The sequence below is a fragment of the Toxotes jaculatrix genome, chromosome 14 (assembly GCF_017976425.1).
Source record: "Toxotes jaculatrix isolate fToxJac2 chromosome 14, fToxJac2.pri, whole genome shotgun sequence".
Classification (NCBI taxonomy): domain Eukaryota; kingdom Metazoa; phylum Chordata; class Actinopteri; family Toxotidae; genus Toxotes; species Toxotes jaculatrix.
Window position 1 is genome coordinate 23,248,998 of NC_054407.1, and position 121,896 is coordinate 23,370,893.

The following is a 121,896-nucleotide window of genomic DNA, read 5'->3' on the forward strand; positions in this document are numbered from 1 at the left end:
GACAAAGCTCCTCATACAGGCACAGTTTTATGACTGCAATTCATGTTAACACCGTCGAAAGGCAACAGGACAATGACTCCTGTAAAGAAAGCTGTGTGTGTGTGTGTGTGTGTGTGTGTGTGTGTGTGTGTGTGTGTGTGTGTGTGTGAGAGACAGGGGTGGGTGGTTGGGTAATGGAGACAGAACCGAGATTGTTTTATTCACTTGTGTGCATGATTAATTAACATCATGATTAATTAACATCATTGCAGCATTTAGATTGAGCTTGAAAATATTGATTTTAACAGATTTGATAACACCCGTTCTGGTGGAACAGAAAATGGGGAACCTGGATTTTTGAGAACCTGAACTGATCTAAGTCCTTAACTCATGTTACTTAAACTGTGCAGCTGATTGGAAGCTGACTGAAATCAGTGAAGAGCAGCTCAGTGTTCAACATGTCGGTAGTGATTCAGGTATTCAGGTTCTGTGGCTGGGTGACAGCGCTGCTGGCTAACAGGTTTTTATCTATACGTACTGACTGGCCACATCAAAGTATAGTCCAGGAGTTATTCGACTAGCTAGCTGCTAATACTCAGTAATTCCCAGTTGGCCAGTCGTGTCAGGCTAGATGCAGCTAACTGACGGCACACCACTGAAAATCAGATGTGATCCAGATCTGGCCCACATTTGGTGAGCATGCCATATTTAGGCCACTTTTCCGGCCAAGCCACTCTGATTGCCCAGTTTAGTGTTTAGAGATAAATTCATGACATGGATCATGGAGTTAGTGTTTTTTGTTTTGTTTTCTAAATGTAATTTTGAGAGTTTTTACACAAACGCACCACAGTTCAAACCACGGGTGGAACATTTTCTGGGATTATCACAGACTTAATCAGAAATTAGGCAGTGCTGGTGAAAACTGATGCAGTCTGCTGAATGTGTTGCTTTTAGCTCATTCATCTACACAGTGTAGACACATGGTGGTTTTTAGCTAAACATGCTGGGATCAACCACTCGAATTACAATCAAGAGTGAATATAACTCTTCAAATCAGTGGTTCTTTCACATAATCCATCCCTGAACATGATGCCACTAAATTCAGCTTCATCTGACAACTTGAATTGGGTAAGCCACTGTGTGATCATGCTGCAAATCTGACAGAAATCACGCCAAAACAAAGGACGACAAGGTGACAAAATCAGCTGAGGTTCTGCCGAAGTTGCCACAGAGCTCCGATAAAAATAGGATCAGGCTGATCGCAACACAACACGTCTTCAGCACCCAGAGCCTCCGCATGCAAACAAAGCTTCAAACATGCCTGTAAATTAACCCTGGCATTTCAATGTGACCTGAAAATAAATACGTTTCTTTTTTTTTTTTTTTTTTGCTGCACTTTTTTCTACTTCTCCCGTTTTTGAGTGTGGAGTAGAGGAATGAGGAGGAGGAATGAAGGTTCTCTTGTCCCACTGATGCCAATAAAAACCAAATAAATGTATTCTTTCATCAAAGCAATATGTAAATGACAGCACTCTCAGGATGGGGTTCCTTGAGGACTTTCTACAGTAGCACAGCTGAGTCGCTGAGGGTATGCTGTTTATTTATTTCTTTTTTTTTCATCACTGTTGTCTTCATAGAGGCTCAGCTGAGGCAAACTAACGCCCTGTAGTTCTGGCGTGGCAAAAAGCGAGAGTAGAAATTTATGCCTTTAATTAAGAAAGTCGTGCGGCCTTGGAGGGATGTTACTCTGTTCAAGTCACCGCGGGAGCTGGAAAGTCGCGCTGTGTGTGTGTGTGTGTGTGTGTGTGTGTGCTGATGTGTGTTGGTGGAGTCGAGTGTAGCCTATTCATTGTGGTCTTGGGTGTTTTTCTAGGAAGAATGAAATGGCAGATAGAAAACGAAAAATGTAAACTGCCTTGGAAATGCTGTTCCTAATGAGCAGTGATGCCAATACAGTAAAATAAAGTGAGAGCAAGACCAACAGAAGAAGGTGGAGAAAGATGAGTGAGAAAGAAAAAAAAAAAAAAAGCCAGAGTGAGAAAGACAACTTAAAAAGAGAGAAACACTAATAACATACAAAGATGAGGAAAGAGGTGAGAGAAAGTCAGGAATCCGAGTCAGAGAGAAACAGATTGAGGTGAAGTAAATAAAAGATAGATGGGCACAATAATAAGAGAAACTCAAAATGAGAAAAATAAATTGAGATATTTCCAGATTTGCTTTAATCCGCAAGAGCAGAGTGAAAACTCGATATTAAAGCAATAATCTACAATATTAACTCATAAATATTTGCTAGAGTCTCAGTATAACAGTGATTCAGCCTTATCACCGGAACATTTCTATCTGCTTCTCTAAACAGTTTTTCATTTCTAACAAACAGTAAAATAAAATCCTCTGCCAAAAAGGAACTGGTTGAATATCCACATTTTATTTATTTATTTTTTGGCTCCTTATGAGCAGAACAACATGGAAAAACACACAACGCTGACACACTGTGTGTTATAACTGTGTGTGTCTGATAACTGTGAGTTATATGTTTGTTCTCCTTTTTGCTTCGGTTTGGTCTCAACCAACACCTGAGGAAAACATCAGGTGCTTTCACGTTGGGCTGCTCTTTTTTTCCTTCTCTGGGTTAACGACTATGTTTTTAGCTTTTGTCTGAATAATCAACCTGCAAACACAAAACTTCAAATCAAATAAGAACTGAAAAAAAATCATGCTTTGCCTTTTATCACTGACTTAGTGTCATGTTGGGTTTGTGTGTCTGTTTGTTCCATTTGTTTGTGATGCTCATGTATTCCACATCAGTGTACAGCACAACTGTTTTGGTAAAGTAAGAAAAAAAAAGTCTTTTAATGTCAAAAGAGCTGTTTGAACTAAAGCGACATAAAGAGACAGTGATGATTTGTACAGTAGATGAAAATGCTGCTCTATCTTTTATGTATGTGTTCTTTAGTTATTTAATCCTGTCTGTAATTCCTTTTGTTTTAAATGCTCTAAATTTTGTTGTATCCAAAATTCAATTCAAAATAGAGAGAGAGAGAAAAAAAACATGGTGAGAACGTGAAAATAAAAAATGCAGTTTTAAAAACCTATTAGTTAAATTTATTTATTTATTTTTTGTTAATATTATATACTGTATGCTTTACCAAAGAATCAGGGCGAGAGAAATAAGGAGAGACATGAGAGAGTGAGATACAAAGCGAGAGACATGATGATCTCATCAGGAATGATCTCATTGGTGTGTATCCGTAGAGACATTGTGTGTGAGTGTGTGTGTGTGTGTGTGTGTGTGTGTGTGTGTGTGTGTGTGTGTCAGACTGACTGGGTGACTCCTGGTGGGGGCGGGTTTGCCCTCTCTCTTGTCTCTCCCTCTGCAGCTCTGCCCCCCCACACTGAGCTTTTGTGTTTGACTTTGATCCGGCACTGTTGCCAACATCAAAAAGTCCCCTGTCACTGGGAGCAACGCGGCACACAGTCAAAGAAAAGGTGTGTGTGTGTTTATATTATAGAGCAGCACTGATGTTCACAGCAGGAGGGAGGGGGGGGGGGGGGCGGTAGTATGGTTATTTCAAGTTGTTCTAATTGTTCTAATTTGATCTTTGTGCAAGTAAATGAGTCATTATTTAAAAAATAAATAAATAGAAAATAGAAAAATCAGAAGCCGTTCCCATTATTTTGTCCACTCCCTGTTGCTCTCTCCTCGGTGCAATGACGGCACAGGTCTCAGCAAATCAGTTGACTGCTTCAAGGATTTTATACAATGCAGTGATGAAACATACAAAGGAGAGACGGCAAATTTGGTTCGAGAGCAAATCATTTGAACATTTTCTTATGGTGCAGTTTAATTATGGAAACACACAAACATGAAAGGGAAAGGTGTGTGTTATGGGACTGCTGGTGGAGAGAAGGAGGGCAAACTTCCCACACAAAAGGCCTCAATCAAGGGAACCGATAGTTGCATGACTTTATTGATTCTGCACAACATAATGAGCTGTGACGAAACTAAGACTTAACACCATGATATTTCTGTAGATACAGCGGCCAAGAAGTCCTGCTTCACAGAGATCGCTTTGCTGTTTCAGGCCACGAAACAATTAGGATTTTATTGCTCTTACAGGACGTAATGAGACTAAGAATCTTCACACATTTGCCCTTGTGACGACAGCGAGGCTCAGAAATACCCTGTCTGTTCCGAGCAGTGGGGTTTAGACAACACTGGCTGCAACTAAATAGCAGCCTTTGTTTGCGAGCTCATTTCGTCGCGGCTCGAGAGATTTGTTTCTTGTTCCCCGCATCAGAACAGAGGGGTGTAAAGAGAAAATCAAGGACGGTTCTCAGAACCCTTCTTCTGTCATTTGTGTGAACAGTTAAAGCTGACACACATCAATACAGAGAGATAAGACTCTTCAAACATTCGGTCCTGAAGAAGAAAACGCCAGTGAAACACAGAGAAAATGAGACTTACCACCAACATTTTCATTATCATGGAATTAGAGGTACTGAAATACGTGTGGGAAGATGATCAGCAGACATGATTAGAAGCGTGATTATCGTTTGTACTGTGGACCAAGGCATCTAGCTCCACCCTGGAGTGGTTTAGTGGTTTTTGTTTTTTGTTTTTTTTTGAAGATGATCTATTGAGTATTAAGCTTGGAACAGATGTCAAGATTTTTAAAGCCTACAAAGCCCTGATAGCAAACGTCAGCCCTGCATTCAAGCAGTTACGTTTCTATACAGCTAACACGATGACGTTTCTGCACTGACTGACTGGAACTGAGTCAAAAAGTTAATCCGTCCCACGTCCCACATTCCCCACTTTTCTTACACATTTCATGTATTTCTTTAGACCAGGCTACTCCAGTTCAAAGCATATTATGAAATACAGACTATAAATTTACTGTACAGTAGGGTCCAAAATTACCTTGAAAGTAATTGACATCTCATGAAATAAGCTGGGGGGGTAAAACTGACAACTAAGTATATCAACATGTTCACTTCTTGTCATTGACTTATGGTAAATATTTGATTCTTTGATTCCTTGCACTGCACTCTAGGTGAGAAAACTAGTCCAGGAAAAAAGTATGGAGTCCAAAGAAGAAGGAAAACAGCCAGTAGGCAAGTGCAAAGCAGGACAAGTTTGTTTGTACAGCACCTTTCAGCAACAAGACAAATTCAAGTCCTTCACATAAGAAATTAAAGGAACTAAGATGAGATGTAAAAGAAAAGTGGGACAATATGAAAAGACACCATCTTAAAATGGTATTTATGTATGTATATTTCATGTGTGTGTGTGTGTTTGTGTGTGTATGAGTATTCACGTGCAAGGAGCGGTGCACAAGGTGTTGTCAGATGTATAAGACAAAAGAGGGTCAGTGAGGGTCTAGCCAAGCATAGCAGCAGTGCATCATGGGATATGTGCACAGATCCAGCATTATTAATTTGTAACTACAGACCCTCAGAGACAGACAGAGGACTGTTCCTTACTGTGTGCAACTTCATGTCACTTCACATCCTAACACTTGTCTGTTTACACTCTCATGGCCTGAGGCTGTGTGTGTGTGTGTGTGTCTGTGTGTTAGAATAGTGAATGAGGTCAATAGCAGTGCACACCTGACCTCCCTACAGCTGAGCCTTGTACAATATCATGGTGCTCTGTGCTGTTATATAATGCAAAATGACTGACTGCAGTTATTACACCAGTCCATCAGGGAGTGCAGGCCCAGTGCTTATCTTTCTCCATGATGTACGTTCCTGCTGTGGCCAAGCACTCACCACAAACAAGGTAATGTTGTGGACGACTAAAAGTTAAAGAATATAAGAATAGAAAAACATCTACGAACGAGCACCAACCCAGCTCAGAATGTATCTGCTGTAAATTCCGACCTGCGCAGTCTCTTCAGACTGTGCCACATCTCGCCGCTCCTGCTTGGGTTCGTGCTTTCTGTAAGTTATCGTCTCAGCACCAGTGACACCAAAACACATTTGTTTGCATTTGTTGTAGCCGCTGACTGAAGTGAATTTAAATCTGACACAAGATCAGATCACAGGAGATATCACATCCCTTTCATCTTAAGCTCAGTGAAAAGGCGATTCCACCCTGCTTTCACCAGCCCAAAGCCAAATACATGTTGGGCTTAAAACTCCATTAAAAAAAAAAAGTGTAAAGAAAGCCCAATTTGAAGTGAAAAAAGTGGGGGAGGGTGGATGGACTTCAAGGCTACGCTTATCCATTCACTCCCGTTGGCAGCTAACAGGCCGGAGTAATTGGGATGTAGATAAGACAGTGATCAAACGAAACCCTCACACCTCCATCACACTTAATGAAAGCTCAGCAAGCAACTACAGAACTGCCAGGCGCTTTGTAGTCCCTCGCCTGCAAAAGTATGTGTTTGAATGTGTCTGCGTGGCTGTATGTTATGTGTTTGCATGTGTAGCTCCGAGTGTGTGATTGTGTGGCTGTGCTGTGATTGCTTGTGTTATTTTTAAGGCAATTATTTTGGTTTTTGGCAGTGTCAGTCAATCCAGTATTATCCAGGCTGACATGGAGCACATTCAGATAAGTCGTCTAATGGCAGAGATATAATAAGTCGACACTGAGACAAATTTTTAGATTTCTCCCTTCTTGTGTTTGCCCTTTTTTTGTGGTACTATAACACCTCTGGGGTATTTAATTCAATTATCTACACAATTATAGAGGAAAACAAAATTCACATTGTGTGGATTTCATGGAAAAGTAATTATTTTTGTCTCTGGGGAATTTAGACAAAGAACAGATTCCTCAGTATTGTTCTAACGCTGTTAGTGCTGCTGTGTTTCGCCTGTGTGTTGGTCTGCAGAGATTGGAAGTACGTGTAAAGAATGGGGTTGAAAACATTGTTGACAGTGGATGATGCCATCGCTTGTCTGTGCCCGTCATGTCATTTTTCTGTTTTTACAGTTGAGACATTTGAGTTACATGCGAGTTGCCTGCAACTCCCTCAGTTATACTGTAAGTGTAAGTTACAATCTGTAAACTCTGACAGTCGGTGGAGAACAAACCAGAGTAAAAAAAAAAAAAAGAGTGAATATAAGATTTACATCCATGAGACAGATGAAAATCTTATATTCACTCCAAATGAATGTTAATGTTGTCACCGGTGGATTTTTGGATAAACTAACATTTTTGCTAAAATATTGGCCACTTTAAAAGGTAATAATATGTCAGAGGCTGGTTTTTCAGGTTGTTGTAGAGTTCCTCTGCCCCCTACTGTTCAAAAACCCAACTAATGCAGCTTTACAGACTGCAAAATATTCTTTCCAGTGAACAAGATATTAGTTTAGTTTGACATAGCTTGGTGCAGAAGGAAAGAAGCTTCACAACAGCGTTATGTGTTGTCAGACAATCTGATGGGTTTCTTAAAGTTTCCTAACAACACAGCTCCATCAGCGCTGCTCCAGAGGGACCAAAGACGGTAATAACCAGTGTGATGCCGCAGCTGTCACACTGCATCTATGTGTGTCTGTATTAGTGCGTACTTGCTTGTTTGTGTGTTTTGTACGTGTTAATTTGTATGTTTGTCTCTACATGCCAGATCCCATACTTTGGCGACACGGAGAAACGCTTCTGTCACACACAGTTCGAGCATTAACTCTTTCCTGCTGCGCTGCACAGCCATCTGTTTCCCAACTCGCTCCCAGTGTCGACATGTGTTCAAGTGTCACATACTGTCGCTCCTGCAGTCACAATGTCTCCCAACTCCCCAGTCTGCGGAAGAAGCCGTGTGGAAGACATGACAATAAGGATATGAGCTGGGTGAGTTGCTCTGAGACATTTGTGAATGCGTGAAACCTGTACAAATGATTGGTGGCACAGAGTTTTAGTTCATTTTGTTTTTGGGTAAGAAGTATCCTGTAATTATACCAAACAAAAGGTGCATGTACTGTACGTTGTTGTAGAAGGATGAGCACACAGTGAAGATTCCCCTTTAAAATATTGGTATCAGGTTCTAATGAGGGATTTATACTTATCAAGAAGTTAATACCTGAAACCTGGGTTTAATCCTGCAGCGCTTTTCCAGATAGTGTCTGGTCCAACTGTCCACTGGAGGAGTTTTCCTCCAGGCAACCCAAAAGTTGTCCCTAGTAACAGCTTATAACCGATGTGTAAAGTTATAAGACATTATTAAATGAAACATTATTAAATAAGAAATGATTTATTCACCAATAATAAATATATGTGTAACCACCATTAAACCATTCATGAAGGGTTCCTTATTAATCATAAAGTGGTACCAGAATATCAAATATCCTCTGTTGTGTGATGTCGAAGAAAGGAGGACTCATACAGGAGTGAAACCAAAGTGTGGCAGGCAGGACTGTCTGCAGTGTGTGTGTGTGCGTGTGTGTGTGTGTGTGTGTGTGTGTGCCGCCTCCTGGGAGTTTCCCTCCCCACTCAGCAGTAATGAACTGTGCAGGCAACATCTTGCTTATAGGCCCATAAACAACGCACTTATTAAGATGGAAGTCGCCGCGGGCAACTAAGGCTAATTCGGATACATATGCGTGGAGTGAGTGCTTTCGAAGGAGCCGTGTGTGCGTGCGTGTGTGTGTGTGTGTGTGTGTGTGTGTGTGTGGAGGCGGGGGACGGGGTCTGAGTCAATCAGGTTGTACACAGAGAGAGATGGATGATAGACAGAAACGGCTGGGGAGAATTTGCCCCCATATTTGGTGTGACTACAGAATACAGAGAGAGAGGAAGAGAAGCATATACTGAAATGTTTAGAAAGGAAAAAGGCCAAAATAAAGTGAGATGCACAGAATGAAGAAGATTAAGAAAGAGAGAGACACAGAAGGAAAGCACCAAAAGAAGAGCAGAGTTAGGCAGACAGGAAGAGAGAGAGAGAGAGAGAGAGAGAGAGAGAGAGAGAGAGAGAAAGGTAAAACAGGGAATGACGAACTCAGACAAACAAAGATCTGGACACTGAGACAGAAAAAGAAAGAGTGGGAAAGTAGACACAGACAGAGATTAAAATAGAGAGCGAGTGAGTCAGAAATGGAAAGAGAGGCAGAAGGAAAGACTGAGTCACAAAGATAAAGCGAGGGAGACGGAGAGAAAAAGTGAAGCATACAGAGACGGAGTCAAACAGACACAGAGTGTGAGACAGAGGGAAAGTGACACAGGGACAGTGAAAGAGCAGATGAGAGGGAGAGACATGGAGTCAGATGAATAGTAAGACACCAGAATATTAAAAGAGAAAGAAAAAGTGAGAGGATAGATAAAGGGGAGGAAAGAATGGAAATGACCGTATCCTGGGACAAATATGAGAGCGTGAGAGTGAGCGTCAGAGTTTTCTTTTAGTTGTATCCTCAACAATCAATCGTTTCAACAAGCAAGTAATCTTTATTCATGCAGCACTTTTAAAATAGAAGTTAGAAAGCGTTTTACAGGAGAAAGAAAAACGGGAAACGAATAGACGCATCCAAACAAGCAGAATTATATGAAAACCCCACACAATGAAATGTAAAAAGAATAATTTGGTCTCTCTGAGACGTTCAAGTTTCACAACTCCATTTGCTCCGTCAGTTTGTGATGGCAGGTAGCTCCACTACACACTGCAACACTCAAAAGCCTCTGCTGACCTGTCTCGGGAGAAGAAGCTAATCAGATTCATGAATGAGAGTGGCTGCCAATTCAAAATGCTTCGCTGCTGTAGTTGGAAACAAAACACAGCAGTGTGGCTGCTGAATTCACCCAAATCATCCCAGAATCAGAAAGTGAAGTGTTTTATACAACTGAATTTATTTTTAGGTCTCAGCAAGTTCTAATCTTAAACCTCAGCTCATGTGGCGTGGAGCATTCAGCATAAATTAAGCTCCTCGTGAGTCGCAGATTACTTCTCTCTGTACGTTTTTGTGTGGACACGTTTGTAACTTTGAGTTTTTCCTCACAGCATTTGTAATGCAGATGCTCTTATTCCGTACTGATGATTTAATTGGGAGAGTGTCGCATCCATCCAAACACTGGAAGTGGGCTGACCGTCTGTCATTGAACATTGTCTGTGCACAGAATGAACAAAGAAGAAAAGAACAGTTTAAAAAAGAAAGATGAAGAGAGATAGAAGAGAAAAAAGACTGAGAAAGTGAGCGAGTGTGAAGGAAAGAAAGAAGGAAAAACAACAAGAGGACAAATGAATAGAGAAAGAAGAACAACAGAGAAAGAAGAAAATAAGAGAGAGGGGTTTTTCAGAACAAAAGACACTAAGGAAGACAGAATGAATGAATCAGCATACACACAAGTGTCAGTCAGTTATTTGTGTGTATTAACACTGGATCCTGCTTTCACACAAAATCAGATGAAGCCCTTATCCTGGCTTTGCAAAATCTGAGTATGCAGCTGTAGCTGAAGTAATCCAATAGACACCATGATGCTGTGACATGTAAACAGCTCATTCAGGTCTCTGATCGCTGTCTGCCATGTGTGCAGGTGTGTCTTGATGTTTTGCTGTTTTGATGCAATGCTGATCCGTGTGATGTAATGAAAGCGAAAGTCTGACATAAGTTCAGGAAAGTGAAAGTTCAATCGAAATAGAAATATCTGAACCTAATGTCAGTGAGAGTGGGAAAATCCAGAGACCAAAACGAAAGAAAGAACCTGAGACAGAAAAACAGACTGATAAATAACACTACTGAGGATCAAAGCTGGCACGAATGGACGTGTATGTAAAAGACCTTCGGTTCCCCTCAGGTCCCCACGAGCCTCTGTTTTCTGTTTTTTGTTTTTTTCTTTCCCCCAGGGCAGGTCTCTGGTGGAGTTCGTTAGTGAGCGAGTGTGTGTTTGCAGGTGTGTACGTGTCAGTGGAGTGTTCGAACGGCCGTCCGGCACAGTCAGATTGGTCGGATGAAATTTCTCTTTTTACACACTGAAATGTCACAGGAGAGTAATTTGCATCTGCTGGGTGGCAAAGTACAAGATGTCCCTTCCAGCTGCTGAGTAGTGACAACTCAACCAATGAAAAGGACAGAAATGTGTGTGTGTGTGCGTGTGTGTGTGTAGGTCTGTGTGTAAGGAGGAAGATGATCAGCAGCTTTTCAGGAGTGGATCGAGTATTGTTCATCTTCACACTGGTCGTTTACTTCTCTTCTTGGTATATTTACTCATCACACTGATTCTACATACACTTTACACATGCATTAACCCACTAAAGCACACATGCGTGCATAGATACAAGAACGCACAAGCTTGCAAAGCTCCGTACTTGCGCTAAATATGAACACACATTCACTCAGTCATAGAAACACATACAAACACATACACAAGAACAAAGACACACATTCTGTCATGAACCCAAAGACTCAAAAACATGAAACTCCATACTGACGCTCACAAAATACCAATTCAAACTACACACACATTAACATGTCAGCAAACAGCCACATGTATGCACACTTACACAAGCAACTGTGGACAAATGCAGGAGGAGGAAGGATAAACACAAACACACTCCTGACATTCGCGTACTTGCATAAACATAATTTAATACACAAATGCACATATACATGCAAATGTGCAAGCAGCCACACAAACAAACAAACACGCACATGCATATAAAATGAGCACATGCTCATGTGCAGCACACGCATGCATGACTGCCTCACTGAAAATGCTAATGCAGTCATATGCAGAAAGTAGATGCACACACTCACACACACACAGATATATTTAGTCAGTGACACACTCCTGCACATGCTGCTGCTGCCATATGCTATCTTTCTCTCTCTCTCTCTCTCACACACACACACTCACACTCACTGAGCGAGAAGACAGACCTTCCTCTCTCCAACACATTTCACATGTGTGCGGTTGCCAAGCTTGTTTCCATGGAAACCTGAGGGGCAAGGTGTTAATGAAAGACTTTGTGATTGTGTAACCATCACAAAATGTTCACCATTACCTGCGTCCACTGCAGCTTGATGAAAGTGATTTTTTTATTTTTTATTTTTTTTTTACTCCACAGTTACTGTAATGAGGCGCATCAGTACCAGCAGATTCCATACTTATCTCTGTAGAACCATCAAGACATCAGCACCGTACAGGATAAGTTGTTCTTAAACAGTCAACGTGCAGTTCACCATTAAACCACCTCTGAGCCGATAGGCAGCGGGTAAACAGATGAAGAAGCACTCACGCCCATTAGGCTGCTTTTCACATGTTCACCCACGGGGAAATAAAAGTGTAAGAAAGAAAGAACAGCAATGCACACAGTGTCAGGGCAGTGCCTTTTAACACACAACATTCCTTCATTTACTTTTGCTGATGTTGTCCCACTGTCAGCCACTCTGTGGTTTCCTACAGTGATACAAAGTGGGCCATTTTGCACCACTTTGTGAAGCAGCCATTTGGCGTAACTGGGTCTAGGGTATGCTGTTGTAAAGTGAGTAGTACGACACAACACACCCTGTCCGATGGCAGCAGGACATTTGAAAAATATACGTCTTTTTGATAAAAGGTAAGGACACAGGTAGACGTTGTGGAGTGATCAGTCAAATGACAGAAATCCCAGTCAATCTATAATTGTGGTGAGTGAACAAGAGTGGCCATACTGGGTTTTTTTTTTTTTTTTTTTTTTTTTTTTTTAAGGGTTAAACAACTAAAACAAGACTGTGGCTAAGATTAATAAAAAGACAAGTGTGAATAAATGGTGTGGAACGTGTGACGTGTTACGTGTCCATCCATCACTCCTTCCACACCTTCATATCCTTACTTTTCACCTCGTGACATACAGGCAGATTCACCCTGTATGTAAGGATTTCATTGGGATACTGGGCTGGTGTATTTAAGGAAAAAAATAAAGATAAAGTCAACTGATGTGTTTTAAAATTAAACGTTATGTCTCAGCTGCCAAATCGTCTCTGTATCTTTAATATGAGGCACGTTATCTACATTTCAGGGTTGTGGAATTGTCAAAACCAATTAGATATTTGTAATAGCTATATCCCTCTTCAGTATATCTCTAGTGTTCCTCTTCTCACCCCAACACCTCTTAGCATAGACTTAAATCCCAATGAAATAAATTCTTGAAATGGAAATTTTCCAGGGTGGGTTTCAGCTCTGGAGGAAGGTGCTTGGTGAAGCTTCAACCCCCTTCAGCCTCTTCTTCTTTTTTTTCTTCTTCTTTTCCAGGTGAGTGAGCGTCGGGGGAGATAAGCCTGTCACAGTTTCCCTCTAGACAGAAGCACAGGGAGCACATCTCAAACAGCGGGACGACTGGCCAACAGCGATAGCCGGCCAACATCTCCATGAGACGGGTGAGATGTGGCGGGGGGTGTGTGTGTGGGGGGGGGGGGGGGGGGGGGGGGGGGGGGGGAGAGAGACGCATCAAAAACCTGGCATACTTTCACAGGAACTGAGGCACTCGGCAGACCTATCTGTGACAGAGCCGGAGTAATTGTTTTGCTTCCAAACGAGATTCACTTTGTTGTCAGTGCATAGGAAAAAAAAAAAAAACAGATGATTGATGGAACTAAGTAGTGAGTGAATTTGAATGAGAGGTTTCAGCACAGACTGGAGGTTGAATCCCTGCGTAAGAGCTTGTTGAGAAAATACGCACAGCTCATACATATGAGTGCACACGGGCTGTATGTGTCCTATATCTGTTCACCAGGCACAAACACTGTCTTCATACTATTACATGCTACAAAAAAAAAGACAAGATAGCGAGTGCTGTTTCATCTATTATCCTAAAGACCTTCAATTTTTTTTTATATTCAAGCTTGTTTTAAGAGTGTTGTTTCTACATGGAATGCCTATTAGTTTATGAGTCTATTAGTTTAAGTGAAAACAATACCTGTAATCAACAGATCAATATTTCACCAGTTTTTAAGCACAGTATGTGCTGGTAGGTGTGGTTTCAAACCAGTCACTGGTGACTGAGGGTATAATTGGTATGTGGAGAGTTTATGGAAGAAGAGTTTCTGGTGGAGTTTTTTTTCCCCCTTTCCCGTGTGTCTTCTGCCTTCCCTCGTCTGTCTGTGCGTGGGCGTGTACGTGTGCGTGGGCGTGGCGTAGCTGCCTGATTGCCAATCTGTCTACACACCTGCCATTCGTCAACTCATCAGCCCTGCAATTCTTCACCCAGTCTTCGCTAGACTGTTGCTTCAGCCATTTTGGTATCACATTCTCCCCGCTGCTTAGCCGACCATAACCCTCATTTTCCCATTCCTCCTCTTCTGCTGAAACAAACTGTAAGTTTGATCGCCAGTGATTTGAGACCATCTTTTGCACGAAGGTTCACCTGTTAAACACAACACGTTTAATCTCAAACAGCCCTCTGAAGTGAGGACAAGCAAATGTTCTGACTTTCCACAAATGTCCTCATTTTACAACAAAATGTCTTCACTTTTCAAAATGGCTGTCAGTGTCCATAACATCCTGACTTTCTAATAATGTTTTCACTTCTCAAAAATATACTTATTATCTGTACTTTCCAAAAATGTCCTTAGTCTGCCCCCACATCCAAAAATGTCCTTACTTTCCTGTCTCTACTTGGTCCTCAATTAAATAACTGTACAACACATCAGAGCGCACACACACCTCTCGCTGTTAAACACACACACGAACACACACAGTTTCCTCACACCCCCTCACACCATGTGAACAGTGCCGCTGGGGCTAATAAACGTTCTCTGGGTTAATTATGCGTGCTGCCCATTACATGGCCATCCAGGTCAGACCTGACATCTGTAATTTCCCAAACGTTTATGAATGGAGGCCAACAGCCCACCAGAGGCTCATGGGAAGCAGGTGGCTGCTGGACACCGCTCCTCCAACGGGTAACAGGGGCCTTGTTCAGGCTTTTGAAATGGTCAGGTAACCGCAACTAGGAGTTTCATCTCCACATGACACATCTGAACTCTGAAGGAGAAGGACACTTTCTCGAACGTCACTTTTTGGAGGACAAAAAAAAAAAAAGTAAACGCTGTTCCTGATTTTTCTAAATGTCTTTGTAAGGGATGAATTTGCAGTTTTCTCATATTACAGCTACAGTTGGCAGAGTCTATCCTCTGAGTGGACCACTTTGGCTGGTAACCACTTGTCATTTCACCATTACTCTGTTCAGCAGAGTATGAAAAGGGTAATTTCCTGCCTTGTTATTCAAAAAGTAGTGCGTGATCTGCTCTTAGCTTACCCTGACCCACAGAATCTATGAGGAAGAAAAGTCAGAGCTTTATATGTGGATGTTAATTGGAGATGTACTGTAAAGCCTGCAGGCCTATTTTTATTGCAGCAAATGGAAAGTCTGTGCTGCATCCTGCTGCCCAGGCCTGATATATATTTCTTAGCAGTGATGTGGTGATGCAACACAGTTTTGTGTTTGCAACTCCGTGCAAATCCATTGTGCTTTGCACTGTACAACACGGAGCCAAGCCATTATTTTCCCTTTAATTTCAAATGACATGCTGTCTGTACTTCTTTTTTTCTTGATTTGTTTTCAGCTATTTCTTCTCATGCACACGCAGATTCCTGCGTACATGTCAGTGGCCAGCAGCTGTTCACTGTAGTATATTTAAAGCTGTTCTCATCAATATTTTTACACTGACAGTGAATCAAATGTCTGCGTGTATGTGTGTGAGTCGCTCATAGTCACAAACTCACAGAGAAATATCACATATCACAACATAAAATGTTAGTATTAAATCAACCAACGAAGAACTTCAGAATAAATTCTTCTTTCCGTTGTTTTTTTAAATATTATTTTAATGTGTATTATTTATACATGTGAGCTATAAATCTCTGTAGACTGAGTAACCTGTGTGTTACCTGTTGACTGAACCAGGCTAATGAATGATCTATGAACTAAGCAGCAATGAGACCATCAGCACAATGATCTGGTATCACACGAATGTGCTCACACACCTGGGGACACCAGAGAGCGTGCATTTGAAATTTTTCACAAGGGAAAGAGACAAAAAAGAGAGTGAGGAAATGTTAACGCATTTGCAATCGCGCCATTTGATGAATATTTCTCTTCTGAGATAAAGTCTCAAGAGTTAAGAAAAAGTAGAGAGTGAAACCTCGTTTGTGCTTTGTTACCTCTCTCCAAAGTGCTGGGGTTGTGAAGAGGTTGGAGGGAGGGGTAAAAACACACTGAAGTGTATTTAGAGATGCTACCAGATGGGAGGCCTCACCCACGCATCACCCATTTACACCCATCAGAAAGCAGAGATGGCAGCAGAGGGGACAGGAGTGCTGTCGAGTACAAAGTGAGGCAGTGAAGGAATCCAAAAAAAAAATCTGAGAGGAGAGGTGTGTGTTTGTGTGTGTGTGTGTGTGTGTGTGTGTATGTGGTTGCGGGAAGTAGTGGGTTTTGACTTTGGAAGCCGTTTTTTTTTTTTTTTTTTGGTTGTTGAACACCAGCGCCACACTGTTTGGTCTTCGGAAAGGGGTGCACTGTGGCAGAATTATTGCATATTGCCTATGACAGCGATAACGACTTGCCGCATATTGGGATTATACTGCTGTGTGAAGTCTTGGCACCCAGCCTATTAAATATGCATGAATGTTTGAAATGAATTTTGGAGGATTTTTTTCCCCCCCTTTCCTGCCCCCTCCTCTTCATTGTCAAACTATATAATCATATTCCTGTCTATTAAAATTCGGATGAATAATTTAAACGTATGACAACAGCCAGGCTCTGAAAGAGAAGGTTTCTGTTCAGCAGCTGGCAGACAAGGTTGCTTTTGATGAGCGACGCATGCTAAATTGACATTGTTGTGGTGGAAAAAAGACGAAGGAAAACAATAAAAGAAAAAACAATCCGCCAAAAATTTCACCCCTGTGAAATTCGACGCTGCGACTTCAAAAGTGTGACACAGAAATATATTGGCAGATATGAAATATTCAGCAAGGTTACAGCGAGGCTGCAGCAGGTGGAAACACCGTTGTGTTGGCAAACACCTGTCAATCTGTGGTTGTTTCATGCAGTTTAATTTCAGTCATTGACTTTATCTGCATGACAGTTGTTCAGAAGCAGTTCTGCCAAAGTGCAAAATGTAGGCTACATTTCAACAAACAGAAAAAACAATTCACAGGTTCAAACCAAACATTCATACTCAGTGTTGTGTACATGTGGAGTCTGACAGTGACGACAGATGAACCTTGGATGAAATAATCAAACTTGAGTTTAAAGTGTCCTCGCTGCTCACGCTGTCTGAAATGCTGCACTGGGAAAAAAAAGAGAAAAAGATTAAGAATAATGAAATAAAGACATATATGTAAAGATAGAAAGAATTTAACATACAATACACATATTGTACATACTTAAAATGTAGGAAAACCCTGACAGTTGTTTAAATTTTGCTGAGTTTAATGAATGTATTGCTTCCGTCCAAAATAACAACCCCAGTGTTTGTACCTAACACATTTTGGAAGAAGCATAATTGCTGCGTAGATTATGTTCACTGTCCACAAAGTGCTACGAGGGGTGATTAATAAGTTCGTGGCCTCAGGTAGAAGGAATCAACTTTAGAAAACCTTACACATTTATTTTTCAACATAGTCTCCTGCTACATTTACAGTATATATTTTATATACACTCCATCCAGTGGTCAAGAAGCACACAGATCCCTTCTTTGTACAAGTCTGCGTCTCGATCCACAGCAGCGATGGCGTCATCATCGCGGTCAAAGAGGAAGTAGCCTGAGGGGCCAAATCAGGTCATATGAGGCCAAAGACCTCCTTGGGCAATAAGCCTCTGAGGTAGCAGATGTTTGAAGGAAGGCCAGTGTCGTCCATTTTCTCAGACTTAGAATTTTCAATTACCCAAGACAGAAATACCACAGAAGTTATTAACTTCAAACCTCCTGAACAATCACTCAGAGAGTAGAACTGTGCGTGCAGGTAACGAGAGCTGTGTAACTCATCTCTGTGTAAATCACCCCTCATATCTTATTATACCACACATGTAAGTTAGGAAGTTTACAGGGTTGGGTTGTGTCCACACAGAGTGATGGACTTTGACACCAGAGACAGGGGAATGTGTCCTGTGTTTCATGTGCAGTTATGTTTAGGCAAGAAAATCTTAATTCTAATTCTTCTTCTCATATTGACAAATATGGGCTTGAATTTCCAAGATAAGATGACACAGAGCAGCTAGAAATAAAGAGAAATACATGAGATAAATTACTTTCCAAGATTTTTTGTTTGTTTTGAAGAAGCAGAAGAAGGATATACAAGCTCCTGCACTGTAACAGACTGAATCATATACTGAGAACGAGACAGATTGAATGTGAATGTGCACACACACACACACAGATGTAGAGATAGACTGTGCATGTATGAGAGACACAGTCTGAGGGACTAGGAGAGTGCAAGCATGAAAGCGAATGCAGAAATTGAAGATATAGCTGTGGGTGGAGGGCAAACTAACTTTGAACATTCATTGCAGGGAAGTTATTATCCGTCCTCTCTAGAGGTCACAGCCAAGGCTGCTGGGAATGCTCCTCAAACAGGATAAAACTCCCACATACTGAACTCATAGAGCATGATATCAGCCTTCACTTATCCCCCAGACCTTAAAGAAAATGTCATGTTCATAGATAGATGGATGGATGGATGGATGGATGGATGGATGGATTTATGGCTAGATAGCTGTGGGTTCTATCAGTGCAACGGGGCAATAAACACCAATGACAGTTTGTAAACAGGTCAACAGATTTGCCAGATTAACCTATCACTTCATGTGGAGGTGGAACCAAAAGTTGAAACATGCATTAGATTAGTTTATAATCTAGTTAGTAGTAACTCAGCACCTTACGAGGTAAGCTGATGTCAGGCTTTTTGGCTTTTGCTGGTAGAAAAAAATTCTAAAACTTCTGGTGAAAACTGTTGTTTATTTTACGGACTTCATTCCGTCTGCCACTCTCTCGCTGACATTCTTAATTTGACCAGCAGAGGGTGGCTAAGTACGAAATTTCAAATCCAACACATGGTGGCTTTAAGGAAATACATTACATTTGATTACCGCTTTGAGAAACTGCATACAAAGAATGCATAATAAGATAGTAGATATATTTACCTTCCAGTCTCTCTCAGGTTTTAATTTAGCTCTCCACAAACAGCACAGACTTCACAGTATCCAGTATACGACATATGAAATGCTGTATAGACTCATAACTGATGTAGTCTTTGGTACATCACATCCAGAGTTTAGCTAATGTGTATTAACTGTGATCATAAACAAGACAAGTTGTGATCCTTTACCACTGCTTCAAGCGTTGTTTGTGTTATTTTGCAGATATGCGAGCATGAGGATGGGAATCAATCCCATTCAAAACCAGCGCGTTGGCAGCACACACACCCACTGAGGGGCTATTAGCAGCCAGCAAGCAGCTCAATATACTGAACCCACAACACCTGAACAAGAGAATTCACAGCCAATAATGTTTTGAACCCAGTGGCCTCACGTGTTATTGATTTCCCTTTCCGTGTAGACACGGTGCGTGATTCACCACTGCTCAGATGGCTACATTATATGCGTGTGTGATAATTTACTTTTTAAAATTTTACCACAGTCCAAATAAAAGCAGCAGGGCCTCAGGCTGTGTGTCAGGAGAGCCATCTGAGTCTGAGGTACGAGGGGCGAGTGTCTGTCCAGATGATCCGTCTAGACAATCCGTCCAGATTAGTGTCAAACACTCGATCGACGCTCCGGATTTCCCTGAGAGCTAGTAAGTGAACCCTGAGTTCTGATTTGTTTGTCAAACGACTGTTTCCAAGGTCATGAATGAACTTTAATGCTCAACTTTGATATAAGAATTTGCAAATGGTAATGCTAATGGAGGTTTGTGAACATTTGAGTAAGTGATTCTAAGCTGCTGTACCTTCTTAATGAGGGTCTTCACATGTATAAAAGTGCAGATATGCTCTGTATGTGTGATTGTCCATTGTCTTTTTAGCTGCATTTTGTGTGCTGAAGTGAAGGGAGTGCAGAAGATAGCACTTTATGTGTTAGACTGTCTGCCCTTTGTGTGTTTGTAGGTGTGTGTGCGTGAGTGTGCATCCAGCATATGCACACACACACACACACACACACACACACACACACACACACACACACACACACACACACAGTGCTCAGTGTTCCTCTGGAGTCTCCACTCAATATGTTGCCAACAAATGCAAAACCTGTGTGATCAAAGGGAATATCACCCCGCTAATACAACTTCAGATCAGAGAGAGATCTTCAAATTAAGCTTGAGGTTTTGAAGTAAACGCTGTTTTGCCACCACGTTTCATTTATTTTCAGCTCTAGCGCCCTAATTGGCCCCAGAGGTGAGGAGGAAAGTGGATGGGATGGGAGTGCAGACCGGGGGCCAACTATCCATCTGAAATGTGCACTAATGAAAAGGTCTGGAAAGAAATTGACATTTCGGTGCAAAAAAGAGCAAAGCCGTGTCAGATTGGCTAGTGGCCAAGAAAAGTGCCTGCTGGGACATGTACTCTGAAAGCAACTCAGTATTTCATATGATATAGGTATTAATTAGACTCTGCACAACAGATTTACACAGCTTTTATCACAAAATATGTCCAGAGACAGACTTTGACCTCTTTTGCACATGCATAATGTTGGTAAAACCGTCTAAACACCTTCATGAGCAACTCTGTTGAGGACACATGTCCCGAGAGGGAACAGGCATCAGGCTGAACATTTAAATTCCCTGTTATTGTTTCCTGCCTAAATGTTTTTTTGCACTGATGGCTGCCATCAGATAACCTCATTCTTTAATGCATGTTGTTGTTGTACAGTCTGGAACAGATTCATTCCAAAACACATTTCCCAAATCAATCCAATTTCAGGGAGACAGAAACGTTGCTGGATATTGTTCAATATCTCAAAATTACAGCTCATCACATTTAGTAAAATAGAAGATTTCATACACAAACATCTCCACTGGCTCACTTCTATTACCTGGTGCAATAGAGAGCTTGGTGTTTATGCGACTGAACTGAGGGAGAAAGCACGGCTCTGCCTTCCAGAGACAGACCAGGCTTGTTTGCCCTTTGTGAGGCGAGTGATAAAGCCACGGTGAGGGCGTTATGTGATAAACCTTAGTGCTGTTACAGCAGGCGGCAGACCGGTGCGAGCCAAAATGCCACCACGCATAAATGTGGGTGCACCATGTGCTCTGAAGGTGGTTACTGCAGAGCTCATACTGCCAAACAGAGATAGAGATGTAATGACAATTGAATTATTTCAATTATAAAGCACTGGGATTTTCTATCAGCAGTCTTTGGTGCCACCACCATGAGGTCATATTTTTTTATAGTGGTTTGTAACTAAATCCCTGCAAAGTGACGCTGTGTTCTGTTCTAATTAGCAAACATTGGCGAGCATCTGAAAAGCAGTGGTGGAGGAAGTAATGAAGCTTAGTACTTAAGTAAAAGTACAAATATCCGGCAAAACATTTACTCAAGTGAAAGTGGAAGTACCACATCAAGAATCTTACTTAAGTAAAAGTACTAAGTACTTACTTTTAAATTTACTTTGAAGTATTTTTTAAGTAAAAGTACTCACGCAATGGGTTGTCTCAGTGTCGGGGCTGTGCCACTTTTTTTTTTATATTTGTACTTTTACTTAAGTACTAAGCTTCAGTACTTCCTCCACCACGGCCTGACAATAAACTGACCTGTCGGTAAACTGACCCATCAGGTGTTCAGTTCACCTGATGCTCCAGCAGAGGGCGCTCCTGAGGGAAATACTTAAGTACGGTAACGAAGTACAAATACTTTATTACATTCCACCACTGCTTAAAGGTGTTGGATGTGGTTGAGGTCAGGGCTCTGTGCAGGCCAGTAAAGTTCTCTCACAACATACTGGGGGAAAAAAGCCATGTTTTTATGGACCTGGCTTTGTGTGCAGGGGTATTGTAATGTTGCCTTCCTCAAACAGCTCCCACAAAAATTTCCCTTCCTTGGAAGTAAGAAAAAACAGCACCTGACCATTGTGGACTGGATTTTTTTTTTTTTTTTTTTTTGGCTATATATTGTATAGGAATATGGAGCAGGTTGTTGAAGAAACATTTGTGCTGAGCAAAACGTCACTGGATAACAAAGCTGAAAAGACCAAAGTAAGAAAGCGTGAGAAGGCAGGCTTTTGTTTTCCATCTGACACTGATGGATAGCTTAAGCTGGATGAACCAGCGTCTGGACAGTCCAGACCTTTACAAAATCCTGTGGATTACCTGAAGTAAAGAGCACATCAACCCCAACACGCCACCAGTCACTCACATCCCTGACAACGCTACATATACATTCCTGCGTAGCCTATGAAGAAATAAAGTAATAAAGTATATTTGCATTACATTTTAGGCTTTGTTGTTCACAGCCACACTGTGAAACATCAAAATATCAACTTTTTACAAGCACAAAGTTTGCAGTTTGACCATCATGTGCTTATTACTTTATTCAAACAAGGGCTTTGCAGAAGCTCCACCTGATAGAGGCGTATGTAATCCTTCAGTTGACCTCAAAGTCACCATGAAATGAAAAATTACTTTGTCAACTTGTTTGCTAATTTTCCACACTACAGTACAATCCTATATATGAATAAATTGAGAAACATGTTTTGTGTTTTCATGTCTTTCTTGTTTCATTTTCCCATTTAGTTGATGAGGGTACGTTGTTTTTATTTTCATCAAAAAAAAAAATTTTAAAAAAAAACACAAGAAAGCAAATGTCTTTTATGTGAGTCCTCTCCTTCCTGGTAAACAGCAATGAGCTCATGCTGTACCAGCCATGTGGAAATAAAACTCCCAGCAAATAAAAGTGTTTTTATTTCTTTGAAATCACATATTTTTATACTTTTGATTGATCATCCTTGCATTACGCTCTGCTTCAAATGGAGCACATCAAATTAACGAGGCTCGATGCATGCTGCCAAAACACTTTTTCTCTCTCACTTTGAAACCTAAAAATGACCAGTTGTAGCCTGACGTTATGTGGTTTGCACATGAAAACAGAATTACATAAAATTAAGAGAAGGAATAATTACCTAGAAGCAGTAATGGTATGAATTCACTGAAACTATGCCCACTGTTTTAATGTGACTTAAACCATCCTAGAAACAGGATCCACTAGTATTTGGTTTGGCTGAGAGTATACTGTTAATGCAGCAGCCTGGGTTTGTATCTGCCCTGGACTCTTTGCTTGTTTTTCTGTTGCTGTCAAAAATAAATAAAGGTAGAAATGCCAAAAAAAAAAAAAAATTATATTTCACTGAAATTATGTCACTTCATGGTCACATTTTGCTTTTCATGAAATCAAGTTTTTAAGATGAATAATTTTGTACTGTGTCTGTTTCACTCCACTTTGTGCGATCAAGGTTTCCGCTCATAATGAACACGCAGTAGCAGACTGGAGCCAGCTACCACGTTGGAGGACGCTCCTGCTCTGTCAAAAACCCTCCTGCCTCCTCACCAAGGCCTCCTATTCATGCTGCTGGAAAATCTCCCACATGCTGTCAGTGGAAACACAAGGGATGACCGTGGGTGCCTCAAAAGATATTCAAAAAAAAAAAAAGGAAAAAGAAAGGCAGTCTACTGTTGCTGTCAATACATGCAGAGTGATTTTTGCAAGGAAGAAAGAAGTTTCATGTGGTGCTGCAGAGTCCATAATATAATGAGAACTGACTGCACTGTTCCTATTCTAATCCCACAGGTTTGCATTGTGAGTCTGCAGCACTCCATGATAGGTTTGTAGTGACTATATCATTCCTTTATAACCTTTCTATAAAATTCTTTTAGGATCTCGAAGAGGGCTGCATTTCTCGCTTTTTACAACCGTCAAAAAAAATGTAGTCTTGAATACTGCACAGGAGGCAGCCAGTGAAAAAGAACACAGCTAATATACACATACCATTCCAACCACTTTCTCCTGTAATAAAATAAATTAGCCAGCTAATTTCAGGTCATTGCTTTGATCTCATAATTTCATACCCTGCCAGAATCAGCTGTAGGACATTCCTTACAAATGTATCATATGCAGCTGAGCTTTGTTCAAACCTTGTGACCATTGTTAAAAATTATAGTTGGCAGCAGCTCTTTTTTTGTCGCAGGGCCTTCTAACAGATTAATTCAGCAATGATCTTTTAAACATTCACTGGTATACAACCATACAGAGTGTGTACAGAACAGGTAACTTTGAATGAAACTTCATTTCAGTGAGAGTTCATTTAGTAGAAATTAAAAAGTACTTCAAGGAGAAAGGACTGGTTGAAGGAAGATTTCTAAGCCTACTGGAAGCCTGGACTTAGAAGTTGAGTCAATAACAGGAAGGTATTTTGGCACAGTTACACACTACAGACTATAAATAAGCCATGAGTAGGTCACAATTAAGTAAAAACCACCAGTTACTCGTAGCAATAATAACATTAACTGACTAATGACTAATGTAAACTAAACCCTAACCCCACCCTACAGTAAAACAAATTTGCAATGTCATGGTATAATAAAGGTTATTGAGCAACACTGACTTACAGTGTTGAGAGTACATCAATTTAATACAATGGAATATAAGTGCAAAAATAAATTTGGGCAATTGTGTTACAGTTATTTTGACAGTAAAATTGTAAGCTTGAACTTTAATAATATGTTTTGGCTCCTGGAGTGGAGGGGAACATTTAGGACAGAAAAAAATCCCATTATTTTTGTATAACTGAAAGTGATCTTATGGCGACATCTGCGGGAAGAGAGACTGAATCACATTTAAAAGAAAATAAAGCAAAATACAACACGTAGTTTGTTTAAAGTTAAATTAATTTAAAAAAATAATAATATCTGAAGCTGTGACAAACTTAGTCTGATGTTAGATGGTATTGAATTTGCGTTACAATATTGCTGCCCTTCAAAAACTCGCCATAGTCACTAGTAACTATAGTAATTTTCCGTTTAGCCAATCAAATCTGCTCTTCATCCCGGCTCGACAAATCAGAAACGCGGATGCTTCGAGGTCCAGGTTCGGCTTACGGGCGCCGAAAATTGCCCAGCGTGTCAGTAGAGTTTCACTGCAGTGGGATAGGTATAACTGCGCAGAAAATGACTGTAAGATCTAACATCTGCGCAGGTACTACGGCTTTTTTTTATTATCACATTACACAATTCATCCAATGAGTCAACGGTAGCAGACGGCATGAAAGGACACAGCGTGTGGATGCTGAGCCGAAATAATGTATATTTATTGACAAGAGCTGGTTAAATTGTGTGGGGTTTTTTTTTTTTTATAGCTGAACATAGCGGGGGTGGACGTCGTTGTGTGACTTAGCCGCCGTTAAAACCATGTTTCGGCAAACGAAGTCTGTGCTCCAGAAACTTCGATACCTGAGGTGAGTTAGCTAACGGTTTAAGCAAGTCAGCCCGACGCTGACACACCCGGCGTGTGTAGTTAATTCAGCGATATTTGTGTGTCCTGTTGACTCTGTAGTGTCACGACAACATTTACTGGCCCTCCGTGTCAGTCAGTCAGTTGCCGTATATGACATATGAGTTACTCTTTTTCAGGTAAAGCAGGTTCAGCCACCATGAGGCTTTTAAACGTATATGCTGTTCACCAGGGGCTGTTGTTGGCAGTGTCAGAGCAAGCTTACATTGGTGTTGCACCATATTGTGCGATCTATTATCTGTTGCCTGTAGATTGTAGATCTATTGCCAAATTAATTGTGTTTTCTATATATTATTATATATAAAATGTTCTGTAAAACCAAGTTCAACTTAAAAGTTGTGTGACTTCAGTGAGTTTTGGACGCGTATTTTGTCAGAGAGGATGAGGAGAGGAAACTTATTTACTAATGATCACAGCATCATTATTAACCCAAGGACCGAGGCTGATGAAGGTCATGAAACCTTGAGCTGGTTTGTTGGAGAATTATTGTAACTGGTAGAATCAGCTTTGCCCTGATCATTCCTTGTCTGATTGGATGGTCTAATGACAAAAGTTGTCCTAGACTGCACCGATTGTTGATTGCAAACCCTTTAAGGCAAATTTATCAAATTTATGATTTATGATATCGGGCTATACAAAAAAAATTTGGCCTGACTACTGTGGGCATGTATCAACCAGTACACACGCTACTGTATACTGAAATACTAAATCATAAGATCTGTTTGTTTTGTTTTTTTGTTTTTGTTGCAGTGATGGGTGAATTAGTCTGTATGCTATTAACTATTTTTCCCCACCTAGTTTCAGTGGACAGAAGTGTACGTGGAGGTTGAAGAGCAGTTCAGCAGAGCGGGCGCTTCAGTACCACCCAGGACTGAAAATCCATGGCTTTACGGTCAAAGAGGTAAGTGTAATGCTGCAGTTTCATTTTGAGTTTTATTTTTGTTTGCTGACACTGGCACATTGCAACAGTCTGCTAACTCTTATGGGTAAGCTTGGAAAGTGCGATAAAATGTCTTGGTAAACTTAGCTTGACCCAAAGTAAAACTGCATGACCACTGTAGAGGTCTAAATGCTCTACAGTTAAATTGACTATTTTCTGGTTTTAATTTTTTTTGGCACAGGGTTTGACTCCTGTTTGTAAACAAATGGTAGTTTCAGCTGTTAATCCTGATCTTTTCCAGGTTGTAGCGGTGCCTGACTTGTTTCTCACAGCGGTGAAGCTGACTCATGATAAAACTGGAGCTCAGTACCTGCATGCAGCCAGAGATGACTCCAACAACCTCTTCAGGTTGGTTGAAATGTGTTTGAAGAGCACTACCTGTTTATTTTCCTGTGAGGAAACAGACTTGAATGTAGTACAATGCGATCATTTTACTCCGTCTTTACAATTACACATCATGTAACAGTGTTGTGTTTACACAACTTCTAGGTCACTGCACAGCCTTGTACAAAAAGAAAGAAAAAGATGCCTAACAAACCTGTTACTGTGTTTCAGTGTCCAGTTCAGGACGACCCCCATGGACAGCACGGGGGTTCCCCACATCCTGGAGCATACAGTGCTGTGTGGATCTGAGAAGTATCCCTGCAGAGACCCTTTCTTCAAGATGCTCAACAGGTCTCTGTCCACCTTCATGAACGCCTTCACAGGTACAGAAAATCATTGGGTCCTAAAAGTACAAGTCTACAGATTCCATAGTATTTACTGCCCAAAAAAATACTGTTTAATGTATCTGTATCCCATCTTTGTGTTTATGTTATATAAAATGCTATGGAGTGTTTATATGCAACAGTTTAATCTAAAAATAAAGCCTTACAAGTCTATAACAGAACAGAAAAAGACTTCTAAATGAAGGCTGATTACCTTTCGAAGTTGCTGATGACCTTTTTGCTCTGGTGTTTTTTTTTATTTTTCTCATGAACAGCCAGTGACTACACTATGTATCCGTTTTCAACCCAAAATGGAAAAGACTTCCAGAATCTTCTGTCTGTCTATCTGGATGCAGTTTTCTTCCCTTGTTTACGAGAGCAGGATTTCTGGTGAGTTCAGTCTATTGCTGCACAGTTAGATGTGCTTTTTTACATGTTTATCTGCAGTCAATAAAGTAGTTGGATGCCTTAGAACAATGGAGTAATGTTAGTGAATATCACGTCAGGTCTGTTACAGTCATATTGATTAAACCAGTGATACGTGACTGGGTTGCATATGTTTTATTTTTTCCAGGCAGGAGGGCTGGAGGCTGGAGAATGAAAATCCCACAGATCCCAACTCCCCTCTAGTGTTTAAAGGAGTGGTGTTTAATGAAATGAAGGGGGCTTTTGTAAGTAAACACTGTCTCAATCATCTTTTCCACATGCTGTAGTGAATGTAATACTGTACTGCTGTAATATAAAACTAGAAAACAGAAAATAAAGTTAATTGTGTGTGTTTGTTCTCAGTCAGACAACGAGCGTCTGTACGCCCAGCACCTTCAGAACAAGCTGTATCCAGACCACACCTACTCTGTGGTGTCAGGAGGAGAACCTCTGTCCATCCCCGACCTTACGTGGCAGCAGCTCAGACAGTTCCACGCTACACACTACCACCCCAGCAATGCTAGGTAGAGGGACACACTTCTTTTTTTTTTATTAGAAAAGTACAGAAAATTGTTCTTGTCCCATTATGTACTACATGATACATTTTCCTTAAAAAAACTGACTGACTTTAAAAGAGGAATAAGACAAACAGAGTGTGTGTTTTTCTTTTTTTCTTCAGGTTCTTCACTTATGGAGATTTGCCTTTGGAGCAGCATCTGAAGCAGATCGAAGAGGAAGCTCTGTCCAAGTTTGAATGCATCAACCCCAACACAGAGGTCCCCCCCCAGCCACACTGGAACAGCCCTGTAAGTCCATAAATCAGACATATTACTGTAATATTAAACGGTGGAAGGGTATTTGAGATAATAAAGCTGTTCTAACAAAGCTGACGAGTCAGACTCAAAGGTTTCCTGCAGCAGTTCAAAGATAATTGCAGCATTTGATAACCCATTTTATTTTGAAAATCCTTAATGAACTTAAACTGAGTAAGTTAATGGGCTACGTGGCTTCCCTCTCCAGTCTCATCAGTACAAATAATTATATAAAGCTTGTCTGCAGTGGCTGTATTTAATAGTCAGTCCAATCTCACAGTGAGTTTCATTGGTTCCCTCAGAGAGAGGACCATGTGACCTGCAGCCCTGACGCTCTGGCGCCGGATCCAGCGAGGCAGAACACGCTGTGTGTGAGCTACCTGCTGGGAGAGTGAGTTCACATCAGCTCTTTCTGTTTCCTGCTGAGACATTTGCACAGAAAAGCATTTTGAAGCTGAATGGCATAAGATTACGAAGCTACAGATACTGTTTCCTGCACTGCTGCTGATCCTCTTTTTTTACCTTTACCAGCTGTGACTTGTTTAGTTATGTTGACAGTTTTTCAAGGCACTGTATTCCCTCAGTACAAGTGAGGCTGGGACCCTGCTCTGTTATTCTTTAACATCTGATCTCTTACTCTGTTTTTTTTTCTGTCCAGCATCACTGACACGTTTGAAGGATTCACTCTCAGTCTGCTGTCCTCTCTGATGATCTCTGGACCAAACTCTCCCTTCTACAAAGCTCTCATCGAACCCAAGATAGGAACCGACTTCTCCTCTGTCGTAGGGTGTGTACATGGGCTTTAAAATAATAACAGCGAAGCTCTGTCATGCCAAGTTTGGATCAATTACAATTTGATTTTCTTAGTGTGGTTTGAAGGCTAACTGACTGAGTGCTCGTACTTCATGGCAGTTTTTGTGTTAAATACCTACTTATCTAGCTCACATGTGGAACAAAACAAATCACCTTTGGCACCTGACCATTTCTCTGTCAAGAAATGCTATTAATGGTCCATTACATTAATGTATTTGTTGAGAACTAATTGAAATGTCCTGTGTCTCAGATACGATGGCAGCACCAAAGAGGCGTCGTTTAGCATAGGACTGCAGGGAATGGCGGAGGAGGACACGGAGAGGGTGAAACAAATCATCAACCAAACCATCAACGACATTATAGAGTAAGTCACACAGCAAGACCTTGAACAGCCGGATCAACATATCTACATTTATATCTAAGAATAGCTTGTTAAATGATCAAACAGGAAGAAAGCAGGAAAAAAGTTTCACTCTATATGAGTCATTTCTACTGGTCATCCAACACAGGAATGGATTTGAGGAGGAAAGAATCGAGGCTCTCCTCCATAAGATCGAGATCCAGATGAAACACCAGTCCACCAACTTCGGTCTGTCTTTGGCTTCGGTGAGTTCAGTCCTGTTTATCAATAATCTTCATTTGTTTCCACAATCAGAAGGACATTTATAAACTTAATTCTTTAACAGTAACAGAAACATACACCAATAATTAAAATTAACTACACATGTTCATAAGTAGACAACCTGTCTGTTTGAAAGTATAAATCAGGATGGTGCATTGTTTCAGGGCTGTTTTCATTGCTTGCTTTTTGTATGTAGGTTTCCTCACTCTTAACATTTGTTTGTGTGTGTTTCTAGTACATAGCATCATCATGGAACCATGACGGCGACCCCATACAGCTGCTGCAGATCAGCGACAGCGTTGCCAAGTTCAAACAGGCTCTGGTGGAAAACCCTCGCTTCCTCCAGGACAAAGTCAAGCACTACTTTAAGGTGAATGAAAGTGGCATTTCTTTAAATTCACATCCTTGTTTGGAAAAGATCTAGATCGTGGCTTCATTTTAGCAGCATCGATGCTAACAGTGCACAATGCAAATATGTATAGGCATGAAGGACACTCTGCCAATGCTTTCTGACTTGGCAAACCAGTTATCTCAAGTTTTCTAAAGAAGAGTTGCTGAGTGATATAATGGTATGCTGCAGTAAGCCTAATATAAACTAACGGTTAATTAACGGTTAAGAAACGGTTAATTTTGCACTAAAACTGTTTGCACTGGTTCATTGTGTTGGTTACATTTGTTCCTTGTTACCTTTTTCACTTTTTACTTTGCACGTTTTCCATGCAAGTATGAATGAAAATGTGCAGAAACTGAAAAATAAAGTTGTGTATAAGGGAGATTTTCCAGAAAAGATTTTTTTAAAATTTGGTATTGAAAAAAGTATCTTTCAGGAATCAGTACTGAATCTCTGTAGTAATCTTACTGTGATTGTCTTTTGTTCTGTTCCCCCTTCAACTCATTATCCCCTCACTCAACATCAACCAACCCTGCAGGAGAACACTCACAGACTGACTCTGTCCATGAGCCCAGACGAGGCTTACCTGGAGAAACAGGCCGAGGCTGAGGAGGAGAAGCTTCAGGAAAAGATCCGAGCTCTGTCTGACAGCGACAGAAAGGAGATCTATGAGAAAGGTGACCGTAGTTTCACTCATCCATGTAGGAAGCTGCGTTTTCCTTTTTCAGTGGAGGTCACCTTGCAGGTTGCTAAAAAGTGTCGGAAGTTAACTCTCAGACTTTGTCCAAGTTAAAATCTGTCTGGTTTTGAGTCAGTAAGATTCCAGAAAACTGTCCATATCAAAAAGACACTGCGCCTGATTGGCTGTTTGCTCCACACAAAGTGTTTGAGTCAAGCTTTTTTCCCTCCTTCCTGGAGTTGGGGTGGAAGGGACTTTATTTAAGTTTATTAATTTATGGGTCCCTGGCAGTTGAGCGACAAAGTAAATTGCCAGTTCATCTTCAGTTAAAGTGACTGATACACACCATATTAGAAATCTAAACATTTCAACCAGAAACCTGCAAGTGTGTGGCTAAACCAGGATGTCAGGTAAAGCACTTGTGATTCATGGATCCACTTGATGTAAGTTACTTGTGTCTCTTCCTGTAAAGGTCTGGATCTGCTGGCTGCTCAGAGTAAAACCCAGGACGCCTCCTGTCTGCCTGCACTCAAAGTGTCCGACATCGAGCCGACGATACCCATCACTCCTGTTCAGATCAGCACTGCAGGTACAGGACAGTGCTGATTGTTACACACTTCATATCACATTTGCAGCTGGGTATTTTTTTTTTTATCATCACCAAAGAGTGTTTGATGAAACTCTGACGTGCTTTAACCTCCTAATCCCAACAGGAGGCGTGCCTGTTCAGTACTGTGAGCAGCCCACCAACGGCTTGGTTTACTTCAGAGCCATGTGTAGTCTCAACACCTTGCCAGAGGATCTCAGGCTTTATGTCCCGCTCTTCTGCAATGTTATTACCAGGTGAGCATAACCAGGAATTGTTTTTTTTTATATATATATGATATTCAAGATACCCTGCATAAAGGTCACTGCAGAGGAGAAGCTGTTTATAAGCTGTTATCTTTTTTCCCCCTTATTAACTCTACATCTTCACCATGTCAGTGTTTATGAATGTTTCTGTTTGTTTTGTTAGGATGGGCTGTGGAGGTCTGGATTACAGGCAGCAGGCCCAGCAGATGGAGCTGAGGACAGGGGGCATGTCTGTCTCCACCCAGGTCATCCCTGACTCCACGCAGCTGGACATGTACGAGCAGGTCAGTGCCAACTCAGTTTATTTAATGTGAAACAATAAGACGTTAGCAGCTCCTTGCCCTGACAGAAGATGATTAACTGCTGCAGCTTTTGAACCACTGACATTTTGGTCTCTTAACTGTGTATTCACAGTCTCCCACTGTTCTGTGCTCTCTGTTTCAGGGTGTCCTCCTGTTCTCCTCCTGCCTCGAGAGGAACCTTCCTCACATGTTTCAGCTGTGGAGCGACATTTTCAACAGGTAATCATCCAACAACTGTCATCATCATCATCCAACAGTTCACATGTCTTGCAGCGAGAGACACCTGCTGATGTGAGCCCAAACAGAAAAACAGCAGCTGACGTTGATTTGTTTTGTTGTTTAATCGATTGATAGCGAATCACCTCTGACTGTTGGTGCGACCATCACTGAGCTGCATGCAGAGAAGCTGTGGCAGGAATTTAATCAAGCGTTAATGCTTTTCCTTCAGCCCCCACTTTGATGACGAGGAGCGCCTGAGAGTGCTGGTGATGATGTCAGCACAGGAGCTGGCCAATGGGATCTCATACTCTGGTCACATGTATGCTATGACCCGCTCAGGCCGTCACCTGACTCCAGCAGGAGACCTTCAGGAGACTTTTGGTGGAATGGAACAGGTACTTAATCTGCTGTTAATAGTAACATCTATAATTTATAATCTAATCCACGCTGCCCTGTCGTAGTTATAAGACACTGATGAATCTTAGTCTTTACGACAGGAAGCCATTTAACTTCTGCAAATAAGACTTTTTCTTCAGCCTTTCTGTTACACCTGTCGCTGATGTTGTGTCGTAGTAGTTTGAAAACAGTTATTTTGAATGTCAGGTGAAGTTTATGAAGAGGATAGCTGAGATGTCAGACCTCAGCCAAGTTATCAGAACACTGCCCAGGATCAAAAAACACCTTCTCAACCCAGACAACATGAGGTGGGTTCATAGCAGTGGACGTCTGAGCACTGTCTGCTTTCATGTGTCGCACAGATTTCCTTTGCAGCTGTTTGCAACCCTTTTTTCACTTCAAATCAAAACGTGTGTTCCTTACAGGTGCGCAGTCAACACAACCCCTCAGAAAGTGTCTGACACAGCAGCACAGCTGGAGACTTTTATCAAGGATGTCTCTGAAAGCAGAAAGGAACGCAAACCTGTCAGACCCAATGTCGTTGAGGTAAGTTTCAGCAGAATCACAGGATCTGTCATAGTGACTTGTCCAACCAATCAGAAATGGTTTCTACTTATTCTTTGGCTTTCTTTGATGTTATTCTTTTAATGAAGAGACCACTTGACCCTCTGGATAACTCTGGACTGAGCAGGAAACTCATCTGTGTGAGTTCACTTTTGCCTTTCTCAGTCCATACTGTGCTGTTTGTCTCAGAAAGTTGTAGTTTGCCAAAATAAGTTAGTAATTACTATAAAACAGAATAAACACAAAACAGAAGGATGTCAGTTTTCCTCCAGAGCGGTTTCTGGTGATGGAGTACACAGTACTGTAGTTGAAGTGAAAGGCAGATGGACAATCATAAAGCAAGACAAGGAAAGTTGTTTATTCAACTGGAAGGTGAAGGAAGTATGGAAAAAGGAAAGTCTTCATTTTAAAACTGACTCTAAAGTAAAATACCAGACTGCTAGTGTGAGATAAAGACCAGCAGTCATCTCAGTCCTCGTCCATAATCTGTCATAACGGTGTGTAAGAAAAACACAACATCTGTGTATCTTTTAATTGTGCTGTTGTGTCTCCAAGAAAAAGTCCCTGTATACAAACCTCAACATTTCCTGATTACTTCACTTTTCCTTCACAGGAGCAGAATTTCCAGCCGTGTCAGATGAAAACCTTCTTCCAGATGCCCTTTCCTGTCAATTTCGTCAGCGAGAGTATACGTACGGTACCGTTTTCCCACGAGGACTACGCCAGGTAACTACACGTTCTGTTTCACACTGAGTTCACACAGGTTTGATTTCCAGGCCCTGGTCTAAATACAACTTTATGTCTGTCTTCGTCAGTTTGGGTATCTTGGCACGGTTGATGACAGCTAAATTTCTCCATGGAGAGATCCGAGAGAAAGGCGGAGCCTATGGTGGCGGGGCCAGGATGGGAGGAGGCGGTCTTTTCTCCTTTTACTCATACAGGTGGGCAGACGCTCACCACAACGGTCACACTGTTTTGATTATATGATGTGTGTTTGCTGATTACCAGCAGACAGTTGACAGTTTGACATTTCATATCTATATTATTCTACGATCCTTTTCTCTTAGAAAGAATGTATGAAAAAGTTTTTTACTGTTCTATTGATTTTGCTAAATCTTGGTAGACTTTCTTTGAAATTAATTTTCTAGGAGAAAATTAAATACATTACTGAATACATTAAGAAGTCCACCTCCGTTAAGAATGGGCTGAGGTTAAGCTTGGAGATATGTTAGATAGGAACATACAGAATATTGAATACATAAATGTTTGTTATGTTGAATGTTGAGTTAACATTAGAGTTTCAACAGTGTGTGTTGACCTCAATTTATGTCTCCTATGTCTCTAAGGGACCCCAACTCAGTGCAGACGTTATCTGCGTTTCGTAAAGGTGTTGACTGGGCAAAGTCGGGAGAGTTCACCCAACAGGACATCGATGAAGCCAAACTGTCAGTCTTCTCAGCTGTCGACTCGCCCGTGGCCCCCGCAGACAAAGGTGAGGCTCAAACTGCGTTGAATCAACTGAGTGAACTGACACATCCTCACATCAGCTAGCTCCATCACTTACCTTAATTCACTCTTTTTTTGAGATCTTAAATTGAGATTTTGTTGTTGTTTGTCTCTAAGCTCTCAGTGTTGAGATGTCCAGTTGTCAAATTTCATAAAGAAACCCTCAGAGAAATATGTCTGAGTTTCTCTCGGCAGTTTTCTTTTTTGTCTGCTTGGTTAAAAAAGAACTGCCACTGAGTGACACTGTTTGGGTTGTGCTGCTGTAAAACGTGGCTCTGGTTTGGTCTTTGTGTTACAGGAATGGGTCTGTTCCTCAGTGGCGTCACAGATGAGATGAAGCAGAGTCACAGAGAAAGACTCTTCTCTGTCACTCATAAAAACCTGGTGGACGTGGCCAACAGGTAAAATCCTTGAACCTTTAATTCAGTAAAATAAAGCACTAGTAATGTTATTGCTGCTGTTAGAACTACAACAGAGGATAACTGATAATTGATTTAACACTGACCTGTGAAAGTATTTGTGTTTTTGTTATTTAGAACTTTAGAAAAAAAATTGCATGCAAAACTCAGAACACACAGCTTAGTTAAAAAAAAAATTTAAAGGTTTAAAGCATTAAGCATTTTTTGTAGACAGAGTATGAAGCTTGTTTTCTTTGTCTTGTTTTCCTGCAGGTACTTAAGTGTCGGTCAGAGGACGTGTGGTGTTGCCATCCTCGGTCCAGAGAATGAGATGATTAAGAAAGATCCCTCATGGGTTGTAAAATAATCTGCTTAGTATGTATTTTCTAATTGAAATCTTAACTTGACCTCTGATGTACCACAGTGGCAACATGGACTCTGTACTGGAAACCCAAAGGTAGTTTTTTTTTTTTTTTTTTTTTTTTTTTTTGAAATGGTTGAAAAAGAGCTGGAGCGCACAACACAAAGAGGAGGAATGTGGCCTGAGAAATGTTTTAGCCATAATCTGATTCTCCAGATGAATGCATTTCTGTCTATAGATTCCATTCTGTACATATTTATGAAAATATAACAATCTGAGCTAGCTCTGTATTTAACTGTAATTTTGTGATCATGGAGACAGTTAACACTAAAAGATATTTGTCACAATAATAAAATATGTTGTTGTGATGTTCTTGTAGAAGGGTGGTTCTTGAGTGGTTTGATTGTTTTTTTGATTTTGGAGAAACATTTTTCACCTGGGATTGAGGATGAAGCTTAGACAAAATAATGTAAATACTTGATGAATAGCCAGCAGGTATAATGCCAGTTAGAGGTATCTGCTACAGTAGCATTAATGCCTTTGACCCCTGTCAGTTTCTGATAGCTGACATCTATCAACAGGTCAATCAACAGTAACACGTCTCTCTAGAACCAGTGTTCCTGTTTCTCTGGATTATCCACAGAGCACAGAAAGTAGTTCCACTCAGAGATGATGACAGAGACAAACCAAAACTGTCTGCATGGTTGAAAACTAGAGGTACGTAAAAAAATGCTTCTCATTAACACAAAACAATCTCTTAGCTTTCCACACAATAAATGCTTTATTACTCAGTGACAGGACACTCACATAACACTGCCGGCACATTAAGTTAATGTCGCGTACAGTTTCCGACATTCTCCACTGCCAAACTACAGGAACAGCAGGACCCTACTCACAAATAACCACTGGAAGATGCCACACACAAAGCCCAGGGTGGACACGGCAAAGGCTACACCACACACACTCGTACACACAGTTAGCAGGTGACGGGACGCACACAGCCAGCTCGTCCGAAAGCCTCTCTAAACCTACTGTAGGTTGCGATTTCTTCACGTTTTTTTTTTTAGCACAATTTACAATCACTGTTTTGCAAGGTGAGAACAGGTGTTAGACTGCTAGCAGGTGATCTTCCCTCTTTATACGCAGCTTTAGGGGATTACATCAATTATAGGGCTCAAAGTGCTACAGAAAGCAAAAAAAACGACAAAAGCGAGACTTTAAACGCATCACACACCGCTGCTTCCTGTTTATGCAACACAGATGTTTGCTCAGCTAAGTGTCGTAGAAAAAAAATTGATATAGCTACATTTCCAGGACTAAAACTTGAATACTTACAAAGTACATAATGAGGAGTGTTTATATATATATTTAGGTATACAATAACTTTGATTGGGGATTCCGAAAATACAATGTTAGTGATGCTAGCTTGTTGAAACTATTCCAAATGACTGCCCTCGAATCTGATGTCACCATCTAAAATACAGAAAATCTCTTCTGAAAAGTGCCACGACTTTCCCGTTCAATATATATATATTTTTTTAAATATTAATATTAACGTAACATCTTTAACATCTACCTTAATTTATTTGTGGCCAATCAGCAGTCGATCAGTCAGTGCGTGAGTAGCTGTCACCGTTTCGTGAAGCTCTTTGGCGGCGGCAGTGTCGCGGTTCAGATGGCCGACGTGTTCTTGCCCTCTCTGGGTCGGACCCGGGTCACATGCTCCAGCTGGCCGGAGTCGGACACATCGTAGCTCGTCTTGTACTTGGCCAAGATCTTCATCAGTGGACGGAGCTTCAGCCACCACTGCTCCTTGGGGATCCTGTGTCTGAGGGGACAGAACGCGAGGACAAGGTGGTTATTTAATAACTCACTCACACTGAGACGATCGTGTAAATGTTGATGCACTTTGTGGATATGATCGAAAAAAATAAAACTATCCTCTTGTACCAGTATTATCTAAAATCTCCACTTCTTTTCTTTCACAGGAGAAATGACACACTGCTGTTATTAATGACAGTTGACAAAGTCAACTATCTGCACAGAGAAAAGTCTAGAACAGGGGTCGGCAGCCCGCGCCTGCAGAGCCGTTTTTTATTTTAATTTTAAATGTAATTCTTGATGAAGATTATGGTGATCTTGTAAAAACATTTTCAGGTTGACAGCTGACTGCACGCCCCAGCACACGCGATGGAGCGATGACGGAACACAGGAGCAGACGGCATCTTTGGTTCGCTGCAGGTGGATAATTTAATTCATGTCATCATCTACCGCTTATCTGGGTCCAGGCCCAGGTCGCCCCCCGCGACCCATAGCATACCCTTAGTATACTAAGGGCCTTAGTATACTATGACATGTTTTTTGACATGTTGAGGTCATACTAAAATATTATTTTGGGGGGCATATTTTGAAGCCTTAGTGTACTATGACCTGTTTTATAACATTTTGAGGTGTTACTAAAAAAAATCACTTTTTTGGCATATTTTGACGCCTTACTATACTATGACCATTTGTATGACATTTTGAGGCTAAAAATTTTTTGACTTTTTTTGTCCGATTTTGACACCTTACTAAACTATGACCTTTTTTATGACATTTTGAGGTCAAAAAAAATTTTGACTTTTTTTGTCCGATTTTGACGCCTTACTATACTATGACGTTTTTCATGACATTTTGAGGTCAAAAAAAATTTTGACTTTTTTTGTCCGATTTTGACGCCTTACTATACTATGAAATTTTTTATGACATTTTGAGGTAAAAAAAATGTTTGACTTTTTTTGTCCGATTTTGACGCCTTACTATACTATGACGTTTTTCATGACATTTTGAGGTCAAAAAAAAATTTGACTTTTTTTGTCCGATTTTGACGCCTTACTATACTATGACGTTTTTCATGACATTTTGAGGTCAAAAAAATTTTTGACTTTTTTTGTCCGATTTTGACGCCTTACTATACTATGACGTTTTTCATGACATTTTGAGGTCAAAAAAAAATTGACTTATTTTGTCCGATTTTGACGCCTTACTATACTATGACGTTTTTCATGACATTTTGAGGTCAAAAAAATTTTTGACTTTTTTTGTCCGATTTTGACGCCTTACTATACTATGACGTTTTTTATGACATTTTGAGGTCAAAAAATTTTTTGACTTTTTTTGTCCGATTTTGACACCTTACTATACTATGACGTTTTTTATGACATTCTGAGGTCAAAAAAAATTTTGACTTTTTTTGTCCGATTTTGACGCCTTACTATACTATGACGTTTTTTATGACATTTTGAGGTCAAAAAATTTTTTGACTTTTTTTGTCCGATTTTGACACCTTACTATACTATGATGTTTTTTATGACATTTTGAGGTCAAAAAAAATTTTGACTTTTTTTGTCCGATTTTGACGCCTTACTATACTATGACGTTTTTCATGACATTTTGAGGTCAAAATTTTTTTTGACTTTTTTTGTCCGATTTTGACGCCTTACTATACTATGATGTTTTTCATGACATTTTGAGGTAAAAAAAAAATTGACTTATTTTGTCCGATTTTGACGCCTTACTATACTATGACGTTTTTCATGACATTTTGAGGTCAAAAAAATTTTTGACTTTTTTTGTTGGACAAAAACGCCATACTATACTATGATGTTTTTTATGACATTTTGAGATCAAAAAAATTTTTGACTTTTTTTGTCGGAAAAAAACGCCAAACTATACTATGATGTTTTTTATGACATTTTGAGGTCAAAAAAAATTTTGACTTTTTTGTCCGATTTTGACGCCTTACTATACTATGATGTTTTTCATGACATTTTGAGGTCAAAAAAAATTTTGACTTTTTTGGTCGGAAAAAAACGCCATACTATACTATGATGTTTTTCATGACATTTTGAGGTCAAAAATTTTTTTGACTTTTTTGGTCGGAAAAAAACGCCATACTATACTATGATGTTTTTCATGACATTTTGAGGTCAAAAATTTTTTTGACTTTTTTTGTCCGATTTTGACGCCTTACTATACTATGATGTTTTTCATGACATTTTGAGGTCAAAAAAAATTTTGACTTTTTTTGTGGGAAAAAAACGCCATACTATACTATGATGTTTTTTATGACATTTTGAGGTCAAAAAATTTTTTGACTTTTTTTGCCCGAAAAAAAACGCCATACTATACTATGACGTTTTTTTATGACATTTTGAGGTCAAAAAAAATTTTGACTTTTTTTGTCGGAAAAAAACGCCATACTATACTATGATGTTTTTTATGACATTTTGAGGTCAAAAAAAATTTTGACTTTTTTTGTCGGAAAGAAACGCCATACTATACTATGATGTTTTTTATGACATTTTGAGGTCAAAAACTTTTTGACTTTTTTTTATCAGATTTTGACGCCTTACTATACTATGACGTTTTTTATGACATTTTGAGGTCAAAAAAAATGTTGACTTTTTTTGTCCGATTTTGACGCCTTACTATACTATGATGTTTTTCATGACATTTTGAGGTCAAAAAAAATTTTGACTTTTTTTGTCCGATTTTGACGCCTTACGATACAATGACGTTTTTCATGACATTTTGAGGTCAAAAAAAATTTTGACTTTTTTTGTGGGAAAAAAACGCCATACTATACTATGATGTTTTTTATGACATTTTGAGGTCAAAAACTTTTTGACTTTTTTTAATCAGATTCTGACACCTTACTATACTATGACGTTTTTTATGACATTTTGAGGTCAAAAATTTTTTTGACTTTTTTTGTCCGATTTTGACGCCTTACTATACTATGACGTTTTTCATAACATTTTGAGGTCAAAAACTTTTTGACTTTTTTTTATCAGATTTTGACGCCTTACTATACTATGACGTTTTTTATGACATTTTGAGGTCAAAAAAAATGTTGACTTTTTTTTGTCCGATTTTGACGCCTTACTATACTATGACGTTTTTCATGACATTTTGAGGTCAAAAAAATTTTTGACTTTTTTTGTCGGAAAAAAACACCATACTATACTATGCTGTTTTTTATGACATTTTGAGGTCAAAAAAAATTTTGACTTTTTTTGTCGGAGAAAAACGCCATACTATACTATGATGTTTTTTATGACATTTTGAGGTCAAAAAAAATGTTTACTTTTTTTGTCCGATTTTGACGCCTTACTATACTATGATGTTTTTCATGACATTTTGAGGTCACAAAAAATTTTGACTTTTTTTGTCGGAAAAAAACGCCATACTATACTATGATGTTTTTCATGACATTTTGAGGTCAAAAATTTTTTTGAATTTTTTTGTTCGATTTTGACGCCTTACTATACTATGACGTTTTTCATGACATTTTGAGGTCAAAAAAATTTTTGACTTTTTTTGTACGATTTTGACGCCTTACTATACTATGACGTTTTTCATAACATTTTGAGGTCAAAAACTTTTTGACTTTTTTTTATCAGATTTTGACGCCTTACTATACTATGACGTTTTTTATGACATTTTGAGGTAAAAAAAAATGTTGACTTTTTTTGTCCGATTTTGACGCCTTACTATACTATGACGTTTTTCATGACATTTTGAGGTCAAAAAAAATTTTGACTTTTTTTGTGGGAAAAAAACGCCATACTATACTATGACGTTTTTCATAACATTTTGAGGTCAAAAACTTTTTGACTTTTTTTTTATCAGATTTTGACGCCTTAATATACTATGACGTTTTTCATGACATTTTGAGGTCAAAAAATTTTTTGACTTTTTTTGTCCGATTTTGACGCCTTACTATACTATGACGTTTTTCATGACATTTTGAGGTCAAAAAAAATTTTGACTTTTTTGGTCGGAAAAAAAGGCCATACTATACTATGATGTTTTTTATGACATTTTGAGGTCAAAAAAAATTTTTACTTTTTTTGTTGGAAAAAAACGCCATACTATACTATGATGTTTTTTATGACATTTTGAGGTCAAAAATTTTTTTGACTTTTTTTGTCCGATTTTGACGCCTTACTATACTATGACGTTTTTCATGACATTTTGAGGTCAAAAAAAATGTTGACTTTTTTTGTCCGATTTTGATGCCTTACTATACTATGATGTTTTTCATGACATTTTGAGGTCAAAAAAATTTTTGACTTTTTTGGTCGGAAAAAAACGCCATACTATACTATGATGTTTTTTATGACATTTTGAGGTCAAAAAAAATTTTGACTTTTTTTGTCGGAAAAAAACGCCATACTATACTATGATGTTTTTTATGACATTTTGAGGTCAAAAAAAATTTTGACTTTTTTTGTCCGATTTTGACGCCTTACTATACTATGATGTTTTTCATGACATTTTGAGGTCAAAAAAATTTTTGACTTTTTTTGGCCGATTTTGACGCCTTACTATACTATGACGTTTTTCATGACATTTTGAGGTCAAAAAATTTTTTTTGACTTTTTTTGTCCGATTTTGACGCCTTACTATACTATGACGTTTTTCATGACATTTTGAGGTCAAAAAAAATTTTGACTTTTTTGGTCGGAAAAAAAGGCCATACTATACTATGATGTTTTTTATGACATTTTGAGGTCAAAAAAAATTTTTACTTTTTTTGTCGGAAAAAAACGCCATACTATACTATGATGTTTTTTATGACATTTTGAGGTCAAAAAAAATTTTGACTTTTTTTGTCGGAAAAAAACGCCATACTATACTATGACGTTTTTTATGACATTTTGAGGTCAAAAAAAATTTTGACTTTTTTTGTCGGAAAAAAACGCCATACTATACTATGACGTTTTTTATGACATTTTGAGGTCAAAAAAATTTTTGACTTTTTTTGTCGGAAAAAAACGCCATACTATACTATGACGTTTTTTATGACATTTTGAGGTCAAAAAAAATTTTTACTTTTTTTGTCGGAAAAAAACGCCATACTATACTATGATGTTTTTTATGACATTTTGAGGTCAAAAAAAATTTTGACTTTTTTTGTCGGAAAAAAACGCCATACTATACTATGACGTTTTTTAAGACATTTTGAGGTCAAAAAAATTTTTGACTTTTTTTGTCGGAAAAAAACGCCTTACTATACTATGACGTTTTTCATGACATTTTGAGGTCAAAAAAAATTTTGACTTATTTTGTCCGATTTTGACGCCTTACTATACTATGACGTTTTTCATGACATTTTGAGGTCAAAAAAATTTTTGACTTTTTTTGTCGGAAAAAAACACCATACTATACTATGCTGTTTTTTATGACATTTTGAAGTCAAAAAAAATTTTGACTTTTTTTGTCGGAGAAAAACGCCATACTATACTATGATGTTTTTTATGACATTTTGAGGTCAAAAAAAATGTTTACTTTTTTTGTCCGATTTTGACGCCTTACTATACTATGATGTTTTTCATGACATTTTGAGGTCACAAAAAATTTTGACTTTTTTTGTCGGAAAAAAACGCCATACTATACTATGATGTTTTTTATGACATTTTGAGGTCAAAAATTTTTTTGAATTTTTTTGTTCGATTTTGACGCCTTACTATACTATGACGTTTTTCATGACATTTTGAGGTCAAAAAAATTTTTGACTTTTTTTGTACAATTTTGACGCCTTACTATACTATGATGTTTTTCATGACATTTTGAGGTCACAAAAAATTTTGACTTTTTTGGTCGGAAAAAAAACGCCATACTATACTATGATGTTTTTTTATGACATTTTGAGGTCAAAAAAAATTTTGACTTTTTTTGTCGGAAAAAAACGCCATACTATACTATGACGTTTTTTAAGACATTTTGAGGTCAAAAAAATTTTTGACTTTTTTTGTCGGAAAAAAACGCCTTACTATACTATGACGTTTTTCATGACATTTTGAGGTCAAAAAAAATTTTGACTTTTTTTGGCCGATTTCGACGCCTTACTATACTTTGACGTTTTTCATGACATTTTGAGGTCAAAAAAATTTTTGACTTATTTTGTCCGATTTTGACGCCTTACTATACTATGACGTTTTTCATAACATTTTGAGGTCAAAAAAATTTTTGACTTTTTTTGTCCGATTTTGACGCCTTACTATACTATGACGTTTTTCATGACATTTTGAGGTCAAAAAAAATTTTGACTTTTTTGGTCGGAAAAAAAGGCCATACTATACTATGATGTTTTTTATGACATTTTGAGGTCAAAAAAAACTTTTACTTTTTTTGTCGGAAAAAAACGCCATACTATACTATGATGTTTTTTATGACATTTTGAGGTCAAAAAAAATTTTGACTTTTTTTGTCGGAAAAAAACGCCATACTATACTATGACGTTTTTTATGACATTTTGAGGTCAAAAAAATTTTTGACTTTTTTTGTCGGAAAAAAACGCCATACTATACTATGACGTTTTTTATGACATTTTGAGGTCAAAAAATTTTTTTACTTTTTTTGTCGGATTTTGACGCCTTACTATACTATGATGTTTTTCATGACATTTTGAGGTCAAAAAAATTTTTGACTTTTTTTGGCCGATTTTGACGCCTTACTATACTATGACGTTTTTCATGACATTTTGAGGTCAAAAAAATTTTTTTGACTTTTTTTGTCCGATTTTGACGCCTTACTATACTATGACGTTTTTCATGACATTTTGAGGTCAAAAAAAATTTTGACTTTTTTGGTCGGAAAAAAAGGCCATACTATACTATGATGTTTTTTATGACATTTTGAGGTCAAAAAAAATTTTTACTTTTTTTGTCGGAAAAAAACGCCATACTATACTATGATGTTTTTTATGACATTTTGAGGTCAAAAAAAATTTTGACTTTTTTTGTCGGAAAAAAACGCCATACTATACTATGACGTTTTTTATGACATTTTGAGGTCAAAAAAATTTTTGACTTTTTTTGTCGGAAAAAAACGCCATACTATACTATGACGTTTTTTATGACATTTTGAGGTCAAAAAAAATTTTGACTTATTTTGTCCGATTTTGACGCCTTACTATACTATGACGTTTTTCATGACATTTTGAGGTCAAAAAAATTTTTGACTTTTTTTGTCGGAAAAAAACACCATACTATACTATGCTGTTTTTTATGACATTTTGAGGTCAAAAAAAATTTTGACTTTTTTTGTCGGAGAAAAACGCCATACTATACTATGATGTTTTTCATGACATTTTGAGGTCAAAAAAAATGTTTACTTTTTTTGTCCGATTTTGACGCCTTACTATACTATGATGTTTTTCATGACATTTTGAGGTCACAAAAAATTTTGACTTTTTTTGTCGGAAAAAAACGCCATACTATACTATGACGTTTTTCATGACATTTTGAGGTCAAAAATTTTTTTGAATTTTTTTGTTCGATTTTGACGCCTTACTATACTATGACGTTTTTCATGACATTTTGAGGTCAAAAAAAATGTTGACTTTTTTTGTCCGATTTTGACGCCTTACTATACTATGATGTTTTTCATGACATTTTGAGGTCACAAAAAATTTTGACTTTTTTGGTCGGAAAAAAACGCCATACTATACTATGATGTTTTTTATGACATTTTGAGGTCAAAAATTTTTTTGACTTTTTTTGTCCGATTTTGACGCCTTACTATACTATGACGTTTTTCATGACATTTTGAGGTCAAAAAAAATGTTGACTTTTTTTGTCCGATTTTGATGCCTTACTATACTATGATGTTTTTCATGACATTTTGAGGTCAAAAAAAATGTTGACTTTTTTGGTCGGAAAAAAACGCCATACTATACTATGATGTTTTTTATGACATTTTGAGGTCAAAAAAATTTTTGACTTTTTTTGTCGGAAAAAAACGCCATACTATACTATGATGTTTTTTATGACATTTTGAGGTCAAAAAAAATTTTGACTTTTTTTGTCCGATTTTGACGCCTTACTATACTATGACGTTTTTCATGACATTTTGAGGTCAAAAAAATTTTTGACTTTTTTTGGCCGATTTTGACGCCTTACTATACTATGACGTTTTTCATGACATTTTGAGGTCAAAAAAATTTTTTTGACTTTTTTTGTCCGATTTTGACGCCTTACTATACTATGACGTTTTTCATGACATTTTGAGGTCAAAAAAAATTTTGACTTTTTTGGTCGGAAAAAAAGGCCATACTATACTATGATGTTTTTTATGACATTTTGAGGTCAAAAAAAATTTTTACTTTTTTTGTCGGAAAAAAACGCCATACTATACTATGATGTTTTTTATGACATTTTGAGGTCAAAAAAAATTTTGACTTTTTTTGTCGAAAAAAAACGCCATACTATACTATGACGTTTTTTATGACATTTTGAGGTCAAAAAATTTTTTGACTTTTTTTGTCGGAAAAAAACGCCATACTATACTATGACGTTTTTTATGACATTTTGAGGTCAAAAAAAATTTTTACTTTTTTTGTCGGAAAAAAACGCCATACTATACTATGATGTTTTTTTATGACATTTTGAGGTCAAAAAAATTTTTGACTTTTTTTGTCGGAAAAAAACGCCTTGCTATACTATGACGTTTTTCATGACATTTTGAGGTCAAAAAAAATTTTGACTTATTTTGTCCGATTTTGACGCCTTACTATACTATGACGTTTTTCATGACATTTTGAGGTCAAAAAAATTTTTGACTTTTTTTGTCGGAAAAAAACACCATACTATACTATGATGTTTTTTATGACATTTTGAGGTCAAAAAAAATGTTTACTTTTTTTGTCCGATTTTGACGCCTTACTATACTATGATGTTTTTCATGACATTTTGAGGTCACAAAAAATTTTGACTTTTTTTGTCGGAAAAAAACGCCATACTATACTATGATGTTTTTTATGACATTTTGAGGTAAAAAATTTTTTTGAATTTTTTTGTTCGATTTTGACGCCTTACTATACTATGACGTTTTTCATGACATTTTGAGGTCAAAAAAATTTTTGACTTTTTTTGTCCGATTTTGACGCCTTACTATACTATGATGTTTTTCATGACATTTTGAGGTCAAAAATTTTTTTGTCTTTTTTTGTCCGATTTTGACGCCTTACTATGCTATGACGTTTTTCATGACATTTTGAGGTCAAAAAAAATTTTGACTTTTTTGTGGGAAAAAAACGCCATACTATACTATGCTGTTTTTTATGACATTCTGAGGTCAAAAAAAATTTTGACTTTTTTTGTCGGAAAAAAACGCCATACTATACTATGATGTTTTTTATGACATTTTGAGGTCAAAAAAAATTTTTGACTTTTTTTGTCGGAAAAAAACACCGTACTATACTATGATGTTTTTCATGACATTTTGAGGTCAAAAATTTTTTTGACTTTTTTTGGCCGATTTCGACGCCTTACTATACTATGACGTTTTTCATGACATTTTGAGGTCAAAAAAATTTTTGACTTATTTTGTCCGATTTTGACGCCTTACTATACTATGACGTTTTTCATAACATTTTGAGGTCAAAAAATTTTTTGACTTTTTTTGTCCGATTTTGACGCCTTACTATACTATGATGTTTTTTATGACATTTTGAGGTCAAAAAAAATTTTGACTTTTTTTGTCGGAAAAAAACGCCTTACTATACTATGACGTTTTTCATGACATTTTGAGGTCAAAAAAATTTTTGACTTTTTTTGTCGGAAAAAAACGCCATACTATACTATGACGTTTTTCATGACATTTTGAGGTCAAAAATTTTTTTGACTTTTTTTGTCGGAAAAAAAACGCCATACTATACTATGACGTTTTTCATGACATTTTGAGGTCAAAAAAAATTTTGACTTTTTTTGTCGGAAAAAAACGCCATACTATACTATGATGTTTTTTATGACATTTTGAGGTAAAAAAAAATGTTTACTTTTTTTGTCCGATTTTGACGCCTTACTATACTATGATGTTTTTCATGACATTTTGAGGTCACAAAAAATTTTGACTTTTTTGGTCGGAAAAAAAGGCCATACTATACTATGATGTTTTTTATGACATTTTGAGGTCAAAAAAATTTTTTACTTTTTTTGTCGGAAAAAAACGCCATACTATACTATGATGTTTTTCATGACATTTTGAGGTCAAAAATTTTTTTGACTTTTTTTGGCCGATTTTGACGCCTTACTATACTATGACGTTTTTCATGACATTTTGAGGTCAAAAAAAATTTTGACTTTTTTGGTCGGAAAAAAAACGCCATACTATACTATGACGTTTTTCATGACATTTTGAGGTCAAAAAAAATGTTGACTTTTTTTGTCCGATTTTGACGCCTTACTATACTATGACGTTTTTCATGACATTTTGAGGTCAAAAAAATTTTTGACTTTTTTTGTCGGAAAAAAAGGCCATACTATACTATGATGTTTTTTATGACATTTTGAGGTCAAAAAAAATTTTGACTTTTTTTGTCGGAAAAAAACGCCATACTATACTATGACGTTTTTTATGACATTTTGAGGTCAAAAAAAATTTTGACTTTTTTTGTCGGAAAAAAAACGCCATACTATACTATGACGTTTTTTATGACATTTTGAGGTCAAAAAAATTTTTGACTTTTTTTGTCGGAAAAAAACGCCATACTATACTATGACGTTTTTTATGACATTTTGAGGTCAAAAAAAATTTTGACTTTTTTTGTCCGATTTTGACGCCTTACTATACTATGATGTTTTTCATGACATTTTGAGGTCAAAAAAATTTTTGACTTTTTTTGGCCGATTTTGACGCCTTACTATACGATGACGTTTTTCATGACATTTTGAGGTCAAAAAATTTTTTTTGACTTTTTTTGTCCGATTTTGACGCCTTACTATACTATGACGTTTTTCATGACATTTTGAGGTCAAAAAAAATTTTGACTTTTTTGGTCGGAAAAAAAGGCCATACTATACTATGATGTTTTTTATGACATTTTGAGGTCAAAAAAAATTTTTACTTTTTTTGTCGGAAAAAAACGCCATACTATACTATGATGTTTTTTATGACATTTTGAGGTCAAAAATTTTTTTGACTTTTTTTGTCCGATTTTGACGCCTTACTATACTATGACGTTTTTCATGACATTTTGAGGTCAAAAAAAATGTTGACATTTTTTGTCCGATTTTGATGCCTTACTATACTATGATGTTTTTCATGACATTTTGAGGTCAAAAAAATTTTTGACTTTTTTGGTCGGAAAAAAACGCCATACTATACTATGATGTTTTTTATGACATTTTGAGGTCAAAAAAAATTTTGACTTTTTTTGTCGGAAATAAACGCCATACTATACTATGATGTTTTTTATGACATTTTGAGGTCAAAAAAAATTTTGACTTTTTTTGTCCGATTTTGACGCCTTACTATACTATGATGTTTTTCATGACATTTTGAGGTCAAAAAAATTTTTGACTTTTTTTGGCCGATTTTGACGCCTTACTATACTATGACGTTTTTCATGACATTTTGAGGTCAAAAAATTTTTTTTGACTTTTTTTGTCCGATTTTGACGCCTTACTATACTATGACGTTTTTCATGACATTTTGAGGTCAAAAAAAATTTTGACTTTTTTGGTCGGAAAAAAAGGCCATACTATACTATGATGTTTTTTATGACATTTTGAGGTCAAAAAAAATTTTTACTTTTTTTGTCGGAAAAAAACGCCATACTATACTATGATGTTTTTTATGACATTTTGAGGTCAAAAAAAATTTTGACTTTTTTTGTCGGAAAAAAACGCCATACTATACTATGACGTTTTTTATGACATTTTGAGGTCAAAAAAATTTTTGACTTTTTTTGTCGGAAAAAAACGCCATACTATACTATGACGTTTTTTATGACATTTTGAGGTCAAAAAAATTTTTTACTTTTTTTGTCGGAAATAAACGCCATACTATACTATGATGTTTTTTATGACATTTTGAGGTCAAAAAAAATTTTGACTTTTTTTGTCGGAAAAAAACGCCATACTATACTATGACGTTTTTTAAGACATTTTGAGGTCAAAAAAATTTTTGACTTTTTTTGTCGGAAAAAAACGCCTTACTATACTATGACGTTTTTCATGACATTTTGAGGTCAAAAAAAATTTTGACTTATTTTGTCCGATTTTGACGCCTTACTATACTATGACGTTTTTCATGACATTTTGAGGTCAAAAAAATTTTTGACTTTTTTTGTCGGAAAAAAACACCATACTATACTATGACGTTTTTTATGACATTTTGAAGTCAAAAAAAATTTTGACTTTTTTTGTCGGAGAAAAACGCCATACTATACTATGATGTTTTTTATGACATTTTGACGTCAAAAAAAATGTTTACTTTTTTTGTCCGATTTTGACGCCTTACTATACTATGATGTTTTTCATGACATTTTGAGGTCACAAAAAATTTTGACTTTTTTTGTCGGAAAAAAACGCCATACTATACTATGATGTTTTTTATGACATTTTGAGGTCAAAAATTTTTTTGAATTTTTTTGTTCGATTTTGACGCCTTACTATACTATGACGTTTTTCATGACATTTTGAGGTCAAAAAAATTTTTGACTTTTTTTGTACAATTTTGACGCCTTACTATACTATGATGTTTTTCATGACATTTTGAGGTCACAAAAAATTTTGACTTTTTTGGTCGGAAAAAAACGCCATACTATACTATGATGTTTTTTATGACATTTTGAGGTCAAAAATTTTTTTGACTTTTTTTGTCCGATTTTGACGCCTTACTATACTATGACGTTTTTCATGACATTTTGAGGTCAAAAAAAATGTTGACTTTTTTTGTCCGATTTTGACGCCTTACTATACTATGATGTTTTTCATGACATTTTGAGGTCAAAAAAATTTTTGACTTTTTTGGTCGGAAAAAAACGCCATACTATACTATGATGTTTTTTATGACATTTTGAGGTCAAAAAAAATTTTGACTTTTTTTGTCGAAAAAAAACGCCATACTATACTATGATGTTTTTTATGACATTTTGAGGTCAAAAAAAATTTTGACTTTTTTTGTCCGATTTTGACGCCTTACTATACTATGACGTTTTTCATGACATTTTGAGGTCAAAAAAATTTTTGACTTTTTTTGTACAATTTTGACGCCTTACTATACTATGATGTTTTTCATGACATTTTGAGGTCACAAAAAATTTTGACTTTTTTGGTCGGAAAAAAAACGCCATACTATACTATGATGTTTTTTATGACATTTTGAGGTCAAAAATTTTTTTGACTTTTTTTGTCCGATTTTGACGCCTTACTATACTATGACGTTTTTCATGACATTTTGAGGTCAAAAAAAATGTTGACTTTTTTTGTCCGATTTTGACGCCTTACTATACTATGATGTTTTTCATGACATTTTGAGGTCAAAAAAAATTTTGACTTTTTTGGTCGGAAAAAAAACGCCATACTATACTATGATGTTTTTTATGACATTTTGAGGTCAAAAAAAATTTTGACTTTTTTTGTCGAAAAAAAACGCCATACTATACTATGATGTTTTTTATGACATTTTGAGGTCAAAAAAAATTTTGACTTTTTTTGTCCGATTTTGACGCCTTACTATACTATGACGTTTTTCATGACATTTTGAGGTCAAAAAAATTTTTGACTTTTTTTGGCCGATTTTGACGCCTTACTATACTATGACGTTTTTCATGACATTTTGAGGTCAAAAAAATTTTTTTAACTTTTTTTGTCCGATTTTGACGCCTTACTATACTATGACGTTTTTCATGACATTTTGAGGTCAAAAAAAATTTTGACTTTTTTGGTCGGAAAAAAAGGCCATACTATACTATGTTTTTTATGACATTTTGAGGTCAAAAAAAATTTTTACTTTTTTTGTCGGAAAAAAACGCCATACTATACTATGATGTTTTTTATGACATTTTGAGGTCAAAAAAATTTTTGACTTTTTTTGTCGGAAAAAAACGCCTTACTATACTATGACGTTTTTCATGACATTTTGAGGTCAAAAAAAATTTTGACTTATTTTGTCCGATTTTGACGCCTTACTATACTATGACGTTTTTCATGACATTTTGAGGTCAAAAAAATTTTTGACTTTTTTTGTCCGATTTTGACGCCTTACTATACTATGACGTTTTTCATGACATTTTGAGGTCAAAAAAATTTTTGACTTTTTTGGTCGGAAAAAAAGGCCATACTATACTATGATGTTTTTTATGACATTTTGAGGTCAAAAAAAATTTTTACTTTTTTTGTCGGAAAAAAAGGCCATACTATACTATGATGTTTTTTATGACATTTTGAGGTCAAAAAAAATTTTGACTTTTTTTGTCGGAAAAAAACGCCATACTATACTATGACGTTTTTTATGACATTTTGAGGTCAAAAAAATTTTTGACTTTTTTTGTCGGAAAAAAACGCCATACTATACTATGACGTTTTTTATGACATTTTGAGGTCAAAAAATTTTTTTACTTTTTTTGTCGGATTTTGACGCCTTACTATACTATGACGTTTTTTATGACATTTTGAGGTCAAAAAAAATTTTGACTTATTTTGTCCGATTTTGACGCCTTACTATACTATGACGTTTTTCATGACATTTTGAGGTCAAAAAAATTTTTGACTTTTTTTGTCGGAAAAAAACACCATACTATACTATGCTGTTTTTTATGACATTTTGAGGTCAAAAAAAATTTTGACTTTTTTTGTCGGAGAAAAACGCCATACTATACTATGATGTTTTTCATGACATTTTGAGGTAAAAAAAAATGTTTACTTTTTTTGTCCGATTTTGACGCCTTACTATACTATGATGTTTTTCATGACATTTTGAGGTCACAAAAAATTTTGACTTTTTTTGTCGGAAAAAAAACGCCATACTATACTATGACGTTTTTCATGACATTTTGAGGTCAAAAATTTTTTTGAATTTTTTGTTCGATTTTGACGCCTTACTATACTATGACGTTTTTCATGACATTTTGAGGTCAAAAAAAATGTTGACTTTTTTTGTCCGATTTTGACGCCTTACTATACTATGATGTTTTTCATGACATTTTGAGGTCACAAAAAATTTTGACTTTTTTGGTCGGAAAAAAACGCCATACTATACTATGATGTTTTTTATGACATTTTGAGGTCAAAAATTTTTTTGACTTTTTTTGTCCGATTTTGACGCCTTACTATACTATGACGTTTTTCATGACATTTTGAGGTCAAAAAAAATGTTGACTTTTTTTGTCCGATTTTGATGCCTTACTATACTATGATGTTTTTCATGACATTTTGAGGTCAAAAAAAATTTTGACTTTTTTGGTCGGAAAAAAACGCCATACTATACTATGATGTTTTTTATGACATTTTGAGGTCAAAAAAAATTTTGACTTTTTTTGTCGGAAAAAAACGCCATACTATACTATGATGTTTTTTATGACATTTTGAGGTCAAAAAAATTTTTGACTTTTTTTGTCCGATTTTGACGCCTTACTATACTATGACGTTTTTCATGACATTTTGAGGTCAAAAAAATTTTTGACTTTTTTTGGCCGATTTTGACGCCTTACTATACTATGACGTTTTTCATGACATTTTGAGGTCAAAAAATTTTTTTTGACTTTTTTTGTCCGATTTTGACGCCTTACTATACTATGACGTTTTTCATGACATTTTGAGGTCAAAAAAAATTTTGACTTTTTTGGTCGGAAAAAAAGGCCATACTATACTATGATGTTTTTTATGACATTTTGAGGTCAAAAAAAATTTTTACTTTTTTTGTCGGAAAAAAACGCCATACTATACTATGATGTTTTTTATGACATTTTGAGGTCAAAAAAAATTTTGACTTTTTTTGTCGAAAAAAAACGCCATACTATACTATGACGTTTTTTATGACATTTTGAGGTCAAAAAATTTTTTGACTTTTTTTGTCGGAAAAAAACGCCATACTATACTATGACGTTTTTTATGACATTTTGAGGTCAAAAAAAATTTTTACTTTTTTTGTCGGAAAAAAACGCCATACTATACTATGATGTTTTTTTATGACATTTTGAGGTCAAAAAAAATTTTGACTTTTTTTGTCGGAAAAAAACGCCATACTATACTATGACGTTTTTTAAGACATTTTGAGGTCAAAAAAATTTTTGACTTTTTTTGTCGGAAAAAAACGCCTTACTATACTATGACGTTTTTCATGACATTTTGAGGTCAAAAAAAATTTTGACTTATTTTGTCCGATTTTGACGCCTTACTATACTATGACGTTTTTCATGACATTTTGAGGTCAAAAAAATTTTTGACTTTTTTTGTCGGAAAAAAACACCATACTATACTATGATGTTTTTTATGACATTTTGAGGTCAAAAAAAATGTTTACTTTTTTTGTCCGATTTTGACGCCTTACTATACTATGATGTTTTTCATGACATTTTGAGGTCACAAAAAATTTTGACTTTTTTTGTCGGAAAAAAACGCCATACTATACTATGATGTTTTTTATGACATTTTGAGGTCAAAAATTTTTTTGAATTTTTTTGTTCGATTTTGACGCCTTACTATACTATGACGTTTTTCATGACATTTTGAGGTCAAAAAAATTTTTGACTTTTTTTGTCCGATTTTGACGCCTTACTATACTATGATGTTTTTCATGACATTTTGAGGTCAAAAATTTTTTTGTCTTTTTTTGTCCGATTTTGACGCCTTACTATGCTATGACGTTTTTCATGACATTTTGAGGTCAAAAAAAATTTTGACTTTTTTGTGGGAAAAAAACGCCATACTATACTATGCTGTTTTTTATGACATTCTGAGGTCAAAAAAAATTTTGACTTTTTTTGTCGGAAAAAAACGCCATACTATACTATGATGTTTTTTATGACATTTTGAGGTCAAAAAAAATTTTTGACTTTTTTTGTCGGAAAAAAACACCATACTATACTATGATGTTTTTCATGACATTTTGAGGTCAAAAATTTTTTTGACTTTTTTTGGCCGATTTTGACACCTTACTATACTATGACGTTTTTCATGACATTTTGAGGTCAAAAAAAATTTTGACTTATTTTGTCCGATTTTGATGCCTTACTATACTATGACGTTTTTCATGACATTTTGAGGTCAAAAAAAATTTTGACTTTTTTGGTCGGAAAAAAACGCCATACTATACTATGATGTTTTTCATGACATTTTGAGGTCAAAAATTTTTTTGACTTTTTTTGTCCGATTTTGACGCCTTACTATACTATGACGTTTTTCATGACATTTTGAGGTCAAAAAAAATGTTGACTTTTTTTGTCCGATTTTGATGCCTTACTATACTATGATGTTTTTCATGACATTTTGAGGTCAAAAAAAATTTTGACTTTTTTTGTCGGAAAAAAACGCCATACTATACTATGATGTTTTTTATGACATTTTGAGGTCAAAAAAAATTTTGACTTTTTTTGTGGGAAAAAACGCCATACTATACTATGATGTTTTTTATGACATTTTGAGGTCAAAAAAAATTTTGACTTTTTTTGTCGGAAAAAAAACGCCATACTATACTATGACGTTTTTCATGACATTTTGAGGTCAAAAAATTTTTTGACTTTTTTTGTCAGATTTTGACGCCTTACTATACTATTACGTTTTTCATGACATTTTGAGGTCAAAAATTTTTTTGACTTTTTTTGTCACAAAAAAACGCCATACTATACTATGACGTTTTTCATGACATTTTGAGGTCAAAAACTTTTTTGACTTTTTTTGTCCGATTTTGACGCCTTACTATACTATGATGTTTTTCATGACATTTTGAGGTCAAAAAAATTTTTGACTTTTTTTGGCCGATTTTGACGCCTTACTATACTATGACGTTTTTCATGACATTTTGAGGTCAAAAAAATTTTTTTGACTTTTTTTGTCCGATTTTGACGCCTTACTATACTATGACGTTTTTCATGACATTTTGAGGTCAAAAAAAATTTTGACTTTTTTGGTCGGAAAAAAAGGCCATACTATACTATGATGTTTTTTATGACATTTTGAGGTCAAAAAAAATTTTTACTTTTTTTGTCGGAAAAAAACGCCATACTATACTATGATGTTTTTTATGACATTTTGAGGTCAAAAAAAATTTTGACTTTTTTTGTCGGAAAAAAACGCCATACTATACTATGACGTTTTTTATGACATTTTGAGGTCAAAAAAATTTTTGACTTTTTTTGTCGGAAAAAAACGCCATACTATACTATGACGTTTTTTATGACATTTTGAGGTCAAAAAAAATTTTTACTTTTTTTGTCGGAAAAAAAACGCCATACTATACTATGATGTTTTTTATGACATTTTGAGGTCAAAAAAAATTTTGACTTTTTTTGTCGGAAAAAAACGCCATACTATACTATGACGTTTTTTAAGACATTTTGAGGTCAAAAAAATTTTTGACTTTTTTTGTCGGAAAAAAACGCCTTACTATACTATGACGTTTTTCATGACATTTTGAGGTCAAAAAAAATTTTGACTTATTTTGTCCGATTTTGACGCCTTACTATACTATGACGTTTTTCATGACATTTTGAGGTCAAAAAAATTTTTGACTTTCTTTGTCGGAAAAAAACACCATACTATACTATGATGTTTTTTATGACATTTTGAGGTCAAAAAAAATGTTTAATTTTTTTGTCCGATTTTGACGCCTTACTATACTATGACGTTTTTCATGACATTTTGAGGTCAAAAAAATTTTTGACTTTTTTTGTCCGATTTTGACGCCTTACTATACTATGATGTTTTTCATGACATTTTGAGGTCAAAAATTTTTTTGTCTTTTTTTGTCCGATTTTGACGCCTTACTATGCTATGACGTTTTTCATGACATTTTGAGGTCAAAAAAAATTTTGACTTTTTTGTGGGAAAAAAACGCCATACTATACTATGCTGTTTTTTATGACATTCTGAGGTCAAAAAAAATTTTGACTTTTTTTGTCGGAAAAAAACGCCATACTATACTATGATGTTTTTTATGACATTTTGAGGTCAAAAAAAATTTTTGACCTTTTTTGTCGGAAAAAAACACCATACTATACTATGATGTTTTTCATGACATTTTGAGGTCAAAAATTTTTTTGACTTTTTTTGGCCGATTTCGACGCCTTACTATACTATGACGTTTTTCATGACATTTTGAGGTCAAAAAAATTTTTGACTTATTTTGTCCGATTTTGACGCCTTACTATACTATGACGTTTTTCATAACATTTTGAGGTCAAAAAAATTTTTGACTTTTTTTGTCCGATTTTGACGCCTTACTATACTATGATGTTTTTTATGACATTTTGAGGTCAAAAAAAATTTTGACTTTTTTTGTCGGAAAAAAACGCCTTACTATACTATGACGTTTTTCATGACATTTTGAGGTCAAAAAAATTTTTGACTTTTTTTGTCGGAAAAAAAAACGCCATACTATACTATGACGTTTTTCATGACATTTTGAGGTCAAAAATTTTTTTGACTTTTTTTGTCGGAAAAAAAACGCCATACTATACTATGACGTTTTTCATGACATTTTGAGGTCAAAAAAAATTTTGACTTTTTTTGTCGGAAAAAAACGCCATACTATACTATGATGTTTTTTATGACATTTTGAGGTCAAAAAAAATTTTTGACTTTTTTTGTTGGAAAAAAACGCCATACTATGCTATGACGTTTTTCATGACATTTTGAGGTCAAAAAAATTTTTGACTTTTTTTGTCGGAAAAAAACGCCTTACTATACTATGACGTTTTTCATGACATTTTGAGGTCAAAAAAAATTTTGACTTATTTTGTCCGATTTTGACGCCTTACTATACTATGACGTTTTTCATGACATTTTGAGGTCAAAAAAATTTTTGACTTTTTTTGTCGGAAAAAAACACCATACTATACTATGATGTTTTTTATGACATTTTGAGGTCAAAAAAAATGTTTACTTTTTTTGTCCGATTTTGACGCCTTACTATACTATGATGTTTTTCATGACATTTTGAGGTCACAAAAAATTTTGACTTTTTTTGTCGGAAAAAAACGCCATACTATACTATGATGTTTTTTATGACATTTTGAGGTCAAAAATTTTTTTGAATTTTTTTGTTCGATTTTGACGCCTTACTATACTATGACGTTTTTCATGACATTTTGAGGTCAAAAAATTTTTTGACTTTTTTTGTCCGATTTTGACGCCTTACTATACTATGATGTTTTTCATGACATTTTGAGGTCAAAAATTTTTTTGTCTTTTTTTGTCCGATTTTGACGCCTTACTATGCTATGACGTTTTTCATGACATTTTGAGGTCAAAAAAAATTTTGACTTTTTTGTGGGAAAAAAACGCCATACTATACTATGCTGTTTTTTATGACATTCTGAGGTCAAAAAAAATGTTTTGACTTTTTTTGTCCGATTTTGACGCCTTACTTTACTATGACGTTTTTTATGACATTTTGAGGTCAAAAAATTTTTTGACTTTTTTGGTCGGAAAAAAAGGCCATACTATACTATGATGTTTTTTATGACATTTTGAGGTCAAAAAAATTTTTTACTTTTTTTGTCGGAAAAAAACGCCATACTATACTATGATGTTTTTCATGACATTTTGAGGTCAAAAATTTTTTTGACTTTTTTTGGCCGATTTTGACGCCTTACTATACTATGACGTTTTTCATGACATTTTGAGGTCAAAAAAAATTTTGACTTTTTTGGTCGGAAAAAAAGGCCATACTATACTATGATGTTTTTGATGACATTTTGAGGTCAAAAAAAATTTTGACTTTTTTTATCGGAAAAAAACGCCATACTATACTATGACGTTTTTCATGACATTTTGAGGTCAAAAAATTTTTTGACTCTTTTTGTCGGAAAAAAACGCCATACTATACTATGACGTTTTTCATGACATTTTGAGGTCAAAAAAATTTTTGACTTTTTTTGTCCGATTTTGACGCCTTACTTTACTATGACGTTTTTTATGACATTTTGAGGTCAAAAAATTTTTTGACTTTTTTGGTCGGAAAAAAAGGCCATACTATACTATGATGTTTTTTATGACATTTTGAGGTCAAAAAAATTTTTTACTTTTTTTGTCGGAAAAAAACGCCATACTATACTATGATGTTTTTCATGACATTTTGAGGTCAAAAATTTTTTTGACTTTTTTTGGCCGATTTTGACGCCTTACTATACTATGACGTTTTTCATGACATTTTGAGGTCAAAAAAATTTTTGACTTTTTTTGTCCGATTTTGACGCCTTACTATACTATGATGTTTTTTATGACATTTTGAGGTCAAAAAATTTTTTGACTTTTTTTGTCGGAAAAAAACGCCATACTATACTATGATGTTTTTTATGACATTTTGAGGTCAAAAAAAATTTTGACTTTTTTTGTCGGAAAAAAACGCCTTACTATACTATGACGTTTTTCATGACATTTTGAGGTCAAAAAAATTTTTGACTTTTTTTGTCGGAAAAAAAACGCCATACTATACTATGACGTTTTTCATGACATTTTGAGGTCAAAAAAATTTTTGACTTTTTTGGTCGGAAAAAAACGCCATACTATACTATGACGTTTTTCATGACATTTTGAGGTCAAAAATTTTTTTGACTTTTTTTGGCCGATTTTGACACCTTACTATACTATGACGTTTTTCATGACATTTTGAGGTCAAAAAAAAATTTTGACTTATTTTGTCCGATTTTGATGCCTTACTATACTATGACGTTTTTCATGACATTTTGAGGTCAAAAAAAATTTTGACTTTTTTGGTCGGAAAAAAACGCCATACTATACTATGATGTTTTTCATGACATTTTGAGATCAAAAATTTTTTTGACTTTTTTTGTCCGATTTTGACGCCTTACTATACTATGACGTTTTTCATGACATTTTGAGGTCAAAAAAAATGTTGACTTTTTTTGTCCGATTTTGATGCCTTACTATACTATGATGTTTTTCATGACATTTTGAGGTCAAAAAAAATTTTGACTTTTTTTGTCGGAAAAAAACGCCATACTATACTATGATGTTTTTTATGACATTTTGAGGTCAAAAAAAATTTTGACTTTTTTTGTGGGAAAAAACGCCATACTATACTATGATGTTTTTTATGACATTTTGAGGTCAAAAAAAATTTTGACTTTTTTTGTCGGAAAAAAACGCCATACTATACTATGACGTTTTTCATGACATTTTGAGGCCAAAAAATTTTTTGACTTTTTTTGTCAGATTTTGACGCCTTACTATACTATTACGTTTTTCATGACATTTTGAGGTCAAAAATTTTTTTGACTTTTTTTGTCACAAAAAAACGCCATACTATACTATGACGTTTTTCATGACATTTTGAGGTCAAAAACTTTTTTGACTTTTTTTGTCCGATTTTGACGCCTTACTATACTATGATGTTTTTCATGACATTTTGAGGTCAAAAAAATTTTTGACTTTTTTTGGCCGATTTTGACGCCTTACTATACTATGACGTTTTTCATGACATTTTGAGGTCAAAAAAATTTTTGACTTTTTTTGTCCGATTTTGACGCCTTACTATACTATGATGTTTTTTATGACATTTTGAGGTCAAAAAATTTATTGACTTTTTTTGTCGGAAAAAAACGCCATACTATACTATGATGTTTTTTATGACATTTTGAGGTCAAAAAAAATTTTGACTTTTTTTGTCGGAAAAAAACGCCTTACTATACTATGACGTTTTTCATGACATTTTGAGGTCAAAAAAATTTTTGACTTTTTTTGTCGGAAAAAAAACGCCATACTATACTATGACGTTTTTCATGACATTTTGAGGTCAAAAATTTTTTTGACTTTTTTTGTCGGAAAAAAACGCCATACTATACTATGATGTTTTTCATGACATTTTGAGGTCAAAAATTTTTTTGACTTTTTTTGGCCGATTTTGACGCCTTACTATGCTATAACGTTTTTCATGACATTTTGAGGTCAAAAAAATTTTTGACTTTTTTTGTCGGAAAAAAAGGCCATACTATACTATGATGTTTTTTATGACATTTTGAGGTCAAAAAAAATTTTGACTTTTTTTGTGGGAAAAAAACGCCATACTATACTATGACGTTTTTCATGACATTTTGAGGTCAAAAAAAATTTTGACTTTTTTGGTCGGAAAAAAACGCCTTACTATACTATGATGTTTTTCATGACATTTTGAGGTCAAAATTTTTTTTGACTTTTTTTGTCCGATTTTGACGCCTTACTATACTATGACGTTTTTCATGACATTTTGAGGTCAAAAAAATTTTTTTGACTTTTTTTGTCCGATTTTGACGCCTTACTATACTATGACGTTTTTCATGACATTTTGAGGTCAAAAAAAATTTTGACTTTTTTGGTCGGAAAAAAAGGCCATACTATACTATGACGTTTTTCATGACATTTTGAGGTCAAAAATTTTTTTGACTTTTTTTGGCCGATTTTGACGCCTTACTATACTATGACGTTTTTCATGACATTTTGAGGTCAAAAAAAATTTTGACTTATTTTGTCCGATTTTGATGCCTTACTATACTATGACGTTTTTCATGACATTTTGAGGTCAAAAAAAATTTTGACTTTTTTGGTCGGAAAAAAACGCCATACTATACTATGATGTTTGTCATGACATTTTGAGGTCAAAAATTTTTTTGACTTTTTTTGTCCGATTTTGACGCCTTACTATACTATGACGTTTTTCATGACATTTTGAGGTCAAAAAAATTTTTGACTTTTTTTGTGGGAAAAAACGCCATACTATACTATGATGTTTTTTATGACATTTTGAGGTCAAAAAAAATTTTGACTTTTTTTGTCGGAAAAAAACGCCATACTATACTATGACGTTTTTCATGACATTTTGAGGTCAAAAACTTTTTTGATTTTTTTTGTCCGATTTTGACGCCTTACTATACTATGATGTTTTTCATGACATTTTGAGGTCAAAAAAATTTTTGACTTTTTTTGGCCGATTTTGACGCCTTACTATACTATGACGTTTTTCATGACATTTTGAGGTAAAAAAAAATGTTTTGACTTTTTTTGTCCGATTTTGACGCCTTACTATACTATGACGTTTTTCATGACATTTTGAGGTCAAAAAAAATTTTGACTTTTTTGGTCGGAAAAAAAGGCCATACTATACTATGATGTTTTTTATGACATTTTGAGGTCAAAAAAAATTTTGACTTTTTTTGTCGGAAAAAAACGCCATACTATACTATGATGTTTTTTTATGACATTTTGAGGTCAAAAAAAATTTTGACTTTTTTTGTCGGAAAAAAACGCCATACTATACTATGACGTTTTTTATGACATTTTGAGGTCAAAAAAAATTTTGACTTTTTTTGTGGGAAAAAACGCCATACTATACTATGATGTTTTTTATGACATTTTGAGGTCAAAAAAATTTTTGACTTTTTTTGTCGGAAAAAAACGCCATACTATACTATGACGTTTTTCATGACATTTTGAGGTCAAAAAAATTTTTGACTTTTTTTGTCAGATTTTGACGCCTTACTATACTATTACGTTTTTCATGACATTTTGAGGTCAAAAATTTTTTTGACTTTTTTTGTCACAAAAAAACGCCATACTATACTATGACGTTTTTCATGACATTTTGAGGTCAAAAACTTTTTTGACTTTTTTTGTCCGATTTTGACGCCTTACTATACTATGATGTTTTTCATGACATTTTGAGGTCAAAAAAATTTTTGACTTTTTTTGGCCGAATTTGACGCCTTACTATACTATGACGTTTTTCATGACATTTTGAGGTCAAAAAAAATTTTTTGACTTTTTTTGTCAGATTTTGACGCCTTACTATACTATGACGTTTTTCATGACACTTTGAGGTCAAAAAAAATTTTGACTTTTTTGGTCGGAAAAAAAGGCCATACTATACTATGATGTTTTTTATGACATTTTGAGGTAAAAAAAATTTTTGACTTTTTTTGTCGGAAAAAAACGCCATACTATACTATGATGTTTTTTATGACATTTTGAGGTCAAAAAAATTTTTGACTTTTTTTGTCGGAAAAAAACGCCATACTATACTATGACGTTTTTTATGACATTTTGAGGTCAAAAAATTTTTTGACTTTTTTTGTCGGAAAAAAACGCCATACTATACTATGACGTTTTTTATGACATTTTGAGGTCAAAAAAAATGTTGACTTTTTTTGTCCGATTTTGACGCCTTACTATACTATGACGTTTTTCATGACATTTTGAGGTCACAAAAAATTTTGACTTTTTTTGTCGGAAAAAAACGCCATACTATACTATGATGTTTTTTATGACATTTTGAGGTCAAAATTTTTTTTGACTTTTTTTATCCGATTTTGACGCCTTACTATACTATGACGTTTTTCATGACATTTTGAGGTCAAAAAAAATTTTGACTTTATTTGTGGGAAAAAAACGCCATACTATACTATGATGTTTTTTATGACATTTTGAGATCAAAAAATTTTTGACTTTTTTTGTCGGAAAAAAACGCCATACTATACTATGACGTTTTTTTATGACATTTTGAGGTCAAAAAATTTTTTGACTTTTTTTGTCGGAAAAAAACGCCATACTATACTATGACGTTTTTCATGACATTTTGAGGTCAAAAAAAATTTTGACTTTTTTTGTCGGAAAAAAACGCCATACTATACTATGACGTTTTTTATGACATTTTGAGGTCAAAATTTTTTTTGACTTTTTTTGTCCGATTTTGATGCCTTACTATACTATGACGTTTTTCATGACATTTTGAGGTCAAAAAAAATTTTGACTTTTTTTGTGGGAAAAAAACGCCATACTATACTATGATGTTTTTTATGACATTTTGAGGTCAAAAAAAATTTTGACTTTTTTTGTCGGAGAAAAACGCCATACTATACTATGATGTTTTTTATGACATTTTGAGGTCAAAAAATTTTTTCACTTTTCTTGTCCGATTTTGACGCCTTACTATACTATGATGTTTTTTATGACATTTTGAGGTCAAAAAAAATTTTGACTTTTTTTGTCGGAGAAAAACGCCATACTATACTATGACGTTTTTCATGACATTTTGAGGTCAAAAAAATTTTTGACTTTTTTTGTCCGATTTTGACGCCTTACTATACTATGACGTTTTTCATGACATTTTGAGGTCAAAAAAAATTTTGACTTTTTTTGTCCGATTTTGACGCCTTACTATACTATGACGTTTTTCATGACATTTTGAGGTCAAAATTTTTTTTGACTTTTTTTGTCCGATTTTGACGCCTTACTATACTATGACATTTTTCATGACATTCTGAGGTCAAAAAATTTTTTGACTTTTTTGGTTGGAAAAAAACGCCATACTATACTATGACGTTTTTCATGACATTTTGAGGTCAAAAATTTTTTTGACTTTTTTTGTCCGATTTTGACGCCTTACTATACTATGACGTTTTTCATGACATTTTGAGGTCCAAAAAATTTTTGACTTTTTTTTGTCGGAAAAAAACGCCATACTATACTATGATGTTTTTCATGACATTTTGAGGTCAAAAAAATTTTTGACTTTTTTTTGTCGGAAAAAAACGCCATACTATACTATGATGTTTTTTATGACATTTTGAGGTCAAAAAAAATTTTGACTTTTTTTGTCGGAAAAAAACGCCATACTATACTATGATGTTTTTTATGACGTTTTGACGTCAAAAAAAATTTTGACTTTTTTTGTCGGAAAAAAACGCCATACTATACTATGACGTTTTTCATGACATTTTGAGGTCAAAATTTTTTTTGACTTTTTTTGTCCGATTTTGACGCTTTACTATACTATGACGTTTTTCATGACATTTTGAGGTCAAAATTTTTTTTGACTTTTTTTCTCCGATTTTGACGCCTTACTATACTATGACGTTTTTCATGACATTTTGAGGTCAAAAAATTTTTTGACTTTTTTTGTCCGATTTTGACGCCTTACTGTACTATGAAATTTTTTATGACATTTTGAGGTCAAAAAAATTTTTGACTTTTTTTGTCGGAAAAAAACGCCATACTATACTATGATGTTTTTTATGACATTTTGAGGTCAAAAAAAAATTAGACTTTTTTTGTCCGATTTTGACGCCATACTATACTATGAAATTTTTTATGACATTTTGAGGCCGTTCTAAAAAATGACTTTTTTTTGGCATATTTTGACGCCTTAGCATACATACTATGACGTGTTTTATGACATTTTGAGGTTTTTCGAAAATATGACTTTTTTTTGGCATATTGCCATGGGGGTCAATGGAGAATTGCTCACTTCTGGAGATAGCCCCCGGAGGCAGCCGAGGAACTGCAGCTTTTTGAACACGGACGTGATCCTCGCTGCTGAGCTAACCGGGTGGCCGGATAATTTAAGTTTGGATTTTTATTACATAAAAACGAGGACTCAAATAGACTGAGTGTTTTATTTGAAAGTACGCATCAACAATGAGTCTTTTTTTTGAGTTCGAAATGTTTTCGTTACATGCAGAAATAAAATTTTGTGTTCTCTGTATCAGTTCATTGATTTCATAAATACAATACACTATAGTTTTTTTTATACATAGCGTACAGGTAAAAAAAAAAAAAAAAATTATATATGCAGTGTTATCCTCACTTTAGATGTCAAAAGGGTGGCTCCAGGTGTTTTCTTTTCTTTGGTAGACTACGGTGGCCGAGAAATGCCACGCAAATGCAAACGTCGCAACACAAACGCAAACGTCGCAACACAAATGCAAAAGCCACAAAACAAACACAAAAGCCACAACACAAATACAAAGGCCGCACAACGGAAGTTAAGTCACAACTTACTTTCTGGTGACGAAGTGGAAGAGGAGGAGAGGTAAGTGAAACCTTCTTCAGAAACTTACAATTATTGCTGTCATTATGTGATTGTCACAAATGAAGAACGCTAATAATTACCTTTATATTTTAATATTTATGTACTCTGCCGACTAACTTTGGACTACTATGAAGCAAACTTCGGTTAGGTTTCACTTACTTCTCCTCCTCTTCCAGTTCGTATCCAGAATTAAATTTACAATTGAAAAGATCTTTTCTCAGATCATTCTTTGACTATAACATTAGCACAGAGAGTGGACTAAGGTGGAAATGGCTAATAAAAAAAAAATCGAATTATTCCTTTAGACGTTGTGCAAAACGCTTCACCTTGCAATACAGTTATTGCTGGTAAATTGTGCAAGTTTTTTTTTTAAGTTTGTCTTGCTATTTTAGTAAACACAAGTCCAGCTGCATCGATTAAAAAAGATTTTTTTTTCTTACACAAAGTCAGTCTCCTCCCGGAGCTGTGACACAGGCTGAAAGACCAGAGCTCTGCGACGCATCCCCAGCAGGCAGGCAGTTTCCTCTGAGTTGGCAAACACTCGTCCTGCATTGAAGACGAGCATTAGCTTTTGTAACTATCAGCTCTGAGCATAGACAAACTGTATGGACAGGAAAACAAGGAACCGGAGCAAGTGTAACATCCTCGTCAGATTTTTGTCATGAGTACTGGTTTACCTCCTTTGTAAGAGTCCTTGAGCGTCCGTGTGATCCACTGCATGGCTTTAGCTGCAACTTTGGTCCCGAAGTTTCGATCAAACGGAGATGGAGCGCCTCCCTGTGAAGAGGAAAGAAAATATTTTTCTATTTTAAATAAGGCTGATAATAAGATTTTCAAGTTGTATATATGTAAAATGATGGCGAGATGGCAGCGCGTATGGGTGCAGCAGTGTGTGTGTGTGTGTGTGAATGAGTCTGACCTGCTGCATATGACCGAGGATGTTCTTCCTGCAGTCGAACACTCCCCGACCCTCCTCCGAGTACAGCTGGTAGATGAAATCCGTGGTGAAGTTCTCATTGCAGTTCTCATTCCTGAAACACAGAAACTTTGGGGGTCAGTTCACTGAGATAACAAATGAAAGTTACAGACAGAACCTGCTGTAGACAGTTTTCTTTGGAGCTACTTTCTACCCCCCAAAAAATAGCTCCTGTGAGAAGTGCTGACAGTGTGGAATGTATCCAGGACACTGATTCCAGAGGGTGATTTTTTTTCTAATGTTGAGACAGAAATAAGATGGATATCTCAAAATCTGGACAGATAAAGACAAAACTGCCTGCAATGCCGTATACCAGTGAACCAACCCTTTCAGCAGACTAAGTAGTGTCCACAAGCTGTTGGTTCCCTTGACCCCCGGAGCTCACTGCCCTTGAGCCAGGGCATCAGTCTGCTGTCTACTGCAACCTGCAGACACACTTGATGCACCACTGTGCTGGAGCGTGTCTTCTAATAATGAAATGATGCAGGTGTACACCTCAGCACAGACACACAATGTCACCTACACACTGTCCAAAATATTACATTTGTCCTATTTCCACAGACCTCCGTCCTGCTGGGAGCAATTTTAAACAGCGCGATGGTGCAGTGGACTAAAATAGCCACAATATATGACATGAAATAATGTCTGCAGGTTTGACCTGATGTCAAACTGATTTTAAGACCAACTGGTTTTGTGTTGTTGGTTTAAAAAAAATACTTATTTACAACGATGCACCACAAAACAAGAATATTTACAATAAAAATATAGAGTATCAAAATATTTTTACACTCCGTTTGGCATGTTATCTCCCTCAGTCCTACACACACACACACACACACACACACACAGTCCTATGCAAAATCCCACAAGCAAAACAGTGTGTGTGGCAAGGAAACAGCAGCAGCTCAGAAACGTTAACATGTCAAAGAGAAGAAGAAACGGAGCAGTACATGAGTTTTGAGGCTCACCTGAGCACTAAGCCTCTCTGGATGGTTGTCTTCATCTTCTGCGTCAGATGCTCCACGTTGGCCTGAAAACACAGAGCGAAGCCTCACATTAAACCGGAGCAAGGGCGGCCTGCAACCTGCAAGAGCAAACGATCCAGCCGCAAATCGCACGCCTCTGTCTCTGTGGTCTCACCGCTTCCCACAATGGAGAGGTGCAGGGTTCAGTGTGCACCACCAGGGGGCGCCAAAGGACAACACAACAGAGCTGCTTGTTTGGGTGTTTGTAGATCCCTTTCATCTTTCATAATCCGTAATTTTTTTTTAACAACAAATAAATTATGATCACCTCTACAATTAAACAAAATGTCATTCAGACAAAAAATGAATAATATCTTTACCTTTTCCACATAAGATGCTTTGTCTTAGTTTTTTTTAATTTAAAACCTTGTGTGCATCACCGGTCACACAACAGTCGTTAACTCTGTCAAAGAAATTATTTTTCCTACACACAAATAAAATCCAGTTAATATCAATCTTCTGCTGCCACTTCGTTATAATAAAACTAATTATTTGTGGAGCACTTTACAAAAACCAAGTTACAGGTGCTTCACGAAAGGCAACAAAATAAAAACAATGAAATCAGAAAAACTCACACGTCAAACGAGACATTAAACCAGTTTAAAAATAATACACCTTAAAACAAATTCCAGTAAATCTAAAGAAATAAAAAGGTAAGTAAAATTAGAGTTTACGTTTGTGATTAATAAATTAGAGACGAGCCGCGGTGTGACAGTGACAACATAAACACCGTGACAACGCTGACATCTCTAATCACCGCGACCTGATCTGTGTTGATGGGATCTGTCCGTTACGGAATGAGTGATGCAGCTCAGGAGGTTATTAATAAATTGCTTCACGCGCGCTGCTATAATCTGGGTCACCTGCACAGCCCTGAAACATCCAGGCCGAGGCAGCGATGAACAGGTGAACGCGGCTCCTACGCTCACGTGAACAGTCTGATCTGAGCTGTCTCATCAGAGACAGGGGGACAGTGTATACTTCACTATGGTTAAAATACGGTTGAGAAGCACAAGTTAAAAAAAAGGAAAAAATAAAAATATAAAAATTACTGTCAGTGACCAGAAAAAAAGGCTCCAACAGAGGTTCGAAAGTTTGGGGATCCCATGGTGATGAGGATGATGCTTAAACAAAAAACTTAGAAAGCACAGTATTTATCTCTGACCTGCAGGTCCCGGATGTCAAACGGCTCCTCGTAGATGTAGACGGTGTCGGCACCTGCAGCCAGACCGCCCACAGTGGCCAGGTAGCCGCAGTAGCCCCCCATAGTCTCGATGATGAACACCCGCCGCTTAGTGCCACTGGCCGACTGCTTGATACGGTCGCATGTCTGACTCACACACACAGAGAATACTGTTATATAACAAGCAAAACAGCGGTGTTCACCACAGAAAGTGTGCGGCTGCAAAAGTAGAGCTCAAATGATCGACTCATCAGTCCATCAATAGAAAACTGACGGCAGTTTTAACAGTGAATCAATCATTAACGAAAATACTGAACAGTCACTGGCTGTAGCTTTTTCCAATGAGGGGATTTGCTGCTTTTATTTATTTCATATCAAAACATTTTTTGCAAAAAAAGACAAAAACAAACTGACGATACCTATCATCTGCAGCTCTGCTTTAGCAGATATATTACTGAGTAAACATGCAGCCGTGAACAGTCAGAGCAAACATTCTGAGTTTCAGTGATGCACAGGTAGACTCCTCCGTCAGAGGGGGCATTTTAGAGAAGTGAACTAAGTTTACCTTAAGTTAAAATAACACAATTTATAGCCTCATCTATGCTGTGTTTACACAGTATATCGTTCTTTTATCGGTTTGTTCTGTGGGTTCTTATATCCCACGTTAAAAAAGTAAGAACATACAGCCACACATCACTCAAAAACAGAAAACCTCTGCATTATAATACTTGTAATTTCAGTACATTGAAGAATTTATTTAATGTTGGACTTTGACGTTTGTCTGAACGTCTGAGCATTTTCACTGACGCAGGATATGAAAAATTCAACGCTTAAACTTAATAACTCCTTCAATTAGAAGCATGTGAACTTAAACTTAACTGTGAGGTGGCATTTGTCATGGGCCACATAGGCCTGCCATTAAATATTTTCACAACAAAAGCCTTTGATTTCTGTACTATTCTGCGCAGCTAAAAGTGCGTGTCGTAGCGCGGTAACTCAGAAGACAGTGGAGACAGTCAGGTGAAAGACTCCTACACTGAGCTGGGACAGTGAGCCAGAGTTGGATGTCAGAGTTGACCTGTGCACCCTGAGCCTTTGTTCTAACCAGATGGATGAAGTCTACCAGGGCAGGGTCGTGCAGACCAGGATCGGAACCGGGCAAACAACGGCCCGCGGGCCGCCTGCATCCATGCGTAAAACGTCACGCTTTTGGCTTTTCAAGATAAAAGCATCACAGTTGTACTGAATGCAAGGCACGAATACTTTTTCATTTGTATTCTAATTTATGAATGGCCTCACGCGGGCTGGACAGGGACGCACAAATTGCCGGGCGCGGCCCGCGGGCCGTAGTTTTGCGCGTGCACTCAAACCTGGTGCTTTTATTTCTCGGTTGTCTAAAGTTTTGCTGCTCATTGTTTGGCTCTTGGTGGAAGCCTTCACCCATCTGATATCCACGGTGCAGGTAAAACAGAAGTCCTGATAATCTGATCCGGACCTGACAGTCAGGGCCGTCACAGCGACTCTGCAAACACAAACAGCTTTACAAACTTTACCAGCAGCAGGAGAAGGATATGATATCATCACCAATGCAACATGACATCACTCACTGACATGCAAGTGCATTGTGGTCTCTGGAGTTCTGTATTTTGGAGTAGCCTTTCTCAAAAAAGGAAAAATGTGTACTTACAAACTGTGGTTTTACTTTAGTTTGGTCATGAAGCTTTTTCCTTAAACACTTCTCAGATGAACTGGGATCATAATTCATATGTAGGACTACCAGTGTATCTTTACAGGTGTAACTGGGACTTCTTGGCCATTACTTTATTCATTACTGGTTTCTGAACAATAGCAGTATCTTCATCACTGAATTGTCTTTATCAGAACACAGCTGACACTACAGGATTCCTCTCAGTTGTTATTTATCCTGATGTTTAGGTCTTTTCCGCTGGCCCTTACCTCCACGATGGCGTTGAGGGACGTGTCAGCGCCAATACTGAGGTCGGTGCCGGGCACATTGTTACTAATGGTGGCAGGCAGCATGCACATCGGGATGCAAAACTCCTCGTAGTCGGCCCGGGCCTCGTACAGCTGCAGCAGGGACTCAAAGGCCTGATGGTGGTGGCCGTAATATTGGGTTAGACCACCAGGGGGAAGACTACGTGTGAGACCCTGTCATTGTGTCATTTTACACAGCGGCTCATTTGATTTGTGTCCTTGGTTTCTTCAGTAACTAATGTGTTTAGTAAAAATCAAAGTTTCCAATTAATTGTTTACAATATGCACATGTGCATATTTAATGAAACCGACATTATAAAGATGTGGCTCTGTAACACTGCCCACCAGTGTGTGTGTGTGTGTGTGTGTGTGTGTGTGTGTGTGTGTGTGTGTGTGTGTGTGCTGCTGGCTCTCTCTGAGTGACAGGGGCTTTGGCTTCCCATTGACTGACAGGAGATGGGATGGGGGGGTGGGGGGTGGGGGGTGGAGGGTTCACCCAAGCTGACATGTGACAGCGTTGACGCAGCATAATAAAGACCGGGGCGGGACTCCAGGCGCTCCGAGCAATGTTTCCTTTTATATCCAATATCTTATATCCTATTTTTCTTTTCTTTTTTTTTTCAGCCTTTCAAAACATTAAAAAGCCTAAAGCGTGGGCTGCTCTGAGTGATGCTGGGCTCATATGTGCTGACACAGCATGCAAACTTACGCTCCAAAGGCACCGACACCGTGCTATCTGCAGGGGAAGGAGCAGGCTGAGCGTCCCTGTTGCGTTGAACTGGGCCGCCAGTTATCTGCTGTTTACCAAACACACACACACACACACACACACACAGAAAGGGCCACACCAACACGCCGGGGCCACGCACCAAAAAAACATGCCACAACACGTCACTGCATGCCCCAACACTCACCTGGGACCTGCTGACCAGCTCGCCTCCAACAACATCCAGCGACAAAGGTTTTCTACTGTGTGTGTGTGTGTGCGTGTGTGTGTGTTTCTACATCTACCTCAGTAAACTAATAACTAAAATAATATGTAACACAAAGATTATTGTTTTTTAACTAAATGTTCCAAGCTGCTTATGTGAAAGCAGAAGATCTGTGGCCTACACAGAAGGCTGCCTGTGTTTACACAGAAAATACATGTACTACATGTTCCGGCCGCCCGGTTAGCTCAGCTGGCAGAGCACGACACTCAATCTCTCGGGGTCGTGGGTTTGAGCCCCACTCCGGACGGCACCACCTCCCATGAGCTCACCACCTGTGGGAGGTGCCGTAGGACTTCGGTGGTGGCCCCCGCGACCTGGGCCTGGACCCAGATAAGCGGCAGATGATGGCATGACATGACTACATGTTCTGCACATCTTAATTTTCTTGCTCATCATGAGTTACTGTTGTGCAACTGAAAATTTGAAGCTCAAGTGTCTTGCCTGTCTTTACCTGTCAAATTAAGTCCACCCTCTGACTGTTCATGTGTGGATGCGAGCTGTTGATCAGCGAAGCCCCAGAATCTGACAGGCTGGGTGGTGTGTGTGTGTGTGTGTGTGTCTGTGTGTGTGTGTGAAGACTGACTGCAAACACACACCAGTACACTGTAACCCAGCCGCACTTACATCAGTAATGGCATTCAGAGCGGTGTCTGAGCCAATGCTGAGGTCTGAACCGGGTATATTGTTGGAGACGGTGGCGGGGACCATAACCATGGGCACACAGAATTCATTATATTTGTCCCGTGCAGAAGAAAGTTCCAGTAATCCAACGTAGGCCTGCAGCAGTGAGAGCCAGCGTCTCATTGGTTAATATTCAGGATGTAGAGACAAACGGCCACGAGGTAGATGAGAGGTTTGTGGGCAAGGTAGTGGAAAAGCAGGTACGAGGAGCTAAAACGGGGGGGGGGGGTTAATAAAACATGGTGAAGCTGTGTCCAAATTCCATACTGCACTTTATCACTGCGTAGACTGTACTATGACCATTTTTTAGAGTGTACAGTTTTTGTAGTTAAAATAAAAATTCAAGGCTGAGTTTCTGGGCAGAAAAAACTCAACAGCAAGAAAAAAGAAAACAAAGACTGTGACTTATTGTTTTAACTTTCATGTTAGTATATAACTGACACAGAGCACAGCCCTAATTATATCTGTGTTTCTGGCCACCAAAGTAAATCCAATGTTCACTCTCCTAACTCTCATCTGGTCTCCACGTACTCTTGGGTTATAATTGTCTCCCTCACTGTGAGAGGGCAGTAACAGGATCCATGACTAGTAGAGAAATTATTCATTACTTTATATAACCTTAGCTGTATTGTACTAATAGGTACAAGATGTGCAGAGACTGCTGATTCAGGAAGCGAATTTTTGTACAGATTCTGCTTCCTGGAGTTTTCTGTGTTTGCAGCAGTGGGTCTCTCCTCATTATCGTTACATTATAAGACATTATTGTCCTTCAGCAGCACAATTAAATGTAAAGTTAATGTAGTCTGGTTACTGACTCACTTTACCAGTATAAACACACTAAAACATCTTCTTACAAGTATGAAGAAGTTTTCTGTGCATAGTATGGAAATGGGACACAACTGTGTTGTGTTGTGGAACAAGGAGGCAGGAGATAAACTGGCTGTGGGAGGGGCTTACAACGAATGGGCGGAGTCTGGTGGTGGGAGGGGCCTGGATGTCTGAGTAATGTGGTAGAAAAAAAAAAAGACGCAGCGATGGCGGGTGGGACAAACACAGGTCTGAGAGGAGTGTAATGGTGGGAGAAGCCAAGGGGAGAGAGCCAGTCCAATCACAGGGGACAGTGAGACACACAGAGGGAGTAGAGTCCACTCAAAAAGACAGTCAAGGATGAAGACAGCATTTACAATCCGGCCAAGCTGCCAAAGTCAAAAAACAGTGTATCTGTGAAAATGAACCCTTTTTAAAATCTGGTTTCATTATATAGCTGCTTTATGTTTAGTTATATTCCGAATTTTACATTTATTTCTAATGAATGAGGGAAGTTACATTTGTTAATGTAGTGAAACTGTCTGTGTGACTCCCATAGTTAGTTGTTGGGGTTTGGGATTCAAACCTGGAAGCTTCCACATCTGAGACGATCTCTTTATCTATCAAAAGGTTCGTTTTTGCAGCTTGGCCATTAAGTAGTAACATATAGGGACAGACACGGGGAGAGCCTGTAACATTAAAATGTGCCTTAACTGTATTTTTAAAACTGCAGTTATAAATGAATGCTGACATATTTTTCAAGTTGAAATGTTAAACAGGGAAGAAAATCAGTGAAAATGAAATGGACTCAATGCTGAACAATAAATACATGACTGTAAAATAGAAGAAAGAGCATTTGATAACACTGTTAAACAGGCACAGAGAGAGATTGACCAGTGAAGACTATTTAGATTTATCTTTTCTGATTACTCTGAAAAGAGTAATCCTGCTTTTATACAATTATCAGTAGCTTAAACAAAACTCAGAATAAAGTATTGCAAAATTATGACAAATACTAAGAATGGCAGAATAAGGCTGAGCAGGTTTAAGGCTTTTCACTGGATTTTTGTGAGTGATAAAGCATGTTCAGAAAGATAAAACACTGTGGAATTTAACATAAAACGCTGATATTATGTTCAAAATTCACATCAGGTCACGTACCTCAAATCCTCCGATGACAAGCAGGGCATTGATGTTGTGGATCCTCATCTGCTCAGCAATTTTATCCAGATGTTTGCCTGGAAGAGTTCTAGCATACGGAAGAGTTACTATGAGAAACCACAGTAAAAGCAATTCCACTTCAGAGCAGTTCAAATAACCCGTCCGAGGGAATAATGTTCACCCAAAACAAAAGATTTGGACAGGATTTAAGTCACTAAAATATCTGCAGTGCAATCACAGCAAATGACTTTATCTTCAGATCACACATCTACACTTTTGTGACAGCAGCAGCTCACCTTTTTGTCCCTAGCAGGGACCCTCCCTGGCCAGTCCAGCCACCCACATCTCCCCATTTGATCTCCTTGATCTGTGAAACAAAGATGTGGTGATTATTGTGACTGTCCTAAAGTTATGCGTCCTCCCTTCTACATAATGTTCGAACGTGGACAAACAAAACCACCGACATGGTTGGACAGCACTGAGGGTAAGTGAGAAGAAAGGTTTGTACTGTAAGTGAACTGACCATTTACGTCCAGCACTAATAATATGCAGTGTATTTTAAAGCATCTTAACCAGGGAATGTGGCACGAAGCAGTGGCCTGTCTTCTATATAATCGAGTGTCCGTACGTGTCAGTGTCATGCTGTACTGTTACAGCGCAGCTTCATTTAACCTGTAGCTCTTCATTATAATCGGCGTCCTACTTAGTCGGGGTTTTATCCAGGGATCACGGCTTCACTTTTCAATCACGTCTAATCCTTCTACATGACAACTCGCCTCTGGACTTCATCGGTCACGGCTACTCTCTGCACAGCTGAAAGAGAGTGTGTGTGTGTGTGTGCATTGGTGGAAAAGCATGCAAATGATATAGCCAAAGACTATGCATGTGTATACTTGGTATACAGTAGCTGCTGTCGGGGTGGAGAAATCGTCTTACATTAGCTGTAGCTGTTGTTATTTATCTGCACACACTTAGTCTTATCACTGCAGCAGAGAGGGAGGAGGGGCGACTGCACCCCCACTGCCCGCCGCCTGCCACTGGTCTGTAAAGCCACTGTGACCTCCGAGGAATGTTGCTCAGCCATATGTTAGCCCAGTAAATAAACAGAGCCTGTAGTCAGCTGTGTGTATCACATTCAGTCTTACCTGTCCTTTGTAAAATCCCTCGAAGCCGTCGTTGACAGCGAACATTTTGTGGCCTTCGGTGATTCCCACCCTGACGGCAGAGCGCACGGCGGCGTTCATACCTGCAGCCGGTGCACCGACGTTCAACACCGCCACGTTAAACGAGCTCTGTGGGCGACGGAGAGCAGCAGTCACGCGTGCACACACACACACACACACACACACACACACACACACACACACAAAACGTATAGTCAGAAATACACTTTCAAAACGTCTTCACACATCAGGTGTGAATCATACATTCCAGCTACAATCACAGCATGTACGATGCTTGGTTTGGATAAGATGGTATATCAGCAACTTTTAGAGGCAATGAAGACAAACTGTAATTCCTGTAGCATGAAAAAAGCAAACCCAAATCAATCAATCAATTTTAAAAACTGTTTCATGCCTGTCAGGACAGTCCACCATCTCCACTGCCTCTTGATACCATCCATGTCTCATTAACCGCTGAGGAGCCAGGTGAGACTCTGCCTCGGAGCAGAACAGCAGCAGGCAGGAGATCACCTCGCATGCAAGAAGCCACATGCTGCTAAAAAAGACCAGCAGCTGCTGCCTCACGACAATCACTGAAAAACTTCGACAGCCGAACGCAAACGTTCACTGACCGTCCAAGGTTTTCCTGCTAATCAGACTCGACTCATCCGGACAGCTGTGCCGCAAGTTGCTCAGCACAAGAAGTTTTAGGCAACTTTCAATGCAAGCCACACACACTCAGCCACAAATGTGTTGCTGGTATTTGGTGTGTAACAGCTGGGTCGAAGGTGCTGTGCCTCACACAATTATTTAACGGGATAATTGAGGGCATGGATTGGACTAAATGTGGAGAAGCTCAAACTGGACAAGACTCTCAGCTGCTGATGAACTTCCCAATGGAAAACTCAGAGCATAACATAGTTTATATACAGTATATATTTTATTTCACAATACCACATTAGTAAGTAGATTTGTCTGAGTAGATTTGAGAGCTGAAAACCGTTTACAGTTTATTTACTTATGATTCAATCAGGATCATGATCATTATTTCCCACATCGTATTTAAAGCTTTGGTTTCTGTAGCCACAGACCATTTTAAACAGGGAGAGAAATGGAGCCTGTCCAGTCTGAGTCATGAATAAGCGAAGACGCTTTCAGCCGCGACCTCCACAGACTTGACCTTAAACTGCAAGGAGGGCTACTTCAGATTCATTTGAAGCAGATCACAAGAGAAGCTGTGATTGTCCTTGACAGCGGGGCCTTCACCGCAGCACTGACGCACCTCTGCGTACATCTACGCGTCTATTTCCAAGCAGAGCCATGAAGGAATAAGCGATGACAGACAGGAGGACAGACAAAGAGCACTGACCCTGTCATTTTGTGGCACTGTGTTATAATATAAACAGGCTGGAGTATTAGTGCTAGAAAATCATTAGACAAAAAAACTTTCCAATTCCATCACAGCATGGGAAACATTAGAAGCCAAAGTGAATTAGGAGAAGGATCAACAAAAAGGTCTAAAGGTTACTAAGCTAGCTGGTAAAAGGCTCATCTGCTCTGAGAACTAGGCCTGCAGAAGCTTCAGAAGCTGAAGCAGAGCCTGTTCAGCTGCAGCCTCGTTACTCATCACATACATCAAACTGCTCTTCATCCCCCACCTCCTCCTCCTCTCCCTCAGGACAGAAACAGTAACAGAAAAACAAACTTGGGTTAGTGTCACAAAAAGACTACAGCACCCACAATGCACCTGGCCCGGAAGTACCTTATATGCTAATGTACAAAATCTCAGAGCCGCTGGTGGAAAGACACATTAGGAGTATTAAAACGTTATCATCTTATGGATTTGACAGACTCATTGTTTTTCTAGCGTTTGCCTGTGAGGGTACTTACATTAGGAAGCTCAGAGTCTGCTTTGCGGTAGGAGAGGAGTCTGTAGGTGCTCAGATTGTTTTCAAAGCTCCTGCAAAGCCACAGAGAAGGAAAACCGAGTTAGCCAGTGTAGGGAATGCTCGCTGACTGTCAGCTGTGCTGCTGCTGCTGCAGAGAAAGCCTTTAGAGTCAATCAAAAATCAATGAAAACACTGTTAAACTGGGGCATTCTGCCAAAACAGATAAGAGAACAAGTGCCATCTGGAATCAGAGTGAGAGAGATCATCTTGTAAATCATACAGGACACACAGAAAAACATCATGTTTGATCATTTCAAAGCAGCAGAATAAAAATAAATAAATAAAAAAATACCTCCCACGCAGTCTGACTGCCTCGTCAAATTTCTTCTCGTCCATGGCCTTTTGTACTTCTTGGGTCTGATGACAAAACATGAAAGAAGATCTTCTTCACCATACATGTTCAAAATCAGCCATGTGTGTTCTGTTGCAGCGCGTGTCCTGATTCCATGCTACGCGCTAACTCTCAGCAGAGCACACTCAGCAGGGAACTTAAGAAATTAATTACACTAACAGGTGTCAGTATGAACACTGAACCAGCCAGAGTGTGGCTGATGCACAAAAGAAAAATGCTCATGGCTTAAAAAAAAAAAATTAAACCATCCATGAAAAAACTTAATCACCTGTGAACAGCAGTGTGTCCTTTAAATGTCACATGTTCAAAACATGTAATGTTTTTAAAGATTTAACGATCAGTTTTCATTTTAATATAAAAATATGTCCACTACACGAAAAGGCTAAGACTAATCTGTGGACTGTACTTGACACCTGGTCCCTGCGTAACCTCTGTCTCTCCAACACAGACACACACTCTTACCATCTGAACACACTCCATGAGCGGCAGTCGGACAGCCTGGTTGCCGACCAGAGACACGACGCAGGCCGGGGTGTTTGCTGATGCCTCCAACAACGCCAGCACTGCCTCCACGCCCATACGACTGGCCTGCAGGGGTCAAGGGTCATTCAAAGGTCACACTAAAAAGGTTACCGGTCACACAATATAACCACCATATTGGTCATAGGCAAAGATAGAGAAGTTGAGAAGCAAAACATTTGAGGTGACAGTAAGCAGCCATGTTTTGAGGATACTCTGGGAAACTCTGTGACTTACCAGGATCCTGTCAAAGGCAGAGGGGGTCCCACCTCTCTGCACATGGCCCAAGATGGTGACCCTGGTGTCAAAACCCAGGCAGCGGACTACCAGCTGGGTATGGACAGAGAATATGGGACACAGAGCTCACTATTGGACACAGCTTTTCATAGCATCTTGAAATAAAACAATTTAAGGAAAAATGCAGAAATAAAAGGGAATAAGAATGAAAAATAAAACAGAAGGAGAAATCATGCAAAACATCTCCTGTCATGTTAGTGAGTGCCAAACAATGTGCATGCACAAGTGAACCTGCAGAGGTAAAAGCTAAGGGTGCAAATAAAATACATGGGATGGGAATGGAATAAAACAATATTTAAATACCTGGAGGATGTATGAAAATGGAGTGGGTATTTTTTAGTAAAGAAACATTTAAAAAAAAACATGCAAAAAATGTGAAAAGGCAACAAAACAATGACCCACAGGACGTAAAACTGCATGATGTGTGTTCCCAACCATGAAGGGAAAAAAAGGTCATGCTTCTGAGGGAGGGTTTGTGCGTCCATGACATAACCATGCCCCTCCACCATACTTACATCCTTGATATAATCAGGAGTTATAGCCTTGTTGTGGCAATCTATGGCACCCTCGGCTACAATTATAATGTTCAGCCTTTTCTTATCGGCACGGTTCTAGAAGGATATAAAGAAGCAAAAGCGTTTAACAAAACATGACAGAAAACCTTTTGCATTCACAGAAGCTGGATCCAGTAACGGAGGATAATCTCTGACCAACCACTGATAAACCCTCATACAAGAACACCCAGACATTTTGACCTTTAGCTGACTGTCTCCTCAGAAGACACTTGCCACATTGTGGGAGAAGCTCCATATTTGCTAGCTAGCTAGCTAGCTAGCTAACTGGACCACTTTGTTTTCAATGGTTCATGCTAGCAAGGCAGAAAACCCGAAAGGCAGATGAAGAATTGACTTAAAATGACGACTGGCAGCACAAACTCCAGAGAAATACTGGTGTCTGCAGTGCCTCTGGCAGGATGTGAGACAGAAGGTTTAGCTTAAAGAAGCCCTGCGGAGTTTCATGTAAAATAAACAGCTGAGTTTCGAGCAGCATTTCTCACCAGAGTGAATGGATCTGTGAGGTCTCACTAACATGTCAGGAACATTTACTTCACACACCAAACATTTAGAGAGCACTTTTCTTTAAACTTCTTCAAGCTCTAGAATTCAAATCATGGATTTCCTGTTTGCTGGCTTACAGTCTTCTTCCTTACGTTTTTTTTTAAGCCCCTCACATAGCTAATGTACACATTACTGCCCCCAACTGTCCATCAGTGGAACTGCGGGTAACTGTGGGATACCACACATTTGGTCCACTGTCCCCTGCAGACAGCATTAATGCTTACATTGTGTGTGTCTCCCAGGATACTTTCTGACAAGTCGAAGACAGACGTAATTCAATATAAACACCCTGAAAGTGTGATCATTCAGCTGTAAGTGGTACATGTCCATTAACTTTAAGGAAACCACTCTGACTGCTGATGTTTCAGGCTGATTAATTATTTTGCTGCTGAAAAAAAAAAAAACTGTGAGGTGACGCATCCTGATGTCTGTTTGGCAAAAAACGGATTATAGAACATAAACCAAGAACTGAGAAATAAACTGTACAGGACCGAACAGCATTTTTAAGTATTTTTGGAAGAATAATTCATTTAAAGAAACCCTCTCTCAGAATGTGGCAGGTGTCCAGACACGCCAACTCTGTCACTGACTTCTGTTCGTCAGACTCATGGATATCCACCGGCTGGTCCAGCTTCTGGTTTCTCCTCTGCGTCAGTCTGAGACTGAGCTCTACTCACATCCTTCACAAAATCAGAGGTAATGTGTTGTCCTTGTCTGTCAATGGCTCCTTCAGCAACTATGATAATATTCAACCTGGAACCCCGAGATCGGCTCTGGACGATACCAAACACTGTCATCAACATCAAATCTAGTTTGTGTCAGATTATGCAAAATGTATTTTATTAAAAGCTAATTTTAATATTGTGTACTATCACAGTAGAATATTTTTTTTACACAGTAAAACAGTTTTGAAAACGTTGTTCTTCAAATCGTCTCATGATCAAGTATTAATGTCAGAATGTTCAAGCTGTGGACTCTGTGGTGGACGCGGCGTTTTAAGTTTATTTTAGGACAAGTCAGCGGGCTATGAGAAAAAAACCACAACAGGCTCTGTGGCGCAATGGATAGCGCGTTGGACTTCTAGTCAAACATGAGTTGTAATTCAAAGGTTGTGGGTTCGAGTCCCACCAGAGTCGGAACTTTTGCAGCAAAAGTACAGTTACAGAAAAATCTGTATGGCTCCTGCGCTACATGAATGTTTATAACAAACTAGCTGCTACTGCACATTCCAACCTCTTCCTTGACATTTGATCTGTGTCTGTGGCGTCATGTTTACAAGGTTAGGACAGCACTGAAATGTATGGTTTACTGAGTATTCATATCATATGTTGAGTGTGTACAATGCATTAAAAAAAACGTAGCGATCGTATGTGTGTGTGCGTGTTACCTCAGACAGTTTCTGACACATGTTATCCTCCCAACCATCTTCAGGAGGCATTTCAGGGATAAAAACCCAATCTGCTCCACAGGCCAGGGCGCTGACCAGGGCCAGGTATCTGCACACACACACAAACACACAAACACACACACACACACACACACATTTTAGCAATTGTTTTCCATCATTTCTTCTCTGTCACAGATATTCATAGTAAAATATTTCTGCCCGACCCACACAAAACAATGAGCCTCGTGTTATGTCTTTTGTCTCTTTTTGACGTACGCTAACACACAGAAAAGTTCCTACCCGCAGTGTCTGCCCATGACCTCCAGAACAAATGTCCTCTGGTGGCTGGAAAACAACAACAACAAAAAAACAGAAGAGCGTCAGAAACAAGAAGCACTTATCAGTGAAACCCAGTGGACTGATCTGTTGACACAGGTCGGTGCAGGACAGACTTTCACCCTAAACACTTTATCCCTAAACGCTTTTTGTCACTTTTTGTCTGTTATCTCGTCATATTATGTCTTGTCTTGCCACTTGTCTCCTGTCCTCTGAGGATTTTTTCACCTCTGAGCCGTGGTCATGATGGCGTCCACCACCTCAATGATCCGATGCAGCGCCGAGTCGGTGCCAATGGTCATGTCGGTGCCGCAGAAGTCGTTGTCGATGGAGCCGACCATGCCAACGATGTGGAGCGCCGAGTTACTGCGGGCTGCCTCCTCATCGATCAGACCTGAAAGACAAGAAAGGGAGAGCGAGGTCAAATCTGTTCACACCTGCAAAGGTGAAGTCCGCTGAAAATCCCGCAGTGAGGAATCACCTTGCTGGAGGAGCTCATCCAGCAGGCCGCTCCACTCCTCTCTGAACAGGTTGGCTCCGGTCAAGCTGCCGTCTCCACCAATCACGCACAGGTTGGTGATGCTGCGCTGCACGAGGTTGTGTGCGGCCTTCAGGCGGCCCTCACGGGTACGAAACTCTTTACAGCGGGCGCTGCCGATAACTGTACCACCCTGAGAAAAACACAGATGATACTCTGAAATCACACTGTTCTCTCCTTAAATTGCTCCTGAACTTTTTAAACCATTGTACACTTTCAGGTTATCTGTTATTTGTGGTAACATTCTGTCTTTTTTAGATCAATACGGCTCCTAATAATATTGCTGAACCACGAGATAAATGCTTTTTCACTGCTGAACTGAATTTAATCCACTTCAGAAAATGAAAGTGTGATGATGACGAATAGTGAAAAGGTCTAATTCAATCACAAACTCATTTGGCTCAAAGATAAAAGCTTTGTCGCTGAGTCACTTTCAGTGATCACAGATGTCCACCGACACAGCAGATATTCCCCTGAGCTGGCACCAGCACGGACACTGCTGGGATCTAATCTTTTAATGCTAGCTGAATCCAAGAGTTTCACTGTTTACATAGTTTGATTCAAACTCGGCGCAGCTTTATCAAAAGTGCTCACCACTTGCAGCATGCTGGAGACGCTTTCCCACGATGCCTCTTTGATGTTGTCTCCTCCGTCCACCATCCCCTGGTAACCCTGAGGGGGGCAAATATATCAGATATTACTCAAATTCAGTTTAGACTGTTGAATAACCAATTCAATTTTTTCAATTCAATTCAACTTTATTTATACGTATGTTTGTGGAAAAACATAATCAAAACTGAATTAGAACTTAAATACAATCTTTTGGCTCTGACGCTTGTGAGGTTCCACTGCTTTGCTTGTTGTATTGTGCATGTTGAGCTAAAGCTACCAGCCAAAAATAAGGGCATCATGGCACTCAGCTGTCATTACTCACAGCCCACTGGTTATGGGGGTGACAGTGAAGCCAGTGAAGGATGAAGTCTGCCCCTGGTAATCCAGTTATATCCACACACTGCGGCCAGATCGCCTCCGTCCCCCACATGTATTCTCAGACATTCAGTATCCAACACGTCTCAGATATGGAGGTATCAGGGATTTATTGCTTTTCTTTTCTGCTCTTAAGTCCCTATGGTTTATAGTTCTGTAGCTGATTATCCTTCTATTTAAAGGAATTTGCATGATCTCAGATTGGTTTAAATAGAGGTGTTCAGATTGTGAATTCCTTTCATTTAGATGATTTTTCCTGACTTCCTGTGGTTTCCAGAGAATGCATGACTCTGGATTGTCTTTGGCACTCTCAAAGACAATCACAGCCAAAAAAGTATGACTCAATCAGTGCTAATTTAGCTCACTGTCAAGTGTGTGACAGAAACTGCAGACTGCCCAGAGGCCACGTCTGGAGCCTGAGTCATGCGTCACATCTCACCTCGTGGATGAAGTAGACCTTCGCTCCCACGTAGATGCCCATTCGGACGACCGCCCTCACGGCTGCGTTCATGCCTTGAAAGGGACAGAGAGGAACAGTCTTGTGTCCATCATGACATGCAAACAGCCAAAGGGTGGACACAGATAAATGAGGACTGCAACACACAGGAGGAGCACAGACAAGTGAAGAACTTCAGGATTTCACCTCACCCCACCAAGTTTCCTGCTTCCATTCTACTTGGGATATATAACTGTTTAATACAAAGTAAAATTAAAAAAACAACAGAGAGAGAAAATAGGAAAGATAACGGCATAAACAGGGAGCGACAGAAGCCAGACAGATCAGCAGACAACAGGAGGGGTAAAGAGGTCAAAGGAGGGAGAGGCAGAGAGATGAGACAGAGCAGAGTGTCCCTGAGGAAAAAAGTGTCTGTCGGAGCACTTAGTGAAACTAAAAAGAGGAATGACTGTAAATCTCAGAACAAGTCTGTGATCAACACATTGATTGATTGTGATTCCATCAGTGTGATTAAAATAATAAACACGGGACGTACCACTGAGGTACCACAAAGGCTTTTACTTTTTAAAGCATACTGATATGAAGTGATGTCTGTAATGGGGCAGCAGGCACGTTGGACCTGTGTGAGCCCAGTCTCTGAGTCAAACACTGAGCACAGCAGGCACAAGCTGCCCCTCGCAGCTAACATCAATCTCCCTCGGCCAAATTTCCTCCCACACCACGCGCTGTAAACAACCCGTCCCGTTCACAGGCCCATGTGTGCAGAACACGTACGGTATGTGACTGCTCCTCGGGTGACAGTGTCATTCTTTAGTAGGTGTTTAGACGGATAACATGGCCCCCTCATTCAGAAAATAAAAGACGAACCTGGCTCAACACAACGCAAAGCAGCGCTCTCCAGCGAGGAGCTGTGACATACAATCATACACATACAATCACACATTGCATGTAGATTATTTTACAACATGAACAATGTATTTCTAGGTTCAGACAGTTGTTTACCAGATGGCAGACACTACAGTGGGCAGTCAATGATGCTTCTAGATGCTGGCACACTGAACAAACTAACAATTTATCATGTGTAACTGGCTGTAATTACAACAAACTCAGTTTGCAGGAAATCAGATGAGCGGAGCTGTTTTTGTGTCTGTGTTTCTGATGCTGTGGATATTTTTTCTCTGTTGCCTTAACAAAACGCAGTGAGTGGGTAAATTTCCATAACCCCTGCTGCTCTCAGGGCTGCAGTTATAACATTATAATGCAAGTTACATGCAGGATAGATGCACAAAGGGGAGGGGGGGGGGGGGGGGGGGGGGTCGTGCACTCGACAGAGGAAACACAGGACGCCAGCCTGACTGTGGCTTCAGGCTGTGTTGTACGCTAACGAGTGCTGATGGGATGAGCTAGTGTTGCTTAGAGACCAGGACAGAGCTGATTGGTCAAAGAGGAAAAATGTGAAATGAGGGTTACAAACATGAGCACAATTAGTGATGAGGTGAGGCCACAGGATGATGGAGAATGAATAAGATCACATTTCTAATCTGTGTGTGTGTGTGTGTGTGTACTTATACTCCTATCTTTGTGAGGACCAAGCTGAGCATAAACCTTACGGACTGAGGACATTTTCGGGAAATGAGGACATTTTAGTCGGTCCTCACAACTTTAAGAGCTGTTTCAGGGTTAAGACTTGGTTAGTCTACAATATAAGTACACGTGTGTGTGTGAGTATTGCCTCCCAGCCTGCTGCGATGACTAAACATGTCCAGTGTGTGTATCCCAGTGTGTGTGTATGTACTCTGCCCAGAGTGGTAGGAAAATTTGCCTTGGTAATAAGTTGGTTTTTTTTTTACTTTTACAGGCAAAGAAAATCCAACTGGTCAAGAATAGCAAATGAAACCAGTGACTGTTCCTCATCTTTTTGGGCCCGATGGACAAGTATTTCATGACGGAACCTTTATTAATTAATATTAATGATCCTTAAAGACACAGTTTTAGCTGTAGTTGAGGGGTTTTAAAATAATTTTGACAATTAAATGTATTTTATGTTCATAAATACAACCTGAGGATAAAACCAGCAACTAGACAGTAACTCACAAGAAAGCAAAAGCCAAACCTAAGGAAAAAAATAATCATAAAAATAATTTTGTTCAGGGGCATCTCTGGAGGTCTTCAGCTGTCCTGACTCTATGCAAGCAGCCAGTGTTTTATGAATGAGTGGAAATCAGGACGCTGGTAATCCACATCTGGTTCTGCGCATCACCTGAGGGGGCAGCTTCAATTAAAAGGAGGAACCTTTGCTATTACTCATGTATACTACAAAGGCTGCACATTTTATTTTGTGTGTCTGTGAGACGGGGGGACAGCCAACATATCACCGCTCTTCCATCACATCCCACAGGCGCGCAGTGTTATGTAACAGCCCGCTGGCCAACAACAGCTTCGGTTCACCTACTGCACTATATGTTCATCTGTCGGAGCACAATACAGATAAAGCACAGAGGGACAATATACAGCTGATTACACTGTGATGCTTCAGGAATGTTATAGGAGCACTGTGTGCCTGCTGTATCATTATATATGATAAGATCACTATCTGAGCGCCAAAGACACACAATACATCCATTTGAGGATGTTTCCATCAATATTATTTATTAATATTTCATAATAATGGCGAGAAAGCGTCATGAAAACTGCGTTTTAAATGATGCGATTTTACTTAAAGTGCATTCACGTCTTTTTCCTTTTCTCCAACACATTACTGCATACCCGCCGCTCCTCACGTAGGCGCAACAAACCTCCCTGACAGGATGAGTAAAGCGACTCACACACACACAAGAGGACAACGGAGTCCGCCTTCACAATAAAAGCGCAGCGATGCAAACAAGCCCGGGCGACGTTTATTGTGAAAGGCTGAATCAGAACTGGGGGTACTCTGACTCTGTCCAGCTTGATCGTGGTCCTCTCACGACTCATCCTCCGTGATGCAAGACACGTGTTTACGCATCTCGTGTAATACACGAGCCGTTTTCCTGACGGGAAGTAGATCTGGCCTCTAATCAGTGAGTCTGAATTTTAACACTGTGACTGGTCCAAACCAATACACCGCCCTGTACGTGAACTATAAACGCTGCCACCTTTACACTGAGCGAGGACTAATGGCATCAATGAGGATACTCGCTACATCAGGAGTCACACAAACTCTACATCAAACTCTAACAGCGAAGTCCACGCGTGCTGATGAAGCTGCTAATAGAAGAAATATTACAGTAATGATTCAGTCAGGGCTGATGATTTAAACTGCAGCCTGCGCCCGGTGGATCCGCAGAGCCCCTGCGCCACCGGTGTCACAGACACAACCCAGTGCATAAAGACGCGATGGTGCAGAACACATGATGTAAAATGAGACGTCTTTATTCGGTAATCGCGCTCACTTGTTGATGCTGGCGCAGCTTTAAGAAATGATCCAAACCTGGACTTTTACTGTGGATTATCGGAGTGTTTTAACTGTAAAAGCGAGCGGCTCTCTGTGTGATAAATCCCGCAGCATCCGCGTAAAACTGAGTGAGTCAGGAGAGTGAATGGGAGCGTCAGCTGTTGCATAACAGCCGTTCAGATTCATTAAACAGCCTATAAATAATAAACTACAATCCCAGCTGGCAGCATGAGAAGATACTATACACATATACATAATTAAATACACATCAGGAATAAACTCAACTTTTTCTTCTGTGATGAAACTAAACTCTTTATAACCGCACCTTCACTGACTCGCTCCACAGGAGGGAGTAACTGTAACGGAACGAGTCCTTCAGTCCTTTACCGGACACGTCTGATGTGATTAACGAAAACAGCGGCGGATCGAATGAGCTGAGAGCTGAGTTCGTTTTCTTGTCGTTCACCTGCAGACACTTTGCTGTCACAGCGTTACACCTGCAGACCCGGCGGAGCCACGAACGCTGTCCGATAATGGAACTCTAAACACAACGTTACCTTGGGCATCTCCTCCGCTGGTCAGCACGGCGATGGATTTGCCAGCGCCGGACAGATTCTCGAAAAATTTCCGGGTGTCCTGCCGCTTCGGTGCCGCCGCGCCAGCCATCTCCGAATCTGTGGATCAAGGTCACCGGCTAAAAATCAAAAAGAAAGAATATTCAAGCGCACGGATTCAACGGGCCGACCTGCGGCGGAGAGTAACACCGTGAGTATCTGACAGAGGGGGGGGATACCGGAGTAAAACCGCAGTGGTCACCGCCCTCCTTCTTCACGGACACACCCCCCTCACCGAAGATCGTAGATTAAGAAAGATGACTCACTCCATGTCCATGTGTTTTACTTTTCATACCTAAGCTGGAGAGCAGAGACTCTCCATGCGCTTCATTATTTTCGGCCTGGAAATAAAATCAGAGTGAGAGGTCTTCGCGGGCTTAGAGCCCAAAGCCAGAGCCAGAGAGCCAATGAGGCAGTGTTTTTCTGATGGACAGCTGTATCCACCAATGGGCGTCCAGAGTTCATACTGCGGAAATACATTGCGACCAATCGCACCTGAAGCTGTAATCTTTTCACTCAGGAAACTAAACTATTACAGTAACGATTGACGAGTTTATTTGTAATACAAACACAGAAAGTGAGTGTTGTAAGAGCGTGAAACGTGGACATAATACAACACAGAGAGATTAGATTATTAGCTGAAATGATGTAATTCCAGAAACAATGAACTGAACACAGATACAAAAATCTCAGAGGCTTAAATAAAATACTGTGATGAAACTTACAGCATCTCTGTGCTCCTGAGACATTTAACCTGCACGTGTTCCTCTGTCACATTATTAAGTTTCTATACGTGTATGTACCCGTTCTAAAAATACAGTAACCACTTTACAAGTTAGACAGAATACATGACCTTTCATCAAGTTCATGACCTTGAGCAATTGTTTGCAGGCCACCAGCTTTATCTCAGCGACTATATCTGTCCAAGCACCGTGCGGCATCCAGCGCTGAACACCGGCCAACAGCCGCCATATTTCATAATAATGTATTCAAGACAAAAAGGTTTATTTGAGAGTGAGCTGGAGCAGTTTACATATCTGCACTGGTAGACAGTGGCAGTCGCAGTGTGATTAGATTTGAGGGGCCATTCAGAGGACACCAGATCCCGGACCGGCTCCTGGTTTCTTTCTGCAGAATACAGAAGAGTCTCAGCACGGCGAGGCCTGTGTGGGCCTGGGTTTTATACGCGGTAAAACCTCATGATTTCAGACAGTTTTACTGTTCCTCACTTCTTCAAATGAGTGTTCAGGATTCAAAATAGGGAACTACTTCAATGCCACACGAATCTGGGTGCGTCATAAACTGTTTCACGTTCAAGATCCCAGATGTGTCGAATGTGTAACTGCAAAATGTGTTTTCAAAATGGTGGAAAAGGTGTTTAGGATTTTAGGTTTAAGTTCAAGAGTCAGGACATGGGACTTTATTGTTAATAAGCCAGTAAAAAGATCTTCATTGTTTTTCTGTTTGTGTATTAATGACATTTATTTATATTATGTGTATAAATGCAGAAATGAATTCAAGCTACAGGTCTGGCAGCAGGTAAAAGGAAATAGGAGCCAAACACACACATTAGGGGCCTGATTCACAAAATGGATTCAGTACTGTTTACATGCAGATCGCAAATGGTGGCAGTGTCATGTTTCACAGATAAACGTGAGGATCCCAGAGGACGCTCTCAGGATACTTTGGCTTATGTTGTGATTATGGCTAATCATGGATTCATGTCCATTCGTGCTTTCAGACAATGGAGCGGACACCCAGAGGTTGCACAGCCTGAGACATGAGGCCTGGAGCCAGAGACTGGCCACACTTTTAAACAGTGCAAAATACTGAAAGTGTAAATAAAAGCATGAAAGTATTTTGAAACAAATTTGCGGTAAAAGTAATTGTTTTTGGGTTTTTTTTAAAAATACATTACTTGTAGAGAATTATTCAAAACTACTCAGACTGGTAAGCAATACTATTTTTAAGAAAGTAAAGAAGAAATGTAGGTAAAGAATGTAAATAAGACAGATATATGAAATACAGAGAACTGTATGATTAGATTTTAGCTACTTAATGATTTTTGGATTGTACTGTGGGAACATTAAAGAGGGAAGTTAAGGAAAGTTTAAGAACAAGTCAATGTCAGCAAGGTTATTTACAATTCCTGGAAAATGTCGCCTCCTGGTGCTGAAACCGAGCACTGCACACACAGACAGAACACGCAGTCGCTGTAAAATGCAGTTTTACCAGATTACTCATTCATTTAATAGGCACAGGATGCAGTCAGCTTCAGGCCTGCAGTCTAACATCACTCATGTAATTTATGGAAATAAAAGCAGCTGTAACACAGGACGCGACACCAGAACAAGAGGCCGTTCGCATTCCAGCTGATGAAATAAAACACCAGAGGCGGTCCCGCTCAATAAAAATAATTTATTTACAGTGGCATGAATCATAAATTAACAAGTAGCATTGGCAAAAGCAACATTAGAGTCGAGAGCTTGCATAAAGTGGTGTGAACGTCTGGACTTTTGCATAATAACACACTCACACTCTGAATAAACTGTATGTACTGCACTGTGTCACCGCTGAGATATTTAATATGAACATCACAGCAGAGTGGTTTAAAAAAAAAATCTCTTGAACTGCAAACAGTGATCTCTGAACACCTGCACTCTCCTTCAGCTTTGACATATTGCTCTGAAATACCACTGTACTGTGGAAACACTTACATCCAACTGGTTTCACGTACAGTCCGACTGAGAGCTGATCACAAAGAAACTCAGCAGTAAGATTTTACAGTGGTTTCACCCCGGTGTGTGTAGCCTTGGGAAATATTCTAAAAAGGGGCAATAAGCACATTTTCTAAAACTCACAGCACAAAAGAAAAAAAGATCCATTTCTCTGCTCAGGCCCGATTAACACTTTACTTCAAACAAACAACAAACTTCAAACTCAACCCTGATCTGCACTCGATGCTTTAAACTGCTGCATAAATGTCTCAGCTACAGAGGCTCACCAAAGCAAATGAGAAAGAACTGTTTTACTATTCCAGTGTTTAGCCAGACATCTCAGATCAGCACCGGATGATTCATCTAATGACCTCTGACCCTGATGCAGTTTTATTGCAACGACATTGAAAAACTATTCAAATGAAGGATTTTAATTTATTGCCTGCCCCAGTGCTTTATGCAGGCCAGCAGAGCCGGAGAAAAATGAAAGCCACTGTGTGAGACAGTGGCACCGTCCAGTGATGGAGACAAACACAATCCTGGGACACGCAGACAAAATGGAAATAAACCGGAAACATAACTTATACAGCAGCGTGCTGCCACTCCAGGTGGTGAGCAAGGAACAAATGACTGTGTGTGCCATGTTGGATTTTACATTCACTGTTCATTGGTGGATTTTTTTCACATGCACTTCATCAGTGCAAGACCCATTTTTGTTTCATTCCACATAACTAAGGCTGGGTCTCAAAACTTTGTCCTCTTTTAGACTAATTCAGACATTTGTGTTTAGGCAACATAATTCTATGGCTACTACATTTAACATTTGAGATTTTCTATCTTCTTTTGTTAAATGTAAATTTGTAAAAAAAAAAAAAAAAAAAATCTAAATATGTCCAATATGGGATTTATATGGACTTAATGTTAGAAACTGGTGCTTTTTTTTAGCAGTAGTACAGTCCTGCATCAGGGCCAGATCAAACTGATGATGTTGCTGCAGTCTCTACTTGTCACAGGTCAGCAAAGGTAAAAAAAAAAAATACTTAATACCCCTTTATAAACCAAAAACACTGTGTTAGTGAGGGAAAATCTCCCTGTTGCATTGTGTACTTACAATGTGTAGCAACACAGTGTAACTATGAACAAAATAATTTGCATGATTAATAATGATAGGCTAACGCAGGTTGTACAGTGTCGTTTCTTGGGAGAAAATATAAAAATCCCGGTTGTCTCGTTATTACAGTATCATGGGGTAAAACATTCACTCAGCAGTGTGTGACACTGAGAATACACCTGTAAACCTCACAGTTACACACCAAACAGAGAACCACAGATCTAAGGCATTATGCTATGTCTTTAGCATCTTAAGGTACTTACATGGATTACAGTATTTTGCAATTAATAAAATATCCATCTATGAATTGAGAAAAATCTTCAGTATATATATATGTGTGTGTGTGAACTGTATCAGTCAAAATCAACAGAAAATAATTCACCTTCATCTAAAGCATTAGGAGTTACTGTACACGAGCGTTTACATCCACTCTTCACGCCCTCAACCTTTGCAGAGTTTGACATTCAGAACGTTTCCATGGCTTACAGTTTCTCTTGGAGCTTTTCTCCTAAAATCTTTGGGGGTTTTACAACCTGCAGCACACTGGTGGAGTATAATTTACTGCAGTGAAAGATGAAAGGAAGTGAAGGGCAAATGTGTTCAACGCAAAATCTAAAAAAAAAAAAAAAAAGTTTTTTTCAGTTTCACTTTGCAGTCAGTTTGCATCGTCACATTCGTCCTGTTCTGCAGAGAAACGCTGCCCCACATCTTTGTGCTTAACAGGTCTCTGGACCATCTGAAGCCAAGAGCGACTCAAGACATCCATTGTTGTTAGTTACAGTCACAGTTACAAGCTTACGTGACATAGCACCTAATGAATATAGAGAGCACCTTTCAAAAATGATTTGATGAAACTGTTCCCAAAATGCTAGAGGTCCAGTCTGTGAAAGTCCATATAACTCTGGGCTGTAAATATTCCGGGTCACCTGCTCCTCGTCGTTAAATAGAAAGGTTTCATTTAGCTCTGTTACTCTGTTTTCAGGGACCGGGTCAAAAACTCAGCGTCCCTCTGAGTCTGGTTTGAATTAGTAGTCATCACCAGCACATGGAGTACATACGCAGAGAATGTCTTGTCGTTCAAAGATCACAGCTTCATCCACAGAAAGAGCCAACACGACAAAAGCAAACACACTTTTGAATTGTCCTTCAGCATGACACAGAGCTTCAGCTAAACACCTGCAATGCAAGAGTGAGTCCTACAAGCCAGGACATCGCAACCATGAAGACTAATTTTAAAATGAGTCGCAGTAGCATGGAGTTTTATGAGTCATACACATAATGTTTAGAGGCCAAGCTGCTTTGGAGGCAGAAATACTCCCAGGGGTAAAATCTCAGTGGGCAGAGCAAACACACAAACCGTCTCTGGCCAAGAAAGTTTGGACTGAAAGTCAGTGAAACACGACGACAAACGCTGCTCACAAAAACGCCAACGTGCTGATGTTTAGCAGAGTTTGCCACAGTCGCCATCTTTGTTTAGGGTGTTAGCAAGCTAACATTTGCTAATGAGCACTAAACAGTACAGCTGCGACAGTTTTGCAGGTACTGGACAAACGTCTGGGGGAATCACAGTTACTAATGTCTGTACCACGTTTCATGGCAATCTATCTTATAGCTGACAAGATATTTCATTCTAAACCACAGTGGCTAACCAGCCGACCTGCCATTGTCTCACTGCTAGAACAGCTAAAAAGCCAGTGCTAATGGCAAGAGAGAGAAATATTATATATATATAAATTTTATAATATATTAAATATATATTAAATATTGTGTAGGCTTTGTTACTTAACCAAAAGCTTCAAGCTACTGATACTAGGTGAACAAGGTTAGCTTGTCATCCTAGCTGAACTTTCAAATTCAAAACAGCTATAGTGAAACAGCAGTAGGTAGATTATCTCTCGATGATGGTCACAGCAGCATGACAGGAGGAGCTGGTATTTAAACATGTGGTTTACACTTTTTAACCGTCGTTTGTCGTTGTCTTGTGGTTCTTTAGCTTCACCCACTGAGGTTTAATTCAAGCAATGAAATATTTCTACTCTCTGAAAAAGGTTTGTTGGACTAAAACTCCAAACTGCTGCTTCGCTATACCACTTAGGGGAAAATGGTATCATAAATCTAAGTATGTACACAATCTATACAGATTCACCTTCATTCAAAAAAGTCATTAAATAGGGGTACAGCTCCCCGGTAACTACAGCAGTTGAAATATATTAATTTCAAAATCGACATCAAAATGTACCATTCTGAGAGATTTACTTAAAGAAAGATATCCTTGATTTTTTTTTTTTTAAAGTCATACAAAGAATCTCTAAAATTTCTTCAAAACTATAAATACCTGTAAAATATTTTTCATAAACCTTCTTATTTGACATTTTCAGTCTGGCTCTGAAACAGAACCAATAAAAGAGAAAATCCAAAAGTTTCATTCATGCTTGACAACCATTCGCTTCTCCAGTGTCAATCTGCGACACACACGCACACACGCACAACACACACACCCAAATTTACTCTATCACAAATACACTGCTTCAGAGACTCGAGAGGACAACAGTTTAGGAACACATTCATCTTATCAGAGCACATACTAACAGCAAACACACCACGAGTGTCTATGTATCTGAACCTGGGACTAATAACTGGCAACTACACCTACTAAGCTGGAATAAATGTAAAATTCTGTATTAGATAAAGATATTGTTTTTTTTTTTTTTTCAATTAAACTCTGGCTCAGCAGCTAACAATAAAAATGCAAAGTTAAGGCTGCTAAAGATTGATCATTTTCCTCATCTGAATATACCGGCTCCTTTATGTCAAAATGCTACACCATTAAACTGGTGATAAAACAAACTATTCGACTAACATCTCAGGATGTGTGTCCCAGTGTATCTGTATACTGTGCAGTGAATTCTGAAACAGTGGCCACATCCTGTCTGTTTGCTGTATTAGTTTCATATCGCTGCTGTTTGCTTTCAGTGAGAACTCAGCACTTCCTCCATGTCTTTCATATTAAAAGCCTTCAAATAAGTTCAGGGGGCAAAATTCTTCCTTTCCTTCTTCATTAAAAAAAAAACTTACAGGAAGTGCTGAGTTTTATTAAGAGCAGCTTAAGAGCCGTCTGGATGAAAATAATTCTGTGGAAATGTTCAGTTTGTACTGTACTGGTAATTTTGTTTTTGAAGCAGCTTTAAATGGATTGTAGTTTTATGTGAGACTTTACAGATTGTGGTTTACAGATAAATATAACATGTACTGTTGAATTACCAAGAATTAAATCAGAAATCAGTCGCGGCAAAATATTTCTCTTTGTGATTCTTGTATCCTGTTGTTGTGTATTTGCTGTTAGGATGGTTCAGATGGAAGCTTCCCTACAATGTCAGACTTTTTTTTTTGCATAAAATGTTAAATCAGTGTGAACTGAGCCACACTGAAGTGAACGCAGTTCAGAAGGTTTAACATGTCCTGGTTGTCCTCTCTCTGACTGGTGCCTCTGAGTTGGCTGGTGTGAAAGAGGGAGCAGTGTTTCCATCACGTGTCCTCAACTCCTCGTTGCTTCGTCATGAGCTGAGTAGGTGCCTGTGTTTTTTTGCATGGATTCCTGCGTCACCTCGTCTCAACCGCAGCTGGGGTCAGCAAAAATTCTGCAAAATCAAGATCATGTTAACCATCAAAGAAAACACAAAAAAAGGCAGAAAATAACGAAGAGATAATCTAAAACGTTATTGTAATAACAGAAAGCACACCAGGGGTTTTTCAGGCTGCACCACATTAAATAAAGATGTTTTAAGACCTTTTTAATACCACACAGTATGTAAGTTAATACCTGTTGTACAGTCTTACTGACCAGGACAACAATATTTTACTTACAGAACTGGCGTCATCATCTTGAGTCAACATGTCAATTCCTGCCAGCTGCTCCAAGATCAAGCTGTTGTCACTCACCTGTAGCAGAAAAATAACAAGAAACATGAACATTGTGACTAAAAGTTTTGCATAAAATGTTAAATCAGTGAGAACTATTTTAGATTTATTTACATTTGTTGAAAAAACGCCACATGTGCAAAGTCTCTAAGTTGAGTCTTACAAAAAATTGTAACTGATTTAAACAAGTGTCTTTATTTGTGTTGTGTATAAAGAAAAAAATAGCATAAGAATTTTCAGCTGCCTCTGCCTTTAGTTTTAGGTTTAACTGAGACACAGAGGGTGAATCTAAAACGCCACAGTAACAAAATAAAAAATACTAAATTAAATACTGAAAATGAACATTAATCATGGCCTCCAATGATGCTTTGTATTGACATGAAACAGGAAATGGCAGGAAGTATCCAGGCTTTTCTGAGATTGTGCATCTCTCACCTGCTCAGTATTCATGGAGGTCATAGAGCTCATCTGTCCTGACATCTGGTTCATGTTGCCTCCATTGTTGGCCATGACATGGTTCATGTTGTTGCTGCCATTGTACATTCCTCCGTTGTGCTGTGTGGAGTAGTGGGACTGGGACTGCTGGGGGTAAACACTGAAAGAAGGCAACCATGAGTTAAACAGAACGTATTAAATTCTCAAATGAAGACTTAAATCATGGTGAAGAGAACCTGACGGTAGTTACTGAAAAACATGTTCACATGAGTGAGTTATTTATCTGTTTTTACCTGTTGCTGGTGGAGATGTTGGCAGGCTGGGGCCATCCGTTGTGGTCAGAGCTAGGCTGGTAGCCGGGGGGTCCTCCTGGATTCGGGCCCTGGGGTTGGGGTTGTGGTTGGCCCTGACTGTGCTGCAGCATGGGACTTTGACCCTGCCCCATCCTGGGGGACAACAGAGGGCTCTGAGGGGTTGTAGCCCCACATGGGAAGCCTGACACTGGATCCTGGTGTTGCTGCTGCTGGCTCATTCCTGGAGATTGAAGCAGATAAACAGGTTATAAGGTGAAAGGAAATGATCTTGCCTCTAAACTTGCCTCTGAACCAGAAAAAAATTAGTCCTGACATTTTAAAAAAAATCCTCAAAATCTTTGCTTTAACATGGTCAGGTGGACAGGTTCATTGGTAAATGTGGCCCTGCAGCTGGACCAAACAAACACTGCTGATTTGCACACAAAATAAATCCACACAAGAACTTAATCATGCAACATTCAACCGCACCAATCAACTTCAAAGAGGACTTGATTTCAACAGTCGGAACAGATATGATTAAGTTTGATCACCGCCACCACAAAGAGAAAGATTTTATCCTCCATGAAGCACACACAGACCACTGAGACGCCGCTGCTACGCTGCAATCATATACCTGAACTGCTGATATGGAAGGCACTGTGCAGTGATGGCGGACTCATTACCCCGCTGTACTGCCCGCCTACACTTCCCATCATGCCCTGGCTAGTCAGATGATGGCTGGGGGAGAGAGGGGAGGAGAAGGGGCTGGAGGAGCCGGGATGAGGAGGTGGAGGTGGAGGTGGAGAGGGCAGGCCAGTACCGTAGCTGGAGGCCGGGTAGGGGAACTGCTGTGGGTTGCCCTGCGGGAGACGCGGGTTGGTGCCACCAATGGGCATCGGCGTAGGAGCGGCCCCCCCACTGGGCATGTTAGGCGGCATGTTGATGCCCTGAGTCCGCATCATCATGGCACGCTGGTGGTGCAGGTGTTGTTGCTGCTGCTGCTGCTGTTGGCGTTGGCGTAGGTGGTTGCTGAGGTACTCACGCTGATGCTGGGCCAGCATCTGGGAGTTGAGGGTTCCCTGCAGGAGGAAACACAGAAAGGTGAAGCTCACGTAAAATGAAACAGGCTGTGAACAAGACAGCAAAAGGAGTAACCTACTAAAATGTTAAAAAAAAAAACAAACACTTCATCAATTAACAAACTAATTATGTAAATCAGCAAATCAATGAGTCAGGATGCTCATTAACGGAGAGAGAATTTCACCCTAACAAAGATACACACAGTACATATATACAGATGCACAGACTGACCTGGTTTGGTACATTAGACCTTAGAGGTAGATTTATATTGGACACTCCCGTCATCTGGTTCACCATCGGCTGACGGTTCTACATGGGGGATGGACAGAGCGCCTTATTAGTCTCCATGGAAATTTATGTCAGGCAGCAACAATCACTCAGGCATAAGAAGTACAGTTAGTTTAAAAATACCACCTTGACATGTTATTTCAGCTCATGAATGTTAGAAATGCCTACAGTTAGCTAAAATTTCATCTGACTGGTTGGTAAAGATGAAAGTAAAAATGTTAATTTTGTTGAGTTGAGCTATTTTTGTTGATATGGACAGTGTGTTTTCTCTCTACTCTCCACCAGGTGGCAGTCCAAACTTAAAATACTGTAGGAAGAGGACTGGTATATGTGGAGTAACCTACCAGCTGGGCCTGGAGTCTGTGCTGCAGCTGGAGTCTCAGATTGTTGGGCTGAGGAGGCACTACTGGACTCATCCCGGCTGGCCTCATCCCGGCTGCTCTGGGCCCCCCAGGCATCCTCATCATCGGGGGGTAACCGGCAGGTGGCATCCTTTGTGGCCCCATGTGGCCGCCCATAGAGGGGCCGTGGAACCCGCCATCGGGAGGAATGCCACCATAACCCGGCTGGCCACCGTAGTGTTGGCTGTACTGGGGAGGCTTCATACTGGCTGCTGGGTCTGAGGAGCTGAGGTACTGCTCTTGGTCTGACAGAGGACCCTGCACAGTGGGAAGATGGGATGTGAGTAAGTGAGTATCCCTGATTTTTTCCTTTGTTGTTCACAAGCTCAGTCTGAAGGACCTCACCTGTCCCGCCAGCGTGGGAATTCCCAGCATCTTATCAATCTCCTCTAGACCCTCATAGTCCTTTAGTACTGAGCACAGCTGGTTCAGCAGGGCTCCTTCATCTGGATGGCCCTCGGGACCCGTGCTGCAACACCCCATCCCCTCCTCCTGGGGGACGCCATACGGTGGCCTGAAAGACACCTTGGTGTTACTGGCGCTACAGGCCCATGGGTCTAAACGAAGCTCACATTTGAGCCCCACAACTGCTAATTTAAGATGAAACGAGTGCCACACCTGCTTTGGTTTCCATAGTGATCCATCATCATTCGGTCTGGCCATGGGGCAGTCTGATTGGGCGGAGCTTGTTGCTGAGGGTAGGCGGGGTTCGCCATGTCCATCTCTGAAGGAAAGAAGAACACATAGAATGTCAAAATCAGTTCAGACATTGATGAGAGTTGTGACTTTCTTTCTTTCTGCTATCTATCCATCCATCCATCCATCCATCTATCCATCCATCCATCCATCCATCCTCTCACCATTGCCCATCATCTGCATGTTGACCATAGCTCTGGACCCAGGCGGGCCTCTTGGGGGTAGCGCAGTGTTCATGTTGGGGACCATGCGACCAGGTCCAATCCCCTGGCCCATCATTGGTGCAGTGCCCCCTATGGGCCCCTGGGGACCCCAGCCTTGCTGCATGGAGCCCCGCATTGAACCATTTCTGAGCATGTCTAATTTGGGGAGAAGAATCAGTCCAATTTTGAGATGATTAGAGTCATTTTCTAAAATACAGAATCTTAAAAATGTTTCTTAGAAAAAGCAAAGCTGCACCATAATTATAATAATAATAATAATTTTTAGAAACGGTACTATTTCTTTTCCTGCCTTACCTGCATTGGCCATTGCAGCTTGATTGGCCATGCCTGCGTGGCTTCCCATCATGCCTTGCTGTTGTTGCTGCTGCAGTAAGGAGTAGGGCCCGTTGTTCCTGTGTTGAGGAAGGAAAGGCCTGGTGGCACTGGGTTTGGGGCCCATATTGCTGTCCAAAGACATGCTCCTGACTGGAGGAGGGCCTCGACCCAGTGGGCCCGGTCTGGCACCATTAAAACCTGCTGGGAGGAAGACAGGCTTTTCTTTTCTTGTTCATTATGTCCAGTTTGGTACATATACTAAGAGAAGTATGTGATGATGGTATCAGAAATCATCAAATTAACTTGGACACAGACATCCTGTCGCAGACTTACTTGCAGGGCCGACGGGAGGGAAGGGTCTGTGCTGGCTGGGGGGGCTGCTGCTGCTGCTGCTGCTGCTGTCGGTCATCTGCAGGATATCACTGATGATGGTCTGTTTGTCCACAGAGGAACCAGGCGGCAAAGAGGAAGAGGAGGACGAAGAGGAGGGAGGTCCTCTCGCCGGTGGCCGGCCCCCAAACAGCTGCTGCTGGCCGCCACTCTGCAGGTCCTCCAGCAAGTCCTCCAGCTCACTGGTCTGAGATCAGCAACAGCAAAAAACAATTTTAACTCCATGAAATGACAAATTTGAGCAGAAGATAAAATGTTCAAAAATGAGTTAAGTTTATAACGTTACATGAGTATCTAGCATGGCAAACTTATCCCTATAACTAAAAATTTTAAAGGACATTATCCTGGGACAGCATTTCATGTCGAATAAATCCAAACACACACTTCAAAACAAATTCCCAATGACATTTAAGGACTTTAAGGACAGGTTCTCAATAAAACAGATAAAATATTAAACCAAAACGTGAAAAGAAACTTTTTTTTAATATAATGAAACGTGAACTTGTTTATTTGCTTTTGATGGCAACTTTGAAAGAAACTGAAAACGCCCTCAGTGTTACAGTGTAATTTAACCCGCCACACACATACACACACCATTCACACACCCACACACACCCACACACACACCCACACACACACACACACACCACTCACAGGGACAGTTTCCTCCGGCCCTTTGGCTGATGAATAGAGGAGGAGCTAAAAATAAACTGCCGGCACTAATGAGGTCATGTGTGATGTACAATAAGACAGACAGTCACAGCTCTGTTTAGCCAGTGTGTGTACACACACAAATACACACACACACACACAGATACACACACACAGTGACCACAATATTGCCACACATCAAGGGCATCGTTTCAAATGGGGAAATGAGGGACATGCTCCCCCCGAAAACCTTTCACAGTCCAGTTTTTGTTGGATAGCTGAAGAATGTAGCTATCACTGGCTAACATTAGCCACAGAGCGTTAATTATTTTTCTTGTTTATGCAGCATATTACACATCAGCTGGCCACAGGACTGTAGTCACTTTCTTGGTCTTATTAGCGAACGTTAGTGGTGCACCATCGCAGCTAAGTCTTATATATGTGGAGACACAGTCCAATTTTATCCATCTCCCAGTTCACACCCTCAGCGAGGTGTTTTAAGTCTGACATATTTTACACAATCTAAATCCAATATACGTGAGTAAACATTGCTCACTTGCAGCAAAACATATTTTCACATACAGTTCCACAAATTATACACACATTGTCACATGGTTGCTTTCTCACGCGCAAAGCAAGCACTAGCACAAATGTACACACCATGAAATGTACGCACACAGTCTTATACAAACACACTCTCTGTAACCCGGATACACAACACACACACATGCCACACAGTCCTACACACTCACTAACTCTGTCTCGAGTTTTCTTTTTTAATTTTATTATTTATTCTCTTTTTCTATTTTAATTCTAATTTCTGATTTAAAGCACATCATCTTTCTGCCTCCTCCGGCTCTGGTACAGCTGGAACATCATCAGAACAGTCTAAACCTCCGTTCAAAAAAAAAAGCACCTTCCTGGCATCATCGACTGCAGCTCAACAAAGCTTCATCTTACTCCACAAAACACAGAATACCAGAACCTTCCATGGCGATAGCCTCTGAATGGCTTTCCTTCCCCTCCGGCAGCAGCCTCCACTGCTCCGGAGGCACAACTGTCGGTAGGAGGGTTCAGCTTCTGATCCCCTGCCCTTCTCCTTCTGTCTCTTCCTGGAAATAACTTCAGCTATGTCAGTGCACCTGCGCTTTCAATAAGCACAATGGCTAACTGGCTAAACTTTGCCGTGTTTTAACACTAACTTTTAGAAAGGAAGTGCTACGCACTGCTGAAACCGTTTGTGTGTTTGGGTTTACCACTCGCTTAAAAACGGACGCCAAAAAGTTAGGAGCAGAAACCGCTGTGGATAACTGTGATAGACTAACGCCTAACGCCTGGTGGCTGCCATTAGCTGGGACCCCAGATGTAGAGTAGACAGATGTGCAGATGGATGTGCACCAAGACCAGACAGGGTTTGACCCGTGTCTACCACCTTTAGGGAAAGTCCACTGACGTTTATTCACCCACTGACACAGACAACTGACGTGGGCTTGACCGCTGTCACTCAGTCGGTCTAAATGGGGTCTGAGTTACCTTTTTTCTCACTCCCCCGCTGACTCCCACATACGCTTAAGCTTTTAAACAGCACTCCTGCTCCTTTGCCAGAGAATCTTGTGTTTCAGGGTGTGTAGCAACTCCTGACAGGCTGCCATCAGCTGCCTAAAGAGGAACTGAGCCCACATCTGACAGAACCAGTCACCAAGTGCCAGCTCAGCAGCTACTGGGCTTCTCACTTGAAGGTGTTTATAGGAGCTGTTGGATACATCCATATGTCAGTTTGTTAAGTGGACAGATTCCTTAATTATTTCTATGTACTCCAAAGATAGAGTTACCAGTCTCAGATAGTACCGGAACAATTTTTATGCCGCTTCGATGACCCATGCCAGAATGTTTCCGGGGCAGGTTTACAGCCACTCTAGTGCCATGGCTAGAGACAACTATTAAAACAAACTGATTATTAAAATTTCTAGCAAATAATTTTCTTTCAGCCCACTGACTGCACTGACAGTGAATATAACTGTAAATGACACTGACCTGGTCCGGCATGTTGAAACCCACTTCCTGTTTTTCTGTCTTAACGTTGGACAGCTTCGGCCCATCGCCAGGTTCCATTTTAATGGCTTTATCCAGGATGCCGTTATCATCCCTGTCCAACAGATAGCGTAGCAACGCATTGTCCTTCTTTTTGGGGCTCCCCGGCTCCTGTTTTGCGCAGAGTTCGCCCAGGGCGGCCATGTTATCCCCTGTGGCTGACTCAGGGCCAACAGGGTCTTTTCCGGTAGCCTCAGCTGTCAGCTTGGCCAGTTCCACGGGTGAGGAGCTGTTCTGCAGCAACCTGTGGAGAATTTTGTGTTTCTCCTTTAACGAGGTGGAGTAGTTATTATGCCCAGTCCCGCCTACGCCCCCAACCCTGCCCAGCTGGTCCTTACAGTTCTGGTCGTCCCCGAGGGGCCCCGGTGGTGAGCCAGGATCAGAGGGTTCTAACTTGGTGGTGAGGAGCTGGAGGAGCTTCGTGTGCCCTTTGGTGTTAAGAAGGCGGTTTGGGGTGTCACCTAGCTCACCTAGGCCTCCGTTACCTCCAAAGCCGTCAGGGTCACCGTCTTTCCCTTCCCCCTGCTCACCTTCCTGGTTTTGGGATGAGTCTTGCTGCTCCCCAAAAGTTCCAAATAAGTCAGCCTCTAGGCTGGGATGGTTCTTGACAAGCTGGCCACCAGTGCTGCTGTGAAGAGGACTCTGAAGGCCAACCGGCTTCCTGTCAGGTGACTCTGCGTGTTGCCCCTCAGCGAGTCCCTGGGTAACCCTGTGGCCCTGGCTGAGGGCTTGCAGTGCACTAAGGGAGTTGAACCCTTGGCTGTTTCCTGTGCTACTGCAAACTGACGCCGGCGAGTGGAGGCCAGCTACAGGAGAAAAAGAGCCAGGGGGATGCTGAGGGAGATGAGGGCTACTACAGCTGCTAGCCGCCATGCTGGGACTCTGGTGATGATGGGGCGACAACATGGTGCCCTGGGCCCCTGAAGAGATGCTGGGGCTTCCCTGGGCTGAAGGGCTGCCCAGCTTGAGCGCATGGCTGTTTCCCTGGGGCGTGGGTGCCCGACCCGATACAGTCCCAAAACCACGTCCCGGGGTGCTGGAGGCTGACGTGGAGTGGTGGGTGTTGCTGGTGACGTTGGCGTCAGGGGAAGGGGAGGGTCCACTCACACTGGTTGGGGTCATTGGCTTGACCATGCCCTGCCCACCAGGTGCATCTGCTGTCATGCCACCCATGTTTTCCCTGGTAGAAAAAAAAGAAAACAGTATATATAAGATGGTGAGGTGAGGAGAGGAAACTTTGAAACCTTGGTTGAGATTTTTGTTTTGTTGTTTGTTTTTTGGTGTAACAAATGATATAAACCTGAAAGTTTGAGAACAGTGGCACCAGTTATTTAAAAAGCACGACGGTGATATTCTAGTCTGTAAATTTTAGAAAATGTCTACTAAAAGTAGTGGAACAGCATTTTGGAGTCAGTAAGAAGTACACCATTGAGAGGTTAAGTAACAGCCTTTCTTTCAGCTTCAATTAGTCATGTCATAAAGTAAAACAGACAGCAGCTCTCAAACAGTGTACACAACTGAGAAAACAAAGTTGTAACGAAGCCTAAAGCTGTAACAGAGAGAGAGAGAGAGAGCGCTTTCAACACGGACCGGCTTCAGCACCACACCAAACACACAAAGCTCTCATTGTGCTGAATACTGGAGCGATAAATTTGAATGTGAAACTTGTGGAAGTAAAAAGGCCAAGTTCTCGCCATTGATCCCCGAATGCTCTGGGTAACAGTCCTGGCATTGTTTTGTGACTGCCGTCCAATTCCTGACTCTGAACGGTCATGCCAACGCCTGGATGCTGGTTGAGTCGCAGTCGCTCCCAGTAGTGGGAGGGAGGGAGGGAGGGAGGTGCTGTAGACTGAACAGGCTGGTAGTGATTGTGTCAGTTTTGGTCTATACATATGGCAGCAGGTCTGAATAACAGCCTCTTTGTTCTTAATCCACACACTGCTGTGCCCCCCCGGGGTGTGAGAGAGAACATGTGATAGACACACAGATTGGCAAGATAAAAACTGGAGAGATGTGCCACAAATCATGTCTGTGTTATGTTATTATTATGTAATTAAAGTGCTTATGTTTTAAAATCATAGTTTTCTACAATGACTGAAAAGTTAATTTTGAGGGGTTAGTTTTGAGAAAAAACATAATTTTAAAGAATAATTAAAATTATAATTTAATCCACCATATTCAGAGAGTTGAAGACAGAGTGGATGGTACCTCTGCAGAATGTGCAGGGATATGTAGAGCTGTGGTTCATTTGTGGCTTGAGATCGGACCAGCTTGCTCTTGGTGTGAGCTGAGACGATGGTGCCGTCCGCCAGGGAGAATCTGTACATGGGGCTGAGCGCATGGCCATTCCTCAACACTGGAGAGACAACAACAGACAAAAAGTCAGGATTTCTAATAAAAATCTATCCGACTATTTCTTTTATTATGGCACAATATCTGTAAATAAATTAAATGAAAAAACAAACATTGCTGATAATAAAAATATGATTTCAGGTAGATTATTCCTGATATTCCACTGATTCCCAAAAGATATTCTTCAGTACCAAATGTCCAGCAGCTCCACATGAACCTGCTTAGTGGCCAACAGCCCAATTTAGATGAACTGGTCCACTTGGTAAAAAAAACACAGCAGCAACCAAGCAATTTGGGGAATTTGACAAAGCTACAATCAGCGTGCTGCTAAAGCCTCCATTAGGTTTCGTTAGTCACCGTCTTGCTGGTGTTTCTTGGCGAAGGACATCTCCCCTTCATTCTGCAGGTGGAACCTCTGAATGCAGCGCCGAACCAGGTCCTCCCAGCCCGGCTTCATGGACGCCCGCAGTAGACTGGTGTCCAGTGATGTGATCTTACCTGGGCAGGCAGAGGATCGCACTGATGTTAGCAGTTATGTTTTAGATGTTGTGGAGCAGTAGGGTAATTACTGAATGGTGTAACTGCCCCTTTCTCTACTAGCTTTGCACACACTTTAAAAATTGAACTTGAAGTCATAATGATAAACAGATTTTAAAATGGTTAGGTTTTCAAACAACCTACAACATAGTGATCATATATGATGTGGACAACACCAGCAAATTAGTACACTGATCACATGACAGCAACAGCCCCTGTAGTTTAATATACCTTGAAGGTCCTGCCGCGTGGTGAAGCTCTCGTACGCGGGCATCACGGGTCTCTCTTTGACGGGGACTCTTCTTGCCACGCAGATGAGACAAGACTGGAAATCTGCATGTTGGAAAATAATATGGGTTCAAATCATCCTTCCCTAACACATCCTACGCCTGCATGCAATACATTCTTACATACTGTTATTTCCACTCCATTTGTAGGTTAACAGCTCACTTTCCCTCTCTTGAGTGGCCTTGTTCTGGCTCCCCACCTGTTACAGCTTCAGTGCTGCTCTCATTAAAAACGCAAAGCAACTGGTTTGACTTATTTCCATGGCTGACTATCTGTGCCTTCATATGGGTCATGTATAAAGAGAATATTAGAAACACCTCTAAATATAATGTAGTCCAGTCCGATCTGTACCTATGACTTCGATGCTAAAATCTTATATTTCATTAACACCACCTGAACACTACTGCAGCTTCAAACATCTTGTTTCAAGACTGAGAGTCTGAGTCAAAGCCTCCACATAAAAATCACCCGAAACCTCAGTCTCAATCTGCAGCCCTCAGTCTGTCCACCAGACATCCTCCTCCTGTCAGGGGAGAGACTGGCACAATATCTGGTTGTCAGACATCTAAAATTAGAGTGCCAGAAAGATTCTTTTCCCTCGTGTGCATGTGTGTGTGATGAGATGAGATGGGAAGATGACAAAGTGCCACACACTAATTAGTCTCTCCCCATGGACGGGAGGAAAAGCAGAGAGGAGTGGTGATGAAAGGAGGACAGGACACAAGAGGCTAGAAGATGGGCGATGACGGGAAAGTGACAGAAAGTCAAGAAAGAGATGGAAATAGTGAGAAAGAGGAAAACGACAGTGAAAAAATACATGTAGGAGTGGAAGTGAAACACGAAGAAGATGGAGAAACAAACAGAGACATGACAATAGCAGGAATAAATCAAGAGGCAGATTAAGAGATAAAAACAAGGAGGGCAAAATGGAAGCAACAAAAAAGACATAGATGTATAGAAGAATAGTGTAAGTTAAAGACAATACCTTCCCCCTCTTCTTTGATAGATTTGGGTTCAGACACAGCAAAACACTGCATGGTCTCGTACTTCTGCTGCGGCGCATCCTGCGGGTCAGAGGTCGGCCGAGCTTCACCATCGGCATGAGGGTTGACCAACATACGACAGTTAAAGGTGTGGCTGTTCCTGTTGGATGAATCGCTGCTCCGATGATTGACTGGGAGAAATACACAAATCCCAGGACAGGACATTAGAAGTAGAGTTCTCATGTTGAACAGAGAGGAGGAATATAATCACTGCAGCACCAAACTGTCATATCCTGTGTTTCCATAAGAAGAGACAAAAATGGTTCACTTTCAGGCAGCTGATAAATGTGAAACGTGTCGCTAGTAGATTCTACGGTTGAACACTATATGATAAACATGACATATACATAATCCTTAGCAGAACTTTTTTTTCCCTTCAAGCTCACATAGGTCTGGAGAAACAGGAAATCCTTGTACAGATCTTCTGTATGTTTGAAAGGTTAAAGTCTCAGAGACAGCACCTCTCCGTCTGGGATCTTATTGGTCTGTAATATAAGTGCAGCCCATTGTGTTCGTTCAGTCTGAACTTGTACACTAAAGTTCTGTCAATTCTCCAGAGCTCTGTGAGTTTGAGAGAACAGAAGCTGTAGAGCAAGACTGAGATAATATTAACATTATGTGCTAAATAAACCTACTGGTCTGACAGTTCGCTGACGCTTAGTTCAGTTTAACTAAGTTAACTCGTCTCAAGCTTAAACTTAAGAGCAGTTTGGAACACAGAAAAGACTTTCACAGCAGTGTTTAATAAAAAAAACTGTTTCCAAATGTCTCTTTCATATAGTAAGTGCACGTTTTTAAATAAAACCAAGAATTCTCTTGCACTGCTGCGAAAGGTGAGGGCCTCCAGTCTGGTGGCCAGCCATCTGAAATCGATCCTCCTTCAGACCGTGTTCCAGATAACTTTCTGGAGTTCTTACCCAGGCTCTTGGGCAGGAGGTTCTTGATGAACTCGGCATGATCTCCAACGTGCAGCACGCTGTAGACGCTGGTGTTCATCAGTTCCTCCTGCTGGTAGCGCAAATACTGACTGACATTCTCCGAGACAAACACTATGTTGCCCTCCATGTTGACCACGAAGAAGAAGCCATCCAGGGCCTGAGGGGTGAGGAGGAAGTGGGAGGGCAGAGGAGGTGAGAGAAAGAGATGCAGGGAAAGCATGAAGAGGAGGAAAATGGAGGCAGAAAAGAAAGAGGACATTCTTTCAAACATTTAAATTATTTTTCATATGCATCTTTAGGGACAGGATGAACGCTGGAGGCAGCGCAGTAAAAGAGGCTGACCATTTTTGTATTTTTGCTCTTTGATTTTTTCCAAATTGGCAAGAGACTGCGAAACAAACAGTGAAACGATGACTGATCTTTTGTCACATTACATCTCAGCAAAATGGCAAAAAATCTCATGGATCAGGGTTAAAAACTGGCTGCAACCAAACCCTCCAACAAAGGACAACCGGACTACAACTGTCAACAAAATAAAGTGCATGGAGAAATCGACGATATGATCACTATGTAAAATAACAACAGATACGTGCCTATGAGATTTAACCATTACATATGTCACTATCTCACTTTTTCCTGCACAAGTATAAGGCTGCCAAAGTCAACCCATTCATTTTGCCTGAAAATGTCTTTGAAATGTTTTTGTAGTGTGCTTTCATAATTGTGGGTGTTGGCCTCTCTGGCTATGTGTATGTGTGTGTGTGTCTATGTGTGTGTGTGTGTGTGCATTCTTTCATTCCTGTCAACTCAGCATTTTCCACCTATATGTACAGACTGTGATTTGTCCTTTAGCCTGCCACATGTCTACACAAGCCTCCTACTGTAGGTTAGCCTGCTTATTATCCTAATGTTGGTGTAGAATAAAATAGAACAGATTAGAAATAGTCTTGGCAAGAATGATGTTTATCTTTCAGACTCCAAGCAGGCACCTCAGCCACTGTTAGGGCTGATGAAAGCTATATATATCCTGTGTGTGTGTGTGTGTGGTCAGGCTCCTCCTCTCCTGTTCTAATCTGGCTTTTCAGTAAGGTATTTATACCTCATTGGGTGCCATGTTATACGTCACCACACACCCGTACACACACACACACACACACACACAGGATGACGCCATTGCTGCTAGCCAGGGAAGCTCTTATCTCTCTGCGTCACTGTAGAGTGCATCGCCACTTAAAGTCAGAAAAGACGCTCTAATTGTGTTTCACACAGCAACATACATGAAATGCTTGCATTGTTAATTGTACTGCTGCTGTAATGGAGGCACTCAGAGCATGCGAGGAGCTCCCACAATCGTTCTCATATTACAGAAAATTAAGGCGCACCGTTTCATTTTGTTCATTCATGCTGTTATTTAACGAAAACTGTTCGCATGTTGTTCCCGTCTGTTGTTTAAATGTGACACAAACTGCTTTATCAACCACGGGTCACTGGTGTCAACAGAAATACCCGTTTGAATAATCGTTCTGTTTAGTGTCACCATCACTTCAGCCTTTAAACTCCAGCACTGAGGCTGACCAACGTTTGGTTCAACCCACCTCCAGCATCATTGGCCCCAGAGCGTCTTTATCAATGACGCCCTGTCCTGTGGAGGAGACGTCGGCCTTCTGCACCTCCTCTGCATCAGCCACTGGAGCTTTGTCTGTAAAAGAGTACAGAAAACAACCGAGATGTGATAAAGCAGTAGTCCCCTGAAAATCACTCCTGAAATCCTTTATGTATCAGTTTAGCTATTTATGGTTTAACTACATGAAATGAAACCCACAGGTCAGACAAAAACAGAAACCTTCACAATGTCTTTTAAGGAATTTAGTGAACGCATGACTCACTGATGATGTGGTGAAAGGCCATGTCAGAAGTTCATGTTGAACATCAAAGGAAGTAAATGACTATATGTTTATCACACAAAGTGTGTTTGTTTTCCTGGAAAATGAAGCTTGTGTTGCAGTTCAGCCTTTTAGCAAGCATTTTCTTTTCCTAGAAAACACTGACTGTTGTTTTTTATCATGATGTCACCTTCAGGCAAACACACACCCACTCACACACTTTGTGTTTTCATGTACGCGAGCATCTCTCGCTGATTATATCCACTGGCTAGTCCCTCACTTACCCTAACTTAACCTTATTCTAACGTAAACCAAAGTCTTCCACCAGCGTGATGATGAGCTGTTAGGGTTTGAGTATCTGGGATGTGATAGAGAGCAGATATCACCAAGATAATATGTGGTACATTACACACATGTGGAGTCATATTAGAGGCCTCTGCTCTCCTCCCTGGCTGTACCACTGAACTGAACTTAAGCCTCCCATGGCCCCATTAGGCCACATAGCTCACATTCCTGTTGTGGGACCAGAGCTGTACAGAGTCATCAGCCCTTAAAAACTCTGTCACTTCAGAGCCTGCAGAGGCTGTCGTGTAGGTTGAAGGATCATAAAGCCACAGTATGTGCTTTTTTTTTTTTTAATTAATAATTATGATTAACTGTATTTCATATGATCTGTCTGTGTTTAGGTTTAGAACCTAAATCTCCCGTTTGAGTCGAACAGACCTGAGTGATTTTTGTGCCCTTTTCTGCGGACGTGTCTTATGGAAATCATATCCAAAACAAAATCTGGGGAAAGCAGGAAGAAATGTGGAAGAGCAGAAATGTGATGAACATCCACATCCGTCTGTGTAAAGCTTCGCCCTGTGAAATTTGGTGCTTCAAAACAGGCTGAACAAAATCTGATCGACTATTGATATCAAGTGAAGGGCATCTGTTTTCTAAATATGCTTAATGAATGTGTAAATTCAAAACACTTTTGTACTCCGACTTTCTGTTTTTAGCTTCTGATCAAACACAAACATTCAGTCGAAGCACAGGGGAGACTGCGAGCTCACAGAAATCGCACAGTAAGCACAGACACACAAACACACTCATCTTCTATTCTATAATTTAAACCTGCAGTTTCTGTTAATGTGACGTGTGGAACGACCACGCAAAGACACACCGCGCCACCAGAATTTGTTTGACCACCACATATACACAACCACAACACTATTACGTGTGTGTGTGTGTTCTTTTATACTCTTAGACTTTATTTATAATAAATGAATAAATATTGTGTCAGATCTACCTCACTAGTCAAATGCTATGGCAGCTGGACAACAGTTTGTTTCTGAAGTTGAGCAGACAGCTGTGTGACACTGTGTGTGTGTGTGTGTGTGACTGTGTGACACTGTGTGTGTGTGTGTGTGCGTGTTTGCTTATTCAGCTGTTGTTTTCAGACACAAACAGTGCTACAACATGTGGACGCCGACTGGCTGACCGTAGGAACAAAAAGAGGAGAGGGAGGAGGAGAAAATGGGTGATGAGAGAGTGCAGAGAGGGGAGAAAGAGAGAGGGGAGACACATGGAAAGGAAGAAAAAAGAAAAAGGTAAAAGGAAAAGGAAAGGGTAGGAAATTAAAGAAAATTAAATGAAAAAGATCGTTTGAAAGCTCATTTGTGGAAGGATGAGAGAGATAAGAAAGGTAAAGAAGAAGGTAGAGACAAGAAAAAGGAGGAAAGGTGAGGAGGAAAGAAAGGTGAAGGGAAGGAGAGACCGAGCAGCTCTGCTCACTTTCCTCTGCAGACTTACATCATGTTGTTCAGTGTTACATAACAGCTCTGTCTTAGTCTGTCTGTACACCAGCATCACACACATTATCATTACAGAGTCTGTGTGAACACTCACACACTTCAGTTCCCCGGCAGGTGGGAACAGGTGGGCACTGATACAGGTTGGACACAGATTTAGACCTATCTATCTATTTATTTATTTTTTTCAGTCTGTATTTACAGTGGAAAAACTATAACCTGTGAGGAGCCCCCCCCCCCCAAAAAAAGTTTCCTCCCATATCATCTCATTTGTTCCTCAGCTGATGTAACTGCAGCGCTCAGCTTGACACAGACATAAGGTTATTTACGAGCCCTCACTTCCTACAAGCACATTTCCCTCTGCACTTTTTCCAGAAAAGAAATAAATGTTTAATGTTAACAGCTTCTTTCTTTAGAAGCTTAACTTCTCTCAGTTCATTTTGTGTCTGCAGTATCTTTGACCCGGGTGAGTTAGAGACAACACAGACGGTCACTGATTTTATGTTCCAATCCAGCTGTGGTTACAGTTGCAGTAACAACAGTATCAAGAAAAAACCTCAAACAAATGGAACTAAATGAGAAAAGCTTCAGAGTTCAAATTAGCTGCTCCGCACACACGCTGTGAAGGCTGGTGAATAGGAAATAAATCAAAAACTTTGGAATTCAAAACTCTTTCTGTTTACGGATAAATTTGTCCATCAGTCCCCAAAGAAAAGGTCAGGAAGAAGAAGTATGCATAGTACTGTGACTCTGGCTTGCCAAGCATAAGCAGCAAGCACAATCATTTACATTCAGTTATTATTATGACGTAGGGTGTAAACAAGAGTAGACCCTCACCCTGCTCCTTGATCTGTCTGATCTGCTTCACCGTCTCTTTGAGGATGGCACATTTGTCCGGCTTGACGTTCAGGTCGTCCATGTCGTTGATGTTGGCAAAGATCAGCTCTGCCAGCTCCTCGATGTATTTGTTCTCCTGCTCCCGGTTCCTCCTCTCAGTGCTCCTCTTAGGGCTGGAGGACAGAGGGGGTATTGGGGTGGGGGGTTGGGGGGCAAAGACATCATCAGAATTTACACCAAACAGAACAAAATGCACACAGAATGAGAAAGAGAATCATAAAAGTTCATCTTCAAATGTATAAAATCCAAAGTTAGTGGTTGAATGAAGACGTTTTGCTGTTTTCCTTGTTTGTGCAGTTGTTATTTTGTCTCTTGGGAAACACTGAGTCATCCTCTCTGTCACAGCAAGTCAACATCCTCTCACCTCAGCACATCGTCACTCCAACCTTCATACACCCTCCCGGACAAACGAAAGCACAACGACTTGTTGTCTCTTACATAAAGCACTATCTGTAAAAATGCTGCTGCAGCATTTTTCTCCATCAGCCTACAAGAGCCTCGACTCATTTCACAAACTCTCTCTCTCTCTCTCTCGTCCGTCTTTATCTCACTCCCTGAATAAAACTCAAGCCATTCGTAATCTTTATTTATCAGAATCAGAAGCGAGGAATCAATGAGAACTTTAATAACAAAGTGGAATCAGAATCAATATGAATGACACATAACACTATAAAGCAGGTGAGGATAATTAATAATTGATTGAACAGAGCACTGTGCTGAAGTTCCTAGTGCGGTTAGGCAGCATTCTGAAGTTATTATGAGGCACTGAGGCATTATCATTGTACTGACATATTGTGGTTTTACTGGGAGGAGGCATGTATTGATATTACAGTGAGGATTTATTGGCGTTACAGGGAGGATGTACTGAGACTGCAGACTGTGGATGAAGGAGTTCACCTGGGCCCCAGGAGGTCCGACTGACAGTCCTTCCTCTTCAGAGACTCTCCCCCTCTGGGGGGCTCTGGGGTGTTACCCCCCCCGCTACTCATCTTCAGCAAGTATCAGCACCTAGAGTCAGACACGGACAAACACAAGGGAAAGAGGACATTTCTGGTCATTTTTAGCCATTTTTAAACATAAAATACACATTGGTGTTTTGCTTTGTTTAAACAGCGACCTTTACACTTATCACAATAACAACTGTGGACCTGTTTGAACAATGCAAATGCAGATCAGTTACCAGAGACGCATGTCATAATATTTAGACGCTAACATTTACAGTACAAGCCAAGGAACTCAGCTTCCGTACAATTCTCTCCATTCTTTTGCTAAATTGCACTTTATGCTTATGATTTCAAATCACATTTCACATCTGTATTAAACACATGTATGTGTTTAATACAGATGCACTGCTTCCAGCAGCACAAGTCCAACCGAGCATTGTGGAAATGAAAAGCCTCAGTGTTGACAGTGAAACGTGTCCTTCTCTGTACGCCCGGAGCTTCACAACATTCTCAACCACAGTATGATAAACACAATCAACGTGCTGAAGACGTACACAACCTGCTTGCATGGTGCACAATCAAACAGGGAGTGTGCTCGTGACTCATGAAAACAATGTTCCATTGTAATGTGCCTGTAGGCAATATGTGGGAGGCCCAGTGGGAATACAGTAGGTGTCAATAATTACTTTGGTTAGAAATAGCTAATTCATGTAGGCATTCACGCTGTTCTTACATGAACATTTCTGGCATGCAAGTTGACATCTTCAACAGGACTCATACCGCTCAGAGCCAAACTGTTGTGACAGTATTTTTGTGATCCTGAAAGGACTGTGTAAGAGTAAAAGGAAGGAAAATATAAGTAGATGGAAAAAGATTAAAAGTAGACACCCACTGGCAGGGAAAGTTAGACCATATGGTCACCTCATGCTGCTCGACCTTCCACCAAACACTGATGACAAAAGTCATCATGTTGGCCCAACACCGGTCAGCCCTGTGTCTGTCTTTGTTGGATTATAAGGACCGAGTTTAACCAGATCTACAAATACTGAATGTACCATTCATGTGAACAACATGAATGTTTTTTGTGCTTGTAGCTGTGAATAGGTTTTGACGCTATCTAGTAAATTTTTAAGTGTTTATACACAGGTCTTTTTTTTACTCTTTTCTAGAAGTAGTTGGATTATGAATTTTGAAAAGATATTACTTTTTATTTCTGTTTTACCTTTTTCATTTTACCTTTCTCTACCTTTAAAATGATTTTATGGTGTTTTTCACCAGTGACCTTGCAGATTTTCTCTTCTTGGACTCAAGAATTACAAACTGAATTCAGTGCTTCAACAAAACCACAGCACCAAAACCAAATATGCTAATAACTACCAGTTATTTGCACTCTAACAAATCAACAATGCTGATCAATACCTGTTCGTTTTTAAACATGCAGTTAAAAGTTATTTTGGGTTTACACCTTCCAAAAACTTGACCTTTCACCTCTGTGAGCAAAATCTCTTTCTTCTAACATGACTTGAGCTTAAAAATGTTCTCAGGCTGGTTACTGAACAGACCTTTAGGAAATAAAAAGAGCAAACTGACTGATTATTCTCTACACACTGACACAGAACCTGACAGATCGTCCTCGTATTCACAGTCACACACACTGATGAGGCAGAGTCTGGCAGTTACAAGCAGGGGGAGAGGCAGCGTCTGTCAGGGCAGTAGGCCTTTAAGGCCCTTCAACGGGCCAACACATCACCTGACTGTTACATAACAGACAGTCTGTGGGGCTGATACTGAGCAGATGAAGGCAGGAAAGAGGGATAAGGGAGAGAGAAAACAACAGGGAAGGAGGGGGGAAAGAAAAGGTGGGTGAGAAAGTAAGAAAGACAGAGAGAGCAAGGGTGAATAGAAGAAGGGAAAGTAAAAAGATGTATTAAGGTGAAGCACAGCAGAGCAAGGAGCACAGCAAGTGCAAATAAATAAATAAATAAGACAAGTGGGTGTAGATGGGGGCTGACAGGAAAAAGAAAATGGGAGGGGGGCATCCATTGCTCTAAACAATAATCAGGCCACAGGAAGGAGGAGAATATGGCCTAATTACACCATGAAAGGAGACGAGAGGAGAGGAAAGGAAAGGAGAGGAGACGTGGAGGCTGAAAAAGAGGCTAATAATTATCACAAAAAAAACCTCAAAGTGTTTATTTATCTCAAAGCACAACCCGCAAGTACAACCAGCATATGGTATGACTGTGTTCGAAAAAACGTTTTCCTTTTCTGCGAATAAATTGCAACGTTAGCTCAGTTGCAAACAAACAAACAAAAAGAAAAAAAAAAAAGAAAAAAAAACCCCACTAGTACCACGACAGTTTGCACACAGGGGCTTAAAGGCAGCTTGTGGTTGGTGATTAATTTCGCAACAGAAAGAGCGAAAATAATTTGACTGAAACTACATCACTGCTTCATAGGTGGAGGTCAGGACCTCTTGAATTCAGTCAGTTTAGGTAAAGTGAACAGTCATAAGTGATGCTCTCAATTTTCCAAACACTCGCAGCCTGGGAGCGGGTTCAGCCAGTGAGCGATTTAGGACGAAGTGATTCTGATCAGCCAATACGCTAAGTGAGTCAAACCTCAAGCTAATGACAACCAGTGTCCTCCATGAAAGGTGGTAATACAAATGGTTTGAGGCAGCTCAAATAGATAGAGCCTCTTTTCATTTGACTATTTATGTGACTCCCCAGAACTGAATTACATAGTGTTTAGAAACATTGAGAAACACACCATTAGACTTTTTTTTGGTGGACAGCAGGTTGTTATTGGTCACGTGAAGTAGGTGGTGTTGACATGATGTGGACTGTAGGTAAAATCACCATCATGAGAGCCCTCAAACAGCCGTTTAAACTCGTGGTGTCCAGCATTTTGTCAAAGCTGTGGGACATCACAAGCATCGAGGGCTCCGGGTTTTCTGACCCCACGATGAACAACAAAACCCTCGCACTCACATCCCATAATGATTTCAATCAATATCTCCAGCAGCAGTACGTGGGCCCACGCTCACAAACACATATATGTGGAGAGACACATATGGCCTCGCATACACACATGCACACACACACACAATGAATTAACACTAATGTAGCCTGCGACAAAAGCCTTTACCCCGTTCAGCCCAATACTAATGCAATCAGAGGAGCCGAGAGCTCCACAAAGTGAAACCACGTAAATACAATTTGAGCTGGAGAGAAGAGACGAGGCCAGAGGGTCAAACCAGCCATTAAGGAATTAAAGCTGAGGACTGATCACAGCCTGCTTCAGTGGACTCTGTCTCCAATGGAAACCATCACTCCTCTGTGTCTTTGTTTTGGGTTTCTGAAGAACCACCGGTGACAGGGTGAGGTTTTAACAGGTGTGTTTTTATTCTGGTTGCTAGTTAGAGGTAACTGCTTAAAGCTGCTTTATTTTAACCAGGCAAGAGATAAAGATCGTCTCGTAAACATTAGTGGTGATTCGCTTTGGTTTATAATAATCATAATAAGGTGTAATAGTTAACTTGATACGACGAAAATGAAAATGTTGAAGTGAGATATTTGTACCTGAAGAGCAATTCTTTGAGAACATACATGATTCCTTCCATAAAAAAACAAACCCTCATGCCTGCATTCAGTATATGGGACAGATACTCCCACATGGGTTCAGGTGTGTTATTTATTTATTTAACTACAAACTGTCTTTCTGGTCTGTTCAGCTTTCAAGGAATATCCCTTTAGTTTCTACTTCCTGGTATGTTACAGGTGACAGGGAGCAGGAAGGTGTCAGATTACAGCCAGATGGAAGTCAGACGGGAAGAAAGAGGCAAACAAAGTTATTTAACAGCAATTATGAAAAACACATACGCACAAAGCGAAGGAAGGTTTGTTAATAAGGTCCAGGCAACTGCAGAAATACTACAAAACAGGGAACTGCAGGAAATCTGAATAAATAGATGATGTAACAATCAGCATTTGCATGCGAGACCTACCCTCACAAAATGATAGTTGTCATGGAAGTAAAACACACTATGGGTTGTTATTAAAGGAATGAGTCATTCCCAGGCCTTAGCTTGCAGAATAATTGAAGTTTTGAGCATAAATATATATATATATAAAAAAGACACTGACCACGCAGCCTTATGTAATGACTGACAGCACAAAATTAAAGCTAATGTGTTTTTGCAGAGGTAGTGGAAAACCTCCGTCTTTATACTTCAAAAATTAACACATTTACAGTATGGTTCTAGGGACATTAAATGTTAAATGTCAGAGTTTTTATCCCTAGAATACACGACTTAAATCTATAATTCACTGTTCACTCCATGTTATACACAATGCAGCTATGACTCAACATATTTTTTCTACATAAACTAAGATTTAATTAGGTTCCATAAAATTCAGACTCTCTTCCAAATGTGCCTGAAAATCACTGGATAATATTCCTCAAGCCAGCAAAAGTATTCAAATAAAAATATCTGAGATGCTACTATCATGCTTTGGTTGCTTTGCTTTGAGGGACACGCACCAGAGAGGCGGAGAACGCTGGAAATATATGGTCTTGATGTAAACATGACAGCGGGTTTGACAGCAGTGACTGAGAGGTGGGACACTCCTCCCTTTGGCGTCTAAGCTTCTGTCAAGGCCGCAGTCTAAGCCAGCAAACCCTCCCATCACACACAAACATAAAGTAGATTTAATACCCTGCTGTGGGTGGATTAAGAACACGGGTTGCTCCAACACTGAAGGGCCAGCAACATATGATGGTGTGTGTGTATGTGTGTGTGTGTGAGGGCATCTCTGTGCGTCAGTGTGTCCACATCAATACGTCCAATCTCTTTACGTACATGTCCGCTGTTTGGTGCCTCGGTGATGCTGCTCTGAGCTGGTGGCTTTATGGTTTGGTGGCTTACCGCCTGTTGCCAGGGACAACAAGCATTTTGTTGATCTAGCTGGCTTTAGACAACATCAGTTCTACAGTTCACGGCAACTACAACAGCTTTTCATTTCACACAGACTAGTTTCACAAAACAAATGTGTGAAAAGGTAACCTGCAGATTCTGCTGATAGCCTGAGTCACATTAGAGCTGACTGACTTTTCAGAGCTGAGATTCACAGACGTCCAATTCAAATTTGAACTAAACACAATATAAAAAGCACAACCCCACGTTATTAGTTTAATTACACAAAGCAGAATAATGACTTAATGAATAAACCCAGCAGATTCACAGATGATTTTAAAACTTCTCCATCTTCTTCAAAGACAGTAAACTCTCAGACTAGGACCTCTCTCATGTGGCTTCAGACTCTAAATTTTCAGCTGAAAGTGAGAAAGCTTCCCTTTCTCAGTTTTGCTCATCTGTCTTTACTTCCAGATTCCAGCGTTGCAGTTGACGCTGGACGCGTGTGCTCGCACTCAGTCCTCTGACAGCGACTGTGCACACACATGCCTAAACTGACACACTGTGCTGTCATTGTTACAACCAAATATAGATTATTTGACTTTAGCTATTTCATACCTGCTTATTTCAAGCCACCATTTGGAGCTTAACTGAAACTCTGCCTTTATATGGCTTTAACATGCAACACTTACATTTAATCATCGGGGTCCATTGACCCAATATATAAAGTTTATGATTCCTCCTGAGCAGCAGACAGGTCAGAAAGGTTTCACCAGGTTTTGAGGTTTTTAAAACCTCATTGCTTCTTTTTCAACCCTAAAACGATCTGTATGTCAAAAATCACAGCAGGAGAGAAAACAACGCACTTGCATCTTCTCAGACGCAAGGAGCAGACTGCTCACGGAGCAGCTGTGCAGCTTTTCAAATTTCATGCAAAACCTTTGCTCTCACAGTTGATCCTGTGTAAATGAAATTGTACCCACAAGAACACAATCTACCCTGATAGCCATTATTACAGCTGAAAAACAGTGGGCAGTCAACCAGTTCTGTACATCATCTAAAATCTGGTCACTATGACAACACAACAGCTGCCCTCTTCCTGCCACCTGGCAGCCCGGTCCTTTTTTAATGAACTGTTGTCAAAGTTTCTAAAGACTCCTTACACCGGTGTGCTGGAATGGAAAGCAAACACCTTACTGTGTGCTGAGAAGTGAGTCCCCACAAAATTCAAGCTGTACACACAGACCCAGTTCAACTAGTGCTCTTTATTTCCTAAACAACCACCCCCACCCTTCCCTGTCTCAACAAATAAGGACTAATTGGTATTTAGTAACAGTCCAGGTCAAACTTTTGATTTCGTATTACCTGAGCGCTGTTCCGTTAAACATGTCTGCTTTGTGTTGCTTATTTGTCGTTAATGTCATCATCAACATCGCAAGCATCAAAGACGGGGACAGAATCAGAGGATGAAAAAGATTTAAAGACTTTATCCCTTTAAATGTTGAACTGTTTACGGATGTTTTGTTTGGAGGCTGCTCAGCCAGCAGCTGCTCATTACTCTGCATGTGCAGCTTCATGTAATGTGAGAGCCTGATCGATTATAGGCCGGAATCAATAACACTGAACATGCCTGCCCAGATGCTAACTCAATTGTGAGTATGCACAGATGAGTGCATGCGGACACACACAGACTCACGCACGCACACAGGCATTTAAAGACGCACACAAAACCAATACTCTACCAAATGCTATTTCCCCTGTGCACCAATTTACACATGTAAGATTAGAAATAAACAACAAAATAAAATAAGTGATTCTAGCAGAATAGCAAACACTTAAATCACCAAGAACTGTGTAAATGTGATGGAGCCGGTCCAAGGAACTTGACAACTAACACAAAAGTGCCTCACACCCTGACACAGCGCGGTGCTAAGGCTACTGAACCACATATACACTATGGAGCAGGAAAGACAGCAGAGCAGAGCATTCGTGCCCCAAATCTGTCCAGTGCTTAAACCTCTGGACCCTTGAGCAAGCATGGAAAAACAAAGTCAGGATGTGAGAGTGAAGCTTGTACATAGGGAGAGGGAGGGAGGGGGGGGAGAGAGAGGGAGAGAGAGAGAGAGAGAGAAATGCTTTGTTTTTTCAGTGACACTCGCCCTCTCTCTCGTCTCCTCATTTTCAACCGTGGCCAAATCTGGACACAAACTCTTTCAGTGTGATTTCTACATCTTCTCCTCTCAAGTTTCACATCAAGCTTCTCAGATTTGTACAATCTCATTCGCAGGTAAACGACTATTGTGGAATGAAAGCTAAAGGTGTTAAACCTGATTTATAGTGGGGGTGTAATAATACAGCTAGCTTACTAATCAGGTCGGTTCACAAAACAGGAATTATGGTTTGATACACATCATAGTTCTGAAAATAGGTATCACAAAGGTATAAATTCTGATGCAACTGATGGCGGACAAAGCTGAAAACTCTTTGTGAGACAGTGAAAAAACATATCCTTTAATACACTTAAAGTTTGGATTATCAATACAGTTTCTATCTGATATGACGACTCAGCTGGTGGGAGATAATGATACGCAGCTTAAAACAAGGAAACACAAAATGAAACCAAAAACACTGCAGGAGTTTCACACTGTTCCAGTGGACTAGGGGTCAAACTCCACCTTCTACTCACTGAATGACTTATCTGCAGTGGTAGCTGATGTCAGTGTGAAAATTAACACACAGTCACAGCTGAGTGACTTCATAAAACTCTCCTGTTTCTGCAGTGTACATATGAAAGATTTCCTTCCAGTAAGTTCAGGGAAAAACACCCGTGACAATGTTGCTCGGTATCCCTAAAACACAGTGGTGCTAGTCCGTAAATTAGTTATCACTTGGTCAAATCTATGGGCACATTGTGTAGAAATCATTAAACGTACCCAAACGTTTGATTGTTCTTGCCTATGTGTCCCTCTGTGAGAACAGGAATCCCGTTTTTCAGATGGTGGGTATCTATTTCTATTCGGAGGCTATCTATTCTATTTTTTTTTTTTTAAATGTTACTTATGGAAATGTAATATCTTGTGTAGGCAAACAGTTGTGAAGAACTAACGCCTTAGTAAATGGAACTGGTACATGAAAAACTTTTCATACTTTTCAGATTTTTCAAAACTGTGAACTTGTCATTATGAAACCCATCAACTGATTTTATAAAACTGTGAAATTCTTGCTGGTGTACATGTACATGCAAGCTTTCTGAATGAGTGTTGACAACAGTTGTTATTGAAGCAGAGCAAACTGAGTTAACAGTTGGCTGGTTAGACCTCAGGTGACAGGGCAGCTACTGGCCTGCTGACTATGCACTCTGTGCGAGCGTGTGTGTGTGTGTGTGTGTCTCTGACCAGTCATTCACAACCACTCCTCCCAAACACAAACACACACACACACACACACAGTGTGTCAAAACCACAATAATACATGGCAGCTCAAAGTCCAGTTCTGAGTAAGACAGTCACGCATACAATGAGCATCAAACTCATCACTGTTTGCTGATAAATAGACCAAATATATATCATTATTATTACTACAATAATGCAATATATTGTTCTATAGTTTGTAAAGTTATTATACATTTTAACTGTCACACTGTAGTATAGTATAAAAGTAGAAATAAGAATGATTTTAACATAAAGGCATATTTTCCTATAATGTATGATTATAATTGTAATTAAGATCCAACAGTAAACAAAACAGTTGCTTAACGGCCTCAAATCACAACACACGGGTGGAATTTTGTGTCACTCCCTTGTTTGGCAGGTACTTCAACAAAGGGACTAACAACTAATGTTGAGTAATGCAATTTAAAGCTTGTTCACATCAGTAATGTTAGTAACTAGAGTAAAACAGGGCTGTTTTATACGGTCAACAGTTGAGAAATATAAAAAGGTATTATTCCTCTACAAGTCAAACTCATTTAAAACATTTAAATCATGACTCAGATTTGACCAAACCTCACAGACTTTTCCTTCTGTTATTCAGAATGGAAGAGAACAGAATAGACTGATAGTCACTTACCTTTGCTTTGGTTAAACCAGTCCATAACCAGTCCAGAGCCGGCCAACCATCCCATGCCGGCCCGGCGGGCGCACTGGTCTTTCACACCATGTATAACACGCACATACACACGCACCACATAAATACCCACTCGTTTTGTATTTCCCCTCTTTTCTCTGTGAGAGTGCTCAGTGTGTGTGTCATCTGCGCCTAATGACAGCTGACAAACTACATGCCACAAATCCTCTCTCTCTCTCTCTCTTTCTTTCTGTCCCCTCCCCCATCCCATAGACACACACAGACACACACACACACTCACATGCTCACACGCTCACACACTCCGCCCTGTCTCCTCCCACAGCACACACACACACATACACACACTCCTCCCTCCTGTTAGCCCGTGGACAGAGAAAAAAAAAACCTCCCTGTCTATCTCTCTCACAGCCTTTCTAGAAACTGAATGATTTACATGACCTGTTGATCTCGCATTTTGGAC

At 39.3% G+C, this 121,896-nt stretch overlaps 3 protein-coding genes and 1 non-coding gene across 10 annotated transcripts; 2 read left to right on the plus strand and 2 right to left on the minus strand.

Moving 5' to 3' along the window:
- The first annotated feature begins 25,147 nt into the window (after positions 1 to 25,147).
- Positions 25,148 to 35,740, plus strand: pitrm1 (pitrilysin metallopeptidase 1). 2 transcript variants are annotated; one of them, XM_041054655.1, is made up of 27 exons: positions 25,148 to 25,337; positions 26,192 to 26,294; positions 26,575 to 26,681; positions 26,889 to 27,040; positions 27,316 to 27,430; positions 27,615 to 27,711; positions 27,830 to 27,990; positions 28,146 to 28,272; positions 28,581 to 28,669; positions 28,937 to 29,065; positions 29,342 to 29,455; positions 29,601 to 29,697; positions 29,949 to 30,083; positions 30,643 to 30,781; positions 31,256 to 31,372; positions 31,494 to 31,626; positions 31,799 to 31,919; positions 32,080 to 32,156; positions 32,386 to 32,551; positions 32,760 to 32,860; positions 32,978 to 33,098; positions 33,206 to 33,256; positions 33,730 to 33,842; positions 33,932 to 34,057; positions 34,463 to 34,608; positions 34,921 to 35,023; positions 35,294 to 35,740. In XM_041054655.1, the coding sequence occupies exons 1-27, from the start codon at positions 25,291 to 25,293 to the stop codon at positions 35,385 to 35,387; spliced, it is 3,081 nt and encodes a 1,026-aa protein (XP_040910589.1). In that variant the 5' UTR covers positions 25,148 to 25,290; the 3' UTR covers positions 35,388 to 35,740. The 2 variants fall into 2 exon arrangements, with proteins under 2 accessions (XP_040910589.1, XP_040910591.1); XM_041054657.1 differs by having other exon boundaries at positions 31,497 to 31,626.
- Positions 35,741 to 36,402: 662 nt separating this feature from the next.
- LOC121192780 (ATP-dependent 6-phosphofructokinase, platelet type-like) lies at positions 36,403 to 87,312 on the minus strand. Of its 4 annotated transcripts, none has more exons than XM_041054660.1 (22): positions 87,091 to 87,312; positions 83,083 to 83,156; positions 82,251 to 82,328; positions 81,600 to 81,789; positions 81,347 to 81,512; positions 81,083 to 81,127; positions 80,783 to 80,891; positions 78,793 to 78,888; positions 78,218 to 78,310; positions 77,924 to 78,049; positions 77,402 to 77,466; positions 77,051 to 77,120; positions 75,143 to 75,289; positions 74,294 to 74,364; positions 73,998 to 74,085; positions 70,318 to 70,470; positions 68,344 to 68,508; positions 67,122 to 67,183; positions 66,097 to 66,208; positions 65,855 to 65,954; positions 65,618 to 65,723; positions 36,403 to 37,209 (listed from the first exon to the last, which is right to left on the minus strand). In XM_041054660.1, exons 1-22 carry the CDS (start codon positions 87,197 to 87,199, stop codon positions 37,053 to 37,055), a joined length of 2,382 nt encoding a protein of 793 aa, XP_040910594.1. In that variant the 5' UTR covers positions 87,200 to 87,312; the 3' UTR covers positions 36,403 to 37,052. The 4 variants fall into 4 exon arrangements, with proteins under 4 accessions (XP_040910594.1, XP_040910595.1, XP_040910592.1 ...); XM_041054661.1 differs by lacking the exon at positions 70,318 to 70,470 and adding an exon at positions 71,973 to 72,125; XM_041054658.1 differs by lacking the exon at positions 78,793 to 78,888 and adding an exon at positions 80,073 to 80,168.
- Positions 80,442 to 80,531, plus strand: trnar-ucu. Its single transcript is given in 2 exon segments — positions 80,442 to 80,478; positions 80,496 to 80,531. It is a non-coding gene; the product is annotated as a tRNA-Arg (tRNA).
- Positions 87,313 to 89,551: 2,239 nt separating the features above from the next.
- Positions 89,552 to 121,600, minus strand: LOC121192878 (nuclear receptor coactivator 2-like). 3 transcript variants are annotated; one of them, XM_041054826.1, is made up of 22 exons: positions 121,419 to 121,600; positions 112,386 to 112,496; positions 111,429 to 111,601; positions 108,511 to 108,614; positions 106,895 to 107,072; positions 105,920 to 106,108; positions 104,878 to 104,979; positions 104,467 to 104,607; positions 103,966 to 104,113; positions 101,701 to 102,937; positions 98,959 to 99,202; positions 98,605 to 98,823; positions 98,251 to 98,445; positions 98,009 to 98,114; positions 97,736 to 97,904; positions 97,334 to 97,648; positions 96,933 to 97,010; positions 96,256 to 96,700; positions 95,622 to 95,862; positions 95,329 to 95,488; positions 94,840 to 94,914; positions 89,552 to 94,613 (listed from the first exon to the last, which is right to left on the minus strand). In XM_041054826.1, the coding sequence occupies exons 2-22, from the start codon at positions 112,475 to 112,477 to the stop codon at positions 94,602 to 94,604; spliced, it is 4,623 nt and encodes a 1,540-aa protein (XP_040910760.1). In that variant the 5' UTR covers positions 112,478 to 112,496; positions 121,419 to 121,600; the 3' UTR covers positions 89,552 to 94,601. The 3 variants fall into 3 exon arrangements, with proteins under 3 accessions (XP_040910760.1, XP_040910761.1, XP_040910759.1); XM_041054827.1 differs by having other exon boundaries at positions 96,442 to 96,700; positions 98,605 to 98,826; XM_041054825.1 differs by having other exon boundaries at positions 98,605 to 98,826.
- Between the last annotated feature and the right edge of the window lie 296 nt (positions 121,601 to 121,896).

What these genes read in the sequence shown, in the direction of transcription:
- pitrm1 (XM_041054655.1), top strand. Translation starts at nt 25,291, where the DNA reads ATGTTTCGGCAAACGAAGTCTGTGCTCCAGAAACTTCGATACCTGAG. An exon ending in AAGTCAAGCACTACTTTAAG is followed by an intron (nt 30,084 to 30,642) that starts GTGAATGAAAGT and finishes CCAACCCTGCAG; the next exon opens with GAGAACACTCACAGACTGAC. An exon ending in TCCCACGAGGACTACGCCAG is followed by an intron (nt 33,843 to 33,931) that starts GTAACTACACGT and finishes TGTCTTCGTCAG; the next exon opens with TTTGGGTATCTTGGCACGGT.
- LOC121192780 (XM_041054660.1), bottom strand. Translation starts at nt 87,199, where the DNA reads ATGGCTGGCGCGGCGGCACCGAAGCGGCAGGACACCCGGAAATTTTTC. An exon ending in AGGTCTACTTCATCCACGAG is followed by an intron (nt 82,329 to 83,082) that starts GTGAGATGTGAC and finishes TGCCCCCCTCAG; the next exon opens with GGTTACCAGGGGATGGTGGA. An exon ending in GGATGAGCTCCTCCAGCAAG is followed by an intron (nt 81,513 to 81,599) that starts GTGATTCCTCAC and finishes CTTGTCTTTCAG; the next exon opens with GTCTGATCGATGAGGAGGCA.
- LOC121192878 (XM_041054825.1), bottom strand. Translation starts at nt 112,477, where the DNA reads ATGAGTAGCGGGGGGGGTAACACCCCAGAGCCCCCCAGAGGGGGAGAG. An exon ending in CATGCAGATGATGGGCAATG is followed by an intron (nt 98,115 to 98,250) that starts GTGAGAGGATGG and finishes TCTTTCCTTCAG; the next exon opens with AGATGGACATGGCGAACCCC. An exon ending in ACAGACTCCAGGCCCAGCTG is followed by an intron (nt 97,011 to 97,333) that starts GTAGGTTACTCC and finishes TCCCCCATGTAG; the next exon opens with AACCGTCAGCCGATGGTGAA.